The sequence below is a fragment of the Neopelma chrysocephalum genome, unplaced genomic scaffold, assembly GCF_003984885.1.
Source record: "Neopelma chrysocephalum unplaced genomic scaffold, ASM398488v2 Primary Assembly neopelma1_22, whole genome shotgun sequence".
Classification (NCBI taxonomy): domain Eukaryota; kingdom Metazoa; phylum Chordata; class Aves; order Passeriformes; family Pipridae; genus Neopelma; species Neopelma chrysocephalum.
Genome location: NW_020897689.1, coordinates 25,103,997 through 25,241,030, shown reverse-complemented (window position 1 = coordinate 25,241,030; position 137,034 = coordinate 25,103,997). Strand labels below are relative to the sequence as shown.

Genomic DNA, 137,034 nt, shown 5'->3' with positions numbered 1-137,034 from the left:
TGAAAGCACTTGGTATATGGTGCATTATGTTGCTTTTTTTTAAATTTTATTTAATCCTACACAGGCAAAACACCAAGCACAACAAGTCTGAGGAAGGACTAGAGGAACTTACCCCACCACAAAGTGCCTATTCAAAGTAAATGCCTCCTCCTATCTGATAATGTAACAAGTACTAAGTGCCGTGGTCTAGTTGACAAGGTAGTGTTAGGTCATAGGTTGGACTCGGTAATCTCAGAGGTCTTTTCCAATCTAGTTGATTCTGTGATTCAAATCTAAATTGGAGAAGAACAGAGACATTCACTGTCTAGTTTCTTCTTCAAGTAACCCAGAGTATTTGCAGAGACGTGGCCTGCTCTGCTTTCCCTGGATTATTGGCTGTAATACAGCAATAACTGCTTAGTAAACCCAGCTCATACTTAATTTTAGCTTCTTCCTGGTTAGTCAGGACAGGAAAATTGACATTGCCTAATGTGCCAGAAATAAAGGTATTTCTGCTCATTGTCACATTTTCTGTATCTCCAAGTTTAAGACCACCTGCTTCAGTGCTTTCCTTATCATATTTTCTGAATGTGCTTGCTTTCTGTCTGTTTAGATCATGGAGGTAATACATTTTTTCTGAAAGCTTTTGAGCTGGTTTTCTAAAAACTAGGATCTGCTTTTTCATTTTTTTTCAGTGTGTCTCTTTAGCTAGAGCAACCTTGCAGGGAAGTGTAAGGGACTTTAATCCAATGCCTCTATAACTAGTTGTACAAAAGGGAGCATTTAGAGACTGAAAGTACCTGTTCTCCCAGCTCAGGCTTGGGTTTCATTATACTGAGCAAAGAACATTATTAAGTCCAGTGTCTGGGGAATCTCCTGATGGAAGTTTCTGTGGAAATCATCTGAAACCACAGAGTTGCACAAAAGTAGCCCTGCTGTAAAAGGCCAGGCGTTTGTAGAGGGGTGGCTTGCCTGCTGACAAATAACCTGCTTTCTTAGGGGAAATAGTCCTCTTGCACTCTAAAGGATCCTTGAAAAAAGCAGCTGTGGTAAGTTCGGTCCTTGGATGGGTTGAGTGGTATTTCCAGCGAGGAAAGCAAAGACAGTCCCACAGACAAGTCTTGGGGGGAAAACTTGGCATGCAGAGTATATCCTGTAGGAGCACCTGATCCCAGACAGTGGCCTCCCAAAGAAACCTGAGATGCTGCTCTTTGGTTTGGTCACAAACTAAGTGGTGTTTTTTCTGGATAACTTTTCTGCTTCTTTTTAATTTTTTTAGTCTCTTCACGAGAATTTTGTAAGATTTTGCTAGTTCCTTGTTATCCACCAAACAATTGTCAAAATACTTGGTGTCTGTCAGCTTTTTGTTCTGTACAGGCAGATGGAAGCAAGCAAGATTCCTTTGCTGCAGTCCCAAGCAGTCCTTGCAAAAACAGCTGCTATGATGTCAAAAGAAACAGTAAATCTCTGGCATAACAAAAGAGAATCAAAATGACTTACAAAAAAATGTTAAAGTGGTGTTATTTTCCCAACACACACACTCCACAGTATTGTAGAAAATTCCTTAAGCAACAGAAATGGAAAGAGAAACAATGTTTAACATTTCAGTGTCTTACTCAGCAAAGTTTTCTGAGGAAAACATCAGCTGAAACAGTAAGCTTTGTTAGTTTTTCCATATACTTTATTCAAATAAAGATATGTGAGCTACATATGTTCCTGTTTAATTTGAAGATTTTATTCTAAATGCCTTTGATGTACATTAACTTGATATTTTTATTTATTAGTTATTGAAAAGAGTGGCACACAGGGATAACGTTGAATGTGCCGTAAATCAGTGCGGTATTTATTTTGTAGAGATTTAATCGAAAGGTAAGGTTTGTAGAGGGAGGAAATATCTTTTATTAGCCTAGCTGCCATAGTTGAATAAAAAAGACACAAATCTAAAAGCTTTGCCCATTTTTCTAATTAAGTCCTTCAGTTTAATAAAAAAATAGTACTCTTAAACCACAAAAGCTACAACAACACCAATATGATGATAAAAAAGATTAATCTTTCGTGCAGACACGACCACAAACCTATGTAAACTCATCGTCCTCATCTTCTCCTCTGTCCAGAATTATAAAATATGGTTATTGCACTCTCAGCTAATGATTTTGTTAGAAAAGGAGAGGCTGTACTTGATGCATTTCATAAGGAAAATAAGTTTAGGCTGATAAGACTAGCCTGTCTCAGCCCAATGGAGCAGGCAAGAGGACGGTGTGTGCAGGATAGCTGCAGTGTAATACAGCACATATGACCAGGAGCAAACTCTCCATTTCAAACCCTGAGCTCTCACAACAAAACAAAAATAAAGCCCAGCTCTGTGATCCTTGTTTAATTATTGCTCAGGCTTGTCAAAAGTTGCAGGATTGAGTTTGAGCTTAGCTTTCTCTTAGGGGAAAGGTTTGAAATTCCTTTACCTAATGAGTAATTGTATCATACCACGCCTGCTGAGCTGCTAATAGCAAATGAGAGACATTTTGGGACAGAAGTAAGCTAGGAGTCCTTTCTAATTAAGTGTGCCCCTTCTCTGAGTCTCTAGGTAAATTCTACAGTGCCTTTTAGCCCATGCTTGCACACCACACCTTTTTCTTCCTTCGCTGTTTTTCCTGCATGCTCTCTCCACTGCTCTGCAAGCAGAAAATTCCACTTGAATTCCTTCTGTGTCTGGTCATTCCATAGGTTAAATCAGAGCCCTTGGTTTATTATTAAGAATGCAATCATCACTGCTATTAACATATTCCTGGAGCCTTTCTATTCTGTCTTTTTTTTCATGAAGTCAAAAGTCCTGTTTCCTAAATCTTCTTAAACTATGATCTCTGAATTTATGCATCATCTGGTTTATCTCCGGTGCTTGAAACACAAAAAATGTCATGAAGCCTGCTCAGTTCTGCCCTCGAGGTATTGCCATTTGTCTCATACTTCAGCTGGATGTGAGCAAGGTCATGCTGAGCCCAGGAGACCTGCAATGGCTAATGTGCTCTCTAAGGGTTGGAGGTGTCTCACCACAGATTTGCTCCCCATGGGCTCTATGTCTCTTGATGAATCATCCCAATTCTTCTTTGTGTCTTCATGAACATGCCATTTTGCCCCATGCCTTCAGTTCCTCTCACATCCCCCATCTTCCCACCACTACAATATGGATACCCCTCTCCACCGTTCTGGGCAGCACAAGCTGTGTCTGGCTGACATGTGCTGCATGCCAGCCAGCCAGCTAATGTGCACATGGGGATGGGTCAGATAGCCACTTCTAGACCGACCAAAGGCTGAGGTCTGTCTGCATTCCCTTGAGGAACAGATGCTACTCTGGCTCTTGTTTTTCTACGTGGACAAATGGTTCAATCAAATGTTTGAGAACTGAACAATTTTGAGCCCTGTGCCTTTCTGCTAAATCTGATTGAAATGGGTGAATTGCATTGCAAAGTTCTTGAGAAAAGAGGAGACACAGATTCTTGTACAAACAGGCTGCAAAAGTCATGTAGAAATAAGTTTCTTAAGAAATAAGGTTAACAATCTAGTAGCCTGGGTGGAGAATGACATCAGGGAAGCTGGATTTGGCTTCCTGATTCTGAGACTCAGCCTGTGCCATAAATAATGTTGCTGACAGGCAATTTTAAATTGCACAACAAATGGACCAGGGCAGGGCTACTTGATGGAGCAGAGCAAAACACATACCCCATTCTTTCCTGCTTTTCTGCTCCTTGCTGCCAGATGCCTCCTCCTCCTCCCCCTTCCCTTACACAACCAAGTGTAAAAAAGAGATCTGCATTAGCAGGCTTCTCCTCTCCTGAAGGGAGAATAAGTCCTGATGGTTATTGTACCCCGAGATCTCCACGTGCGAAGTATAGGCAACTTGAATGAGTGGTCTCAGGCTGCAGTGTTGACACACACACCCCTCCCCCCATCTAGAGCCAGCTCTGATGCTGGTCTGGGTCAGGTTCTTGCGTGTGGTTTAGTTCTGCTGCACCTAAAACTTCATGTGCTCCTGGTGGCAGACAATGGCTACTTGTAAATTCTGAAGCAAAGATAATAAAGTAGTGGAGGCACAAACTAAATAAGTGGGGAAGACTAGAAAGGTAGGGAGTATGGTTGTGAAGCAAATTTCATAGTGCATGGCTCTTTGCAAAAATTTTAACAGAAACTAGCAGAAATTTTATTAGGTCTTTGTTATATTCCATCTGCCTGGAACCTCCTTCATTATGTGAACTGAAGCTGTTTTGGTGCTGGAATTTTGTCACTCTTCAGATATTCTAATTATCTCCCCTAACAGGAGCCTGGTTTCCTAGTTCACTGTTTCTTTTTCCTCCCTTGAGACTATTCCTGGCATATGTTTCTACATCATTATGCGAACACTGAGTGCAAAAAATGTCTTTAATGTTTTAGAAAGACCCTACCTAGCTTATCAAGTAAATACAAATGTGTAAATCTGTCGGAAAATCTGCTGTCTTTTTTACTGACACTTTTTCCCTTTAGAATGAGCTTGAAAAGCACCTTGTAACATGTATGAAAAAATTCTGATTTCCTCCCTTTTGTGCTTTCTTACCTGACACACCTGATGTGAGGCATTGATGGCTGAAACTTCATTTATTTGCTCTCCTGCATTCGGAGCCGAGTCCTCACTGATTGTGGTGGGTGCAGAAAACCAGAAATACTGAAGAGATCTTGAAGTCAGAGTTTAAGTGTCAGACAAATTTTGAAAAGACCAGGTAAACTCATTGCAATATTATAAACAGACTTCAGGGATTTCAAGGACTATTTTTAATTAAGCTGAAAAATAGTGGCAATGCCTAGAATATTACTGATATTTGGAGCCTCTCAGACTCCTTCTTCTGTAGAGAAAATTAAAGAATGGTCGTATGGTTAGATGAGCAGAGGTCTCGAGGTCTTTGCAAGGTGGCCACAAAAAAGAGAGGCCAGGAACAGTCTCAAAGAGGAGTCAGGAGGAGCAGAGCTGCTGTGGGGAGCAAGGGAATAGCAGAGTGGATGCCCCTGTGCAGCCAGAGGTGGGCAGGGACAGGGGTCTCGCTGGGTATCCCAGGAAGGGTTGCCCCAGCCAAAACTGCCAGCATGGAGGCTGTGGCAGAAGCAGCAGTGAGCCTGAGTATCCTGAGCTGTGACCCAGGCAAGGGAGGCACCACTGCCTCGGTCAAGTCATTTTTCCATGCAGATTCTCTGCCCCAGTAGCTCTCCACTTTGCTTCCTGCTGCTTTCTCTGGCACTGGAAAAGAGCTCTCCACATCTGCTTTGCACTCATTCTGCTGGGTTGCGCTAAACCAAAAACCAGCCCCTCAGTGTGTGCGTAAAAGATGTCCAAACACCCATTTTTGAACTCCCAAGTGGGCTTTGCAGCTTCTCTGCTGTCCCTGCCTTGCTTTAAAAGTATGTGCTGAACTACGCTGTGTACACAAAGAGAAACATGCCAGTTTAGTGAAGAAGATAATTAAGATTTTATTGAAAACATACACCATGAAGAATGTCTGCTTAAAAACTGCCTCACTGCACGTAAGTATAGGCTCTACCTTTTGTTTTCAGCTCAGGAATGAGAAAATGACACAGCAAGGATTTATAGGGAATGCTTATTAAGAAACAGCAGTTTCAAAGAAGAATCTGAACTGCAACATGCAAAAATACTGATGGTATTATGAAGCAGGTTGGAGCTGCAAACAGACTGTACCTTCTTGTTCAGTAATTTCACTCCTAGCAGCTGCCCTGCCCTGCCCAAGAGTTGTGTATGTGTATACATACATATATGTCAAAGGAGAAAAAGAAAGGATGGAAAATACTTTGTTCTTAATGGGAAAATGTCCATCTCACTAGCTTTAAAATGGAAAGCTTTTTCCTCACAAAATGGAAACCCTTTAAAATGTAAATATGTGTAAAATAGGCTCCCACAAAAACTTTAAAGAACAAATTAGCTAGTTCTGTGGCATCTCACCAGGCTGTGGAATTTATGAAAACCACATTCCTTGGATTCTAAAACACTAGCCATCCCGCTGCTCTTTCAAATAATGTTGATTTTGCTGACTAGTCTCTCTGAGAGCCAGCACAGTTGTCTAATTGTAAGTAAATAATCTCGGAACAAATCTATGTTTGACATACTGTCATACTAGCATTTACTGTTTTGCAAAAGGGATTTACTTCAAGGATATTGAAAAATTCCATTGGTGTTTAAGGAGAATAGCAACTGTGACCCTCTATAAATTAAAATGCTTGACCCTGCTATACGATATAGAAGATCCAAAGTATTTCGCATGTTCAGATCAGTAAAGGCAGAAAAAATCCCTCCTTCTGAAGGTGCAGTATTATGTTCACACAAACATCCTCAAGGACTATGAAGGTTTACAAGGGTTAATTCTTTAAAGCTGACACTCTTCAGCTCACGTGCAGCCCCGATAGCTTCTTTGGGAATGTATAAGGTTGATTATAAAAGTCTATCCTTGCAGATTATATTGCTAGGAAAGGACATATGGGCCACATTCAGAGCTGCTATTATAGTGCTTAAGAAGGACACCAGTGCCACTGTGATGTCAAAGTTCAAGAGCTTCATGAGTCCTTTGGACCACCTACAACCTGAGGCTGCGAAATCCTGGTATCCTCTATATTTAAGGAAACAAGAAGTCATGAAACCTAGTCTAAAAGCCTGGAGTGGACAGCCTGAGTGTGGCTCACCACAGCTTTTCTGAGACCCTTGCAGGGCAGACTGGGATAATACAGGGACTTAAGCTCCAATCACCCCACTGATCTTGAATATAATTCCAGAGTAGTGGTGACACCTAAGACAAGTACCTGTAGAGAAGGGTTTTCTCTGGCAATACAAGAGAGGACCTAGCAACCTGGCACACTAGCAAGCTCTGAAGAGCTCATCGAGATTTTGGACGAGGACACCACGGTAGCAACATAGGCACAGCAGTCTGCATGGCCCGTGGTGTCTGGGAGCCCCAAGCCTTCAAACCTCTGAGCCTTGTAGAGAAGCTATGAATAATCAGGACAAGGCAAATGATGTGGGGTATCTGAAGTGCAGGCTCAGCTCCAGGGATTATATATCCACATGCGTATATCGAATATCATGACCAATAAGGTGAAGGGTGTTGGACCAAATGTCCATCTCTCACTTTTTGAAACAACATAACAAGCTACTTTGTGTGTTGGGTTTTGTTCCATCACCAGCATGAAGATACAGATCCTTACCTTTCTTTGTGAAATTCTTAAAGAGCTGACGTCTATGATGTCATCATTGTAGTTACTGTTTTCATCTGCCTTGGCACTGCTTACTGTAGCTGCTGGTTAACACAGCGATGAAAAGAATACATCCTTTTCTAACACAGCCACTGTTATATCACAGTCACTGTACGACCAGCTCAAAAGGAGGTGTGGAGATCATACGAGTTCCAGTGACTCAAGAGTTACCTCAGCACAATGCTCCGTTAAACCAGTGCACCTCAGTCAGGCACAGACCAAATTCTGAGCATGATGCAAAATTCCCAAAGATGTGTGCTTTGGCTTGTTAGACGTAGGCTGACGTTTGAGGCTTCTTAAGAAGAATGCTTTCCAGGTTCTCTCCATCTTAGTCCCAGTGCTGAATCCAACATGCCTTGTACCATTAAGCATAAGAAGGTAAAAAGGTGACAGAACTTCACCTCTGACTTCACACCAAGAACAATTAAGTTTTCATGGTTTATTTTTACAAGGTGGAATACTTTTTTCTTTTACTGTGTGTTTACTGTACACAGAGGGGAGAGCTTTAGCCCATGATATATTTTAGTTCCAACTCCTTTAATATTCCCATTATAAAGAAGAGACAAAGCTGGCTTATTGTGAACAATTTTAATAGAAATATTCATAAGAAACAACAAAAATGTCCTGCAACTAATGAAAGCATTTAAATTAGCTATCCAAAATGTCTAAAAACCAGTTTGTATTTTTCTGAAAACTCAAACTGTTGAAGTACAGTCAGTGTGGTGGACATGTATGAAGTTTTGTTTAAATTCCTGGTTCCTACAGGGAAAAAACTATCTCTTTGGATTTGTGTACATCTGTTTTTATCTGAAACTAAAATCCAAAGAAACTGGAGCTGGAACAGTTTTTGGTGTTGATTCAAGTGGTGCATGAAAAATCAGGTCAGTTGTCTCACTGGATCAGTACCAATTTCACTATTTCCAGTGAATGAAGTTATGATGCTTGTTATTAAAATATTCTTGAATGGAACTGCATAAAAAACTCCATCATGTCAAGCCAGTTCTTCTGGACTTGTGTGCTGCCCGTGGAGAGATCACTCATAAATGCTGCTAACAAATTTGCCCTTTGTGACCTCATGCTGTGAAGTTACCTCAATAATTAAAAGAGTTCCTATATCAAATAACAAAGCCCCTTTTTTGACAGTGGAATGTGTAATGTTTGTAGATTTTCCTCTCCAGTAAGCTGTCAACATTTCAAAGGAAAACAGGAAGACATCCAGTGGGGAGATCACAAGATAGGGAGTCAGGAGGTCTAGGTTTATTCCTGGCCCTGTCACCATCACACTACATGATGCACAGCTCCTCTCTGCTTCATTTTCATCATCTCTCACCCTACAGAGCTGTTCCTGACGGACTCTGTCTGGGCTGTGCTCTGGGCACTGGGGACGACTGGGAAAGCACTGGTAGCAGGAGATGTTCACAGTCACATAGAACCCCTGGGCACATCCAGCAGTATGAATTTTCTGAAAACATGAACAACCTCAGAAAAAAACTGTACAATTTTTTGCCTTTCTGAAAAGCTCAGCTGCTTTGCAGGGAATATTAACCACTTTCCCATGAATGCGTGTACTGGCCACAAAGGTGCCATTATAATAGTTGTCATTTAATCCAATGTTTGTCTTAAGCAATAAATGTTCAGCAATAATCCAATAATATTTCTATGGGATCCCAAATGGCTTCTTTTTTTTTCTTTTCTTTTTTTGAGGCTGAATTAACAGTTACGTAATATAAGGAAGTTTTTTTTTGCTTTTGCTTCCTAAGATATTTTTTGTTAGGCACAGTGGAAAAAGAACACCATATAACAATTCAAAATGAAGCCATCTGGCTTTGTGTCCATCTAATAATGTTAAGAAATATCCCAGAACTAAAAGAAATATGAAGCATTATTTCTGTGGGGTGTTCATTTACTTTTCTTCGAAAAAGCATAGCATAGATATACATATTTAAAATGAAGTGCATATTTCTTTTTTTCTTTTTTCCCATGGCATTTCATTACTTATTTGCCTGTGTTTCAGCTGTCTTGCCTCTGCTGTGGTGAGCCTTAAAAATCAGAAAAAAATTCTCAAAGCCATGACCTTACTGCGCAGTACCTTGGTGTGAGCTCCTACCTTGTAGCCAGCAGAAGGCAGGTTACCCAATTGTGACTGCAGGTACACTAGTCCATATGGAGTGAAAATGGAAGGGAACTGCAGTTATCACCAAGTTGCAGCCCTTAATTTACTTCAAAGTAACTTGTTGGCTTGTCCCATACTCTAACATGTTTACACTTCCAGCATGTGAGTGAACTGGATGATGCAAGATGAATATCCTCCCATATGAAAAACATACCTCTGCCTGCTGGCATTTTGATATGGTCTGTGGGAAGAAAAAGAGCAGAAAGGATTTCAGTTTTAAATTCCTGCTACTAGGAAAGTCTTACAATTAGTCTACACCCAGTGTTCCTTAGTGTGTGGTCTCCAAGACATCAGAAGGGAGACTGTGAAACAATTGTGAAAAAAAAAACAAAAAACCCACATGCATGCACACATATTCCCACAGATGCAAACAAGCAAGCAGGCAAAACAGGAGAAAATACCACTAATCAATCTGGTTTTGGAGCCTAGCCTTAGTTTTTGACTGTAGTGAAAACTGTCTTGGCAAGGTGATCCTCGGACCTCTTTTTTCCTCCCCCAACTCATTAGGTGGTACTCCAGTAAGGAGGACTGATAACACCAACCAACACTTTTAGTGAAGACACAACTTTCACCAACAATTGGAGCTTTGTGCTCCCATGGTAAAAGAACTTCACAGAATATCAAAATAGACAGAGTTTGTGCAGATTAACACCTATTTTAATGCTCCTTTCTGTAAAGACTTAGGCCAACAGAACGACTCTGGCCCTTCCGCTATGAGGAGGAAGGACAGCTCTGATGAAATAGCACTTCTTGGAAGTGAAGATGGGCATCTCTGTAGCTGCAAATATATTATGGTTAGGAGGGAATCGCATCCCTCTTGGATTCTCCTCCAGGAGTTGGTACCTGTCTGATATGTTATACAGTGAACCGCCCCTGATGTGAGCGCAGAAGAGACAGGCAATGGCCAAGGACTTGTGCTGCTGCAGCTCCCTTCATGCCTTCTCTCCCACTTCTGAAAGAAACTGCAGGAGCCAGGCAGAAGGAAATACAAAAGAGCTTCTACAGGGCAGATCTCTGCACCTCTTCAGGCCCAGTATGTCAGCTGAGTAAGCAAATCTGTAGGATAGTCAAGCTCAAAGTAAAATAAATTAGTTAATTGTTTATATATCAAACTCCTAACTGATATATAGCACTCAAAAATTATCATTTAAGCCACTCAAAGGATAAGAACATTTTGGCATATACATTAGCAGTCACAATTTGTTGTCCCTGTTTACAAAAAAAAAGGAGTCCAAGGAGCCTCTTGCCTTCAAAGAGTGGAGCCAGGGGCAGGCACCAGCAGTGGTGGAGCTCCAGCATATGTGAATGGACTCTGTACCAGGGTAAAGGCTCTTGTACTGGGGATCCTGATATTTGCATGCACACACACACACGTGCTTAGCTAATGCAACTCTGCTGATACTATCAACAACTTTTCTTCTTCTTTTTCATGACCATCTGTGGTTTTGACTCATTTATTCCGAATCTGCCCAGCTAACTCTGCCGAGCTATCTAAAATTAAAGATCTTAGCTGGCTTGCCCCCTTTTTTTTTTCTTTGATGGGGTTTCATTACATTCTGTATTCCTTTCTGCTCTTGTGACTGAAAGGAGCTCATGTAGGTGTCCTAAGTCAGGACAGAAGAGTCCAGAAATGACACTGTGTGGTGTCATCTTCATGTAGGCAAATGTACTTGAGAGAGCCTTGAAATCTTCTGTGTCTCTGCTGAAGACAGAAGTCTTTTCCTTGACTGTGGTGACACAAGTGTTTTCTTTGCTATTAGCTCACCATGTGGGAATCAGCGGCTTAACATGCATAACAGCGCAGCAAAAGTTTAGAATACACCACAAAGCTTAATGACAAAAATATGTGTAGAACCAAATAAATCAAAATCTTACTTTTGGACTAGTTTTTGTGGGTGGAAGGTTGTTCTTTTATTTCACTTTAAAGCCTTAATTCGTGCAATAGAATGCTATCTGCTTTGGTTTTAATTTGGTCAGCTTCACACAGTTCTTCACATACAACAGTCTATAAAAGGCAAAAGCTGCACTAACCATTAGAAAATAGATTTAAGATACTTCTTTACTTTATGTTTTTTTAAAGTTGTAATCTTTGCAGTTTGACAGAAAGTAATGCCTTTTACTCATCTTAGAGGGCTTAGCACCAGAGGCCTCATCAAATGGGTGTCTCTTAATCGCACAGCCAAGAAGTTAAGCTGAAAGAGATTACTCTTTTTAGCATAAACTTATAAAAATATGTCTTGTTGAGGCCTCACAATATGATGTAATACAAAAAATATATATAAACATAGGAATTATTCAGTGAAGTTTTGCAGTCTTGACAAACTACCCATTTGAAGATGGATCTTTTTCCTGAGAGTGAAAGTTATTCTTAGCATCAGAACAGAGCCACTTTCAAAGTAAAATAAGTGAAAGGGGGGCTGTATTTATTTACAAGTAGTTCAAATTTGTATAGACCTTGCAAAAAGTTGCAAATGAAGAAAGTCTGTTGAATTTTGCATCAACATGTAGAGAACTGCAGTAGAAACGTTAGGACAGGTATGAATGGAATGGGAGTGGAAAGATCACGGTGGACAACCACCCACAGAAGCAGCAGAGGAAGGTATATAAGCACCACATCTGCTGACAGAACCTAGATTGGCAGGTCTTGAAGAACCCAGCTGGTCTGTGCGTGGCTTCCCAGGACACCCAGACTGGGAGCCACAGGGGTGGGCCAGGCTGAGTAACTAATGACTCTCAATTTTCAGATGGTATGAAAGAGGGACATACAAACACAGGTCATTGTCACCAATCTAAGAAGGAACCAAGACATGGGGGGAGGACTTTACAGGTGGCATTCCTTGTCCTGTCTGCCAAGGAGTCTCAGCCAGATTACCTGGGTACTCATATCTGGATGCCTGAATGCAGGTATACACCCCTGCTACTGCTCATCAGCATTAGCATATGGGCACAAAAGTATAGGTGAAATTTACTCCATTTTACAAATAAAGTCACCTTCCCCTCTATAAAGCTTTTCCTTGATTTTTGCTAGATCACTTGTAATCTTATAACATTATTTCTTACAGATGTATGGGAAATAGTGGCTTTCAAAAAACTTACCATGTTGTTACAAATCAGTGATCGCTCTGCCACCTCTTTCCAATGAACACAGGCAGGTTCCAGCACAATTTGCCTCTAATAGCATACAAAGAGGCATCCAAACCCATCATATGTTTGTTTAACTGTATTGGATTTGTATGGCTTTCCTTTCTGCCAATGAAACACACAAAAAAAAAGGTAATCCTCCCAACATGCAGTGAAATCCTGACTCTGCTGAAACCAGTGGCAGACATCCCACTGACTTCAGAAAGGCCAAGATTTCAGTGACGGCTTCTGGTCTTCCAAGCTGTTGAATATGAAAGCTTAAAGCAAAGGATGTCTGTAAAGATGCCACCTTACCAGGCTCTTTGGAGCTAGCACCATCAGAAAGAGCAAAAGTAGTAAAACTGCTCTAAAAAGAGGATAGTCAAAGAGCAGTTGAAATTCAAGCAGATATTTAATAGCTTTTAAAAAACAAAACAATACCTGCTCCTATAAGAGAGGAAAAGTAAATGGCATCTTTCCTGTTGATTTTAATGGCAGCTCAGTCCACTTCTCAGGAAACAAGAAACGATATCTACGTCCATCTCTGCATGGGTCCTCCATACACAGGTTTTAATAAACTGCTGTCTTAGAACAGCACCTGAAATACGGGCTGACTTTTTCATCAAAGTATTTTCCAATGCAATAGTGCCCTTTCCATCAAAATTTAAACATTTTAAAGTATGTTGATACAAATCAACTCCAGCCCCAAAGGCTTTCAGCACAAATGTTGACTATTTCAAGAAAATAAAATTGAGCATACACTATGAAACTTCATTTTGACATTCTGAAATTATGTTCCTGTTTGTCTTGTATTAATCTTAAAATAATTTGTATAATTTACGTCATGTTATACACTACTGCAGTTAGCAGATAGCACAACATAATACAAACTAATATCATAGCTGAAATATTTTATTCCCTCCCTGGGTGTTACTATCTTTTAAAATCATTACTGTGCACTGCTTTCTATCACTGAATGAAACCTCTTTCCTTGATCCCAGTGTCTCCTGTTTTTTGCAAAGATCTGGTATGTCACTCCCATCCAAGTATTTCCTGTTTTTATTGGAACTGAGCAGTCTGATAAATTGTTTCAACACAACAGAAACCGGGGACAGCTACATAGAGAAGATAAAACACTTTAATGTGTAATAAACAGAAGCCAAACTTAATGATTATTTAAAACAATATCATAAAATGTAGGTCCACTGAAGTAATAAACTGATTTCAAAGCACTAAAAATGGCATAAAGAAATATCAATATAAACATGTAAAAGCATAAAATATTAAATACAGTAAACACTTAAAAATCTTAAAAATTTCAAACTCCAATCCAAAACTTACAGTTTTCTAAATAGATCGTATTTTTTAAAAAAATTCTGCACCATAGAGTGTAGGAAAAATTGATTCAAATGTCAGCATTCAACAGCAAAATCTCCTGGACACATAAATTCCCTGTTTTGATCAGGACTGATACTTACACAAACAATTTAGAAGAAAATTCCTCTTTTCAAAAAGCACTACATGTTATAAAACAGCACAAGCCCTAGTGAACATTTAATCAAAACTGTTTAAATTCAGAGTGGTATTAATAAACCATGAAGGAATTCAGTCATTGTTCCAATATCAATTCGTGTATCATCACCATGTACGGTGTAAGATTATATACAGATTTCTTAATAGCCAAAAATGCTGCCCATCAGCATAATCAGGAAGCACAAGTCAAAGTAGAGTTGTGTAATTATATACAAATCGTTTCAGTTCACTCCTGCCAAGTAAAACATTAGCAAAAGTATTGTCTGCATGACAATTAATTCCTGCAGAAGGCTTAGCGCATCGGGCCTTGAACAAGGCTCTTCACCTGCGATCCTCAAGCTCCCCAACCCCACAATGTCTGCACATCTGTCCAGGCTTGCATGCGATGAGATCAGACATTGGTTGCTGACAGTTTATAGGACAGCTAAAGATGCTCAGTTACCAGAAACCCCAAAAATACAGACTGTCAGCAACAACAAGAGGAGAGAGCAGCCCTGAAGTAATTCACCATATTTGGTAACGCCAGGGTCTACAACTAAGTGAATACACCTGAATATATCATTTGTAACAGTGTTTTGCATGACCAGCATGAAGTTGCCATAGAAATAGCAACAGGGATTTTATTTTATGATTTAGACTTAATTTTTTTAGAATAATTTAGGTTAGAAAAGTTAGAAAAAGGATCATTAAGTCCAACCGTTAATCCAGCACTGCCAAGTCCTCCATTAAACCATGTCCCCAGGTGCCACATCGACATACTTTCTAAATACCTCCAGAGATGGTGACTCCACTACTTCCCTCAGTTTAAAATGTCACAAAACAATTCACTGTATAGGGTTCACCTGGATACATACTTTGAGGTTTCCCATTCATTCTTTGCAGTTATTAGTAGCAGTCTTGTTTTCACAAGACTCTTCAGATTCAAAGTCACATTTTGGTAAGAGCAACCCATTAGGAGAAGTGCCACCACCCTGAAAAAGGCTTCCAGTGGTATAAAATGCCTCAGCCTATTTGGTTAGATGATTAGATCATATCCCAGTGCTGCATTCTTCACATTTTGACCCCACCACATAAGAAAGCCATTTCAAGATTTCTTGTCTGGTGATCAGATGCTCACATAGCTATGTCAGTGAATGAATTAATCTCCTGCATTATCACCTCCTCCAACAATTGTTTTCCTAGGGCAACTACCAAAATCAGCACAAAAGATCCAAAGTTCAGAAAATGAAGGGCTCACAGGAGTAGTCTGTTTCTAACTAGATGAAAGAAGTTGGATCATGGCCATGCCAAGTAACACAGGACTGTGTATTGTACCTGCTATCAGTGCAGTGGATTTTCATATTTTATGGATTTAAAGTTGAATTGTGACTGGAATGCATTCTGAGAAGATAAAATGAGGGGTTTAGAGCACGTATTCTCCCAAATAACTTCTGTAAAACTCATGTTTGTGATTTATCTTAGCTCCAGTAATTCATCACAGGCACTAGTGGCAGGTGATAAAGATGATCAGAGGGCTGAAGCACCACTCCTGTGAGGACAGGGGCTGAGAGAGTTGGAGTTGTTCATTCTGGAGAAGAGAAGGCTCCAGGAAGGCCTTATAGTAGCCTTCCTGTGCCTAAAGGGGGTCTACAGGAGAGCTGGAGAGAGACTTCTTACATGGGCATGTAATGATAGGACAAAGGGAATGGCTTTAAAACTGGCAGAGGGCAGGTTTAGGTTAGATAATAGGAAAAAATTCTTTACTATGAGGGTGGTGAGGCACTGGAAGAGGTTGTCCAAAGAAGCTGTGGATGTCCCATCCCTGGAAATATTCAAGGCCAAGTTGAGCAACCTGGTCTATTTAAAGGTGTACCTGCCCATGTCAGGTGGGTTTGAACAAGATGATCTTTAAGGTCCTGTCCTTTCCACCCAAACCATTCTATGATTTTATGATTCTATGTGGAACACTTTTGCTGAAATTGAAGGCTGCACTTCCATGTCCCTTTTCTTTACCCCAAGGCTGCAAAAAGGCCCAAGGCATCACGAAGAGTTACCAGAAAACACTCCTAATCACAAAGAGCTCATTCCCTCCAGGAGAGGGAAATGAGAGGTGGCTAGAGTTACGGACAACGCACTGCTAGCTGACTTTATTTGCTGGCAGCAGCTCAGTCCCTCTTAGGCAAGGTAATGTTTGTTCCTGTAGCCAGCAAATGCAGCCAGTTCTCACACTCATCCCATGAGGCACCGAGCTGCTGCTGAATCGGGGTTACACAAAGACAAATGGGCCCAACGGGAAAGGGCAGGGAAATGGAGACAGCTCACACTCATAAAATGAGAAACACAGAGTTAGAAGAATTACAGAGACCATAAAAATCATCTGCACTTTGGAAGGTCCTTCTACCAGCAGAGCCTGGGAAGTCCTTTCCCCACAGTAATTCCTCTTCTGTATCATCCAAACCTCAAATTCCTCTCTGGAAATGAGTGTGGATGGGACTATATTTCCCTGTGGTTATTGCCGAATGACTCAAAACTTTTCCCTCCCTTTTCCTGTGAGACCAAGGGGCCACATCAACCACCAGCAAAATTTTGCATTCTGTATTTTAGTTTTGTGAAAGCAATAGCATCTGGGCCAATAGGGCATGAAAATGTCTTGCAAGTCCCAGCTTTCTTTAGTTGCAAACACAAACATCATCAATACGTAAAATAAAAGATAATAATATAAAGTTAAGCTCTTTGGCTGGGTTGAAAGAGGTTTGCAGGGGTGAACAGAAAGTGTACGGCTCCATGGCCGATGTCCTGCCTTTAGTACAACATACATAATGTATTGCCACAAACACCCCACACCTGATGTACACTAACCTGGGCATATCTCCAGCAGATTTTTTTTAGGACTTGTCTGGAAAGGTCAAGGGAAAGACCGCTGTCAGGAGAACTTCATACTCTCCAAGCTGGACTCACTGCTGAACGTAGCAGCGTCAGCAGATGCAAGGCTGAGCAATGACTTCTTTGCCTTGGTCTTCACCGACAAGGTCTCTCAGACCTTTATGCCTAGCAGCAATGGTCAGGGAGAGGGAAACTAAAATAGGAGACAAGGAATTGAGTCAGTGGTTCCTTGGGAAGCCTTGATGTATACAAGTCCATGGAACTAGATAGTGTTTGTCCAAGGGTCCCAAAGGTTTATGTCATTGTAATACATCATTGCAAGTCATCTTTATCATCTAAGGTCATGAAGGTCATGAACGTTGGGAGAGGTTGTCAACGACTGAAGAAAGACAACTGTTGCACCCATCTACAAAAAGGGGGAGGACAGTCTGGGAAACTGCAGGCCAGTAAGTGCCATTTTGGTCTCTGAGAAAATCCTTGAACAAGTCTTGTTGGCTTCTGGGCAGATGAAACAGAAGGTGGCAACTGGAAACAGAGGGTAAATCATGTCTGGCCAGCCTCAATGCCTTGTGATGAAATGACTGGACATGAGGATGAGGGTGCAGAGGATGTCACTTACCTGAATTTTAGGAATAATTTTGATGCAGTTTCCCACAATATATCTGTTTTCAACATAGGTTGTTTTGATCAAGAGGAGTGGACTATTAGATGGATGAAGGGCATCCATTTCATCTTTAGGTTCAAAGGATAGTGGTTAATGATTCCCACCACCTTGTCTGGAGACAAGTTACAAGCGAGATCTATCCTATCTTATATCTTTATTACTGACCTGAAGTAGATGAGATGGGGTGCACTTTCATTAAGTCTGCAGATGAAACCAAATTGGGGAGTGTATTCACTGTGCTTGGAAGCAGTCCTGGGATCTACACAGGATGGAGGACTGGGCCAACAGAAATATTTTGAAATTGAAGACCAAGTACAGTTTTCTTCTCCTAGAATGGACTAATCTACTGCAATGGGACAGGCTGGTGACTGGGAGTACAGGGAGCATCTCCATAGGAGGGCCATGTGGTTGAGCAGGACAGTGAGATGAACATGAGCCAGCAGTGCGCCCCAGCAGGTAGTCAGGTAATAGCAGACTCCTACAGGGAGGTGAGGGAGAAGATGGAGCTGGGCTCTTCACAGTAGTCCAAACTGTGAGGATAAGAGACAACAAGCGTGAGTTGAAACCATGGAGGTTCAGAAAAGATATAAGAAGAAACTTTTTCAGTTTCTGAGTACATCCAGGAAGGGGCACACATTTGCTGAGGGAAGCTGTGCATTCTCCGTTCTTGGAGGTTTTCAAGAGCAAATGGGAAAAACACTGAGCAACCTGGTCTGGTCTCAGAGCTTACCCTACTTGGAACAGCAAGCTGGACCAAAGACCTCCTGAGGTTCCCTCCAACATAAATGACTCTGTGTTATAATTTTGCTGTCCAAGTGGGTTTTGCTGTCTGATACTTCTGCATATATTTTGATATTTTTTTCTGTGCAAGTACCTCGACAACGTATATTTAATAAATAAAAAAATAGAACTTCATTACACAGGCAAGTATCTTGAGGGGGAAAAAAGAACATTATGAGCAGATCAGCTGCCTGATACTTATTTTAAAGTATACTTTCTGAAGTCGAATACAATGCAAAACCAGTAACATTCCTAAACTCAAAAAAAAGTAAATGGCAACAGAAGAACCAAGCCCTTCCATACTTAAACCTATAAACATCCCCCAGGAACAATGGTCAGGTGGTGCCTCTGGTGCCTTGTTTTGTTTTTCTTCGCCTGGGAAATATTTTTGGCTTGTCTTGCATATGCCACACAAACTGAACATGGTGTCTACTGCCGCTCTGTGCTTCACAGTTCTCCCTGCTCTTGCAGTTCTCCATTGCCCAAGAATCCCCAGAGATCTCCAGATCATAAGGAAAAGTTTGAATAAACATGTGTATGTATATACTTGTTCTGCAGTTCATGTTGATTTTGATAGGCTTTGACCAAAAATTGCTCTGTCGACAAGCATACCTGCTCTCTTTCCATGAAGAAAACAGCATTACAAATGACGCCATGAAAGCTCTGCACTTCAAAGTGTTATTTTATAAATGTGTGACAGAGTTCTTTCCTCTCCATTCCAACTGCCCCTGCAGTAACAACAGACCGGGTAAATAATGTGGAGCTTTGCTCTTGGTCTCTGTGCTTTTTCCTCTCTGGGAGGCAGAGCCAGCGACCTCACTGTGCTCTGTCAGCTGCAGCAGATGTGTGGTTGCTAGAGCACAAGGGAGGTTTATTCCAATCCCAACACTCTGTTGAAGCACCTGCATTGAAATGGGCTAGTAACAGCATTTGCTGAACTTTAAACTGAAATGCTTGGAATATCCTTTGTAAGACTCTGCAAACCAGCTGTGTGCTGAGCAGTCATCTTTTAAGTGAGAAAAGGATGGTCTATATTCTGCCTGGGGAGGTCTGAGTGGCTAATGCTGAGCCAGAAAGCACCAGCTGAAGGCTGTAACTCCTTGCTCAGCTGGGTAATTTTATGTGGATCTTGGAAAGGTACAGATGCATATATGTGATTTCTCATAAGTATCTCAAGTAGAGAAAACTGACTTTTCTGTTGTGGGAATAAGCTTTGTAGGGCTTTTAGAAGACCTGACAGTCTGGAGTAACAGAAGAAAGATTAAAGTCATCTTGTTCCCTTGTGTCCTCTCCACAGATGTCTCCAAACACATTTTGGGTTATATCTTCCCTTCACAAGGTTGCATGACAGATGTAAGACTAAAATCACTGGCCACCATGATCATTCTTTCTTCATTCTTCCACTGGTTTTGGCCTTTCGTTAAAGTTACCCAATACTTTCCTTTATAAGGACCTTATAGCTTTGCCAAAGTTCAGTTATTCTAGTTCTAATTTCTACTGCTGGCTGAATGCCTCTGGCTGATTTTATTTGGACTACTTTTGATAATTTTTTTAGAAAATTTTCAGTCATTTCCAAGAAAGAACCTAGGGGAAAATGTATATATCGTTGTCTATCTCAATAGCCTGTAGATATTTTCCTTTAAAAGTCTTATTTCCCACGCTTTGCAGCACAGTCCTGAAATCTGGTGGGTAAATGATCTTTGTGCCTGGAATAGCCTTTTCTCTTTCCCAGTGAAAGTCTGCACAGCACAGAAGCAAGATGTCAGCCACAGATTTGTATAGTGAAGAAAACTAAGTCTTTTAAGAGTTCTGCCTCACTTGTCGTAAAGGTCAGAGAAGAGGCAGAGGGAAAAGAAATTCTTATTTTCAAAGCTGGTGGCTTGAGAACAAGACTGACTCTGGTAGGCAGTGCCTGTGTGATGGGAGCTGGGTCTGGTTGGGTTGGAAGTAATTTTCTTCACAGTAACCTGCATGATGCTGTGCTTTAATATTTGTGACCAAAACACTGCTGACAACACACCAATGTTTTCGTAGTTCCTGAGCAGTGCATGCACAGCATCAAGACCTTCTCTGTTTCTAGCTCTGCTGCCCCAGTGAGTAGGCTGGGATTAGGCAAGAGGTTGGAAGGGGACAGCTGATCCAAACTGCTCAGAGACATTCCACACCATGTACATCATGCTCATCAATAAAGCAGGGACTTTTTTTTGTCGTAGCTGCTGCTTGAAGATGGGCTGGGCATTGCTCTGCTGGTGGGAGGTGATGAGTGATTGCTTTTGAATCAGTTGGGATTTTTTTTTCCCATTTACTTATTAAACTGCCTTCATCTTGACCCACAAGTGTTTCTCACTTTTCCCCTTCCAGTTCTCTCTCCCATCTCTCTCAGGGAAAGTGAGCAAGCAACTGGGTGGGGGCTGAGCTGCCACCAGCTGGCCTCAACCCATCCCAGCAACTCACCAACATCCAGCTCATCCTAGTTTATTGCTACCCATGTTTTTCTCAACAATCCTGATAGGAAACCTATGGTATCATTTGCAGAAGGGCTGAACACTGTCCCCTGCCATGGAAGTCAGTGAGATCTAGCCTTCAAACATGTAAAACATACTGCATGACTGTAGCTGGATTGCAGGGTTTCTGCTATCAGCAGCACAACTCTTGTCTGGATCTCCCAGTCATCCACACTGAGATTTCACTCAGAGTATGCCAGGGTTGCTCTTTGCAGGGTCATACACATGGAAAGCATGGAGAGAAAGGTCAAAGGCAGCATCATGTATAGCTGAGCCTCATGGGTCTGTCACTAGGACTTTTAGTGAGGCTTACAAAGTGGAAAGTGGAAGATGCCCTTGAGTGTATAGCATAAACATCAACTGTAACACTGGGTACCCAGAGAAATCACAGCACTTCAAGTGTTTCACTCATGAGGAGAGGATAACTTTATTCTTACTGTGGCTCAGTCCTATAAAATGGAGGTCATAATACCTCTTATTGCTTCAAAGTTTAATTAACATTTGTGAAACATATAAATGTTACTCTGATGATAGGCATAAAGGAAATCTTCAGAGAAGAGCACGAATGTTGCACTGAATGGGACTTAGAGGAACAATTAACGGAAGATAAAATATTGAATGGGTACTCACTAAATTAGTTCAGTCTCTGTACCAAAAAAATGGAGTTACTGGAGAAAAAATTAATGACCTATTGTAAACTAACATCCATATTGATACCTTTTATCAGTAGGAATACATGTGTCCAAACACATGCAGGTAAGTTGAGGTCCCATGGGAAATGTTTCTCCTGGCATTTCCTAGCTTGTGAGTGCTCAGTTTCACCACCTCAGTTCTTCGACCACAACTATTTGTGCGTGTCTGACAAAATGAAAAAGACATGGGATCTCTCCAAAGCCTTCATTAATATTTTCAGTGAATATCTAATGCCCCGTAATCTACCTGAAAGAAGACAGAAACACTGCATGAGAAGCAACTGTTGATAATATAGTCTCAGAAGCAATGTATGAGGAACTATTTATCACTATCTATCTTGGTTCATTTGTTCCTCTTGAAGTTCACTTCCTGTAAAAAGCAAGACCAATGTAATCCCGGTAAGTACTACTAAAAATACCTATTAGAGTGGATATCTTTTATTATCAGTATGGCCTAACAAGCAAAACTTCAAAGGTTCAACATTCTCCATAAACATTAATTTACATAATTTACAGATGTGTTCTACATAGCGAGCAAAATACTTTACAATTGCAGTCATGATGTTCCCTGATTTTCAAAGGTTTTTTTTTTCACTTTTTGAGTATAAATTCAGAGCTGAAGAGTTGTAATTTAAGATTCCCCTGGACCTACTTACACCCACTTGCTGAAGCGTCAGGGAGTCCTGATGGGTGGAACTCACAGGCTGAGGAGCCAAAATATACTGCAATAATGTTAACTTACTGTAGGTAGGATTCACTGTATTTTTATTTGCTTTTCTTGTTGTGCTCCTCTCCTGTGACCAAGAAATATACAAGCCATATTTACTTAGTCTCTGTTTCACTCTGAGATCTGCACTGCCAGGCAAGAGGTCAAGAAGACCATATATGATATTCCAGTACGTGAAGGGAGCCTACAAGAAAGATGGAGAGGGACTTTTTACAAGAGCATGTAGTAACAGGACAAGGGGGAATGGGTTCAAACTGAAAGACAGTAGGTTTAGATTAGATAGTAGGAAAAAATTCTTTACTGTGAGAGTGGTGGGGCAGTGAAACAAGTTTCCCATAGAAATTGTGGATGCCTCAGCCCTGGAAGTGTTTAAGGCCAGGTTGGATGGAGCTCTGAGCAGTCTCACCTGGTGGAAGGTGTCCCTATCCATGGCAGGGGAGTTTGAACTAGATGATCTTTTAAGTCCCTTCCATCCCAGGCCATTCCATGATTCTATGATTGTATGATGCATTTGGACTTCCTGTGTGGGTCTGTATTGACATAACCAGCAAATGTGGGGAGTGGACACAGCTGAACCAAGCTATGTTGATGTCTATAAGTCAATTAGACCAGCTTCCACTCCCTCTAGTGCCAGATGGCCTTATGGAGACACTTCTGTGCACCACCTTACCTCAGGGAGAAGTTGCACAGCCAGAAAGGAGCATGCAGAACACACCCAGCTGTCCCTGAACGCCAGATGTGTGGCATGTAACAACAGCAGAATAATGTTCCTCTGGGCTGACACAGGCCAATTCTAGGTTCCTGCTTGCTGGCTCCTACTGAAGATAACCAGAAGCTGAACATCATTGGCATTTGGACAGTCTCAAAACACGGAGAGAACTTTGCTGCCTTCTATCAACATGAATCAAACCCTGGTCAGTATTTGATATACTCCAGCTGAAGAGCTGACCTGGTTAGAACTGAGGCAAAAAGAAACTATTCCTGAGGAAATCAGAATTATTTTTCTGTGTGTGTTGAAAGAAACACATGCTATGAACAAACAAATGTTATTACTTATGTATAAAACTCTGCTTCTGCAAAGATCCTAATAAAATTGGCACTAATTATTTGGTCTTGGTCCTTCTATCTTGAACATTTAAGCACTCTAGCAGTAATGGAATTATTTTTCACTATGGAAATTTTGGAGCACAAATGTCAAATATTACATCAGTTTGGATATTCAGCAGACACAACAGCTACAATTGTTTTAGGCAATTTTGACAAAATACTGTGCAAGGAAATTGGTCTGTAAATTGCCAGAATAAAATTTCCCAAATTTTCTGAACCGCAAATAATCACTCTTCTTTCAAAGTATTAATAAGCCCCACAATGATGTGTTTTATAAAATACCAAAAATATGAAAGAGTAGTCCCTAAATATCATCTGCAGGTAATCGTAATAGCTGTACTCCTAATTGCATTCCAGCATTTTGTTTTTCTTTAAATTTAATGCAATGTGACGGTCCAGTCTATTCTAGAGCTGTCTTGTGTTTTCCTTCCAAGAAATCCAGTTTCTAAAAGAAAAAGGTCAAAGTAATTGAAAGACAAGAGAAGTTGCACATTAGCCTTTCCATGATCAACATCCAAACCATAGCTAGGAACAAGTCTGTATCTCTGAGTAATTCTGGCACATTGAAAAGATAGCCAGGTGTTCTGCTGCTTATAGAATCTCCCTCAGTCTCACAGTTAATCAAAAACTAGGAAAGAAAAAACAAAAACCAACCTTACTTGCCAGAGACAAGTCAAGATAACTAAATACTTTCAAATTATGATGCTAATTACCCAGATTAAGAAAAGGCTCATCTGCAGATTTAACAAAATTATTAATAAATAACTTCACCATTTGTTCAGGATCATTTACAAACTCATTAGCCAGATACAAGGATAATATCTTCACTCTGGGCACAGGTCCAAAACGGTCATTAACAACAATATGAAATTGTTGCACAGAAAAAGATTTATCCTTAAAATATGTTATAATACTCAAGTCTTACTTTTCAAATGCACATTTTGTATTGAACCCAAAAGGCACTTACATCAGACAAATGATCTTCCACATATGGTTCCTGTGTCACATGCAGTTCTCCTCAGTGATGTATGCAATTCTTTTTCAGACTTTTTTTACATTTAATTCTTGCCCTTTGTATGGCACATGGGCTCAGGCTATGAGAAGGCTGTCGATCAAAAGAGAATGCCACACATACCTCCATGTGCACAGACCAAGGCTTCCAGCATCTCCAAAGCTTGCCAAAGAGCCAAAGAGCTCAAATTTTGTAGGTTAAGCTCTGGGAAGGAGCCAGGCAAGGGCAATGGTCCGTTGTGAAGTAGAATCAAAGGAAACAGGAACTGAGCACATTACCTCTGGGTTTAAATCACTTCGGCACAGCCTGCACTACTTATTCTTTATTATTTACAGGAAGATTAAATTTGCCCCTTTCTCTTTTGGATTACTGCTGAATTTGAACACATTTTGTAGAGCAAAAGTGAATGTGAACCATTATAAATGAACTTCCTTGATATTCAAGAGAAGACTGTAGCAAGGAAAAAAATAAGCAACTCACATTGTTGGTAAGTGCTTAAAGTCACACTATGCCACAGCAACAACAAAGCACTCACTTGGGTAACTTTTGTCAGCATTTGATGAATAAATTGTAATAGTTCGATATAAACAAGCCATATTAAGGCAACGTGTAAACACTTCTAAAGAAGGATGATTTGTTTAGATCCTCTAGACCTTCTCTGAGTCTGAATCTGGCTGCAACATGCGATCACTTTGTGACAGTCAGCCTGTTGTGGTAGTAAGCTGTTGTTATATTACTATTGTTGGATGAAAAAATAGGCCTCATAATTTATGTCCTGAACTAGAGTAACAAAAAGCCCCTAAAATGAAGCATTTATGTGAAAATAATTTCCCTAGAATGCTGTATAAAGTTTCCTGAAAATAAAAGAATATGAAAATATGCTTGAAACTGTTCCTGAGAAGATAAGTGGTTTTCACCAGAAAGGCAGTGTAATTGTCTTCGACAAATTTCACCACAGCTTTAAATGAAACTTGAAAAATATAAAACAGTGCATAAAAAGTTAAAGCTTGTGAAGGCCCAGGACTGGGCAACACAGTGTAATGTCGCCCAACATAATACAAACCTGTATTTTATACTGTATTGAACCCTAAGAAGGAAGAAATTTTTTTTGCAGAGAGAGTAATCAGACATTGGAATGGGCTGCCCAGGGAGGTGGTGGATTCACTATCGATGGAGGTTTTTAAGATGAGACTGGATGTGGCACTTAGTGCCATGGTCTAGTAACCACAGCGGTGTTGGATCAAGGATTGGACTTGATCTTGGAGGTCTTTTCCAACCCTGTTGATTCTATGATTCTAATTATGTGCATATTCAGCAGTTTACTGAGCTAGCAGGAATATCTTTTGACCCCTGTGTAATAAGAAATGGAGGGAAAGTTTAAGGTCTTAGAGGTCCAACTTCATGGGTAGCTCACACCTAAGGCGAAATAAGAGGAGGAGTCTGAAAGTAGCACCTGATTTGGTTGTTCAGGATCAACATCTGTCTGAAACCCAAGCAGAGGAGGGGTTTCAGGCTCTTGTTACCTGAAATCAAGTATGCTGGGGTATCTGCATAGTAGCTAAGGATGAAATTTGTATTTGTATTAGCAGAAGATCATCAGCGATTTAAAAATATGCATTTTTACATAGATATTCTTACACATTCCTAACATACGTATAAGAAGTCCAATGTGGAATACAACTTACAAGATTAAAAGCCAGTATAGAAGCTTACTTTAGAAACATGAAGTGTCCCACTCTGTCCACAAATTAATAAATATTTTCAAGTCGCAAGACTGGAGGCAGATCCCAGGCCTAATGAATCAATCAAACTCCATATGAATTCAAAATACTAATTATTTTTCTTTCAATTAGTAAGGAACATATTTTCCACAGATAAAGCAATTCACTCATCAGTCTCTGCAATTTTGGTTGCTGTCCTTCAGTTCACTAATGTTACTGTATAAAAAATTAGAAAAATGTTATAAGTTACTACTTTTGAGGAATTTTCTAAATTCCTGCACAGTCCTGCTCCTTGCACATCCCCTGATGACACAGGCTTAAAGCAGTATTCTTCTTTCTTCTTCTTTTTTCTTTAAGCATTTCTTCTGCACTGTGTTTTCAAACGGAAGTGCTTTTCCTAAGGAGAAATGGAGTTTCGTTATTGGTTTCAACCAGTTTCATGAGAAATGATGGAAAGATTTCTTCTTGCAAACATACTCATGGGCTTTAGATCAGAGTGTAGATAGCTTTTAGTTTCAAAACCTGAATTATATTGATTCTTCAAAATAAAAATTGTAAATTAGCTTGGGATCCAAAATAAATCACCCCAGTGAGCAAGCACAAGTCTGTCTTATCAACACTGCAAGAGCTGTGGTCCTAATCCAACACAACACTACAGGGCGTCTGTAATTACCTGATGACTGTATTCAGATTTAAGTGCTTTACTCGTGATATTCTAGTCAACTACTAGAGCATAAATTAAAAGCTGAGTTGAGTCTCTTTGATATCTGAGCCCTTCTTTAAAGCAACAAATGGCTACTGCAGCTGGTATTCCAGCATTTTTGTTAATCCCTAACTAAAGGTACTGCCTCCACATCAGCGAAACACACACATCAAGTAGAGGTCAACTCAAGTCATCAGACCAACCAAAGTAATTCAGATTTCTAAATCTGTTCCATAATTTTTGTTCTAGAATGACTAATTTTTGTGGCTTTATTCCTCCGTTCCTTGCTGAGGCAAGATTGTACCCGATAGGTTTCCAACGCTTTCTGAGTTGGTACACTATGGTCCTTTTTGAAGCCATAGACCCTCTGAAAAGACCATGTAGTATAATCATTTCTTTGAGCACCCCTACATTCAACAGACTGCAATATCTCTAATTGCAAAGGCAAAATTGTGTGCATCTCCTCTTTGCATTAGGAAAGACCCTCTGGTGTCTCCACTACTTTGTTCATCCCCAGAACAAACCAGTGCACATTGCACTAGCCCTGCTTCATCAACACTGATGTTAATACTCCAAGCTGGATCATAAACACTTATCACTATATTCAGTAGCCTAAAAATGGGGAGCTTTGTAGAAAATCAAAATGCACCTTTCATGAAAACAGAAGCCTGGAAACGATCACTTATTTCTGGCAACATCCAGAACTAGAAAAATAAAAGATGACTGGCCTGTATATCCCTAATCCCACAAATATATACACACACATTCTCCAGTGTGTGTACTGCATGCAGTCCCACTGAATCCAACAGGACTGCTCCTGGCCCTTCATTCAGCATCAGGGTGAACTTTGAACATCCTGCCTCCTCTTCCCAGCCGACAGATACGCACCCACCGCTTCAGGAATCCACGGTCGGCGTGTCGCGGTGTGAAGGTGGCGAGCCTGGAGGGGCCACACCCACGAGGAAACCCCCAGGTGCCTGCCACGAGCGTGGGGAGGGAGAGCACCATTCTCCCTCCCAAGCTCCCCAGTCACTGGCGGGTGCCCTGTGAGTCCCGTCCCGAGCTGCTCCCCACGGGCAGCCCCTGCTGCACACGGCTCCGCAACCTGGGAACCCCGCGGTCCCGCGGGACGCGGCGGGACGGGGTGCCACCCCCCCCAGCCCCATCCACCGGCTGGACCCCGAGCCCGCCCCCGCCGCCCCGGCCGCGGCCCCTTCCCCGGGGCGGAGGGAGGGAGGCGGGGCCGAGCCGGGCTCCGCGGGGCTGGCGGGGAGAGCGCGGTGCCGCCGGCGGCCGAGCAGCGACGGCGAGCGGAGCGGCAGCGGCCGGGGCTGCGCAGCGGGGCCGCGCCCGGCCCCCGGCATGGCCCGGCAGTAGCAGAGAGCGCTCCGCCGCCCGCCGCTCCCGGCGGCAGCCCCCGCCGCGCCCCGTCCGTCCTATGAGACCCGCCCCGGCGCCAAGATGAAAGGTAGGGACGGGAGCCGGGCGCTCGCTCCGCCGCCCGCACACGTGCGCCGCGGGCACCGCGCACCGGGCACCGGCCGGGAGGGAACGGGCAGCGGGGAGGGGGTCGGCAGCGTCCGGGAAGAGTGTGCGGGAGGGGAACAGGCGGCGGGCAGGGTGCAGGCAGGATCCGTGGGGTGCAGGCAGGATCTGTGGGGTGCGGGCAGGAGAGCGTGTGGGCAGCGTGCGGACAGGGCAGCACGCGGACAGTCTGCAGCAAGGGGGGATTTCGGGCAGGGTGCGGGCAGGGTGCAGGCAGGGCGGTCAGTGGGGAGGGTGCCAGCGGCGTAAGCCGCCCGTAGGCAGGGTGCTGGCAAGACACCGTGCAGGCAGGTGGCGGGCAGGGCATACCGGCTGTGGGCAGGACGCCGGCAGGGCACGGGCAGCCGGTGCCGGGAGGGGCAGAGCGCGGGTCTCACCGCGACCCCGGGTCACGCGTGGGGCCGGCCCGGCAGCGGGCGAGCCCCGGTCCTGCGCACCGGGGGCTGCGCTGCCGCCGCGGCTCGGTTTGCGTCGGTCAGTGCCGGTCCGGGAGAGGGTGTCCGTGCGTGAGTGTGCGTGTGTCCCGTCATGAGTGCTCTCCCCAGCACGTTTTATCTCGGCACCCAGCTTTTTATCTTCCCCCTCGCCGGCGCCCCGAGAAGACGACTTGTATTTCTCCCTGGCTTATTTGTTTATATTTTGCCAGCGTTTTGCGATGTTCTTGGTGTACCTTCTAAACATCTGGCAGTGATTAGGTGCCAGTAGAGGCTTAACTGGCTTGTGAAATGTATTTGGCATATTTCTCCTCAACATCCACCGACTGGAAAATTTTTGATCTTTGCTTTGCATCTGTTCAAACTGAAACTTAGTTTCTTTTCTTTTTCCTCTCTTTTCCTCCCTTCCCTCTCCTTTTGTTTTAAATGGGGGAAACATGCCAGTTCTAGCAGTTGACTACATCCTACAAAGTTGTGACAGAGGTATTACCTACTTTAAAATGAAATAAAGAAGCAGATTGCCAAATTGCTACACTGTAACCTAGTAAAGATGTACTGGGGGGGTTGCAAGAAAGCCTTCTGTTTATGAAAATTGATAGCCTTACAGCAAAAGGCATAGACTTTACACACTGGGAAGTACTTACAATGAAAACATCAAAGGAAATTATGGAAAGTTTAGGAGTTTGTGAGACTCGAGTCTAGTTTTTCTTCAGATGCAAAAATAAACTTGAAGGATGGAAGGGAAGAAACCATACATATAAGAAAATTATTTTTGGGCACCAGTGTGCCTGTTCTTGGATTGCAGAGTTTTATTCCAGATGCCAGGAGGCCAGTAAACATCATGATAGTTACACTGAGTTTCCAGAGTCTGGGACACCAAATGATGTGATTATTTATTCACTTGCCAGAGTAGCTGCCTGAAGGGAGGAAAAACTTTTTGGGAGCATTTATTTTGCAAGCCCACACACACTATTAAGTTACTTCTGACACTGTGGCATGGTGTGTCTCCAGGGCCATGCAACATATTAAAAATAATGTATTTACAATGTTCTTTATTTATAGGGTGCTCGTGCCAAAAATTTTGTCATCAGCTTGCCATTATCAGCGTAAGCGTAATGGCAGGAACAAACCCAAACAATGAGGATCCAGTGATACAAACCAGTGACTGTTATCACTGAAGCCTTACGCTCCATTCTTTGGGGTTTTGGGGAGAGGCAGAATGCAAAGGACCAAGGGTGGCAATAACATATAATGCAACTTGCGTCTCCTTCCGTTCTGCTTCCACTGCTTTTTGCAAAGCGGAGAAATGGCATTTGCAGGGAAGATGTTTTTCCTGCTGGGAGCACTTGCTGGTGCCCCACACTCTATTGAGAGGGGGTGCTAGTCCTTACCATTTGGTTTTCCTAAGAGTGATCACAGCTATCTTATTTCTTTCCCCCACAGAGTTACAGAAATCAGTGATAAAACATGCAAAGAAGAATACTTAAATGACTGTGCTAATAACAAGAGAAAAGAGAAGCTTCAAACAAATCATCACATCAAGTGGCATTGCCACTGAGAGCCAAACCAAATCTTGACTTGATGATTTCCTTTTCTGGGTACAGATTTGGCTTTTCATATTTTCTCTTTACACTTGATGGTGTCAATAATTGTACGACTGTAGAACTTGGTGTAGTTACACGTTTTTCTCAGTAACAAAAAAATGATCTGTTGATTGCAGCTGTCTCTGTATCTACCCTCTCTGGAGAATGGAGGAATATCTAAATAATTACATCACTAAATATCTGTAAGGAATAAATTATATTTCCCATTGCTGGTATTTGTAATGTGTTATGTTTTAAATCAGTAAAACAAATTACGTATAATATGCTGGCAGTTTTATTTCCAGCAAGCAACACTGAGCTCACAAACTTTGTGATATTTTTTTACTAATAATTCATGTGATTTATATAGGGATTTGACTGCTTTAGGGTCAGATTTATCTTTATCAAATGATACTTCTAAGTTGTAGTTATTTATTGGGGTATGAAGGAGTATTTGTTGCCTGGGAAACAAATGAAAGCAGCTTCCTCATAGTCAAACGCCACCATATGTTTGAAAACATTGGCCCTAATTTGAGGCAGGGACAAGCATTGTTAAAACTGAGAACTTCTTCCCATATATCTGTGATATATTTTGTAATTACTACTTTAAACTCTATCTGTAGTCACTGCTGTCATGGCAGTGCTGGTAATAAGTATTTTCAATTGAAATGTGGATACTGTTTGCATAAGGACTTAATACTAATGCCCAAAATCGAGCAATGACAAAGTCAAGGTGGTCATTTTGGGACTGTTGCTCCAGGATGACAGAGAAGCTCTTAATATTGATACCCAAAGTAGCTTAACTGCTTCTTTCCACTACTCCTCCACCTCTGCTGCTTCCTTTACCACCTCCTCCATCTCCTGCTTCTTCTCCTTCTCCTCCTTCTCTCCCTCTGCCATCACAAGCACCTTGCTATGTACCCCTTGTATAATGATGGTACTGGAGGACAAATTATTTGGGATCCTGTGCTTGAGAACTGGAATGTGACTGAATACCCTGTCCTGTGCAGTTCTCTCATTTGATAAGAAAGATGCACAGGGAGAAACAGCTTTGTCCTTGGTAGTGTTCCACTGAAATCAGTGGAGCCTGTACTGCCTCAGGAATGGCCTAACCTGAAAGCCCAGCTTTCTTAGCCTCAACCAGTTTACTTTAAAGGCAGCTTAATGTGCTTACTGCACAGTTTTCAGTAGATAGAGCACATTGACCTTTCACAGGGTGTGCCAGTTCATTTTACCCCAAGCTGGCCTTATGCAGTGAACACTTTATCAGACAATGAATGAGATATCAGCCTGTATTGCTAAAATTGTCTCTTCTGTGTCTTATCTTGGAGCCTGGATGTAATCATAGAATCATAGAATCAGCTGGGTTGGAAGGGACCTCCGAGATCATCAAGTTCAACCCTTGATCCACTACTGCTGTGGTTGCTAGACCATGACACTAAGTGCCACATCCAGTCTCTTCTTAAAAACCTCCAGGGATGGAGAATCCACTACTTCCCTGGGCAGCCCATTCCAATGTCTGATTACCCTTTCTGTAAAGAAATTCTTTCTAATATCTAACCTAAACCTCCCCTGGCACAACTTGAGACCATGCCCTCTTGTCTTGCTAACAGTTGCCTGGGAAAAGAGACCAACCCCCACCTGGCTACAACCTCCTTTCAGGTAGTTGTAGAGAGTGAGGAGGTCTCCCCTAAGCCTCCTCTTCTCCAGGCTGAACAGCCCCAGCTCCCTCAGCCTCTCCTCATAGGACTTGTGCTCAAGTCCCTTCACCAGCCTCGTTGCTCTCCTCTGGACCTGCTCCAGGACCTCAATATCCTTCCTGAACTGAGGGGCCCAGAACTGGACCCAGTACTCAAGGTGTGGCCTCACCAGCACTGAGTACAGGGGAAGAATCACTTCCCTGGACCTGTTTGGCCACACTGTTCCTGATACAGGCCAGGATGCCATTGGCCTTCTTGGCCACCTGGGCACACTGCTGGCTTATGTTCAGATTCCTGTCAGTCAGGTCCCTTTCTGCCTGGCTGCTCTCCAGCCACTCTGTGCCCAGCCTGTAGTGCTGCATGGGGTTGTTGTGGCCAAAGTGAAGGACCCGGCACTTGGCCTTGTTGAACCTCATCCCGTTGGAATCAGCCCAACTCTCCAGCCTATCCAGGTCCCTCTGCAGAGCGCTCCTGCCTTCCAGCTGATCAACACTCCCCCCCAACTTGGTGTCATCTGCAAATTTGCTGATGGTGGACTCGATCCCCTCATCTAAATCATCAATAAAGATATTAAACAGGACTGGGTCCAACACTGATCCCTGGGGGACATCACTAGTGACCAGCCGCCAACTGGATGCAGCACAGTTCACAACCACTCTCTGGGCCCGGCCCTCCAGCCAGTTCTTAACCCAAAAGAGAGTGCCCCTGTCCAAGCCGTGGGCTGCCAGCTTTTTCAGGAGTATGTTGTGGGAGACGGTGTCAAATCTGCAGGTATAGTCCACATTTTCTCTTTCTTTCTCTCTCTCATCTTTGTGTGCACCAAATCAAACGAACAGTCATCTGCAAATAGGTCTTTCCTGGGTAGAAACTTCAAACTATGAATTTTAAAAAAATCCAGTCCAGAGCATTTTGCAACAGCCAGAAAGCATCTGAAAACCAAGGATTAGAAGTGGAGTGATCCAGTAACCTTTACTTAGTCCAGTTATAACAGAGCTTATATGAATATAGTGACATAAACATGAAACATGTGCAGGAGGTCTGAGTGGTGTGTGTTGGACATGTCACAGGACCCTAACACAGAAGTTCAAAGGCATGAGCAATTATAATAAATGTGTGATACAACGCAGAACAAATCCTGAGCAACACTACTATACAGTCAGTGTGTGTGCTGAACTGGTTGGTAGCACAAAGGATTTTTAACATATGGATGAGAAAGATGCAAGCATGCATCGAAGGATATTCTTATTAATGATATAGAGGAAAACAGAGTGTTAGAAGCTCTGAAATTACAAGAGAAATCTGTTATTGCACAGACAGAAATATTACTGTACATCTGCAAAGGATATTGAGCAGAATTAACATAAAAGCTATTTATGACAGGAGTATTTTCAGTAAGAACTTGTAATTGTTCATCTTTGCTTTCAATCTTCTACATTTCCCAGCCATACAGGATGAAGAATAGCATGGGCAAGCCTATCCCTGTGAAGAAGGGAGTTGTCTAAAATCTCCTGTGGCTCTTTCTTCTCCTACTTTGGATAACATAAATTTATTTTAGACTGATTTCACTGCAGTTGAGGGCTAAACAGAGCCCCTTTTTTGTCACAACCACTAAAGAGCTTGCTTAGATTCACAAAGACTGTTGTGCCCAGAGCTTGACACTTTTGCCTGCTAGGATAAGGAGGGAAAGGTAATCTTTCAGAGAAAGAGCTGATCAGGCTTTGCAGAGATAAAAGAATAAAATAAAGAGAGCTGGAAGAAATGTCAAGGATGAAAGCAGTTCAGTACTGCAAAGGATGCATGCCCAGTTATCTTCAGCTTCACAAAACGTTCCTTATCCTGAGGTTCTGTGTGCCAGAACCTCAACCCTCCTTCCAGCCCTCCCCCTTGGAAAGCAAAATAAAGACACTTTTTACAAGGCACTGAAAGTGAACCTGATCCTCCTCATAATGTGAGTGTGGTCTGTATGAGTGAGGGAGCAACCTAAGATGAATTGTCTTTGGAGTTTGACTGCTTCCACCTAAAACTGCAATCCCTTTCGGTGCATAAATTTGAGGTGAAGACTGGGACGTTGCTGGGGAACAAAGTGAATGAGTTATGGGAGGTAATAGAGACGTGTTGTTAGGAATGTGGGTGCCATTTTAATGCTGCTGTTAATTGCCTCCTCTGACATACAGGCAGGGAGGCATGATTTTTCAGTGGACTAATGAGAACAGATCTGTTTGCTCTTAAATCATTATGCTGAAATATGATATGATTTAAACTTTTAACTTCTAAGGTTGACCCTCCACACCATGCAGCTGCTTCTGACCCCAGTACTGTAATGATGCTGTGTGGCATGTACAGGCTAACAAATTTTGTTCAAGAAATGCCCTTATTTACTGGCTTCATTTTGTGCCTTAAAAGCAAAACTACAGCCATTGTTGTTACACCTCTGAATTTCATAATCTGTGGGTTTTGTGTATTCTTAATGTGAGCGCTTGCATTTTTTGGGCATAGCAGTAGGGGAGAAGATTGAGACCAGGGTACTAAAATGCACCCATTTGTCATGATTCTTTGTTTTGTTTGTTTTATGCATGTGTTAGGTGATGAGAGACACAATCTGTGTCTTAGGATATGTACCAAGAGAGGATATGTGGTCTAGGACCTTGCCTTTTTCAGTCTATATACTGAAATCAGATAAATTCTCAGATCAGCAGAATGAAGGACAGAGCTGGGAAAAAGCCTCAGTCTTGTTGTCAGAATCCAAGCTCAAACAGCATCCCAAAGGATGCTTTGGGATGCAGGGAGATGAGCTTTCTTCCAGGACTGCTTCAGCTGAACCTCTACCATGGCTGCCCCAAAGACCAGATACTCAGCAAATGTAGAATCCATGTAATCCCTGTCCAAAGAGCTTACTGCGTGACAAGTCAGACAAAGGAAGGGATGGATAACATGGACACAACACATACGGCAACAACTGTGACATTGTGAGTGTGACATGTCAGCTGAGGACCTTGTCAATAGGGAAGTGTTTTAAGTGTGGAGTGGGATTTTATGAGGGAGAGCTTATCAAAACAGAGGCAGAGAGAAAGACCTTGACTATGAAAAGAGCCTATAAGGAAAAAGTAGTGGAGAAAGGCAGAAGAGGACTAGTGAAATGGAGCATCTGTGAAGAGAGGGAAATGACCAGCCCATTAGCACAAGCAGGAGACTGTTCAGAATAAAAGCTAAGAAAACCAATGGAAACCAATTAGACTGATGAAGTCATCAACATCTGAAGGCCACAGCTGTTTGCTGTGCTTCTGCTGGCTCTGTTTCACCTCTAGGTCAGCACTTTGAATGTAGACCCAGTTAATAGTGACCAGAAATGCATATAAATCTGATGGCTGCTCAAAAAGCTTTTGAAATGTGATATGAGAAAGATATTAGTGTTTGCTGTTCTCATCTGTCTGAACAGTTGTTAACATTATAGAAACCTCACAAGTGGATGAGTTTCTCCTTTTCACCAAAAGAGTGCTGAGATGGAGAAAGCGGGCAGGAGTAGCTTTTTGACACTGACTCCTCATGAAGGAGATGCACTGGTTACACAGTTCTGAGCAGAGTTCTTCATCCATGCTGATTTATGGGTCAAAGAGAGAAATATCATGATTTTCAGCTATTGGGTACAGCTTCTTTCCAAATGGTACAAGTAAAAATCTGTTCTTGCTAATAATACAATGATTTTTATGGAGCTGCAAAAAAAAGAGTTATATCTGGGATATAACTCTATAGTTCCCATTAAATCAGTAGGAAAGGCAGGGCCCTAACCATTAAAACTCCTTGAGAGGGAGATTTATTTTAAAGGAAACTCTTACAACTGGATGTCATTTTTACTACAAATTAATCTTGTAGTTCTGAGTTCCCAGCCTGGTACTTAGGGGTAGGTTCTAATATACTGTAATTCAAGTTTTCAGGGGGTTATAAAGGAACTTCTAAAACCTGAGCTGGAACCTTGGCATGACAATTTTCAGCCCAGATGCCTCATTCTCTCCTGGAATAGATTTCTCCCGATTTTTAAATGCAATGTAGAATGTTGGCATCTTTTCTTTATTTAAGACTTCAAACAGTCTTTAAACAAGGACTTTGTATTTATGTTTATGGCACACAAATGTTCTAGAAATTATTGGATACCATGTGCCAGCAGCCACCGTACAACCCAGCACCTCTAATGGTTCTGAGGTCTTGTTTGCTTCGTTAGTTAATGAGATTTAAATGGCTGAGCAGGGTGTACTGTTAAAAGGTGACAGCTGGACATGTACATTAGCAGCTTTCTCTAACACCTTCCGTATGCCAACAACACCCACAAAAAGAAGGGGATAAAATGAAAACAACTTCCCTGAAATCACCTTGCACCAGAGGCTCCTCAGATCTGGTGCTGTTCCAGCAACAGGATCAAGTGGTGCCATGGTTATAGACCCTATATAGTCTCAGGGGCAGATTTAGCATCCTTCTTGGTTCTAGGCCAACTCTTTCTTATTTGACCTCAGCGTGACTCATAAGTGGTCCATGATTCATTTATTTAAGATTTAAGAACAAGAATGAGAAATTAAACAGTTCTACTCCACAGATTTTTGCTTCGCCTCTAGCAAATTAATCAAATGAGGGTCTAATTTGTTTTAGATTAAATGAATTCCCTCTGTTCGCTGTGTTAATCCCCAGCTGAACTGCCTTTTTGTAATTCCCACTCCCTTGAAGCATTGTACTGTACCTTATTTAACTCTACAACTGTATTTATTAGAGGTGTTGCAGTAATAACTTATGACTGCAGGGCAAGTGGAATTTGGCATTGGTACTCGGTGGGGCATAGATATTGCCAAAATACCTCAAAGCTTTTTTTTTTTTTTGACCAGAACTCTTGCTGTGCACTGACTCCCAGGATATCTGATGTATTGCTGCTCAGCTACAATGAGACACTCATTTGTAGCATTCTGCTGTAATCTCCCCATGACAATCTGTTGTAGCATCCAAGGAGACTCTTGTAAACCTGATGAAACAGATCTCTGGTGGTCCTTCCCCTACACAGTTAAATATAATTGGTTGCTCACATGTGTTTCTGTTCTGCCCAAAGTTCACCTTTTTTATGGACCTTCCTTCTACCAGAGTTCTGTAGAAGTCAATGGAATAAGAAACCAGCTTTTCATGTTTCTTTGTCTTTCTTATTCTGGATTCCCTTTTTTTTTGGGTCACAGCTGGGACCTCGATAGAGGATCTTATAACTAAATTATGGCTTGTCTTCCCAGCACTAAAGAGTTAATTCTTCTGTCTGGGACATAACAACAGATTCTGTTTTATTGTCTGCTTCAAGGAGGAGTCTGGCCTTTATATTTTTCACCCATGAAAATAAGCCTTGCTTGTGTATTAATGTATATGTATGTAACAGAAATACTTGCATTCATTCCAGTCATTTTCTTTGTAACTGAGAAGGGCTGGATTTAAACTAAAGAAAAATACTTCTAACTTAAAAGTTTTCACAATGTCGAACAAACCCCTCCTGCACCAGTTTCAAACTCAATCAAGTATGGGCACCACTGATGTGAAAACAAAATTTCCTTTTCTAAGATCAGCCACTGGTGCTCAAAACTCATGAATTTCTGCCACACCAATTTCTGATACTGCCTTTAAAAGTGTAAGTTATTGAAACATGCTGGAGGTTTTCTCACTATTTGCTTTCCTACTTGGTGTGTATTTTCTTAACCTCTGTAATTCATAACAGATCATGTTTTCATAGTTTTCTCTAGAAAAGCTGTTGCCTTTTCAATGAAAACTTGGGTTCTTTTGTATTTTCCCAATGCAAAGATATCAGGAAGCTTTGAAATTTTTGTAGAACTTGTGACAAAACTTTAATATTTCCAGCAGTGGAACAGAGGGCCAAATTTCTGCTGCCTCTAGTGAGAACTATACTGCCCAAAAGGCATGAGAGGAGGAGGCTGGGTACAGGGCTTTGCCTTGGAACTTAAATTTATAGACTTGTTTGTCAACTTCGTTTTTAATATTTCAAACACAGATTTCTTCTGAAGTAGGACTTTCAACCCATCTTAGTCTCTTTTTCCAAAATGCTGTTCATTTCTGAATGTTTTATCTAAGCTTGCTTTGTTAATTTCTTCCATCTTTATTTTCCTTAAATTTGTTACATTACAGCTAATATTGTGAAATGTTATATTTGCACATGATTTGAGCAAAGTGCCTAGTGGCAGTTGTGACTGAAAGACCACTGAGCTTTGTCTATTAAATAATTTTCATAGAATTGCCCTAAAATACATTGCTGCCCCTTGGAAGACCAACTCACAGGGGCTGAAAAATGTTTTATGTGGTGTTTGAGATTTTGGTGAGCAGGGAGCTGGGTCACTAGTTGACAAAACTGTCCTCGCCCATCTCTACTTCTTTGTTTCAAACACGACAAGTGCCCTTCAAAATCAGGAGACTAATAAATAAAGTATCCAAAGCTTAAGAAAAAACTGCATCTCTAGCAAGAACAACATGCAGTGCTGCAAATATTGAAAAGCATATATTTTTATTTTAAAACCGTGCGTATAGAAATATCTAAAATATATGTATATAAAAATATATATGTTGCAAATATTGAAAAAGCCAAAGAAACAACAATGTGATTATAAAAGCGTGGCCAGAGGCCAGTGCAATTGGGCAAAGCATGAAAAACAGGACAACTAGGGAAGAAGTTGGCAGCCTGGAAGGAAGGTCTTGGAGATGTGGAGTGGGATGAAGCCACAGGATTTAAGGACGGCCTGACTGTATACATCAGATATGAATTGGATAAGCCAGTTTACACTCCTGAGAGACAAAGGAGGCAATTGTGTTACAGCCTGATAGCAGGAGAGGGCAGGAAGCCAAGGGCTCTGGGGATGATATCTTATTTTGTGCAGCATTTTATCTTTTGTACAAGAGGGGAAGATTTTTCCTGAGTAGCTCACTGCTGGGATGAGGAGTTTTTTAGTTGTTGATGGTTTTTTAGTATTTGTCGTGTTTTGTTGGTTGACCTTGTCTTCAGATAACATTCAGTACAATTGTGAGAGTTTGTTTGGTTTGGTTTTTTTAAAGGTTTCTTTCTGCCTTCAAAACCAGCATGTGTTTGTTTTGCCTGAGAAGCATCCACTGGCTCTTCCACTTCTTAAATGTTCATCTGAATTGGAGGTGTAGCTTAAGATGTGGACAGGAGCACCGCTGGCAGTAAGCAAAATGTGTTACCTAGTGAAGAATATTGTTTTAGCTGTTCTGTCAATAGTGTTGTCTGAGTAAAGGGTGATGTTCTGCAAAATTATGTATTTCATGGACTCCTCTGCTGCTTCAGGCAAAGTCTCCCTCAGACCTCTGTGTGTGGCACCTTGCAGGTCAGAAGGAGGAGCAAGTCAGTTTTCCTGCTGGACATGCACTCAAATGATTTAGGCTTTGTTGAGCCTGAATGCAGACTGAATCTTTACCTTTGAATTCATCCCCCCAAGGCTCTGTGGTGACCCAAGTTAGCTGTGGCAGCAGTTAGCACAGTTTCATGATGCAGAGGAGTCTGATCATGTACACTAAGTGTGGACAAAAAAGGTCTAACTGACCACAGACTTCTCACTCCATCACATCTGTTTGTCTGCATTTAGCTTGCTTTTCCACCGGTGGTCATTAAGTGTTCCCTTCTGGTGAACCCCTTGTCTGGCCCTTGAGCTTCTGTTTCCCTTGCTCCCCTCAAGTCAGGGAAAGACCTGGATGGAAAGGTTGCAAGCTTCCTCAGCATCCCGTGCTGGAATGGTGGCACAAGGTGACCAGCAGCTGCTGAAGCACCCAGGGGTGCTGAATCAGCCTCCCCGCCACTGCAATGCAAATGAAAGCCCAAAAGAAGCTGGGTTTTGGACAGCAGGGATTGCCATGAGATGCCAGCAGTGTTTTTCACAGCATAGAGGCAGGCTTGCCTACATCTTTCTGCTGGGAATCACAGCAGAGACAAGTGTTTCTTCAGCATGGCAGTGGGCTGAGAACCACCGGCTGCCACTTGGGAAGCCACGTCCTAGGTCCTGTTTAAACAGAGACCCATGGAGGCTTCTCCCAGTGTAAAAATGGTGTGTGTCGGAGAGGGAATGGGTCTACTCTGCTCCCTTTGGGCAATAGGGAAATGGGAGAAGAGCAGCCTGGGTTGTGCTGCCCTTCCTGGCAGTTTGTTGCCTGGTGCAGAGGCTGTGCTGATGATAATGCAGGGCTTTTGCCTTTCCTGATTCAGCAGAACGAGGAATTGTGTTGGTAGAAGGAAGCTGAACACACGAACACAAACATATCCTTTTTTTTTTTATTAAAGAAGTCGTGGGTGTATTTCTTTTGCTGATGCCAGCCTTTTCCTTTGCTGCTGGAATGGAGAGGAGAGAAGGAAGAGGAGAGAAATGAAGCTTCTGACAAAATAAAATTATGATTATTAGCGTATTACTGCTTGCTAACATAAAGATGAGAACAAAAGGCTTAATGAAGTCACTGAATCATAGAATATCCTGAGTTGGAAGGGACCCACAAGGATCATCAAGTGCAACTCCTGGCCCTGCACAGGGCAGCCCCCAGAATCACGTCATGTGCCTGAGAGCATTGTCCAAATGCTTCTTGAATTCAGGTGGGCTTGGTGCTGTGACCACTTCCCTGGGGAGCCTGATATTTTCCTAATATCCAGCCTGCTCTGACACAGCTTCATGTCGTCCCCTTGCGTCCTGTCACTGGTCACCACAGAGAAGAGATCAGTGCCTGCCCCTCCTCTTCTCCTCATGAGGAAACTGTGGGCTGCAATGAGGTCTCCACCCATTCTCCCTTTCTCCAGGCTGAAGAGACCGAGTGACCTGAGCCACTCCTCATATAGCTTCCCCTCTAGACCCTTCAAAATCATCACCATCTTGGTTTTTATTTTTCTCATCCGTTTGAGTTTATCAGTTCTCTTTCCTATTTTTTATCGATCTTGCATCTTCAAGTCAAGCTAGTGCCCATGGGACGTGGTGGATGGATGGACAACCCCCCCTCTGACTCCTTTCTCATTACTTGGCATGGCTATATGTGGCACTTTGTGTAAAAGGCCAAACTGGTGCATGTGTAGCCTGAGCCCAATGCCTGCACAGCACATGCAGCTGGCTGGAGTGAGTGCTGTGGTCTGGGTGCACCTGCCCAAGCAGCATGCTGATGACAATTGTGGCTGTCATTGTGATGAAGGACGTTTCTGCTCTGTTCTGTACTTAATTGGCCAAGCAGGCCTTACGATAGCTGCCACGTGATAAATCTGCACAATTTGTAATCTGGATTTCTGCTGGGGATTCTAGTTGGGGGAAAGGCTCTGAACTGCCTTCTCTACTTGAAGACAGGGGTGGGGATATGAGCAACAGAGAGGAAGATCAGTAACATGCCTAACAAATCAATTAAAGTTACATTAATTCATGAACATTTAAGTGTAAAAACTTCTTCCCATCTTTTTCCAGTGGTAGTAGTAATAATCTGCTGCTGTGTCTTTCTTTCTCCAGACGATTTTGCAGAGGAGGAGGAGGTGCAGTCCTTCGGCTACAAGAGATTTGGTAAGTGGCAGCAGTCTTTCGTCTTGCTATCGTGTAGTGCTTAGGGTAAATCAAACACCTGCTATGAGAATCTTCCTTGCTGGCAGCATCAAAACATACAGGTACAGTCCCATCATCTACTTTAATCCAATATCTTTCCAAAGGAAAGTGTGATTTTTAGACTTGATTTATTTTCTTGGCAAACAAAAGGTTTCAGAAATAGCGCTGATCAGAAGCAAGCAGTGGTTTGTTTTATTATTTGACCATTAGCATAATGAAAATGAAGCCCATACCTGAACAGAAATGAATGTGCGTGCTGTAAAAATGGGTCAATGCCTCTTACATGTCCTCTGCCCAGCTGGGCACTGCTTCAGCCCACACATGGATGTGCAGCAGGGTTTATAGGTATTCCCAAGAGTGGTTGCGTGGGACCTTCTGTAGACTTGCAGAAGTTGTACTGCCAGCTGGGCCAGGACATACGCTGTGGACTCCTCTCAAAAGAAAAGTATATGGTATGGATGCATTCTGATGTCAAAAATTATTAGAATGAGCTTGGTTCCTTATTTCCTTTTTCTCCTTTCCTTTTTTTTTTGACGTTTGTTTACCCAAAATGGCTTTCTCACGTGAGGAAGGCAGTGCCACGCATCTGTGCGCAGCAGGTCAGCAGCTTTCAAGGCCCCTCTTTTCAAGGCTCTTGTGATCTCTTTCTCTCAGGAAAACGTTTCAGTCTCTGCAGTCAACAGCTTCACCCAGAGCAGGCTGATGCCTGTCCCTGTGACAAGGGGAAGGTGACATGGTGGCCTCTGAGCTCCCACAATGCCAACTCTGTCTTGGAGCAGCCAGAGATGCTCATCATCCAAGCTGCTAGCTGCCTTTTCAACTGTAAGCTATCAGGATAATAGTTCACCTTATTTTTTGTCTCCTGGGAAAGTGGCTGCAGCAAGAGTCACTTTCAACAACCCCACTTGGCAAGCAGATAGGAAAGGCAGGCTGAAAATAAAAATGAAAAATAAGTCAACAATTCCTTACATCCCAAAAGGAGCAGGGGGAGGCAGCATGAGGAGATGTGGCGTTTGGGAGGTGGGAATCACGTTCGCATGACCTTTTCTACCCCCTGAACTACTCCACTGCACCCTGCTGTTGAGCTTTATTTTGAATAGATTAGCCAACCACAGAGCCAGCATCTGTGGCTTGGAAAGTCCTGCCATAAGGCTGCACACAGGGTTTTTTCCTACTTTTTTTGTTGTTGTTGTTTGAATTAAGCCCCAGAATAGAAAAAAGAAAAAAAACCCTTGAGAAATAGGAAGAGATGTTAACTGTTTATTTCTGTCACCTCCAGATGAGTAAAAAAATTTAAGATCATTAACAACTATAGAAATAGTTTCCCTCTGTGTTGTCCTCTACCTAGCTATCCCCGGTAAGCATGCTCTTGCAGTGAACAGTGAAAGGATTTAGCAAGGAGCAGGTACTCCATTATCCTTAGTATCCCAATAACAAGTGCACTGTTGTGGCATGTTGGGATTTTTGCATATTAACTTGCTTTCATTTCTTTCTTCCTCTTGGATATTGTGATGCTACTGAAGTGAGTTATTTCTCCCCTTAGAAATGCAAGAGCATTTTTAGAAATGCGTGTACTCTTGCACTTGGTGGGGCAGTGTGGAGGGCGCAGAGAGCCAGCAGCCTGGCAGCAGTGGGAGGAGATTTCACCACAAGAGGAGCAGTCAGGGTAGTTCCACCCTTAGCTGCCATATTCTTCATGAAAACAATGTCGCTGTCGTCAGGGAGGTGTCCCAAATGTCTGCAGTACATAAGAAGGGCCTTGACCAAAGGGAGAATGGGGTCATGAAGCCACAGAATTGGCACTGGTGAGAGTTGTGTAATTCAATAGCGTTCCAATTCAAGAAGTCTTCTGTCCATACTATTTTGGAGCCTGAACTTTTTCCCATACCCCCTTCCTTATCTTTCTCAGCATCATGGGGCAGCAGATGGAGAAGCTAGGCTGACCTGGTTTCCGTATATACCTGCACCAGCATCCTGGTGTTCATGCTTTTTTGTCCCCTAAAAGGGGTTATTTCCCCTTCTTCTGAAAACCTGACTCAGTGTGTTCCCCTTTCTAACATCCCTGATGCATTTCCAGGCAGTCTCTGAGCAACCTCTGGAGTGAGTGGGACCCACATGCCTTCAACAGTGCTGGCTGCTTCACCTGGCACTGGGCTCTTCCATGCAGGAAGGTGACCTACACATCTTTTAAAGACCCCAAATTCAGTGGGTCATTTTTAAAGGAGTCCTGTTCTGTCTGGTTGCTGGCACTGTAGAAATTTCAGTGCTATTCCTGTACAGCCTGCTGGTGTGGGCAGCGGTGAGAACAGCAGTGGGGTTTTTGTTTCAGGAGCCACAGTGTAAGAGCAGTTGTGTTAATATATTGTGACTGGAGCAGTCCTTGAACATCCCATTGACATGAGACATGGTAGGAGGACCGTGACTCAAGTACCTTTGACTCCATCATTTGGAAGTGGGAGCCCATGTTTGGAGCAAAATGTGCTCTGAAGGGGAGAAGGCTGAAGCACAACTGTTTTGTGAAAAACATGGCTAGCAGTGAGTCACTGCTGGCAGCTGGGAACATGTGTTGGTCAGCATTTGGCAGGCAAAGCCTTGACCAAACTGCTTTCCTAGAGTTCAGCTGAAGAGTTTATTATTAGCTGCCTTGTTGCTGGAGCCTGTAATTTGGTTCAAGGAAGGAAGAGATCAGCAGAAAGAGGGAAGGAGAGAGGCATTCTCCAAAAATTCTCATTTTGGGGAAGAAGCTTTTGCGAAGAGGACTGAATACGTACTGTCTTGCACCACTTCGCCTTTTTCTGAATCATTCTGTCCTTCCTTCTCAGATGAGTTAATTTCCAAGAATTTATCATGCTAATTAATTTTTTAGTCAGTAGAACATTAGTTGGTCATAGTAAGCCAAACATACTAAGCATAACACACTAGCATATTAAAGAACAATGAGTACAGATGCAGACAAAGATCCTAGGAAAATACATACCAGCATTTTTTCTTTTTTGAGCTTGGGACAGATTGCTGCAGGGGGTCAGGGAGGATGAGGAAAGCAGTCTTTCCAGCTGACTGATGCTGTTTACTTCTTTCCAATGGATGCTACAGATGTGCAGGGACACTGCCAGAAGTGTGATGCTCAGCTGCAATGCCTCCAGATTGCTGCACTGAAAAAGTGAGGCAGCGTGTTTCTTATCCTTGCTACTTCTTCATCAGTCGCTACTCAGGCTGCTTTGAAGTTATCTGCTCCAGATAGCAAGCTAAGCCTCTCCACTGATTTTCCTCTACCAGATTGCCATCAATGCTAACTCTTTCATCAGTCAGTGTCACTGGTTTGCACCACACCATGTACACCCCACTTTGGGAAAGAATGAATAAAAGGGCAAAACTTCCCTTTCAATATGACATGCTTTGGGGATGCTAAATCTCAGGCATGACAGCTCAGACTAGTTTCTAAATTGGTGGTAGAAGGATGAGATCTCTTTATGGCAGGGTTTGACTCTTCCCTCTGAGATTCAGCCTCTGGTCATCACCACAGGCATGGGAATTGAAGGGATTTGATGGACTCCAAGGCAGAAGATCCAATCTTCCTAGCTCGTGGCGTTTCGAAGGAATAGAGATCGTTGTGCATTTTCTTTTAGAACTTAAAATCTGCACTTTACTGAATAGAGTCTTTAATGTAGAAATTTCACTGTGAAATTATTAATTGCATAATTTGAAGCGACACTACAATATGGAGTAGCTGAAAGCAAGGGGGATGGTCCTTGAACCTCCCAAGGAATCAGAAGATAGGATCAGTACTCTATAGATAAGTAGAAGACTACACAGCTTGGGTAAGATAATTACCCTTTGCCCTTGGCAAACACAGCCAGAATGGGAGGCTATAAGCCTGTCCTTCATAGAGGCACCCATCTTGGTCATCCCCATGCTCTAGATCATGAGTCAGAATCCTCCTCAGCTTCACCTTTCCTCTTCCCTGCTGAGCTGTCAATAGGGGACGGTCTCTCATGTCCCCAGGTAGGTCCAGTGTGCACCAAGGCACTGGTCCTCCAGTCTTCCCCACACCCTTTAGGTCAGCAGCTGACAGGGAAGCAGGGATAAAAATTACTGGGGGGCCCCCTCAAGGAAGGTAGGTACTTCTTTAGTTACCTTTAGTAGGGTATATGAGAGATGACTGGGTAAGGATGCCTCTTCTGTGCAGTTATGACAGTCTAGCTCCTGAGCATCATTCCAGGTGTAAGAATCAAATCTAGGAATTTCTGGACCAGAAATGGATAAATCATCCTGCCACATAGTAATGAAACCTGCTATTAAAAATCTCCTGATGAGTGGCCTGGGAGCAGCTGAACTAGATCCATTCAATAACTGTTTTCTCACTATACATTGTTTATAGCATTCTATACAGGAAGAAGCTGTATATTATTTCTTCACCTTTGATAGAATACAACTAGGAGGTTTTAGGAGTGTAAAATTAATAAAAGCCTTGTGAATGGTTTACAGCACAAATGAAAACTTTTAAAAAATAGTGGGGGTTTTGTGCCTATAAATGTTCAAACATGACCATGGTAAGCAAAATTCATGGCTCAGAATTTCGTGATAGTTCAGGAGAAGCATTTATTCATTAACACTGAACAGAGAGAATAATTCTTGTCCTTATCTCTGGATAAATCCAGGCCATTGTTCACATCTCTAATAACATGCACCAAAAAAATGTCTGGCATCAGCCTGGTGGTGTGCTATACCCACACAAACCTTAAGCCCTAATAAAACAAAGAAAAAAAATCCTAAGCTTTAGGAATTTGTCAACTTTTCTTTATGGTTTGTAAATGACCAGTGAGGGATTTCAGGTGCTACAAGCCACATCCCTCCCCAGCATTCTTGCACATGTATGCCTGCAGCATGTAATCATGTGGTTTAATAAAAAGTCACAGGGTCACTCATACTCACAAAGTCAGAAGAAAGTCAGGCACGGTGCTTCCAGTTCACTGATCTGGCCATATTTGTCAGATGAGGATTTTGCCTGCATGTGTCCTGGGGTAATGAAATCCCCACTGAATGGCGGTGCCTGTGTGGCTGTTCGTTTTAGCCTAAGAAATTTCGTTTGGAGTGACCCTTTTAATTGCCATGGCCAGTAAGGTAGAAGGGGGTCGAACCTACCTTCTCCTGGGGTGAGTCCTGAGCAACTGAGAGAATCCAGCACCTTCAAGGGTTCAGGGTTTCTGCTGGGTTTTCAGTCCCAGCATTAGGGGCTGCATGCAGAGGAACCACCTGTGTAAGGTTTCTTTGTCTTTCTTCTCTTTTCCAGTTCGTACTTCCAGTACTGGAGCAGTTGGCAGGGAACTGAAGTCTCAATAAAAAAATGCTGTATTGCCATTGCAGAGGATTGTGCCAGGAGCTGTCAAGGTGTCCACATGCTGCCAGTTTGTCCCTCCTGTCAGTAGCTTCTGTCTCTTGCGATGCAATGGGAATGTGTGATAAATGGAATAGCCAAACCACAAATTTGAAACCACCAGTCTTTGTAAAGATGGGAAATAGTTGGTGCACCCTGAGAAATCCATCACTGCCAGGCAGTAATAGCAAGATCCAAGAAGTTATCAGGTCTGTGTGTACTGTGCTAACTTGCTCAGGATCTGGAAGAGCTGTTCAGGTCTGTGAGTTTGAAGCTGCCCCTCTCTAACCTGTCCTGCTGTGCCTGGCTAACGGCACTTCTCCTTCTAATCCAAACCCATAAAGAGGCCTCTTAGCAGCGCCTTTGGGACTAAAGTCATTCCAGCTGTGTGTTGTTATGTAGGCAATCTATTTTCTCTTAGTTACGGGTTTTTCCTATTTAGTACAATTAAAATTCTTGACATGCTTCTTCATATATTGCATTCGCATGCTTGCAGGAATACCTGTTTGATCAATCTCTGTCTTTTATAGGGGTGAATTGAAAGGCAGTATGGTCACCATTATGTGTGAATTTTGCTCTCTAGTTTTCATTAGAGCTATAAAATAGGTGTGTGGGCTGAACAGCACGTTGTATTTACGAATGGAATGAAAAACATTGGCTACACTGTAAGCAACACCTGGGGATTTTGTATTTATTTCCTTGTAAACTAGCTGGACAAATAATGATGTTTGGTAACATCAGCTTGCTGCCAGAACACCTAGGCTGCATTCTGGGCTGTTCAACTTCATAACAAAATTACCTGTGAAATTAATGCCTTGGAAGGAAAGTAAGTATTGTATTTTCAGCACTTGATACCATTATGTTTCCATGCAAAGGACTAACATAGGAAAACTCTGGGATAAATGAAAACTTCAGATACAAAGCCATCATGAGAAGGAAGAAAAAAATAGTTGGAAATACCCCTTAGTGAACTCTCTGTAGCACTGCCATGGGATTGTAGCACACACCAGTATTACTCCTGAGCTCCTCTGAAGCTTTATTCCAAATACAAGTCTGCATTTGTAGCCAGCTGCTACTACACTCTGCTCTTTACTGCGTGCTGCTAACTCTCCGGTTGCAAATGCTCAGATGTGTTTAATGGATCTTTGGCTTTTCTGTACCTTCCTCATAATGATTCCCTGTCAGAAAGCTGCTGTGCTGTGCTGACTGCCAGCAACACAGGGACACTGGTGTTTTGTGAGAAAGGGGGTGCTATATTCTCTTAAGGATATATTGTTAGATGAACCCAACAACACACACAAATAAAACACATACCTGTCAGGTGCTGCTTACATTGGTATCCTAGATTCCTTTCATTTCTTAGGAATTTCCTCAAAATGCCACGTTAAGTGACATGGCAGAGGTAATGTCCTGATTCTTCAGGGCACTGAGCCCTTTGCAAATGCTGCTCAGCATCCCATTGAGTGAGGCCCCTGAGCATGCAGCCTGCACAAAGTGATGCTGCTGCCATTACTTTGTCAGCAGTTTATGAACAAGTATGCTAACAGGGAAGAGCTCAGTGCTTTAGTTAGCAGCTACCAAGGCAAATAGTTGATACAAGTTAGCGTGACAGACACACACACTGCCTTGTACGATAAGCCCCCAGTTGTCAGGTTAGGAAGCCTCTCTGCCTTTGGCTGTCTTGCTTCAAAGCTCTTGTAGTCACTCCTGCTTCCTGCAGTTAAGGGAGCATTTGGATCTCTTGCTGTCCACTTCAGGAGCATCCAGGGAAGGGGAAAGATCAGATTAAATTGGTAGTACAGCATTTTGTCTGCTGAACTATGAGAAGCATTAGAGCAAAAGTGCCATGATGTTCTGACATGAGGTGTCATTTAATACTGCATTAGGTTCCCTGCCTGTACATGGTTGGTGCCTGGTTTCCCAGGCTCCTGTGGGAGCTGCTGCAAGGGAAGTGTGAAGCTTAACCAGCTTCTCCCAGACCTGAACCTGGGAACCAGGACCTAGACCCAGACTTAACGGTCTCTGCTGTCCTCCACCATCTCAGTCAGCAGCCCTGAGCCTGGCCAGTGTCCCAGGAAAATGACACTCTGAATGTGGTATATCGTGTTGTTGTACTTTGGCCAATTTCTTGATGTTTTTCAGGGAAAAAATTTTCTGTCTGAAGATTGACTTCCATATGAAATCTGAATATAAGGCTAGGGTAGGAGTCATTTCACCTACTTTTAGGGAGCCTAGGCATCTCTCTCTTTAAAAACACCTGTCCTTAAAATGGCAATAGCAAAAAGAGGCTAACGCTGCCTGACGGGCGTTCCATGCCGACCAATAGCATCACCATCCTGACCATTTTGACTTACTACATACAAATCGTCAACTGTCTGTATTATGTTCTGTAAAAGTGCTGGGGAAAGCATATGAAAGCCTAAAAAAGCCTGTGAGAGAGAACAGTAAAAGGAATAGCACAAATGAACAATGGGTAAGTACTTTAGGCTGATTTGGCCTGTTGCAGACACTAATGAGGAACAGTATGTTGCTAAGTCAAAACCAAACTCCACTGTGCTGCAGTACAAAAGATTAAGCAAAGGAAAGCTTGGATTAAAATTTTATCCAGTCTCAAGTAGCCTTCTTTATATGGGTAAACCTTAACTGAAGCAGCCAAGAGCCAAGAAATTTCCATTTGTCCTATTTCAGCTTGGGTTAAGTGAGTGGGCTGAGATTCTGGAAAACAGAAAGAAGTTGGGAGATTGGTGTGAGCGGGAAGGAGTCTTGCTCAGTGCCTGGAGTCAGCATGGACAAGTGTTGTGCAATGTGTGTGTGGAGAGGTTTGTGTCCTTCTGATACTCTTCAGCTTGGTCAGGAATGCATCTGGAAAATCCACCCACTCATCCAGAAAGAGAGATTGATGTCTTAAATAAATAAAACGTGAATGTGTTTTCGTGATTCAGCTTGTGACTCTTAATGGAAGTTTTTGTAGTAGGTGGAGTGCAAGACACAGGGATCCACTTCTCTTCAGTCCAACTGAGGCTTGTAAGGAGATTTTGTGTTTAAAGTCTTGTGCAGACATTCAGGCCTAGTATAGGAAGACTTTATATCTTTTCTGACAGCTATTTCATAATGCATAAAGATGCAAGCAGAATTGCATTCTTTTATGGATATCTGGGTGCTAGGGTCTGCTTAACGAGGCTTTGCTGAATATTTTTCAAAACCTGAAGTTTTAAATGTTTGGAAAACACGTATTGATTTGCTTTACATAACATGTATCTGTGTGCTTGTTGCCAAGGTCTTGGCCAGGAAACATGGAAAATTCTACTGAAGTTTATATTTTGAATTAGCCCAGGAACAGGCATAAAAGCTTTTACTTGACAGGCTTATTACAGCCACTATACACTACATTTGGAAGTGCTCAATGGCAGAAAAAATACGTGCCCTTTGTATTTTGTTAATGGGTTGAGGTATGATTTCAGACCATCTGTGTAGGTAGTGACAACTGTTAACTGAAAGATTTCTTACATATATTTCTGCTTTATCATATGATGGAGGACAATCTGGTTACAATAAATAATAATACATAGGGCCAAAAGATATTTTTCTTCCTTCTTCCTTTCTCTCTAGAAGTTAATTGCTTCAGATAGTAATACAGCATATAATACCCCACATAACTGGTGATTTCATTTTAAATCTGACCTGTAAGTCTCAAGTTTGGAGTGTGAGATCTCTTGTCCTTAATTAACACTTTGCACAGTCTGAAGTCAGTTTAATCCAAACAAACACTGTCAAGATTTCAGCATAGCATCTGTGCACAGCTAAATTCACTTGTCCCCAGAAGTTGCTACCTGCCACTGCTTGCATGCACAGATGTTTATATTGAAACTTTTTGTGCTTTGTTTCATGTGAATACAACCAAACTGGATTTGGTTCAGTGTGTTGGTCTACCTAACAGCACAACTTCAAATGTACAAAAAACAGACCTATAGGACTAAATCGCATGTAGATTCCATCTGGAAATGTGTGTTTCAAACATGTTTCTAGGCATATTGTTTCCTAGGTCTGGAAAGCAGAAAATCTGAGAGGTGGTTCTTGTGCTTACCATGTTCCAAGGCCCCACTCACAAGTCTTCTTGCTACCTCAAACAGAATAACTTACTTGTCTCCTTAAGAAAACAGGTTTCTTCTTGATTAATGATATTACATGATTAACCTCTTTTGCAAATTTATAAAAATGACTGTATGCATATTTCAGTATTATACAAAATTTTTTGAAGTGCCTTGCAGAAAACAGCAGCGTAGCTTGATTTTAAGGTGAGACAAACGAACAAACATCATGTTCTTCTGCTCTCTGCAGAGGAGCTGAAAAATCTTTCCATAATTATGACAACTCTAATACTGATGCCTCTTTAAATAGTTAGTCAGGGTTAGCTAAAGCTAGGAGAAAATTTTGGGGGCTCAAAGTAATGAGTTTGGTATGTGTGAGGATCTGAATCAGCTGAAATACTGCAGGAGGAAGAAGAGTAGACATCTTTGTTGTCCCTTGGTTCATCAAACAGAAGCAAAGTAAAGAACATTCTTCAGAGACCTATAATTCAACCCTTCTTTGCTTCATCTCTGCTGGTCTCTGATCAGACACATTCTTTCTGCAGGGTCCAAAGCAGTGCATGAAGCCACATCTGTGGAAGATCTCTGTGCTTTGTGTGGTGTTCACAGTTCCAGTTCATCAAGGTGCAGAAAATAACATGCTTTGTGGAGATGCTGCTTTGTGGTACCATAAGGAACCGCATGATCTGCTTTTGCTTTTTAAGAGGTAGCAGGAGCAAAACAGTGGTGGCTCCTGTCCTTTTTATGCTTAGCTGGAAGTCCGTCCATTATTCCCTCTGCCCATATGGGTTACATCTGGAGTAGTCCAGCAGAAGGTAAAAAACTCATCTCAGCCTTAGTCTCAGTACTGAGCCCACTGAGAGGATGCAGGAGGGAAATTTGGTAGCTGCAGGAAAATGCCTGCTGTTGTCAGAGGGCGATTGGCACCCAATAAACCCTGTAAACTTCACAGCTCACCTCTTGCTTCGGGAAACCTTGACTCTGGGCCAGGAACAGATGAAGAGACAGCATGAGTTTTAACTTCTTTCAGTATGTTACCACCGTGCGTGCTGACCCGCAGGATGGGAGGGTGCTGGCTAGGGCCCACCTTTGCAGCAATAGCCACATCTACTCCTCTGCTGCAGCCCTGCATCCTGACTCCTGAGAAACTTGTATTCTTGGCAAGCTGCTTTGTGTAATACAGCATGGTGGAGCTGGTTTTATTCTTAGTTGTCTTGCAAGAGGTTACTGTCAGTAGTTCTGGGCTTTAATAAAAAGAAATAGAGCTGTGTTCTCCACAACAAGCCCTTTTTATTACACTTGGTTTGAATAGCAATTGGCCTCTAGTTGTGTCTCCAGTGGAAAGAAGACCTCTTATGAAAGCCTTTCATTTACTATAGAGAATGAACTTTCCCATGCATGAAAACAGATTACCAAAACAAGCACGCAAAATAATCAAAAGAGCGGCCAAGAATATGTATATGTCCAGTTGGTGTTTAAGGTGACTTAGAAGACACTAAGTGGAAGTGTCTTTGTAAAAGGAAGCAGAAGAGCTGACTGTGAAATTAAAAAGCATCTTGCGTCAAAGGAGTACTTAGATCACTGTAGTCTTCTTCATTTTGAGCTTGGTGATTGTGCTGATGTGGCAGTATAATAATTTATTTTATTTTTCTCCCTTCTGGGAGGTTTCTAAAACAATATTGTAAAAAGAAAAATAAATAATGTCTAATGTCTTTTCAGTTGTTCTTCTGGGAAGACTTGTGGTGAGTTAAAAGAAAATACTCAGTGAAGCTGTGAATGGGAGACATTTCCAGGGTGGGTGTGTTTGAGGTTTGTTTGGGTTTTTATAATACTCCTATGCCTTTTTTTTTTTTATAGTTTTCATATGCTTTTAATACAGTGGAAACTAAATTAAGAAACTCTTCCTTATTCCAACAGTAACAGGAGCTTTGCAGGATGATGTGTTACAGGACTATCACCCCCTTAGCAGATGTGCCCCTTGGACAGTCCTGCTGGAAGGAAGCCATGGTACCACTCTAGTGCTGCAGCCTTCACTCAGGCAAATTCCTAGCAAGGATTTTTTGGCAGACACTTGTCTCTCCTTTTGCTATCAGATTTATATATGAAAAGGATTTGTAGCCTCTAAGTGACCATGTTTCACCTTTTGAGACCGCTATTTCCAGAACATCAGAGTTCCCAGGGGGAACCAAGGGTAGTGCTGTCCTCATTATGATCTCATGAAAAATGTCCTCTTTTTCCCCAAACACCTTCAGTTTGGAGATCAGATAGCTTGCTCCCCTTCTCCCCCACGCTGAGCAACATTTCACATCACAGGAAGGACTTGTTCTTAAAGCATCCTGCACAAAGTAAAAAACAGTACTTGAGGGAATCAGGGATGTGTTCATATAACTTCCTTCAAGCTATTTTAAATGAAATACAGTCCTGCAGAGTTGACCAGTTTTACGAAAGACATCCACTTGCTGATGGACACATTGCATCAATTCAGCCACCAAAACTAAGCAGTTGAGAGCACAACTGTTTTTTTGGCATTGGAGTAAATAAAGCTGCATGAGGTTAGCTGGGGTTTTCCTCCTGTCCTGTGCTGGAAGTGCAGTGCTGAGAGCAAAAACCAGAGAGCCAGGCTGCAAGGTGACAGAGATGCTCTGCAGCTGCGGGGAGGCAAAACCACGCAGAGCTGGCAGGGAACAACAGGGAGGGGGTCATCCTAAAACTCACCCAAGGGAATCCATCATGATACTCTGGTTACTCTGATTTGGATGATGTGCAGCAGAGTTCGTATTTCAGTGCTCATTCATAAAAAGCAGTGTAAAACCTTTTGGACCTCTCCAACCGGTGCCTGCTGGGGCCATTCCTGCGCTGCCTTGAATTGCTTTTATTGTATGTACCAGGCTTGACTTCACCAGAGCAGAGCATGCCATGCAGACACGTTTCAGGACAGGGTTAAAACCATCCACAGTCTGAAAACCAGCAGGATCCCCAGAGAGGGTGTTAAACCCAGGGATTGCTGATCTGTTTCCTGCCTTTGTTATGATTTCTGCCGTGTAACCCAATCTCGCCCACCAACCAGCCTGAGCAAGCCTGGCTGACTGAGTCAGCAGGGCATGGACCGCAGCTGCTCACGTCACATCAGCACAGCGAGACTCCAAATCTCAACGCAGGGTTTACTGATTTGCAGGTTAATCCTGCCCCAAAATCGGTGGGTGCTCACTGCCTTCATCCACAAGCATGGGAGAACAGAACACAACAGAGAGGAGATGGACGGGTGGTGAAGGGGGTGCTCACTGGTCAGCTGCAGTTGTGTGCTTGTCTAGAAGGGATAAACTGGGCTATAAACTCAACTAATTGCTTTTTATATGGGTCCCAATGTTGCCCTTTAGGAAAATCCCATAGAAAATGAATATGGCATTTAAGACTCTTAGGTGGGGACTCTTTTTTCATGTTGACCTCTAAAAACTTTTAAAAGGCTTCATGTTCTTAAAGAAAAAAGAGCATTATCTGCACACTTTCACACATTTTTAGCAGAGCACAGTCTGTGTAGCCTTGCATATGCAAACAAATAAAAATGGGACATAGTTTAGCGAGAGCGGGGAGGGAGAGCCATGCCATGGGCGGCCACTAGTGGCACTTGGCACAGATCCACGGTGTTCACCTCCCGCTCTTGGAGACAGCCAGGCCGGCCCTACATGTGCATCAGCTGCCTGTCTGTGAGCAGGGCTGACCTTACCCTGAACCCTATTGCTGTTCAATAGTCAAGTCAAACTAGTGCCCACGCTTCTTTCCCTTCCCCAGGAGTGGCAGCCCAGTGAGAAGGAGCACTGGGAGGAAAGCCTGGTGCTGCCAGAATAAATGCTGATGAGTTCTTTTGGGGCAGAGGTGGACAGCACGGTCCCATTTGCTTTGCGGGTCCAGGTTCCCTGGCAGAGATGCTGTGCTGTGCCCCCCATGCGGGTGAGGGGCACAGGGTGATGCGTGGCAAGAAAAACTCATCTTCTCACTTTGTATTTTCCTCTTTCTTGTGAGACTGACGTGAGCTGGTGCTGACATCTGATCTGCTTTTGATCTTTCTCTAACACAGGCTGTGTATTTTTTAAAGCGTTTCACTGCCAGAGCTGACCACTACTAAGAGAGAGAAAAAGCAGTCCGCAAACATCCCCATTGAAAACTGTGGATTTGCAGATTACATTGTTTGTTTTTCAGCCAACTCGTAAGATGTTGCCAGCAGATTTCCAGTAAATTACACATTTAAGTCAAAGTGGCTTATTTGAACTATTTGAACAGTGGCATGGGGAAATCTTGGGTGAAAGACAGAGTTAGGAGGAGGACAATATTCAGTTTATCTGCAGCTCTGCCTGGTGCAGATGAGATACTCACAGCAGACCATCATTCTCTTCAGGTTATGGTTTGTTATGAGGGTTTGGGATTATCCATGCTGATTTCGCAGGCCTTGAAATTCTGATCATGCATTTCAGCTGTAGTACAGTAGGTGAAAAATTGTGGGTTTTTTTTCTGGGATTTCTTGCTTTAGGCTCTTTTTGAAATTCATGGAAGCTATCTGTAACATAGTTTTCTCATAATAATTTTAAATATTTTTTACAAATGTGATGAGAGTGGAGAATTTTCTGACTATCATGAGTTACATTCTCAGATCACAGACAATTCTGTTGCAATAGGTACAGCTCTGCTGATTAAAACAGCATTGTCCCTGGCAGTGTTGAAGTGTAAAATGATTTGGGTAGGTTTGTGTCATCCCACCGTTGGAAGGCAGGGAGTTAAACAATACTTGTGCAGTCAGCTGAAAGGCGTAAGTAAGTACATTGCTTTAAATTGCAGTAAGATCCATCATTTATTTTCATTGTATTTAGTGTATTGGAGCCAGTATCTCAATGAGCAGAGCTAGTTTCCTCTGCAGTCGCATGTGATATTCAGTCCATTAACACCTGTCAGAGGAGCTTGGGGTGCCTCCTGCAGAAACTAAGGCATAGAACTATGTTTAAAGAACCTAAATAACTTTGTGTACCTGGGCATTTTAAATTTGCACCCTTGTACTCAGTTCTATATATTGTAAAAATGAAGATAATTTACATTATTATGATATTGTATCTAGTAAGTAACACAGGGTTCTCTCTCACCACCTCCGAATTCAAGAACATAGAATCATAGAATGGTTTTGGGTTGGAATGGGTTGGAAGGGACATTAAAGGTCATCTAGTTCCAACCCCTCTGCCATGGGCAGGGGCACCTCCCACTAGACCAGGTTGCTCCAAGATCCATCCAACCTGGCCTTGAACATTTCCAGGGATAAGGCATCCACAACTTCTCTGGGCAGCTTCTTCCAGTGTCTTACTACCCTCACAGTAAAGAATTTCTTCCTAATATCTAATCTAAACCTACCCTCTACATGATATAAATGCATAAGCAAGAGTTTGTTAAAACCTGGATAGCATCAAAGAATTATTGCATTTCACTGTGAATGTTTTAAAGTTTTGGAGTAGTAAAGTTAATCCTGTCATGTAGTTTTGCATCAGATTGGTATGGAATTTATAAAAATAAATAATACTTTGTTCAGTACTGGATCTTCTCACTGATCAATAGTATTAAGTGAGTCTGTTTCCCTTTGTGTAACTAGTAAGTTGGTATTTACTGCAAGATGATTTGAGATGGACATTCTAACATTCTCATTGCTGTACTATTATTTTTTAATGAATAATAGAGATGTTGAATGAGGTCCTAGATGACTGGGTGACAAGAAGGTTAATAGTTAAACTTGATTTTATGATATTTTATGTTCTGAAACAATATTCATCTCCTATATATTTGATCATATGTATTAGCCAGACTGTAAGTTTCTGATATTTTCTTATCTTTTATTGGGAAAAACCTTATAAGAAACCAGGCTGATAGCTAAGAGTTTACCACATTGCAGCTCTGTTTTCCAACTACATTTATGTGTCAAGTAACCCTGTTAGTTATTTGTTGTTATGCCCCAACTGTCTTGCAGATATATGCCAAAGGAGAAATAGCAAGGACCAGGCTTATCTTATTTCCTCTGTTTTGCTCAAAAAGGCTTCAATACTCACTCAGCTCCCTTGAGGCAGTCCTCTGTCCTCATCTTAATTTTAGAAAAGTGTTTCTTGGTGCTTTCATGTAACTGACCTGCTCGGCCATGCACATGTCCCTGCTCTGAAGATGAGGAGTAGCACCCCTCCTGCTCCACAAGAGTAGTCTGTGAGATGGGGTTTCATTCGTAAGATTACTTGAAGTGCTGCCCAAAATACATAGACAAAAAAAAAAAGGGTAGCTAAGCAAAACAGGAAGGCCAAGACCTGCTTTTGACATGAAATAAGGTCATGAATATCACCAGCCTCTGTGAATTGTGAGCTCATACCCGTTGCCTCAATGGCATTTCTACTGCAAGCAGAGGAAGTGCACCATGAAGAGACAGAGCACCTGCTTTGTACCCTGTGCTGCTTGTTGCAGGATCACCTTGGCCTGAGCTAATTAGAACGGACAGCAATTAAGAGTAATTGAGGTAGTCTTTCTAGCTCAGTGATTTCCCTGTAGCTTTTAATAAGGAGAAATCGGAAGGAAAAACAAATGCTGTTGTTCACTAAGCTCTCATGAGCAGTTTCTGATTGTCTCAGGATTCAACAACTCATTAGATGGAGAATTGGCAGTGCTTGGTTTGAGTAACACCAGTTTTCTGCATGTCTGTGTGATGACATTTTTGTTTACATTCTTTAAACATGTGGAATGTTAATTTTTCTCTTTTTTTTTTTGTCTTGGTATGGGGTTCTTGGGTTGTTTTGAGCTTGAGCTTGTTTTCCTCTATTATGTAAGAAGTTAAGACAACAGGAAGTGTGATGTACTTTCCTCTACTGATACTGCAACTAAAGAAACTACAAAGACAGGACTGGCCAAATGGGATCCTTGTTGCAGGCCTTTAGTCACAATAAATCACTGTTTTTGGAAAATATAGTAATAATATGATTTTATTAGTTTGTTTGTTTTATAATATTGCCTGTGTTTAGCGTGATGAAGACAAATAAGTACCAGATAGATTACAAAGGGGAAACATGTTTGTGATGGTGACAGCCCTGGCTGAAACAGCTGCTTCACCTGCAGCCTGTGTGCTGGGCAGTCTCTGCTGGGACCACGGCTGACATACCAAACCTGTGAGCAGTGTCCAGTGCCTGCCAATGAAAATAAAAAATGTTCAGAGAAATTTTTTGCCCTTATCCCCCTGTCCCAAAATGTGGATTATTTTTTTCTCCCAATTTGTTTTGGCCTAAATTCAGGACCCCAGAGCAAGAATTACAAATGGTTGGTAATGGGAGGGGGCAAAGAAGGTTCCATGTCAACTGCTCATCCTGCTGCCTACGTAGTAGAGAGTCCCTCATGCCTACTGGTCTGTGGATCCCTTGCCACACCATACCTGTGGGAATACCTCCATATTCCTGCATACCTACAAACTCAGGTCCTCAATAGGCTCTATTCATAATGTGCAACTAAAATGGTGAATCCTCTACCAAGTTCTTCTCTTAAACACCACACATTTTTTACAATCAAGCCATTTGAGCATAACTTGGGGCCAGTGAACTGTGGTAGAGAGTACTGTAACAAATGGGGAAATTGCACTAATAAATGCATAAGCTTTCAAGAGACAGCTGCTGATAAATTCTTTTAGTTTACCACAGTTTCTCATAGGAAATTTGCATTTTTCACTTTCTTGACATTAGGGCTTCACAAATAAAGGCTGATGTCTTCATCAGATACCCATCAGGCTGCTGATGGGTCCATATACTCTCAGTCTATCTGTAAACAAAACACATATTTATGACATGTTCTAGAGAAAGCAAACAGAATCAGAGGTCTTCATCTCTAATTAGCTACTACTTTGAAAAAACTTTTCTCAAAATGCAGTTTTCACATTGAAATAATAAACTGTCATGTTCTTCCTTCTTACATGCCACCTGCCTCACACAAATGTTGATATGCATTATTCCTGCTACCTGTGCAGTAACCCCCATCTTTGTGTACGTGCTCAGGACATGCTCTGATCTTGTTTTTCCAAAGCCTCATTAAGCAGTCTTGTGGCTCTCTGTAAAACTGGGAACATCAGAGATTCTTCTTGAATGACCTGTCAAATACACAAGGAAAACTTTAACTGGACAGTAATTGATGGTTTAAAGCAAGTTTGCACCCAAAAACTAAATCTGTAGCCATGATGGCACAGAATATCCAAGTAATGAAAACCCCACTGGATCCTCACTTTCTCAGTGCTTGGGTAAATTTTTGGATATCTAGAATTATAGAAACACCGAATCAAAGAATGGTTTCTGTTGGAAGGGACATTAAAGATCATCTAGTTCAACCCCCATGCCATGGGCACATCTTTCACTAGATCAGGTTGCTCAAAGTCCCATCCCTGACTTTGAACACTTCTAATAATGAGAAATGCACAAATTCTTTGAGCAACCTGTCCCTGCCCTCATCATGAAAAATTTCTTCCTTTTGTCCAATTTAAATCTACCCTCTTTCAATTTAAAACTGTTTCCCTTTGTCCTCTCTCTATAGGCCCTGCTAAAAAGTCTCTGTCCATCCTTCTTATAAACCCCCTTTAAGTACTGAAAGGATGTTATAAGGTGTCCCTGGAGTCTTCTTCTCTCCAGGCTGAACAACCCCATCTTTCTCCGCCTGTCTTCACAGGAGAGCTGCTCCATCCCTCTGACCATTTTTGTGGCCCTCCTCTGGACCTACTCCAACAGGTCCATGTCTTTTCTGTACTGTGGACACTGGATGGACATACAGAATTGGATGCAGTATTCCAGGTAGAGTTTCACAAGAGCCAAGTAGATGAGAGAATCAACTCCCCCTCCACCTGTTGGTCATGCTTCTTTGACACAGCCCAGGATGTTCATGCTGGCTCATGTCCAATTTTTCATGCACCAGTATCCCCAAATCCTTCTCTGCAGGGCTGCTCTCATATCCATTCATCCCCCAAACTGTACTGATACTGGGAATTGCCCAGACCTACATAGAGGACCTTGCACTTAGCCTTGCTGAACTTCATGGCATTCACATGGGTTGACTCCTTAGGCCTTGGATGGTTGCTCTGGATGGCATCCCTTCCCTCAAGTGAATCAACTGCACCACTCAACTTGGTGTCATCTGCAGATTGGCCAAGGGTGCACTTAATCCCACTGTGTCAATGATGAAGATTTTAAATAGTATTGGTCCCAATAGGGACCCTTCAGGAACACCATCATTTATGGTTTCCACTTGAACAATGAGCCGTTGACTGTAATTCTTTGAACATGGCCATCCTGCCAATTCCTTATTCATCTAACAGTCATTCCATGAAACATATATCTCTCCAATTTAGTGGCAAGAATGTTGTGGGGGACTGTATCAAAGATCTTACAGAAGTCCAAGTAGATGATATCAGTAGCTCTTCTCTTGTCCACCAATGCAGTCACTCCATTATAGAAGGCCACTAGATTACTGAGGTGTGATTTGCCCTCAGTGAAGACATACTGGCTGTCTCTAATCACCTCCCTGTCTTCCATACGTTTCAACATAACTTTCAAGATGATCTGTTCCATGATGATCTGTCCAATGATCTTACTAGGCATGGAGGTGAGTCTGACTGGTTGGTAGTCACTTTTACCAGCGAATTCAGGTAATGAAAGACTGGATAGAAAAGGTATTTTTTCAGTCTATTTTCACCATGATTCATGGCCCATCTATTTGTGATATGGAAGTTTCTAAGCATCAAATACTTCTCTCATTTAAATCTCGCATATGGGATTACATACTGCAAATATGACTGCATTGCAGAGGGCTGAATTTGGTCTTAAACTCCAAGTATATAAGTTTGGTTTTATTTGGAAATACCTCTGTTCTGAATTAATGCCATGCTGATGTATTGCTCTAATATTAGAGCTTGTCAAAAACTTTTGACTCTTTTGTCCCAGAGAAAACGCTGGCATTTCAACTTTTTGTTTTGTTGCTCTGAATAAAGGTACCATGTATTTTGCCCCTCACTTCCCCCATGAATAAGGGGAAGTTGTAGAAAGGATCATCTTGGAAAAGCCTAGACAGCTTTATTTTGAGGTCTTCTGTTGAAGCGCAGTTTCAGAATTCCTGAATGACTGAGCTAATCCACTTTATTCTGGTGTGATTTTAAATTTTGTTTCTTTGTTTCATGGGAGAAACAGATTATGTCTCAGTTTTCACCAGGAGTCTGGGCTCCCTAGCCAGAGATGCATGTGGTATCACAGTGGTTTATTTAGAAATACTGTCCAGTGTTTCCTTTTTGTTACCTCAAAATAAACACATTTCAATTGAATAATGCAAGTTTTCAGTTTTACAGAATGTTTTGATGCTCATTCGTTACAATTTGTCTAGAATCTAAACATTATCCACAGCTTGTTTTAGCTTTCCTTAAAGAAAAATCTGAAAGTGTTTGTAAATACTAAATCTTTCAAATGGAACTGCCTTATTCCATAGACACAATATTCTAGTAAAAATTTCCACTGGATTTAATTAAAAAAAAAATAAAGTGTCACATTCTTCACTGTGGTTTCACCGTCAGCACCCTGCTCAAAAATGTGTTGCAGACTGCCTCTCCATTTATAGAAACTGTATATTTCATATCTGCAGAAAATCTGAGAAGTAACTGAAATGCTTCATGCTTGCAATAACAACTGTTCCTTTTCCAGTGTCTAAATGATGGGCTCTTACTGTTACTCATGGTGCTTATTTCAGTAGCATCTGAAATTCATCAACCAAAAATTCATGCTATGAACCATGCAGGTACCAAAGAGCTTGTGGTCTCAGCAGGTGAGATAAGAAAAGAATGGGTGATAACCTCCAAGCCAAGGGAAGGATGTGACAGCAGCAATTAGCATGTCTGTTTTGTTGGCTTCTAGGCTTGAGATCCAAAACTAAAAATAATAGACATTAGTAGCAATTTAGGAGCATCCATGATTCCAGGAGAGCCTCCCCACTGGATGACAAGGTCCTTGAGTCTTTACGAGCAATAATTAAGTTAGTTCATCTGTTAGCTGTCACATAAAAGCATATTTTCATCTATATTGCTTTCCACAAAAATTACTGTAGAGTGTCAAGGGCTTCTAGCCCTGTTTGTAAACAGCTAGTAAACATGAGGTTGAAGTATTATCCAAGCAAATTCATAAATGCTTTTGTTACTTGAGTTGTTTCATCTAAGACCTCTATACCTTTTGGTACAGGCCAAGAGGGTCTTTGTGTGTTGATCATCTTCATCTCATTTAAACTTCATAACCTGGAACCAACACAGGGACATTTTCCTAAGAGATTTCCAGTTACTTTTATTTTCCACTTTGAGTATCAGAATACAATGTGAGTTTAATGAGCACAGTCAAAAAAAATCACCAAGAGAATCACCTCTCCGAAACTTGCAGAATAGGGCACAGGGGTGGAGAATGGCGAGGGATGTAGCATTCCCATTTCTTCTGCTCAGTTCAGCAGAGTTTTAGCATGAAGTGATATGCTTGTGGCTATAAAACTGCTCAATGTCCCATACAGATCAGGGCTGTATTTGCCCATAGTGTTCTATGCTGGAAAAGGACTTGTTGACAGACTCCTTGCTGCAGCAGCATCATGGAAGGTATTACAGCTAATTCAACATGTCTCTGGCAGGAGTTAGGCAAATTTGAGGCTTCTGTGGTATCACTGTTCTTCCACATCAGCATTTGTGAGAGTTAACTCGGCTCCTTATAAGCAAATATAAACAAACCAGTTCAGGTTGTACAAATTCCAGGGGTGGAACCAGTGCTCACAGCTGTGACAAATCAGGATCGTGACCTGTCCAGAACAGAGGGATACTGTTTTTTTCCTGAAACACTCTAAAGGCAGGAAAGATGGAACCTGCTGAAAACACATTTTTACTCTGATGTAAAACAACCATGAAGTTACTGTGTTTTCTGATATTTAATTTATTCTGTTTGTCATCTGAAATGGTGGAATGGGCCACTTTTTATTACTGTAGTATATTCATATCAAAGAACCAAGGCTCATGTAATTAGACTGTTTTCAGCAGATAGAAGCAAACTGGAGTTTATTATGAGTGAAGAGAGCAGCAAGTGAGTTCTTCCTGACAGAAATCCATGAAAATCAATTAGATCTTTGTCCTGCCACTGTGGAGACAGGCAAAGTGCCCGCTGAACCTGATAAAAGTCTTCCCTTGCATTATTCAGGCAGCTGAGTCCATCAGCTCTGCCTGGTTTTTTTGTTGGGGTTTTTTTTCTGATTTAGGTTGAATGTGATGTAGACAGATGTAGTAAAGCACACTGGACAGATCATGCTTCTCTATGATGCACAATTTTTTATACTGTTATTCAACAGGTTTTTTGAGACTTACAGCCTCAAACACCTGATGGGTGTTTGAAGTCGATGCTGATGGCTTTCACTTTCTCAGAGATGCTGCTGCGAGAGCTTCAGCCCCTCAGGAGAAGCTCAGCACTGAGGGCTCCTGTGGCACATTACAGAATGGTCCAGGAATTGTCTGCAAATTGTCACTGAGCTGCAGCGTTCTGGCTGAGGTGTTGTGCACCCCAGCTCCCGAAACAGGTAAAATGTGAACAGGATGAGTATTTTGCTTTTTCTGGTGAAGTCTGGAAGGAGTCTGACTGACCTATTGTATTCCTCTCCAAAAGCTTTTGGATGACTTAGAGGAGCTAGGGAATCACCAGGGGAATCAGGGATTGAATTGTGAGGAAGGTTTGTACAGTTGGTTTAAGGTGTGCTCACTGCTGAGCACAAATGAAGTGAAGCTGTCCTTGGCTGTGTGTGCAGAGGAGTAATACCAAGTTATGTAGCCCATGGGCCAATTCCATGTAAATGAAACCCTTGTTGACTCCCTATGGGTTCAGATGGGTTGGCATGCACCATTTCCTTTTCTATTCAGAGCATTTTTGGGGTGGTCACAGCACTTCAGAGACTTGCACAGTGTACACCCCAGGCATCGTGACTGTGGTCCATCGTCTTCAGCTCAGGACAGCATGCTGACAGGGTGGATAGCAGAGTGACCACCTCCCATGGTGTGTTTAGCAGCCTCTGGGGCTGCCCCCACATTTGACGCCAACCCTGTCAAATTGGGCAATTTTTGCTTGATCCATCTCACCAATCTAACTTGTCCAGTGTCGTGCTTCTTATGCTTATTGATGGCTTTTATTGTGGCTAACCGAACTAAGTAGGAATTGATGAGAGAGAATTTTGTGTCCTGGATCCACCATGAACTATTACTTAAGAATGACTGTGAGCTGCAGACTTCTTCCAGTCTTCCCCTGTTTTCACAAGGGTAAATCCATTATGAGATTAAATAACCTTGCTCAAGATGCAGGAAATGTGATAAAGGAAACACTCATTTGGAAGAAGGATAAAGCAGCCTGGAAAGATATGTTAGTCTGGGCACTAAAAGAAACTCTGGATTCTTGAAAAGGTTTTGCAGGGGCTATCCCAAAGTCCTTGTAGCTTCAGTAATCCAGTGATCTCTTCCAGCTGTTATCATGAGCACCACAGCATAATAATCACCTCCATGTGCATTACTCCTTCTCCATTTTATGATATGTCTCTGTGCTTACTAGATCACTGACAGGGAAACAAGCCATCCATTGAAGGAGACCTGGATGTAATTATGCATTATTCAACTGAATCCTATTAGTGTTAAATAACAAAAGATGTTACACGTAATCTGAATCAGTAAGATACATGGAGGAGTATGGCAGAGTCACGAAGACAAGGACTGATACTCAGCAGAGACTGCTGCTTTGGGAGATACAATCCTGTTGACATATTAGCCATGATGCATGATAGCCATGTGTCATTAATTTTGGCTTAACGTTCTCTCCAGGTATGAGAGAGAAACACTGAGATTACACAGGAGTTGACTAATGACAAGTAAAACCTGGCCTGGCACAGAAGAACAGGAGATTTTGTAGTCTATAGTGAGCAAAAGCCCAAAATAAGAGAAGACAGAAAATATTTCAGGCTGGTACCTCTGCTTTGTCACAGGAATGGATGTGAAGTCCTGGGGAATCCTCTGACCCCCTCTAAAAAACACAATAGGAGCCAGCCAGACCACTATCAGCAGACCCCGAGGGACTGCTCATCGTGCAGGTGGTTAGTTCTGCACTCGCAAGTCTGCTTGTGTAACTGTGGCTCAATGCAGGGATGCACAAACACGTGGTAATTAGTACCATCAGCATCCAGGGTGGTGCTGCTCAGTTTCTGCAGTAAAGTTCTGTGCAGGCTGGGAAATCCTCAGCCCTACCAAGCACTGAGGCCATTTTCTGACTGACTTATATCCAGTGTGTGATTTGCACTCAGGCTCTGATTGCTAATAAATTCAGTCCACGGAGGTGCTCTAATAAGGGATCACTTTTAGGCTCTGGCTAGGTGCGAGTCTTGACAGTCAAGTACTTAATTTTGGACAAATTTCCTCTTAGTACTTGGAGATTTATAAATGTGTAAGTTGAAAGGTAAGGAGAGAAAATCCTTCCTAAGTTAAGCACTTGGTTTGGCACCTAATGTTCTTGATATCTGTGCAATACTCTGAGCCAACTGTAGCAGTTTTATTCCACCATAAAAATGATGAAAAGGATACAGTTTTTAGTCAATTGTGCAAGCTTTTCTTGTTGATATGGTTGTTAAAAGAAACTTCCTGATTTTTTAATAAGTGGCGTGGTTTAACCCCAGCTGGCAGCTAAGCCCCACACAGCTGCTCACTCACTCCCCAACCAGCAGGGTCAGGAAGAGATCAGAAGAGTAAATGTGAGAAAACTCGTGGGGTTGAGATAAAGACAGTTTAACAGGGAAAGCAAAAGCCGTGCTCAAGCAAAGCAAAACAAGGAATTCATTCACCACTTCCCATGGCCAGGCAGGTGTTCAGCCATCTCCAGGAAAGCCGGGCTCCATCACGTGTAGCAATGATTAGGGAAGACAAACACCATCACTCTAAATGCCCCCATCTTCCCTCAGCTCTGTATGCTGAGCACAATACCAAATGGTATGGAATACCCCTGTGGTCAGTTGGAGTCAGCTGTCCTGGCTGTGTCCCCTCTCAACTCCTTGTGAATCCCAAACCTGCTCACTGATGGGGTGGTGTAAGGAGCAGAAAAGGCCTTGACTCTGTGTAAGCCCTGCTCAGCAATAATGAAAACATTCCTGCGTTATCAACACTTTTCAGCACAAATCCAAACCATAATCCCATACCAGCTAATATGAAGAAAATTAACTCTATCGCATCCAAAACCAGCACAATAAGCAAGAAATAGCTGTGGAGTTTAGTTTATACCTCGTGTGTTCCAACAAGTGAAACATTGTAGGAATTAAGGCCAAGAGGCACAAGTACTGAATGCAATGATGATGAAAATAATACTAGTAGAATTAGGGAAATATACTGATTATTATTATTTTTGTTATTATTATTTCATCAGAGGCCATTATCCTACAATTTTTCTTTCAGAACCGGATTTCAAAACTGATTAAGGGATTTTCTTTACCCAACCATATTTCAGAAAATGCTATTCTCTCCACATATACTTACAGAGGTAGATGCTCAGTTACATCTTGTACTTCTGTTTGACTTAATAAAGATATCTGAGGCCAAAGAAAAATTTTGGTCACCACTCCTCTTTTGTATCTGAAAAAGAGAAATAAATCACACTGTCTTCAGCACAATTATGTTAGTTTCTTGTACGTCATGTCATTGATAAGCTGCATGTTCATCAACAAGGTGAGGAGAGATGAAGAGTTTTTATGATAATCTTTTCCTTTAACAATGGGAATTCACTGGTCATCTCACAGTCCTCATCAACCTTTTCAACATGGGAAATGTGTGTCATCATCCTTTTGATACAGGAGATGAGACTTAAACCAAGGCAAGAAATTTGCTTGCAGTCATGGCAGATCAATGTTTCTGAGGAACCTATAGAGCAATTAGTAATTAATTTGTGCTCTGATACCAGGCAGGAGGAAAGTCAGGGTATCCTGATGGTCTTTTAGCTGTAGTAGGAATGTCTCTGTTATGTTCGGAAATTCATGTAATCTCCATCTGAAAAGGTAAGGAGGAGAAAACACACTTTACAGATTGTGTGGTTCTTTGTCTCTGAGAACAGCAGACCACAGACCTCAGGAGAAAGCGAGGGAGCTGGAGACAAAGCAAGGCTGGTGGATGGCACCTAGGTAATTTTATCCAAATATATCTCAGATCCATGACACTAGCATGGAAGTAAAACACAAAACACATTGAACAAATGATTTATAGCCCAAGAGATAAGTGCCAGAAATTTTGGAGGTAAAGTTTAGTAACACTGAAAGTTTAGTGTTTTGGGACTAAAGTTTAGTAACACTAAAAGTTTAGTGTTACTGTGGGAAATTTTTAAATTGCAGCAATGGTAGGGAATGGCACTGTTAGATAAATTTGTAGACATTACTGAAGCATGTAAAATTCTTGGATAAAAGTAACATAGCAATGCAAATTACCTTCCATGTACTCTGTCTTTCAAAATGTAGCTACAAGAGATAAGAGATATGAGATAAGAGATGTGGCCAGCTGGTGCTGTGGCTAAGAATCTTTACAGACCTAAAGATATCGTACAGGTCTTTCCAGTGCACGATCCTTAGTAAAACTCCCCAAAAGGTTCTAGGCATCAGAGCAGAATTACTTGGTTTTACTAATTTTATCATGCAAAACAATATATTTCAATTAAATATTTAACAGCCTCTCTGGAATACATCTTTTAGGAATTCTTCCCTCTTCACCATGTTGTATTTAATCCATAAGCTCAGCTGCATGTCTCAGCTGATGCCAGTTGTATCAGTGCTAGAGATGAGTGGCATCCAGCCAGAACCAGTAGGAATCCAAGCTCCACTGTGTTTCAGGAAAGAAAGATGAGAACTCAATTTTAGATCAAATTTGACTTTGTGATCTTGGCCCTTAAGTGGTTTAATATCTGGGAGAAATCTATAGTTTATAAAAAGTTAACACCTTAAAATGCTGGTGCTTAAAATGCTCAAGAGGTTTCTGCCATTCAAAGTAAGTGATAATATTTTCATGCAAATAAGAACCTAATTTATTTGTCAAGGTATCAACTTCTCCAGTCATCTCTGGTAGCTCTGTCTCTCTGAGGTGAAGGGAATTTTCATCTGGAGGAAGTAAGCATAACTCAGTTTTCTTTTGCTGGTGTTTGTTTGTTTTAATGAATCTGCAGAACAACTAACTACACATGCTGTACCAACTAAAGAAGTATGTGAAGAAATCACCTAAGAGGGGTTTGCTGTTGTTTTCAGAAAATCCATAATGCTATTTTCAGATAAGAAGTTAGACTACAAGAAGCAAACACAAACCTCACAAGCCCTGTGTTTAAAAGATATCATCCAAACTGTAGGCCAGTTCTTCTGTCCTATTAGAGGACAATTAGGTCTACCATGTAGGCCCAGACTTTATCCTGTATCTGTGTGTTACTTTAATTGTGGGTTTAGACAACTGGTGGTTCGCATACAGCTCCTGGTTTTTTTTCAAAGCCGTATTGTAGCGCGCAGGTGTTGTACAAACTGGGTTAGGAGCAGCTTTCAGCTGGTATTAGTACCTGCTGACAGACAGAAAATTACCTTTGCAAGTGTTTTATCAACAATCCTTTATGCAGAACATTTCATAGTGAAAACAGTAATATATCTTCTTGTTTACTGCAATGCTGAGTTTTTGAAACATCACTCTCCCTCCTAACCATCTCATGATGAAAGGGTTTGGAGTGGCTGATGAGTTCAGCTGGGTTAGCAAGGCTGTTCTGAACCATACACTTACCACAGCTATTGATGAGGCAGAAATTACATCTGGTAATCCATCCCTCATATTGCTAGTTTGTGCTGATCACCAGTCCCTTTCTGGGATCAGTGGGGCTGCCATATCTGTAGGATATAGTCTAGCACATGGCCTCCAGATCAGTGAAACCACACCCCAGCCAGGATGTTCTAGGATAGAAGAGCCATAGCTTGAGGCAGCAAGGGAAGTGCAACACTTCCACTCTTGGTTGCTGAGAGAATAAAGAGTAAAATCTGTCTTTAGACTGGCAAAGATGAGGTCCAAGCTCTTTGACTTCTCTTTGAACCAGGGTACTCCCCTTGTTCTTTAGTGTTCACGACTCTCCTTAACCTTGCAGAAGTGAAGAGAAACTTTGGAGGAGTGTTTCATCTGATGAAATGCTCATTTGCTGAGCTGGCTGAGCAACATTTCTTGCTTGTTGAGCTCAAGATACATCTTAACACTTAGTGAACTGTTGAAAAAAACCCCTTACTGATGCTCAGCCAAGGTGGCTATAGAAAAGCAGCATGGCTTGAAGGGCTGTTGTAATTGCTAAAATTGCTTTAAATGCTCTGTGCTACTGTGGGAGAAGTAACTTTTGAAACAATGTGAACCCTTCATGGTCATGTAACCTAGGGAGTTTGTGCTGCAAGATGCTTTGGGGGCTGCACTTCTGCTGGAGAGGACCCTGTGGTCTGCCAAGGCTTGGCACTTCTGTTAGCTGGACGGGAATTTCACTGCTTGTGATGCCAATAGAGAGCCGAAGGGCTCGTTTTCCTCTTTGAACTGAGGATGCCAAAACAGAGTTTCTTGGTTACACAATGAAATAATAAAAATGCTAGTTTAAATTTTGAATTAGTAAAGAACTATTTTTGGCTTTCTCAGAGACAGCATCTGTAAATAATCAGGCAGAAGCCTTTCCATAAAACAACACAGAAAAACCTCAAAGAGCATTTAGATTCTGCAACATTTAAACAAGATTTTTAACTCATGGGGAAGCCAACATCAACACAATGCTTCCTGCACATAAAAGCATGGAATTTCTTAGCAGTGTGGGGGCAATAAATGACTATCACATTTCCCTCCTTTCTAAAACCTAAATATTTTTCAATGGAAATAGTAATATTGATGGAAAAAGAAAAGAGGATCGTGAGTTATGTAAGAATTTGTTTAAGCTCTGAACCTCCATACACTGCAGACTGGAGACTAATTAAAGAAAAAGTTAAACTGTTCGGTTTTGCTCTAATTGTCCTCCAAGCTCAGGAGATCAAATATGCTAGCTGAGATCCTTCTTGTAATCATCCACAGTCATGACCCAAGTTTTGAGTTCATTCCTGCTGTTCTCAGCCAGGTCCATCCATAATGCAAGCAAAAGAGGTGAATGATATGCTCTTAACTATGTCCTCTACAAAGGTAGGAGGACGTGATGACTAACAGCTATACACATATATGCTCCTAGCAACCTCTGACCACGGTGTTTTCCCACAGTGTGTGTGACATCAGAAATTAATCCGTAACCAAGTACATATGGATGGGTTATTTGCTAAGGAAAATGTAAACACTGTCCAGTGTAAAAAAAATTAATACTTTATTCAAGATGCTGTCACCTTGATTTCTTGGCTCTTGTAGGAGTGCTGTTGGCTTAAGGGGCTGCCTAGTCAGGCTCTTGTGCTTTAGAGTGGAAAATTGTTTATGAGAAACTGGCTACATTTCTGGTCATTAGGTTGACCTGACTGAAACTCATGGATCTCCAAGCTGTGGATGAATGAACCAGTAAATACCAAGTTTGTGGGGGAACGACTAGTGCAGGCAAACAGAACTGAGAAATGTTACAATTTAATATGGCTCTACGAGCAAGCTGCGTGGTTTCACAAACCACCCCTGCTTTGTGAACCGCTGATAGAGAAGGGCTGAATCAAGCATTTATTTCATCTGTGTGAAACTGTGTAAAGAAGCAAAAATCAGTCTTGCGCTTCCTGTTTACCAGTCTGGTTAGTTTTTAGCTATAGTTTGTAAGTTGTCATTTACAGTGTCTAATTATCTAGCTTCCCACAAACAGCAAATTTGTGACTTTTTCCAGATGAGGCACAGTTATGAAAAGTTATATAGTAAAAGAGTCAAGATGTCAAACTGTGCCTAAATCTGTTTTTCTCTGCTAAATGATTTACTCATTTTGATATTCTGGCAAATGCCAAAGCAATTTTCCAAAAAAACTAGTGTTTGCTTCATCAGCAGCTTTCAGAGAAAACAAAATGTTGTGGTTCAGACATAGGAAAAGATGGTCACAGAGATACTGAGCTTACCAAAGTGAATCCGTTATGAATTCTCAGAAACCTCAGAGGGGGATCAGTCAGTGTTGGTGGGACCTGGGAGCCTCACACAGCTGTAGCTCTTGGCTGAACCATGTCTCCTGGCCACTTCCTGCTTTCTGGCTGCCCCAGGAAGGTAGCACTGGAGCACAGGCACGTAGAGCAGTGCCAAGACTGTGCGTTTTCTCTCTGGAGCTCAACATTGACTTTTTCAAAGGAACAAAGGACATCTAAGCAGGTTTGCAGCTTTGAAAATTGTGGTTGGGTCTACCACCACATGGAAATGCTTTGATGAAAGCAAAACATGAACGAAGAGAGACTCCATCTTCTAGGGCTGGAAAGATTTTATACTCTGTCCCACAGTAAGAATTTATTTCTTCTTTTTTTTTTTTTTTTAAACTGTCAAGCTTGGGAACAGCAGAGATTGGCACTTTAATTATGGAACCATGAGGAAACCAGAAGTTTGTGCTGTAATTACCTTTCAGTATAGCTTTCTTTTCACAGAATCACAGGGTGGGTCATTTGGAAGGGACCATGGTGGGTCATAGAATCATAGAATCATACAATCAAACGAGTTGGAAAAGACCTCCGAGATCATCAAGTCCAACCCTTGATCCAACACCGCTGTGATTACTAGACCATGGCACTAAGTGCCACATCCGGTCTCATCTTAAAAACCTCCAGGAACGGTGAATCAACCACCTCCCTGGGCAGCCCATTCCAATGTCTAATTACTCTCTCTGTAAAACATTTCTTCTTAATATCCAACCTAAACCTCCCCTGGCACAGCTCAAGACCATGCCCTCTTGTCCTACTGCTGTTTGCCTGGGAGAAGAGACCGACGCCCACCTGGCTACCTGGTGGTTTCCTTTCAGGTAGTTGTAGAGTCATCTGGTCCAACCTCCCTGTTTATGCAGGGTCATCCTAGAGCACATGGCACAGGATTGCATCCAGAAGGTTCGTGAATATCTCTGGTGAGGGACACTCCACATCCTCTTTGGGCAACCTGTACCAGTGCGCAGTCACTCCAAAGCCGATCTTAGCTGCTATCAGGAGAACAAAAAAGCTGGAATTTGTTACCAGGAGGCTGACAGACCTGCAGTGATGGAAGTGTGTGTCAATCCCTATGTGTTGTCTGCAAATTAGTTTATTTACTTGTTAATATGACTCATTGCTTTCACATTTTTCTTTGACTACAGCACTTATAATTAAGGAAGGATACACTGTAAGTTTCTCCTAAGAAAAATACCCTTAAGAAAAGTTTCCCTGTAAGCAGAAAGGATGCTGAGCAGAGGAATTCACAGAAGAGATAATTATCAAAGTATGGCAACCCTCCACTCTTCAAAGCAGAGCAAAAAAGTGTCACTTCGTTGCAATGTGAGTGACAGAAAGGTTTATTAACTTGGTTAACCCATGTATCTTCAATATACAGTTTTTCAGGGAGTGTAAGCTGGTGATGATAGATTTTTAGTACTTAAATTGAAGACATAAAAAGCAGGCGTATTTCCCTAACTTACTTGACTGTACCTGTCTTCATACAGGTACTCCAACTTTTCACATTAGACATAATGTCCATGCAAGTCACGACTTCTCATGGTACTTTTCAGGAGTACAGAAAGCTAAAGTAGGAACAGGGTTGGTGTAGTCTCATAGATAAAAAAAGCAATGAACAAGATCATGCTGTTCAGGCATTATGAAACATTTTCCATTATCTTAGTTCAATAGGTAACAAAACCAGAATGATCAACACAGAATTACTAGTATACAGTATGTTTTTGCATTTTTTGTTCCTATCTTTGCCATTCACTGTACATGTGGGTAGCAAACAGATGTATTACATTATACTGCATTAAATCCTGTGGAGGCAATAGTCTTAAGTGCTGCGTCAAATATTTATAATGTGGAATTATTTTAGGACAGGAGCCAAGTGCAATTGACATCCCTCATAGTGTCTCTTTTGTTTTTGTAAGAAGGGGAAGCTCAGCTACTGCCTTAAAATTATATGTCTTCTCTACCTTTCAACATCTCTTTTCATTTGCCACTATTTGAATATGTTTTAATTATTATTGTATATTAGAGTCTCCGTTGCTGTCTTTATTAGCTTTCTTATTTAAGCTGGGAAGGATCAAGTTTTCAAGAGCCCCTGTCTAGCCCTATTGCTCATCTGGGTGAGCAAGGTGCCCCTTTCTTGGGCCTGTGAGGCACAGAATACATGCAGGGAGTCTATGTACTGACTCTGTGCCCTCCAGCAAGTCCACAACTATGGACCAGGTTCTGGGAGCAGCTGGCATGTAAGTCATCAGGCTGGTTGTGAGGTAATGCCATGATGGGCATCCCAGGGCTCCCAGGACTTGGTGCTTCTGTCCCATGGGTGAGGGTTTGGGGTGTGGGAACCCAGGGGAGATGGGTCAGGGCAAATAAGCCTGGCACACCCTCCCAGCTGTTTTACACTTTTTGCATTGCAGGGAGATCATGCTTTTTGAGCCTGTATTCTCCTTGGTGAGCAAGATACTAATAGTTTCAGTAGCAAGAGAAATTTCCACTCTTAAATCTGCTTTTTCTGCACAATGCTGCATTTCTAGACAATGTCTTTCTTTTCTTTTACTTTGCAAAAAGGAAGACCCTAACCATGGCAGCCTGTCCTGAAAACATCTGAAATATTTGAAGCTATTTTCTTTTTAGAAAATCAGCACTTTAAGGGAGTTTGTTGTTCATCTAAGGCCACGTGTCTTCCATTTATGAGTCTGTTTAAATGCCAAACTTTTGCATGTGTCCTTTACTTCCTTTGACTTCCAGGCTTATCCAAGGCACTTTTTTAATTGAATAATTTACAGGTCAAGTTAGTCATTAGACATTCTTTACTCAGAAATATTGGCAATATTTTTACTCTTTATTCACAAATATTTCTCTCTGAACACTCAACCAGCTATATGACTGACTGCATAATTGAATTGTTCAGTTCTTTTGTTTGTTTTAATAATTTACCCACACATGCAGGGTCCCAACTTCACAGTTTGATACTGAACAGGAGAATGACCTTTTGTTTGTAGATGGTTTTCTAAGGACTTCAAATGTGGTTTTTTCCTGTGAATCAAAGTTTTGAAGCATTACCCTTGCCTACAGTAATTCTAAGGGTTTTAGTTTGGTTGAGGCCAGAGTCTGTTTCGTCAGTGCCTCAGTTTGTGAAGTCAGCTAGATGCTGACCAACACCCTCCAACACACTCTTTATGTAGAGCCTACAACGACCCACTGAATGCCCATATGGGGGCAAGTTCAGCTTGCCTTATTCATGCCCATTTTTCTTTGCCCTAAAGATGCAGCCTAGAATAACTTAACTGTGGTTTCTCTTCCTCTAAACTCCTCTTTGTGGTTATGCGTTTCGGTCTTTAACTTGTTGGCAGATACATGGGAGCTCTTGGGTCAGAACTTCCAGAATAAGAACATTGCTCTTCATCGCATGCTGCACTGAGACTGATGGAGAGATTGATCCTTCCCTGTGGGCATGGCTATTGTAACATGGAGAATGCCCAGACATTTCCACAGGTTTGTAGTGAAAGTGTAATGTAGTCAGCGTTAGCTATCACTCTATCCCTTGAAGTGAGACTTTGCATGGATCAGCATTGGTATGGCTGTGGCTGAAATACAAGGAAAGATAGATGAGGTGAGGTGAGGTGAGATATGATGAGATTGAGATGAGATGAGATGAGATGAGATGAGATGAGATGAGATGAGATGAGATGAGATGAGATGAGATGAGATGGACAGAGTGCAGAGCTGAGTGATATGTCTTTATTTTGTACAACAAATGTGTGTCCTTTGCCAGACATTTTCTGAGCAGTGATAATCCTTACCTCTGCAGAAGTGGCATGCATTCATTTTGGCACTGTCACTCTATTAGAAATTTTTCTCCACATTTAGGAATTTGGAGAATATATTAAACTGTGTCTTGGTAGTTTATTGATATTTGCTTGACTTAGAGATGATTTCCAAACTAAAACCAACAGTTTCTATATTCTAATCATTATTGTACTATGAAGGAGGGCAGCTATGTGCAGCAGGGAAAATGAGGATAGCCTCCAAATTTCCCTCTAAGAGCCTTCTTTTAATACTTCCAATCTCAAATCCCACTGTGAAAGTACCATAATTTTTATCACAGTATCTTGACAACCTTAATCTTCTCTGCTGGCACAGGCTGTAACTCATTCTTCAGACCCCTTCTCCTACTTGCAAATGACTTCAAGGAAAATGGAAACTACTATCTGCTGTTCCTTTAAAAAGGCAATTGAAGCATAAATATCTTGGCACAGAAGTCCAAATCAATCTTAGTTTCTCAATTCAGTGCAGCATTTTCTCATTCCATAAGAAAGGAACACTGTCTGTTTCCAGCTACTCTGGGTGGGCTCATGAGCCAGCAAAATGAAGGGGTGGTTTCTACCAAACTTGGCTCAGGTCTTGTCTAGCAGCTCATAAACACTATAATTTGCATAACCTCTCCAGCATCTGAGTGAAACAGACTGTCAGTCAACACTTCTGGCATGTCAGGGTCATTCTTAACACATTTGATGTGAAGGGGCACCAACAGGGTGAATTGAATATCCTTCCACTGATGTGACCAACACACCATGAAAGACGGGGAAGGATGTTTTCTGTCAGGTCAAAATGAAGATGACTACAAGTTGAGACCATTCAGTCTCTGAGCCATTTATTGATCAGACTTCATATGTGATATTCGTGAAACTATCTACATTTTCAGGTCTCATTGAGGCATAAAATAGCCAGACTGTCAGTCTGGTTTTCATTTGTACTCCTTCCAGCTCAGCTGTAATTGAGATCAGCCTCATACACTCCATCTATAGCTTCCATATACCTCTTTTAGGCCTGTGGGCTTCCTGCTTTCACACAGGGTCCATTAGAGTAGCAATGAGAAAGAACTTTGGGAAAAAAAATAGAAAATGTACAGAATATATTTTGCTGTGACAGACTATTTGACTAGAGGATCCTGAAGAAATATTGCATTTTTAAGTCATGCTTGCTTTCAATGTCACAGGGTGATGTCTTTGTTTGTCCTTTAATACTTTTTTTCAGCAGAATTTAGTTGCTAAGGCACTTTTTAAAGTCACAGGAGGTTTTCATCTCCATCTTCAGATGATATAGTGCCTTCAATACCCTGGGCCTGCATGACTTGCTCTGTGCCCCAGTAAAAGCCAATGAAGGGACATTGTCCCTTCCAGGCCAACACCCTTGCTCCGGAGCTGTTTTTCCTTGGCTGTGTCAAGAGGTACAAGAGGGCAATGGGAAAAATTTAAATTGAACTTTTTATGAAAAAAATTAATGAGGCAAATGACTTTGTGAAAATTGTCAAACCTGAGACTGAATCCTTCCTTAAGCCACTCAGGATTTTTTAGGGCGCTTAAGATTCACTGCAGTCTCTGAGTAACTGGAACTCCTGCTTTCATGCTGAGCATGTTCTTAAGTGCAATCCCCTTCTTTCAGCAGGCTTGACGGAGGGAATTCCTTCGATCAAGCCTTCTAAGGGTTTACCCACTGCCCTATTCAACACCTGTTACAGCAAAAAAATCAGCTTCATTCTTTATGTATTTCCTCACCATTTGCCTGTCATTGTTCATTAGAGTGTTTTTCTGATTAGGTTTAGACATAACCAGTTGTTGGATGCTCTGGTATATCTTGTTATACATTATCCCTGAAATCCATTAAGTGTCTAGTATTTTTTCAAAGCATTTATTTACGAAAGCATTCACACTCTGCCTATGTTTTTGATAGATTTTCATCTTTCACATCCACATATGATGACAAAAGCAATGTCTGAGTTGGAGATTTGTACTTCGGTCTTTTAGTAATAGATGTTTGCTTACAAAATATTGTTTAAGGTGGTAAATGTGACTTTTGCCCTGCCGAAGGAGATGGCCTCATCTCCTTTTCTCCACGTCCAGATATGGAAATTATTTATTATCTGGTATTCATTTCCAAGTAATATTTGTACTAAGATGTTACCAAGGATCTCATTACTTTGGTTTGGGTTTTTTAATACAGGCTACTTTGTTTATGTGGTGCTGAATGCTACTTAGATATTGCATATTGGCTGGGCTGTCAGTTAGGAGAGCAGGACTATCAGAAAAACTGAGCTTACTGTTGATAAACTTTGCAATAATTGTAGGATAGAACAACACAGTTTTCTTTCCTCAAGACTGAAGTGCAAGTCAACAAGTGGAGATGGGTATGGGGATATTGCTCTGGAAAGACCCAAGGTGCTGGGCCTGGGAAGGCTAGGGAATGTGTGCACCTTCAGGGAAGTGCTCCCTGTTCCCACACAACTTTGTCATGGCTTTTTGGGAGATACACTGTTGCCCCAAAACATTTAGTATGATAAACGCTGGATAAGATGTAAGAAAAATATGCTTATAAAATTAAAGCCAGGTCCAGCTTTGAATCAGTCTATGATAATGCCTACCTTTTGCAACCTGATTGTATTAATCAATTTTAAAAGAGACTGAAACGCCATGATGAAGAACATCGTTTAGAGAGAAACAATTAAAGCAGAAGGGAGTTCAAGTGCACGTGCTTCCTCTTCTTCATTTTAAAGAACTTCTTTTAAATAAGGTCCAAATGACACAATCAGAATAGTTTGCTGGTGCTTTTTGTCAATTGATTTTACCTCTTTTTGACAGCTGCATCCCTGTGCAAATGTAAAATCTGAGCTCCCCACTGAGCCCTGAACTTGGAATAATTCAAACCTCATCTGAAACTTTTTTTCCAAGCTTCAGACCTGCCATTCTTTGTGTGTATATGTGCGGGTATATATATATATATATATATATATATATTTATATATATGTAGTGCAAGTCTTTTTCTTACATGATAATGATTGAAAGGACATTTTTTTCACTGAATACTGGTTGAGTAATGTTTAGTGTATTTAATTCCAAACAATCAGTTCCATATGTGATTATAAAATGCTTTGCTTTGCAAAATGTGGGCATCTCTTTCTTACAGTTTTATAGTGCTAGTACATCTTTCTCTCTACTGAGTCGTGAAGACTATGGAGCTAGTAAGAGTACTAAAAAAGGTCCATTTATACAATGTGTGTGTATGTTCGTATGTACATACACATAAAACATGCATGAGCGTTACACATACCTATGTTAAGTAGTATCCTGTGGAGTTCTAGGTACATCATACACCACAAATATGTTGTTTAAGGTGATGGTAGGTTTCCAATCTTAGTCTGCATATGTCACACTGAGAAACAATGAGAGCTTTCCAAAATAGTTTAGATGCCATATAATTATTTTAGCAGCTGTGGTTTCAGTTACCTTTAATTAGTTCCCCCTGCAGCTCTAAATAAAGAGAGGCTTCTGTTAAATGCAGTTATTTTCTTCTGCAGATGGCATGATGAAGTTTAGCTACTCATGAAAGGAGACTACTGAACACCACATGGCAAACTGGAGGCTCTAAAGAAATGTGATTATGAGTTAAGGACAAGGATTTCTCCATGGATTATTCGTGATTTCCAGTCACTCTGTTTTTATATCAAAATGATCAGCCCTAAATTTTATGTCAGCTGACATTGCCGAAACAGTTGACTTAAATGCTTGAGAGCTGGTGAGATAACCCTCCACCATGGAAGCAAATGGTGTTTTGATATTGTCCTGTATTTTCCCTACATCATTTACTTCGTTCAGTGGCCCCTGCACTCCTGGAAAGCATGGCTTGATCTCTATGAACATATGTTAAGCAGATGGAAATGTCTCCTAAAGAGAATTTCTGTCTCTTATACGTAGGACAAATTTTCAGACTCCATTCAGGCCAATACAGTTTTAAAACATTTCAGTTGGAAACTGTAGAGCTGTTTCCATAGGACTCAATGGTATATGCCCTACTGCCATCCATAGAAGCAAACATAGGCACTACTTCTTTTCAATTAAGATTTCATATAATAATTTCTTACAGAATTCTTCAGATATTTCAAGTTCATCAACTTTGTGACTCTTTAGTCGTATCAACAAAAGCCACATGAAGCAAAGTAAGGGTTCACAACAACACAACTTGAGTTTTAAGGGGTAATTTAATTTTTTTTAAAGGTAAAAATAAATATACATTAATAAAGATGTTTGACTTGTATAGCTGCTGACTGACAAGGAGGGATGGTGTCTGAGTCATGACTTCATTCCCTGAGAGTGAGCTTCAGCCTGGAGGGCACTGTAAGAGGTCGTGCAGCAGGTCCCAGCAGGCAGGAGAGCCCTGCTGGCTTCCTTCTGCAACTTCTGGATCATTTAATTAATTAAAGAATTGTTTCTGTTGCAACCACAAATGTTCCAGTTTGCACAGTTACTCAAGGTCAGAGCTTGCCTGACCTCCCTGGCAGAGGAAGAGAAGGGTAAGGAAATTGGGAAAAAAGAGACTAAGCAAATCATTCTAAGGAAGCCTTGTTTCCTTTACCCCAAACCCAGCAGAGCAGAAAAGGCTGAATTGAAAGGGAAAAGGGCTAAGACTGAGACTGATTAAGAGAGGTCCAGCCTGAAGAAAAGGCAAAGAATGAAACAAGTAAGACACAAAAATAAACTGCATTAAGGGTGAGCTTGGATGAGGGAGTCGGCCGCTGGCCAGGAGGGAGCAGCTGCGGCAGGAAGGCCCGGATCCCATTGAAACAGAAAAGGGGCCATCTATCTGCTGTAATGAAAGGGAAACAAAAAAATAATTCACCTTTAAAGGCACAGAAATGGGATTTGAGGCTAGGGGAAGGGCAGAGAGGAATAAGAATTTGTGAATGAGTTATTTTTTTTCTGTGAGCAAGGCGATGGCTGTTAAATCCTCCCAGAGAGCTGTGTGATGGTACAGATAGACCAGACAGGCCAGAACAGGTAAGCCACTCCGAGCAGCTTCATGTTGTATTCGGACTCTTGAATGAATGCTGAACATCAAGCAAATTTTCTAATTTTTACCAGGGGAGATGAGGCAGATGACATACCATACTCATGACATCATGCCTCATTCCAGATGTGAACAGAGGAAAGAAAGTGTAAGATAGATATTTCACCACAAGCCAGTGTAATCCTCCATACTGAGGGGAACACATGGTTGCAAATCTCAACACACTGAGCTTCCACAAAATAAAGGGCAAAAGAAGGCAAGGCAAAATCCTGGGCAATTCTGAGCTAAAATTTCAGGTTCAGGCAACAGAGAACAGATCTTGAGTTAAATATTCATGCCTTGTAGAAAATACACTGTGCACAGTAATTTAATATCATCAGCATCACAGCAAAAAGTTATACTGCACTGCGTAAATCTAGAATTAAGGTGTAGGCTGGAGGAGAAGCAAAGAGTCCACAAGGAGGTTAGTTAGAAAGCTTCTATGGTTTTGGATGTGTCAGAGCACTTAACTGCTGCTAAAAGAAAGATGTCCTGCTTCAAGCACTATTGCAGTCTCATCGTACCAGAATTGTAGGTTTTAGGGCCCTGCATTGGAAGGCAAGGAAAATGTTCAAGTATATGTATCTAATGAATGTAGAAGCAAAATACCCTCTTTAAATTCTACTGGACTGCAGCTTCTGACTGTCATAGAGCTCCTCAAACTCCCCATTCCTAAATTGTCCCATTGACTCCTGCTAAATAAGATGCCAGACCTTTGTTTCTTCATGTGAATGGTTTTAGCTCCAGCCAGACTATGAGAAGGTTCAGATTCTTTGGTTTGATGTATCAGTAAGTCTGACAAGTCCTGGGAAAAGGGACACTTTTGGAATATATATATTATAACATGGGATGTATAGCATACAAACTCAGTGCAGGACATCTTCAGAAAACCTATCTGTGTCTGGGGAAAAAAGGTAATAAGTAACATTACTGTAAATTCTTTATTGATGCAAATACTGTGGGAGGACATAACAGGAGGGTGGTGCCACCTCCTTTTCTTTTTCTTGATCTCAGTACTGTTTACACAGGTTTTTCATGATGGTAGATATTAATCAGTTGTGAACTTGTTTCAATCTCTTGGTAGTGTTTCCATCATCTTTGAATAGGTGATTTATCTTGTGTGCCTGATACTGCAAAAACTTATAGCTGTACCAGAAATAACTGTTTCCCAACACTGCATAAATTGTCCCCAGATTTATACTGACAAACTATGCAAAGACATTCTGGGGTTTTGCAATATTGTAATGCATGTTGAAGCCTTCCTATAAACTATAAACATTAGGTTAAAGAATGACTGCCATTTTTGCTATTTGAAACTTCTGCAACATTTTCCCAAACTTGGAGTACTATTGTAAACAAACAAACAAAGCCACAGGAATGACTACAATTAGGCAGTATAAACAGGCTGTGTCCAGATCAAAACAAGGCGTGTAGCTAAATTCAAACAATTATGGTTGCATTCTTATGCAAAAGAGGTTGGTTTGTAGTCTGAATGACCTTATCCCTGCGTTGTTGTGCCAGGCTTTCCATTATGGTGTTTACTGTTAGGAGTTGCAGTTAGGTGAACTGGAGGTTAGAGTACAGCCCTGAGAAGCTGTGACTCAGCTTTGACTCTCTGGTTGCAGCACTGACACCTCGAAAATAACCACATCCCACCTTTTGAGGGGGTAACTTAATACCTGCAACACTGTTCAGCCTGGTGCCTTCTTGGAATCATATCCTGATTTCCCAAGGTGAGCAACGTACACACAGCCTGAGTTACAGATTGCCAGTCCCTGCTCAGTCGAATGAGGCACAGCAGCAAGAAAAGTGCAGCGCAGAGAGGGGCACCAGTGAGGTCTGTGCAGAAGGTGACACCAGGATGATCCTGAAATTAAAGAAACTGCAAAGGACAGGACAGAAGCAGTGAGCCTCTAAAAGGCTTAGAAATACACTGTACCCAAAAGTGAGATGCTGCCTAAGCTTTGTGTGAATCAAGCCCTCGGTTTTCCACCCTCAGCAAGCTAGCACAGTGATGCCAGCTTCCCCATGTCTCAGCTAATCTAGATGAATGCAACTTTGAACATGAGAAATGCAAATCTGTGCAGTGTGTTGAAAGAGTTGTTGTGACATGTCGCCTGTGGTGAGCAATTCCTAGCAAGTGGGAAGCCACAGTGTGTGGCATCTGTTGCCTATGACTGATCTTCAAGGGTAGCTCCAAGCCTGAGTGCATTGCAGTAATTACATTGTGAAGAAAAATTAAATGGAAATAGAAAGCTTTGGTCAACTATGCCAGGACCTGAGCCTGAAGAAAAGGTTGTAAAGCCTTCAGTGAAGCAAATCACCCAGAAGGGTAGTGTACCTCCAAATCATGAGCTCCTTGCATGAGAAGAGAATGGCAGTCTTCAATAACAGCAGAAGCAACCCTTTCAGTGCATCACTGTCTTTCCCTCCTGTGTGTCAGTGATGTTCATCTCTGGAGTTTAATCCCAGGTCAAGGTTGAGCTTCAGCAAAAAGAGTCAGTCCAGTCCAAGTCCCTGTATGAGCCAGAAACTGGAGAAATAGAGAAAACTCTACTGTGCTGCTTAAATGAAATACACATTTTGCCTCTTAGTAGCGAAGCACCCTAGCACTTACTAAACCGGAGCAGCGGCACTAGGATGTGCAAAATAACTGGCATACACGTTTTTCATTTCTAATTTGATTTCTTCAAAGTCTATTCTGTCAAACCACTGCGGAATGCTAACTACACTTTTAATATCTATTTACATGACAGAACAGATATTTTGTATATACTTACTGCCTCTGGACTTTTTATTCCAGTGTCACATTTCACTGTAGTTGAAACATTTATTTTTTTCAATCCAACCCCAAGTTTCTGTGGTTTTCTCAAGATAAAACTAGAAATGTAACTGTAGTCAAATTTTACTCTAATTTGGTAACAGGATCATGAGAAGTGAGGCTTAGGTAAGTTAGACGTAGCTTTGGTTTTGACCTAGCTGTAGCGAAGTGCTTTCTCTTTAAATTTTCCAAGTTCTGTGTATTGTGTTATTAAAGGCCATAATGCATGTGAGTGGATATATAAACATCCCTCCCACAGCGTGAAACAAGGCAGCATGCAGAATGGTTGAAGTTGTCAGCTACAGGCACTTCTCCACATGCAGAAATGGAAATCCTGGTGACATTCAGCTGTTCTTGGTCTGCTGAATTATTTTGGTTTGGTGGATTTTTATTATTTTTGGGTTTCTAGTTTAATTAAGAAGATGACAGACATATAACTTCTGTATAGAATTTATTGTAGATGGCTCTGTCTTTATTTGGTACATCACACAGATACGCTACAGCAAGTAGCTTCAGACGAGTTTTCACATGTGTGTACTGCAAGACTTGGAGTGTGGCATTGTAGGTCACCTCTCTGTTCCCCTTACAGAGACGTTCTCTTAAAAGCAGCAAAAGCTGCAACATCCCTGTGTGATGCTGTTACCTTTTCAAAATATTCTTCAGCAAAATGCGATGAGGAGGCAGTCTTGGGATTCTTGCTATTTCTTGAAGTCTTGCTGAGACTTTAAAAAGAACTTTTTTAACTTGATGAAGCACTTCTAGGTAAAAAAAAAAGATATGGATCACTGCTGAAATTATTCAATGGAAAGCAAAAAGCATAGAGATCTCTTTTGATTCAAAATCATAAAAAATTATATGTGAGGCTGCACAGACTTTCAAGAGGATGAAGAAGAATTGTATGAAGAGATTTCTGCTCTTTGCACAAGGAGAAACCAATATCCTTAGCCTTTTGCTCCAGAATGTCAAAGGGCTGGATTTGATGCAGTGAATTTTCTCTGAGATAAGGTAAGGAACATTTGCAAGCTGGATACAGGCTGTAAGGTCAGTCCTTTAAATGGTCTTCCTGAATATCAAAAATACTGAGCAAAACTGCTGACTCTCTACAATCAGTGGAAGAACAGAACTGTGCTGAAACTTAGTGTCCCACAAAAAAAGTAGGCTTATTTTGGGCATCTTGTAATGATGTACTTATTTATCCTTGTACTAAGAGCCATCTAAGCAGAAAGGCTCTGAAGGGGTTTGTGTGCACAGCGTTTTGTGAGAAGCAGATTTGGTCTCAGAAGGACATATTCCACATTACTAAGAGGTCAGTGTTTTCATTTTTAGATATGAATGCATTTGCCCAAGACATTTGGCATCCCTTCCTAGCCCCTCATTGCTTTTAACTACACACTACAATTGTAAAATGGTGCAGCTTTGAAGTTGTCTATGCAGGAAAGTGAAAGCCTTTTTATTCTCCTGAATAAGAGTAACCACATGAGGACTTAACATGCTCTAAGTCACATGCAACATGCTTCATATGTCTAATTGATTTATCTTAGCTTTCCCACATGTCCTCACACAGGCATGCCTCAATGCAGCTTGAAACGAGGGAGTGCAGCCTTCTGGCTGAAAAGCTGATGGTAAGTAATTAAATCTAGCAGCAGTGAGAACCCCTGAGACAAAATCTTTGGCAGTTTTCTACACCATGTAGTGAGCCTGGGTCACCAAGGGCCTGTAAATAGCATCATAATGACTGGTTCCTCAGCAGGGATAAACATGTGCTTTGAGTTTTCTAAATGATTCAGAGGCATGCTGTGAGATAACTACTGATAACAAGCAGATGTGAAGTTTGCTTCTCAAGACAGAGAGGGTGAGGGGGAAAGTCAAGTAGATTTTGGCTTATGGTCCTCTCAGAAAGCCTGATATTTGAAGATCATTAAAGTTTTGGGGTTGTTTTCAGGGGAGGAAGTCAGTTGTATCTGATGAAGGTAATGCTGTTCTAAACCAGTTATTGTCAGGGCTAGTGAGATAACCATGGACAAAGCTTTCTGTGAGTTTGAACCTGAAGACAAAAGTGAAACATTACTTTGTAGGATTAGGAATGTTGTATAATTTAAAAATCCATTTTACATTACGGCAGTGTCTTTCCAAAAGCTTTCTCAAAACTTAACTATGCATAAGTCCTTTCTTTTTCTATGTATTTAAATGGTCCCTAAGTGTTGAAGGACGTGTTGCATCAGGCAGAAGGACACCAAACAAAGGTGCTTAGCTGATGTGCCCATACTGGTGCAGCAGTGCTGCTCAGCAGTATAGGTGCAGTAATGCTGTGCTGCTGGGAGTCCAGAGACAGGATCAGTGATGTTAACCTGGGGTTCACAGCACCATGTTTCACATTTTCAGGGGTGATACATGAGTTGTCCTCTAGGATGGTGCGTTTGCGAGGTATCAAAGGAAATCTGCTGGTCTACCAAGTTAGGTCATTCATTCTTTCTCAGGGAGCTTTGGAGCTTTGCTAATACTGCTCTAGTGGACTAAAATAAAGAAACTGCATATTTTGACATTATTTAAAAAGCCAAAGTCCATGTCAATATTTTTTTCTTAATTACAATGGGAATGGAGTTTTTAAAAAGCAGTTTTTCTGTATGTTTTTTAGGAATTCACTTTTAAATAGCTCACCCCGTTCCCTCACAGTACTTTAAAAACCCCTTTTTTTCTAAAACAGCAAAGGAATAGGGAAAGTTTCTCCCCACCCTTCCTTGGGGGGGCCAGAGAGGGAGAGAAATGAAAAGAAATCACCAAACTATACAGTGGCTCATTAGTTGCCTTATGTGTCTGGTGCCTCTCCAGTTTCTGCTTTGTCCCAGATTTCCCAACAGAAATGCAATGCCTGCTGGGCTCTGCTATGATGTTGGCTCCCTAGTTGAAGGCTGAACCCCACTCCAGCACCCTGGTGATGCACACTGCCTGTGTGGGAGCTCGCTCCTCGTTTGAGGGTGGAAGGAGACAGGTCTTCAGGTGCAGTGGAACACTCAAGTCCTACATGCCCAGTCAGTTTGAATGTGACCAGCCTGACCCACCTAGCTTTGCAAACATGAGTCCTGACTGAAGCACAGGTACTTAGAAGCAAGAGAGAGGTAGCCGGGGTGACTTCTGGTGCCACAGGAAAACTAAATTCAAATAAACATCTCTTCAAATACATTAAGGGAACAAGCATGATATATTATTATTATTTTCCTTTCTGATCTTCTACCCAAAGAAGATCTCAGCATGGCTCAGGCAACCTCTATGCCCTCAGAAAGTCATCCATGGGTCATCTATATGTTCGCTCTTTGCAGCTGAATCTGTTTCTCTTAGCACAGCAGCTGGTTACTAGCTGTTGTGAGATACCTCTTCAGCCTCACCATCAAAATTCATTTTTATAGTCATATAGTTTCAAGAGCGTAGAATGCTTTACAAATGCATAGGATCATAACTTTACAACTAGAGGGGACCACTGTGATCATGAAACCTGACTTTTTACATAATACAAGACAGTGGAATTGCTTAATGATGCCCATAATTTGTTTTTTTCTGTAGCTAATGCATATCTTATTAAAAACAATATTTCTTAATTTCTTAATTTTGAAACTTTATGCAACAGAAAATCTATTAAATGTCTTTTCCACAATTTCCCATGGTTAATCATCATCTCTGATAAAAATCATCAGCTTGTGTCTACTAGGAATATGTTTAACTTCACTGTCCACTACATTGACTCTTATCATGACTTTGTTTTCTAGAAAGGCATGTATTGTCAGAAAGGGTTTTATTTATGAACAAAACATGAATAAGTCAGCTTAGCCTCATTTTTTATAAACTCAGTAAAATTAAGTTCTTCAGCCCCTCATTTCAGGGCAGATTTTCATCATCCTTTCATCTGTACTGTCCAATTCATTACTGAATTTCAGTTTTTCAATGAGTAGATGCAGAAACAACATAAACTATTCCAGTATTATCACCAGACACAGTTACACCACATCTCTAATTTTGCTCACAGACCTAGCCATTGCATTTACTCTCTCCTCAGTTACAGGGTTTCCTACTCTGGTGGTTACCCACAGTGCCTTCATCACTTGCTGAAACACAGTCACCTATCCCTCCTACGTGACTGGGCTCTTGTTTTTTACATTTAGTTGGCAATATTTTAAAAGAAGACAATAATGGGTGAGCAAAGCCAATTGCCTCACAACCAAGATGCTTTGTAAATCTGACTTCTCTGTCTTTTCCAAAGTTTGTGTCCTCTGGTGGGGTTTTCAGCCATGACCCATAGGTTGTGGTGAACCCTACTAAGTACCCACTGCAGTTGCCAGATATTTTATGCTGTACAGACATACTCGCCATATCCTCACACATCTTGTTGGAGATTATATTGCCATTTGCAAGGATGTGGTGCTGAATATGGGTTTCGTGTCAGTCTGTTTCTGGCTCGGCATCTCTTTGATGTGTCCTCTTTCAACAGCCAGGTAGGTGGGTTTGAGGTCTGTACAAAAGCCCTCCTGACAACTGCAGCCTTTGGATAACAAGTTTATCAGTGTGGTCGTAACTGTCTTTTGATAGACAGTCAACATCTGTTTCTGTCACTGCCTCCTTACATGACATGATGTTACATGGGGAAGGCAGATATTCCTCTGAGCTTTTGTTGAAGTGCTATTGCCATGAAAATGGGTGGATTGCTGTGTCTCCTGCTTTTTCAGGGACTGAGAGAGTGGGATGTTAGAGGGATGGGGGTTTTTCACAAACTCTGTTTTATAGTGTTTTGAAAGCCCTCACTGCCAGACTCCAGGGGGAGTTGCTATAATACTATACTCACCAAGTCATTTATAATACACTTTAGGTTGCACTATTTAATCTGTAATGAATTCAGTACATTCCCTATCAAAATTGCTTCCAGGTTAAGGACAGGTATGTACATGAAATGAGCAAACCCAGAAGGCAACCAGGTGGCGACTCATGTGCAATGCAGCCACTGAATCTTGAGGGCACCAGGAACTTCTTCAGGGGATTAGAGGGATGGAAATGTGATGGAGTAGATCTGGAGCTCTGTGCAAAAGGACCAGGTGCTTGGCTTGTGAGAGATGGAGAGATTCCCTTGTGCCTCAGAAGTTTAACAAGTGAGAGGAGGGAGGGGAAAGACAGGGTATGAGAGGAGACACATTAGGAGTGGGGGAATGGCTCCTAAGGACCTCTGGAGCAACTGACAGACTGATGTTTGTGTTGTAGAAATATGGAAGCAGGAGGTAGCAGAGGGATGCAGGAAATATGATGGAGTCAGATGAGGGAAAGGGAGGTAGCAGCTGCCTTGGAGCTCTTCTGGAGAAGGTTAGAAAGAAATGTAAGGAATCCGGTGGCAAGGGGATTTTAATAATTGAGTCTAGAGGTGGCCAACCTCTAGACCTCTACTCCAAAATTTCAGCAGAAAAAGTGTGGAGAAAGCTTATTGTAGAAACTTTTGTAGAAAGAACCTGTATGACTTAATGACAGCTTCATCCTGAGTTACAAATCTGAGATGTGTTTATAAACCAGCAAGGAATGAACTGTTGATATACACCCATTTGAAACAACATGGAAAATTAACTCTTTGTTGTAAGTACCTATAAGAAGGCTTTCTGGCATCTTTAATCTCACATTGCACAAGGCTATCACAGGGAGAGCTGGAATTGCTGAGCAGGTAAGAAACATCCTGCACAGGCAGGTGGGATACGAACAGAAATGACTTGTAATATCTGGCTGTGTTCATAGAGGGGAACTTAGCTGTGTGATAGGCACAGCAGATAAAGTGTCAGGGGCTTGCAAAGATCTCAGGGTGTCTGTGGGGGTGAAGATATGGGCATGTGGAGAAGACTGAAGATAAGTGAATGGTGAGTTATTGCACAACAGGAGTCACATTTTTACCTCATCTGGCTAAAATTCAAAGTCTGGTTTCAGAGGGCCAATTTATCCTAGCCTGTTTCCTATGTCTCTGTATCTACTGAACTGACTAGCTAAATTAGAAGAGAGGCCTGGACAGTAGTAGCAGGGAAGCTAGGTCAGGATGGAGGCGTGTGAGCTGGGATCACATTATTCTTCAACCTCACTTTGGTAAATGATGTACTGCTAATTATGAGGTGTTCTGAATGCAGATCACTTGCTAAAACTGTTAAGTGAACCTTTAGACTTTTCTCATGTACCACTTTCATTAAGGAGGAATTGTAGGTACAGGAGATGTTACAATTGTGCATGGTGACCTTGCAAAAACACAATTTCTTTTATTCCCTGCAGCCCAGGCTTTACATGTTTTTAGAGTCTCTGAGGGTGTTCCTGGAAGCACTGCCTTGACAGGGAACCAGGAAGGACTACAGAAAGATTTGGTCCTGGGAAGATAAAAGTTGATTTTTCACACTGTTCTTGTTCTGAATTGCTGGCCTCTCTTTTGAAGTACTTTTGAATATCCCACAAAATATATTAAAACAAAAAAAAACAGAGCTTTTGGACATGGCTTCTACAGTCTATTTCAACAAGTAAAACTTTAATTATGTTATTACATTCTAGTGCTGTTCTGTTTTCACTTGTACCAATTTAGATCTAGAGTTACTACACTGAACTTACCCTGGATTTGCATTGATGTAAGAATTGAGAATTCAGAAGAAAAAGTCTCAGAAAGGCAGCAAATTTCATTGAAAACATCCAATTAGGGCTTTGCTCAGTGTATCTCAGTAGAGGGACTATGTGTTTCAAACAACTATCTGCTGGGAGTCAAATTTTGTTTCTGTGGTACTTAAGGTGGACAGTATGACTGCTAGTCTGTATGTAAAGGACAAAACTGTAAACAGAAAAAATGTGGTCAAAATTTCACCAGGAAGTGTAACAGAATACTGTAGAACTGGTCAGTGTGGTGTATTTTAGGGCTGAAAATTTGGTTATGCTAAAAATCTAAATTTCAGACAAAATTATTGTGAATAAAGAATTTTTTCTGTTGGAAAAAAATGTTATAATTATAGGGAAAAAAATTCTTTTTTCTGTGTTCACTGAATCACAGATTTTTTTTTTCCTCAAGAATTCAATGTTTGTCCCAAACATGTAGGTTTCTTTTTCTAGAGCTTTTAATTTCGCTCTATCTGCTCAGCCAAAATCAAGAACTCTAGCCACTTTTTGACTGACAAAAATAAGTATGTGGGATTAGTCCAGAGTCTTCAAAACAGGGACCTTGGCTATATAGTAATAATAGACCAAATTTCAAAAAAGCTGAGCCACCAGCAACTTCAGTTAAACTCCTACTCATGTATTTAATGTTAAGCTGTTTCTTTGATGAATGGTCCCAATTTCAACAGGAGTTCCCAGGTAATTTTGAAATGTAGGCTGTTTATTTAGTAACTCCCCTGAACCTGGAAGTGCTTTACATTCCTGTGGGGCAAAAGCAACTCTTTTTCATATTTGACATAAAGCCGAATGGTGTGTAAATCCTGAAAAAATGCTTTTCCTGCTGCCTAGCAGGAGGAATATATATTTGAAAAACTGAGGGCAGAACTACAAAACCCCTTCAATTTCCACTTTCTCCTCATTTTTACCAGCAGTGGTGTTTTGTATGAGGTATCCTGAAATGCTGTATGAGAAAACATCTTTCAGTAATCTGAACGTCATAATACATTAATTTTGTCATCAAACAATTGCAGATTTAGGGACAAATTCTGCTAATTTCTGAGTGCCTACAGCTGCAAGTGAGCTGGCACATCTGCACTGCCATTGGAATACCAGACTTGATCTATGAGGTGAATTTCCACCACAGAAAATTATCTTAATTCATGATAATAATCTTTTAGAGCTGGGTTTCAGTCTGTAATAGCTGCTAAAAAAATTCGAACTGTTTAAATACATGTATATTCACCAAAGAGTTTTGATCAAGCAAAGTAAAAATATAAATTTTAGAACTGTCTTTGGTCGTTTTCACACGTGGCTGAAGGATGGGCTGTCCTCTTTCTTTTGAAAAAGAACTGAAAAGCAGGGAATGAGCAGCAATCAGCACACCAAATTTTGGTCTGAGTTTTATCTGTGTGATGACATTAACTATGTGAGGCTCCACTGGAGCAAGTGCAAAGGTAACTCGGCCTCATTGCTGTAAGAAAGTAAAGCAGATGAATCTGCGACTTATCTTGAAGATGGAGTGAGCCAATGGGAACTGGCACTGAATCCAAACATTGAACTGTAATGAAAATTCAAGGCAATGCTTTTTTTTCCACTTTCTAAGATTGCCAGATACTGTTCGGATGAATTAAGAAGACACAGGCCCTCAGTCTTTCTTTTCGAAACACATTAAGCATCCTTGTTGAAATGCACCACTGTTCATTTAAGAAGAACCCTCAGTATTACCATGGCATTTTATCTGTTAATAGGTGTCAGACTGGATTCTATAGTGTGTTTGGGTGCTCAGCATTCCACAGTTTGCTGCCTACCGGATGAAAAAGGTGCTGAAACAGTAACAGAGCTACAGGCTGTAAAAAACTCAGCATATATGGGAACATTCCTTGAACGTTGCCCTGAAGTGAAGGTGGCCACGTATTCTCTGCAGTGACTGTCCCCTTTTGATAACAGAGTCACTGCCATGCTGGAGATTCCAAAAGCACCCTTACTCTTTCCCCTAGTGCGGCAGTTGTGGCTGGAGGCAGAGCACAAGCCACTCCCAGCTGTGACTAACACAGTGAATTATTCAAGTTACAGCTCACAGGGAGGCAGGTTTCTTGGCTGTAAAAGGCTGATGTGTTGATTACCCATTATGTCATGAAAACTGATCAAAAAACCTGTTACTGCCTCTGTTCTCTTGCAAGTTGCAGGAACCTTCACAGCAGATGTGGATAAAGTAAAGTTTGCAAGAAAAGAGTTTTAATGTTTAAGCTTTCATGCATGGTTGTCCAGTACTTCTAGCAGTCTTCAAGTATTTTATTTATTACATCATTCATTATTCTGTTTTGTTTGTAACCAAATTGTCCTGAAATGCAGCATTTAATTTATTGCTATAAGTAAGGATTGCAAATACAACAGAAACCATGTTCAGGATAGGGACTGCAGGGTCTGGTTGGATCTCAGAAGTTTTCTCTGAATGTCAAGTAAGCTCCATCTTAAGTAGTACTTCAGTAAATAACTTCTATAAGCCTGTCAAAGTTAACCCTTTTCAGTTTCTAGAGAATGCTCCAGTTTCACATCCTGGTCCTATAATCCTTACTTTCCATGCTGTGTCTTTTTAGTAGTCACTAGCATTATCAGCAAATTTTCATTGACTTATATGGTAATATGTTTTAGTATAATTATCCCTTCCTAATCTGTATTAATGGGCTGAAACATTGTTCTTCCCTCATACTTTTCTATATGCTCTGTATAATTTTCAAGGAAAAAGTTGCAGTTTGGCAAAAAGAGCTTCCCTCCAGAAATTGGCTGACAGCTCTGCAGACTGAAAGAACCAGCTTTCAAGAAAAAAAAGGGGAAAAAAAGAAGGGTGAAGATGAGAAATGTGTCCTTTCACCCCTACATAAGAGGCATATACTTGCCTTGGTTGTTGCCTCCCCAGGTGGAGACCTGTGCCCACTCTTGGGAAAAGCAGCAATACAATTTCTCTGCAGTTGTGTTTAACTAGCTGGATCAAAGATAACTCACCAAAGCTCTTAGTATTTTCTGGCGGTGTTATAGGGCCATGATTCAACATAATGGACTATCCCTGAGCAGTTCCTCCCCTTGTATTAATAGAAATAGGCTTTTAATTAGCCTCCAGCTTTTATTCCTTTTGATTCACTCTATTTTGTTTCTTTGACAGACTTATTACATGCTTTATAAGAAAAAAAAAACCCTGTCATGTTCCAGCATACACTAACCCTTATCATCCACTGTCTCCATCCAGTGCCATAAAACATCTGGGAGGGTTATCTGCTCACTCCCTGTTTTAATTCTGAGCTCAGCTGGATCTGAAAGACACATCCCCCTCGGGGCATTTAGGCATCTTGTCATCACCTAGAAATATATATTTTCTGTGCAACAGGCCAGAGCAGAGACACACGTATTTCCATTTGTAGGAATTAGAGCCAAAGCACTCAACTACTCTGACCTCCTGTGTGTGATAGGCTGTGCAATTCTATCTATTTATTTTTGTATGAAGTCCAATGACTTTGTTTTTGGCTAAAGCGTATTTTTTAAATGAGGGGTTGGGCTTGATCTGAAGACATTAAAGTACAGGGAATCCCCTGTGATGGTAATTTGCTCCAGTTGTAATCACTCCCACTGCTTCAGTTTTTGCTTTTCTTTCCATGAAGAATTGCTACCTCCAACTTGTAGCCAGAGGCGTATGTTACTCTTTCTTCCTCTTCTTAAAAGTGTCCTTTAGTGCCAGTGCTCCATTAAAGCACCTAGATCTGCAGCCAAGTCTTCTGGGCGTTTGTTTGTTTGTTTGTTTGTTTTTTACTGCTTTCTTCCAAGTATGAAAAGCATTTAGTTCAATTTAAGTCTCTCACTGTAAACCCCAGACCTCTGGTAAGATTCATAGTGCTGGAAACACCTGGTAGGACTTGCAGCCTCCCCACTACAGACATGAGGATTGTTAGCTCAATAGCAGCTCCTACTGTATGTGCTACCTTGGAGCCAGTGGCCCTCGAGCCTCCTGACCCCATCAGGAGCTGCCCTTGGTCACTAGCCCCAGGACACCTTTTCTCTTGGTCTTTGAATGGCTGACCTGGCCCTGAGCTGTCGAGCTTGTCCAGGGTTGTCCAGCCTCTAAGTCCTGTCTCCAGCATGAGAAGGCTGGAAGCTGCGGCAATGGGTTGGGCTTTTGTGGTCCGTGTGTTGAGCTGAGTATTCATCAGTGCTGTGATGCCTGAGCCCCATCCAACTACCACCTCATTGCAGCAAGCCAGGAAGCTGGCTCTGCCCGTTTGTCTCTATCATGGTGGAAATGCTTTGGTAGCCTTCTTGTCACTCACCCCTGTTAACCATTTTGGAGCCACTGCTCTCCAAGCACAGCAAACCAGGTTTATTATTTTGTTTCCATAAACTCTTAGATACCCTGACGTTCACTTTCCTGTATGTGGTCTCAGTTTATCCCATGATTCAGCTTGCTTGAATGGCTGCCCTGTACTCATCATTATGCTTAGTTGTGCACTGAGTGTTCCTTTGAAAAACCTATAAGGTTTTTGTCCATGGCTGGGAGAGGCTGAAGAAGGATTTCCCACAAAGCTGTATGCCATTTTCAGACAATCCAAAAGATTATAGAGCAGCTAAGCATTTTAGTGACTAATGAAATAATGATTAAAAATTAACTGCTCGTCTGTCCCCTGGCTTCTGTCCATGTACAGCAAAATTTTGATCTGAGTTTGCTCATGCACCTTGGCAGAACACTTGGAGAAAATTTCTATAAGTGCATTTAAATTTCTTTAACAAACCTCTCAGCAAAACAAGGAGTGGAAGAGAGAAGAACCTACGTAACATATTACACGACCCTTAGAATTTTTACATATCCTCTCTCATCTTTTGGCACAGGAACTACCAGGACATTTATCAAGAAGTTTAATCTATTCTAGAGTCATGTGCACAACTGCACAACACAGTTCATCTGAAAATTTACAGACAGTGATCTCACCAGTAAAAAAATAGTATTTATATAGGATATGAGGGAGCTGAATCCATTAATTTACATTAAAAACATTCTTTAAACTCTTTGGTTTTGCAGCATTAAAGTCTTGCCTAAGCTATGTAAATAGAGTAATGCATTGTTCAAATGAGCAAACAGGACCCCATCTTTTTTTGTGGACAGGAAAGAAGTGCAAAACAAGAAGAACATGGAAAGTAGTGAAAACTGTTAGTCTCTTACATGAAAAGGCTACAGCTTATGTGTTCAAACATTTCTTCCTTGTGGAAGTTGGAGTAAGATTCAGAGTATGAGGAGATATGAAGCATGCTTCATAAACAAAGTACATCTTTAAATAAAAAAGAAGGTTCTGCTCACACTGAAAAACCTGCTTTTAGTGATCCTGTCTGTGATGTGTGCCTTTAGCTATAGTTTGTGGATTTCAACATTTCCAGCTCTGCTTTTCATGAGTATATAGTTCAGCCATGGAAAAAATTCACACTGAACTGAAAGTTAGCATACAAGGAACTAGCCAAGAAATAAATGTTCTAAGTCAAATAAAACTGCTGAGAAACAGATATTTTTAGAGAATATTTTTTACTCAATACGTGAAAATTATTTTTCAGCCTATTAGTTATAAACCTTAAGAGCAGTACAGGAACTAAGTGTCTGTGGATTCTGAAGACACAAAGAAGAGTTATTTTGTATTTTATTGGATTTTCCTTAAATAGGTTATGGTGCTATGTGTTAATTTTTTTAATACGAAGTTCCCACTGAGTTGCCAGTTTGGCTGCTTCACCTGCTCTTCTGTTTTATGCTTTTAGCTTGACATGGAATAAAAAACATTTTCCAGGTCCTTGGCTGAGCAATACTCCTGCACTGATATAAATTGCATGTAAGTCTGTGGAAGCCAGAGAGGTTGCACTTGTGTGACTGAAATTGTGGTAAGGAACAAGAGTGTTTAGGGCAGTTTAGTGCTAAAAACCTTCGACACTTGCATTGAGCAAATAAATTAGTGTCGCCACGCTTAGGTTGAAAGGCTGTGGGTCAAGGGTGTGATGTATTTCTCTGTTAGAGTTCAAAAGAGCAGCTGCAGAGTATGGCATAAATAACAGCAGATACTGACTTCTTTCAGAGTGAAAAGGCAAGATATACTGACCCTGAAGTTAAATATTGACCCCAGATTTGTTTCAGTCTTTTTTTTTTTGCTTCAAAGACCAATAAATCTTGGTATTTGGCAAAAAATAAGAACATAAAAGCAAATTCAGATTTGACACAAATGTGGTCAATTGTATTAGCTTGCCGCCTTTTACAGAAAGTACAGAAGGAGACCATTTTCCTTGTATTTTCAGTGATATATCGTACCAAAACAGGAAAACTGATTATTACAGCCATTATTTGAGGACTTCAACATTCTTCAAAAATTTGAAGGCGTGATGAAGCTGCAAGTGTAGAAGAACATTGGAAACGGGTTAAAAAGTTCTAAGGCAGATATTTAGGTTTGCAGTCCAAAAGTCTTTGGCATTAACTTCAGGCAGAATAATTTTTCAAAATAAATTTACACATCTTGATTGTTTGAGTTCACTCAAACATTCTTCTTCCCTCTTCCCTGCATGGCTGCCCTCCAGATTTTCATTTACCTTGAAATTGCTTTCACCGAAACACAAGCTAATGTTTGGGGTTTTGTTTTTTGTGGGGTTTTTTTTGTTTGTTTTGGGGTTTTTTTTACATAGGATTGTACCTTTCTCAAGAACTTTTAGTCATATATTTACATTTCAATGAGGAAACAAAACTAACAAGGTCTCCCTTACAACTTCTTGTCTAAATTAAAATTTACAAATTCCCACTTGTAACAATAGATTTATATTATGTCTTGTGCCTCTTAATTAAAATGGCCTGGGATTTTCACTCCATTAAAGCACATATATGTTCTAGTGAAAAGTTCTATGTTTTTTATTTAGTCTTCTAGGTAAGAAAAGTATTTCGTTCAATGTAAGCCTTACACTGTCAACCTCAATACTCTGAAAAAGCTTGTAGCAATAAGCCTGAAATGCCTGGTAAAACTTGAGTCTTATCAGACTTAAAACTTGTAAGTCATACTTAGGTCTTGACTTTCAGTCAGACTTAAAAGACTTCTAAGTCGTATGAGGAGTGACTGAGGGAGTTGGGGGAGTTTAGCCTGAAGAAGAGGAGGCTCAGGAGTGCCGTTATCACTCTCTATGACAACCGGAAAGGAGGTTGTAGCCAGGTGGGGGTCAGTCTCTTCTCCCATGCAACTAGTGACAGGACAAGAGGACACAGCCTCGAGCTGCGCCAGTGGAGATTCAGTTTGGACATCAGGAAGATTTCTTCACAGAAAGGGTTATCAAACATTGGAATGAACTGTCCAGGGAAGTGGTGGAGTCACCATCAAGAAACAACTGGATGTGGCACTTAGTTGACATGGTGGAGATGGGTTACAGGTTGAACTCAATGATCTTGGATGTCTTTTCCAACCAAAATGATTCTGTGATTCTGGGTCCTCTATCTGCAGATGTGGAATTACAGGACACCCTGGCCTCATGGCAACTACCTTCCCTTTGTGCTGCTCTGGAGACAGAGACCCTAAAACTCCCTGGCTCCTTTAAAACATATTTTGCAAATGTGTGGTTTTCCATGGTTTCATAAGCTATCAAGAAAAGGATTATAACAAAGATTATGTGTTTCAGGAAGATAATTATTATTGCAGGTGGTATTGCTTTTGTTGCTGTTGTAACTCTAGCAAATGTTTCATGCTTTGTTCAGGACTAGTCTATTATAGAAAAAAAGGCATAGACACCTTACAGATTTAGTAGGTTATTGCTTCTAATGGATTTGTCAACTTTTGTATTTTCATGATTACATTAGAGTTTTCACCTACTTAACACTGCAATTGCATTGACATTAGGAAGGCAGCAGGATAGGTGCCATGTAGTCAGGTAGTATGTTTGTTCTGCTTCTGGCTAACTGCTTGTCTTTGCAACTGCAGCGCTTTGGATCTCCTTCTGCATGGCTTTTCCTCACTTGTAGCAAGCAGATTTAATTCAGCACTTTTCAGTGTTCGTCAAGACAGTGCAATTTTGCTTATTGCTTTATTAGGATGGAAAAACATGAATTCCATTCACACTCCTACATGTGTACAGGAAACTACTTGTAGCAATTTACGGAATAAAAATTTCCTCACTAGATAAGGGTGAATATTAAGCATGGAAAAATCACAGACATTGTGATGGTATTAGGTGGAAAAAATCCATTTATCAGGGCTGTTTGCTCCTTGCATTGCACAGTCATTACACATTGGCACAAGTGTTTGAAAAAATATTCTAGTTGCGGGAGGAATTCATTCTAAGTCTGCTTTTTATCCAGGCAATTGGGTGCTAGTGAGGTGTGTATGAGCCAGGGTTAGGGAAAGCTCAGGAGTCAGAGGAGACAAGGACAGGACACAAGAAGACAGGAGAGTGGTAAAAGGGGAGAACAGAATGAGGAAACAGAGATGAGAGCTGCATTGGGTCCCAGTCCTTCCTCTTAATGTAGAGATCCAGTTTCACAGGGGAAAACTTCCACTTTGAAAAGATATGATTCGGGAAAATTAGGCAGAGACTAAGGTGGGTTGGGGGAGGTTGGTTAGGTTGGAGGATAGAAACAGGATTTATCGTCTCTGCCATGAAGCCTGCAATATTTCTGTGGAAAAAGCCCTACCTTTAGAAAGGTTTCAGAAGGTCAGTGAGGTGAAAAATAAATCCTAGCCCTGCCAGCCTCTCTCCTTTGGAGGTGATTTAATGCCAAGTCTCAATTCAGCTGAGGGGAGTAAGGGAGCATACTTCCAGAGGAGCAGTGTTTATACCTAGACATAATTTCTCTCCTCTAGTTGAACATGTAGCTCCAGGAGATTAGGAATGAATTTACAGCCAGTGGATTTGTGACTGTGAGCTGCGTTCAATGCAGTGCCTGCGGGGATTCTTTCTTCTTGGCTCAGAGTTGGTATCTCAGCAGAAGTGGCAATTTGCATTCACAGCCATAATTAAAAGAGTAGAGCAGGCTTCTTTATACCTATTGTGTTTTCTGCACTCACTTTCTTTTTGAGGTCCTACTGCATTCTTACTTCTGGCCCTTTTAATTTTTGGGGTCACTTTCCAAATAAGGGGTCTATGTAACTGCTAAGTACCCAGCATGAACAGAAACACTTTCACTTCTTATGTGCACATTGGTCTTCTGAATTCCAAGTAATGTCCAAGTAATGTCCTCTGAAAAAGACTTTTCAGTTGGAAAAGAGGTAATTTTCATATTAGAATGGTTCTTAATGAAGGCAACAGAAGCCTTACCACTAAATCCAGCAAAGGGTGTATAAAGGTCTATATATATATTTAAGGCATCAAATATTTATTAACTTTTTTCAATTCCGTTAATGCCAGCATTTCATTGCAGCATTCCAGCTGGAGCATGTAACAAAAGCTGTAAATACAGATACATATGCAGGTTTGCTTTTCCACATGAAGTTGGGCATTCTTGTTCATAGTCAGTAGGCAATTATTTTTTTCCCTCTGAAAGCCTCATCAAAAATATGTCTGTATTTTTCCCTAGCAGAAAAAGATAAATACAGCTTTTATGCCATAAAATGTAGTTGAAACTTTATTTCGTTCCACTTCACTAAGTGGTAGATGAGAGAAAAAAACTGATGAGAAGGACATGCAGTGTTCTTCTGACTACCGAGTGAAAATTGGTTTAGATTCATATGAGTTACAAGAGTTTAAAAGCACACTGTGCTGTGACACATGGGATTTTATAATACTTTTGAATGAATAACCTGCCTCAACCATGTCAGGGGTTGCATGTGTGCACAGAAACTTAGGTGGAACAGATGGCTGCCAAATATTCTCATTTAACTTGTGAAGGCACATTAAAAACGTCAATTTCTGTAGATAAATGGAATGGCATTTGTGGCAACATTGGTGAATACAGAAATGTTGCCTCATTGTGCATGGCTGGAGTGTTCATGTGACAAGTGTGAGATTTTCTTTTTCTTTAAAACAGTGATCCAATATTTTTAGCATTGCCCTTAATGTTTAAAGTTGCAGGAGTTAGTAAAACAATAGGTGAAAGCTTTCTGTGAAGAGAATGGTTTTTCCACCTGTTCTCTGAATGACTTCATCATGTCCTTGGTGAGTTGCCCTGCAGTACAGGTGTCACTGCTGTGGGTATCGGCACGTACCACACTCACAGCCCTGGACAACATCATGTTGTCCTCTTAAAGAAATGTACCTCAAAAGCCACAACACATAGAATTACTGTTTTTTCTACCTACCAGTTAACACCATTACTAGGTTCACTAGCACCTAAATACTCTGTTACAAAATTAGAGAATGTTAGGGAAAATAACACACTTTTAGTGTATTTTTTTCTTTTTTTCCTCCTTTCAGTCGAATGTAGTTTGAATTAAGATTAAAAATCATATACATTAGCCATCAAATTATGCCATCTTAGTTAGAAGGTATGTTTCATTAGGAAGCATGTTTAGGCCTGGACTTAGACAGAAATGGCATTACTTTGCCATCTGGCACAACTCTGAAGGGCAGATCCCCTCTGTGTCTTTGCTAAGGCTTTGTTACCTCTGGTTTTATTTAATTGATTGAATGGCATATCTTCCAATTGTCTTAGGAAGCTGTTTCACAAACCAAAGATCTGGCTTTGATCTCCCTATAGATCTGGCTATATTTCTTGCTAGTCAGTCTAAATTCTTCTCTATAGAGTTTGAGAGAGGCTCTTTGCTATGATGTATCATCACTGTCTTGCCTGTCATTGAACTGGTCTTTAATTCATACATAATTTCTGTCTTCTTTTAAGTGTTTTAGTTTTTCCCCCATCTTCTGAACAGCCTAATTAGATTTTTGGGTTTAGTTCCAGAGACATGCTCTGAGTGGTGCCTTGTTTGATTTTCAGTAACTGAGGACAGACACATCTCTCTTGTTTCAGACAGTTATTTAAAAGCACCAGCACTTCCTGAGTTTTCTTCTGGTTTGAGTTTGTCTTTAAATCTAATAGCCTATGGGATGCTGGACCCTTTGGTGGTGTGATATTCTTACCACGTTGCTATGGCTGGACCTTTAGCTGTTGCAAATCCATGATTTTTCATAAAATTTACCACACCGGTCCTTCACTTCTGTTCATAATGTTTGCCTAGCATACAGTTCAGATTCTCAGCAGTCTTTGCTTAGCCTGTGTTGTGGTTGAGCTTTTTGTATCCTTTCAATTAAAATATTTAGTGTTTAATCACAGTAGGACATTGTTTGGTAATACTATATAATTAAATGGTGATGGTTGCTGAAGTGTGTAATTAGGATTTCTGACAATTCATTGTGAATCTCTGGTCTGCTGCAAAGAAGAACAAAGCCAAAGAGAAAATGCTGGCTGGGTTATATAAATAAGTGAGAGATGATGGTCAGGCTGAAAATGAGGGTTCTCCCTTCCTTTAATGAAAGGGTTTGTGTACATTACATAGAATAAAGTATTTCTTAGGCTGAAAGCTTTCCAGAGATAATAGTGTTGGCCCTCTGAGTCTCTTTATTATGTCAAATGTGGGATTTGGATTTATGGAAAGTGGCCGCTGCCTCCAACACACTCAATCTGGTGGAGCAGAATTTGCCTGACTTCCCCTGCATTCAGAGCTTTGGGATGCAACATGCAGATCATCAAGGGCTGAGTTTCTCCAGGGTGTCCCTGAGAAGAAAATCCCTCATGTTTACTGACATACCCTGGGCTCTTGGGACAAAGTGTCCTCCTTCAGCTTCAGGGGATGAGGGACGTGGTGAACCCTGCCAGGCCCAGCCCAGCATTGCCCCCTCAGTGTTGAGAGTTGCTCTGTAGAGGCAGGATTATGAAAAGTCCTGTAAATGGTGAATTCTTCTATTGTCTTAAGCTTTAAGGAACAACTCCTCTCACACTTTTATTTTTTTAACAGGAATATACTGTTCTCCTAAAATGCAATCTGAAAGTCTCACATAATTACATACCTGCAAGGATCATAGGATCATAGAATCATAAAACAGTTTGGGTTGTAAGGGACCTTTAAAGTTAGTCATCTAGTTCAACCCCCCTGCAATAAGCAGGAACATCTTCATCTAAATCAAGGTACTTAGAACCCCCTACAGCCTGATGTTGAATTTTTCCAGGGATGGGACACCTACCGCGTGTCTAGACAAGCCAGTTACAGTGTTTCACCACCCTCATGGTAAAAAACCTTCTTCTTTATATCTAATCTGAATCTACCTTCTTTTAGTTTAAAACCATTACCCTTTGTCCTATCACAACAGGCCCTGCTAAAAAGTTTGTCACTGTCTTTCTTAAAAGGCCCCTTTAAGTACTGAAATACCGCAATAAGGTCTCCCTGGAGCCTTTTCTTCTCCAGGCTGAACAGCCTCAACTCTCTCAGCCTGTCCACACAGGAGAAGTGGTCCAGTCCTCTGATCATCTCTGTGGCCTCCTCTGTGGCCATGTGCTTCCTGTGCTGAGGGTGCAGAACTGTACGCAGATGGGGTCTCATCAGAGCAGAGGAGAGGGGCAGAATCACCTCCCTTGACGTGTGGGCCACACTTCTTCTGACGCTTCCGAGGATACAGTTGACCTTCTGGGCTCCAAGTGCACATTTCTGGTTCATGGCCAGCCTCTCATCCACCAGCACCCCAAGTCCTTGTCAGCAGGGCTGCTCTCGATCTGTTCATCCCCCAGCCTGTATTGATACCTGGGATTGTCCCTAACCTTGCACTTGAAAACAAAGGGGTACCAGGGTGAATAAGAAATCCCACAGTGTGAAATTCAGGATAAAAGCACAGGAACTGCCACCACTGGCCACAACAGAGGTTGCACAGCATTGTGAGGCACAAATTCTCAGATTGGGCTTTTGAGGTGTGTTTTCTCCTCTCTAGAGGTTAATTGTACGAGCCACCAGCTATACAGCAGGGCAATCAGATTATGCAAAACACTGTAGAAACCTGTGAAGATGGAGTGGTTTGGGTTTGGTCCAGCTATTTATTAATTTATGAAGAAAGAAGCTCTGTGTCTTGCAGTGTTTACTTGAAATATAGAGTGGCTGTTTCAGCCTCTGTCTTGCTGCCATGCTTCATGATTCATGATTTTCCACCTGGCATAGGAAAACTGGCACAAGTTAGGTGAGTACATACCCACTGCTTAGATTTCAAGCTTAGCTACTTTAACTGCTTCCTAATAAATAACCAGAAACCTTTTCAAAACAAGCATATTTTGCATTTATGCCTATTTGATTACAAAACCAGAAGCAAAACTAGCAAATTCCGGAACAAATGACAGCATGCTTGTGCTAAATATTTTTTCCAATGGCATTGTAAAAATCTGACAGTTAAGTTAAGAAGGCTGTTGCAATCCACCTGCCCACAAGCCAGCACTGCAACACTTGGGTGAGCAGGACCGTTGCCATTGCAGAGACAGGGCTTGCCAAGACTGTGGAATGGAAGAGAGACTGACGCTCACATTCCCCCTATGGCCAAATCAAAAAGAAATCATGGCAAGAGACTAACCAAGGAATTAAGAAGAAGGGCAGCAGACAGAATTTGGTAGTATCACCCCTGTTTTGTCATGTACAATGAAGGCCCTTGGTTTGCTCAGTCAAGAGCTCTTCTGCACAAAGCCCAGGGGATGGACATGCACACATGAGGGTGATGTGATGTGAGTAATGGCTCAGTTTGGATGAAGGCTTTCCCAAACCAGGCGCTTCATAACCACAGCCTAAGGGCTCTGCACTTCCCTGCAGACTGGTCGTGGAATAACCATGATGTTAGCTCTTTTTTTGCACTTACACTCAAGAGAGGCTGTCCAGCACCATTTAGGTCACAAAGCCAGAGAGGGGCTGGGCACTATGCAGCACCTAGAGAGGCAGCTGCTCAGAGAAGCCCCAGTACATGCCATGCTTCCAATGGCTGGAGTATCATGTAAAGTCCATCCAATAACTTGGGGATAGGCATGGACCTTTACACATTAGCTAGGAAAAATGTAGGGGATCTATTTACACTTAGCTCAAGGTATGGTTTTAACAGTGTAAGAATAGACTCTAAACTGAAGAAAGGAGTTTAATCTCAAAATAATAATTAGAAAAGGCATGGACCAGTCTCAATTTTTGCTTATAGTAAACATTATAAAGAGTGATTGCTGAGGTACGTTAGTCATATGGAGCCATCAAATAATCAGTTTTGCTGACTGCAATAAAACTATTCAAGGAGGATCACAGGGGTTGTTTTCATGAAGGATAGCTTAATAACCTGTAACACCACACAGAAGAGAAGACAAAAATCTCACTTAGAAATTTGTAGCTGTCTGAATCCAGAATCTCAAAGGTATATGAAGTTTATTGTTGTCAAAGTTGCATATGCTTTTGATTTGAGTGTGCTGATATAATCTGCTGGGATTTTGTCATTGTTGCAACTCTCCATGATTAAGTACCTCTCAGTATTTAACTTCTGCTTATATGTTGAATCATAGAATGGTTTGGGTTGGAAAGGAACTTAAAGACACTTTCCCATGGCAGGACAGTTGGAAATAGATGCATGTAGTTATCGCAGAATTATCACAGAATCAACAGGGTTGGAAAATTCCTCTGAGATCATTGAGTCCAACCTATGATCTAACACCACTTTGTCAACTAGACCATGGCACTAAGTGCCACATTCAGTCTTTTCTTAAACACCTCCAGGGACAGTGGACACCACCTCCCTGGGCAGCCCATACCAATGCCCAATCACTCTTTCTGTGAAGAAGTTCTTACTGATGTCCAACCTAATCCTCCCCTGGTGCAGCTTAAGTCTGTGTCATCTTGTTCTGTCACTGGTTGACTGGGAGAACAGACCAACCCCCACCAGGCTACAACCTCCTTTCAGGTAGTTGCAGAGAGCAATAAGGTCTCCCCTGAGCCTCCTCTTCTCCAGGCTAAACAACCCCAGCTCCCTTAGCCTCTCCTCACAGCACCTCAACAATCTTCCTAACCTGAGGGGCCAGAACTGGACACAGTACTCGAGGTGTGGCCTCACCAGTGCCGAATACAAGGGAAGTATCACTTCCCTGGTCCTGTTGGCCATACTGTTCCTGATACAGGTCAGGATGCCACTGGTCTTCTTGGCCACCTGGGCACACTGCTGGCTCATGTTCAGCTTCCTGTCAATCCAAACTCCCAGGTCCCTTTCTGCCTGGCTGCTCTCCAGCCACTCTGTGCCCAGCCTGTGCTCCGTGGGGTTGTTGTGGTCAAAGTGCAGGACCCAGTACTTGGTCTTGCTGAACCCCATACCATTGGATTCAGCCCATCTATCCAGCCTGTCCAGGACCCTCTGAAGAGCCCTCCTGCCTTCCAGCTGATCGATGCTCCCCCCCAGCTTGGTGTCATCTGTAAATTTGCTGATGATGGACTCAATCCCCTCATCTAAATCATCAGTAAAGATATTAAACAGGTCTGAACACTGATCACTGGGGGACACCACTGGACATAAGTGGATGCAACACCATTCACCACCACTCTCTGGGCTCAGCCCTCCAGCCAGTTCTTAACCCAGAAGAGAGTGCCCCTGTTCAAGCCGTGGGCTGCCAGCTTTTCCAGGAGTATGCTATGGGAGATGGTGTCAAAGGTTTTGCTGAAGTCCAGGTAGAAAACACCCACAGCCTTCCCCTCATCCACTAGATGGGTCACCTGGTCATAAAAGGAGATCAGATTGGTCAGGCAGGACCTGCCTCTCCTAAACCTGTGCTGGCTGGGTCTGATCCCCTGTCTGTCCTGTATGTGCCATGTGAACACACTCAGGATGATCTGCTCCATAACCTTGCTGGGCACCAAGGTCAGGCTGACAGGCCTGTAGTTCCTCAGATCCTCCTTCTGGCCCTTCTTATGGATGGGCATCACATTGGCCAACTTCCAGTCATCTGGGACCTCCCCAGTGAGCCAAGACTGATTATAAATGATGGAGGGCAGCTTGGAAAGCTCTTCTTCCGGCTCCCTCATTCCCTTAGATGGATCCCATCTGGTCCTGTAGACTTGTGAGCATCTAAGTGGGTCAGCGGGTCACTAACTGCTTCCTCCTGGATTACAGGGTGAGCTCCCCATCCCTGTCTACCAGCTCAGGAGGCCAGTTGTCCTGAAGATGACCTGTCTTACTGTTGAAAACTGAGGCAAAGAAGGTGTTGAGTATCTCAGCCTTTTCCTCATCTTTGGTGACTATATTTCCCCCACATCCAATAAAGAATGAAGGTTTTCCTTGTTCCTCCTTTTGCTATTAATGTATTTATAAAAACACTTTTTATTATCCTAGTTTGCTCATGTCCCTTTAAATATAGGTATTAGATCTACCTCTCATCAGCTTTGAAAACCTTAGCTTAGAGAAATTTATCATTTGAAGGCTGCCAGCTAGGCTTGCAGTCTTCCTTCCGAAATTCAAGGGGTGTTATCTCTTTTCAGTGAATCACCACAGGGAAAACCCCTCTGAACTAATGTATTTTTGTTTCCTGCACTGCATTTCTTCATCTTATCAGTACATATTTTTGTCAGGGTTATGAAGGGAACCTTACATCTATGTCAAAACTGATTTGCTAGCAGAAATATTATGAGGCCACCTATGATCCTGCAGCAAGAGCCAAGAAAAGAACACAGAGGCAAATACTCCTAAGAGAATTATTCAGGAAAAAAAGTGCGTGTGTATGTCATATTCCAGCATTCAAAGATGTGCTCCTGGAGCATAACATAGTTGAGGAGTCAGGCATTTTGTAAGGTGGTCAAAGAGAAAAGATATTTAATCTCCCATTAAAAACCATGGAACAGCAACAACAACAAAAAACCACAAACAAACAAACAAAAACCGAAAAGCCCAGCTCCTCCTTCATCAAAACCTCTTCTTGGAGCCCAAAAGGAGTCTGCAGATGTATACCCCCTGTGTGAGAACAAAGTCTTCAGTCCCTGGAATGCAATGCTATAAAAACAAATACTACAAAGCCTGGTAACAGGGGGATGTCTCACTTGCATATTTTTTTGTGACCATCTTGGTTTGCAGAGAAGGGGGTCCCCAAAGCATGTGAGCCAGCAGGATCTCTTTGTACTAGGTTGCTGTCTGTTTGGCCAGATGTCTTCCCAACAGTGAGGCAGAAAAACCAGAGCTCTTATTAAAATAAGTTGGGGGAAAGAATGGAAAAAAGCATGTGTCCAGTGAAATGAGGCACATTGTGTCCCATCTGATATTTATTAAACATTGGTGAAATCGGCAATGAGAAATGTGTGTTATGCAGGAGTGACCCTGGCTCCATGGGTTTGGAAGTCAGTGACAAATGTCTGGGAGCAGACTAACCTTTGAAAACACGTGTACAGGACACAGAGAGGTGTGTGCTGCACTAGGAGCATCACTACCAAACAGAGAAGAGCTGACTTCAGCCAAGAACACCCTTTTGCAGGTTTTACATATCTTCTGTCGATGGGATGTGTAGGGTCTTTCCCTGTCCGTTTACGAGATGTGATACATCTCCTGGAAGAACACTGCATTTTGTTAAGCCATGGCAGCAAGCAGTTGAGTGGATGAAACTGGGGAAGTTTTGTCAAATTAAAGCCCAAGCATGGGCTCCTTCAAGCCTTGATTTTCAGCTTTTGTGGTAAAACTGCAAGATTTTGTGCCAATATGCTGGGTTTTGTGTAATCACAGTAAGCATTTTTAATTGTCTCCCATTTGTTGTTGCTTAATGTTTTGGCTATCAGAGCTTTTCAGAGCAACCTTTCAATTAAAATGTGTCTTCACAGCGTGAATTAAATGCATCTTCTATATCAGAAAATCTTATTTGAGCATGATCCTTAGGTAGTGGGGAAGGGCAACAGGGCAAGTTGAAGTCAGGCGCTGTGCTGGGGAGGTTGTGGAGCCCTGATTATAGTGTAATTCATACCTACACAGAGAGGCTTTTGTCTTTGCTTATAGCCTGAATTATTTAACTGCACAGAAAGACATTGTAATGAGCCTTCCAAATCTTTTCTTCAAGGTACCACTATCTTTGGTATTTTTATAGTAATTTTTATATGTTTAGTAAACTAGAACATCAGCTGTTACTAGCAGCAGAGTTAAGAACTATGTATTTGCAATACAGACCAAATTTAATAGCTCTGAAAGACTTTACTGTGTCAATCTCTAGGTAAAGGAAAACAAAGGAGATTGTTAGAGCTCCCTGGTTTTTCACTCCAGCCCTAGACCTGGGGCATGCTAGATGAGGGTAGTGGGGGTTCAATGGCAGTCAGATGCACTTTTAGGCTGACAGGCACTAAGTCCCAGCAAGCAATGCTATACACAGTTCTAGCCCAGTTCAGTTAATGGAATCACTCTAACCTGTATGATTACTTTAGTATACTGGGTTTCTGTTATTGATACCAACAGTGCTGGACTGTTAAAGGATGGAAAGGTCTGGCTTTTGTTGGGGTGCTGTTCTGATGTCAGTTTGAAATACGCTGAAAGTAAAAGTTCCGAAAAGCCGAAGTGCTGTTTTATTGAACCAGGAATAGAGAAGGCTAAGACAAGTGAAACTAGATCCTTATGAAGCACTGGAATGTACATGATGCTTGATGTGAACTGCAATATATCCAGTGACATCAGTGAAGTTTCAGCTCATTACCCTACCCAGGAAGCCAGAGTATGGTGACAGAAAGCAGGTCATGTCATAAAATGAGTAATCTTAATGTGAGACAGTTATCAAGTGAAACTTTTCTGTGTGCAATTGCTGTCAAAGGCTTTATTTTTATTTCTGCCTTTCTCTGTGTTTTGTACCTCTGCAGTCTATCAGTCTTCCCCGATAAGGATCTAGGTCTGCTTCAATTACAGTAAAATAAGGAGGATCAAGCTTTTTGTTATCTGTGTATTTAGAAGATGAATGTGATGTGATTTTTGCCCCAAGCTTCTTGTGGTTTTTGATGTGTGGGATTTTCAAAGACTTACCAAAATGTAATCTGAATTTTAAACTCTTCAGGGAAGGAAGTGCACAAGGGCTCAATGAGTCCCATTAGTACCAGCTAAGAGCAGCAAAATGGTGCTCCAAACACCACAAGTTCCCACTGTGAAATAATTTCAGTCTCTGAATACCTATTGCAAACCTTTAGAAAACTGCACTTTCTGGCTTTTTCAGCAATTAGAGCTTCCTCAGTAGCAAACTCTGTGAGACTGTCAGCCAAACAAAGAAAGCCAGCCCACGCATCAGGATCCATAAGACTTGGCTACTGAATTATGGACCCTTCACCTTTTCTTTTGTGATGCAGGAATTACCAGCCTTCCAAATCCAAGTCACCAATAAATGGGCTATACAACTACCTGTCTCTGTGCCAGCTCCCACCCTTCTCACCTCACAGGCAGGAGAGAAGCCTTTCCCCTCTAGAGTTTCTGTTCTTGGGTTTATGCTTGCAAGTCTTTGTCTCATTTTCCCCTAACATTCCTGTTCCTGAAAAAGAACCAGATGTTCCCAATTGATCTTATGCCTAAACCCCAAGGAAACCAAATTTATGACATTGCTTTCATCACATGGCAACAGAATGTGATGTCACAGCTGAAAAGTTTACTAAAAAACGTGTGATGATGTAACGAGGAAAGTGGACTGACCTACGAGAGATACATTTCTGCCTTAGCCACAGCTCATATATGTGCAGGGAGTATTGAGGAAAATGCCTTGTCAAATAAACTTTGTATAAATCCTCTTCCTGAGTTGCTACAATATGGTAATCCCTCCTCCTTCAAGTTCCTTGGGCTTAGGGAAGTCACTGGAAAATGCTTTTTTTTGAGAGAGAAATACAGTTGACTTAATTTGGTATATTGGTCACCCATTTTCTGTGAACCCAGGGGAAGTGGCCCATGCTTTTCTCTTAAAAAATGAAAAATAAAAAACCACTCTGCAGAAGGTCATGGGTTTCAAAAAGTAAAATCATCTGTGGGTTAGACCTCAAGGGAAATATAAGTTACTCATAAAAAGCTACAGAGCAAGTTTTGATTAGTTAAGTAATCTAGTACATAGAATTTGTTAGAGCTTAAAGCTTTCCTGTGGGACTCCCCTAATAGTACACAAATAGAGTGAAATGTCAAAGAAATGCATTTTATGACAGACATAGAAAGTTAGATTAATCTTGGCCTGCTTAATGCACCTTGGAAAGAGGGATAAATCCCGCCCATTTGTTCCAGCACAGTGCTCCAGTTTTCAGGTTTTTACACATTTGTGTTTCTGATTAATATTTGATGGTTCCAATGCTCTCAAGCTGTTCCTGAGGAGCACATGGACAAAAGAGGATAATTGCTTCCCTAATAGACTCAAAGATATCAAGCCATTCTTCAAAATAACTAAAATATAAAACAGTAAAGGCCTGTTTTCTTTCATCAACTTGAGGCCCTTTTTCTTAAGCTTGTCTACAAGGAGAAATTCACCAGCATTTTTTCTGTGGATGTACCAATGGCTTTATTAGTAAAGCACTCCTTCTTTTCTGTGGTAATAGTATTCTCCAAACCCCCAAAAGTAAGAAAAAAAGTCTCTCTTGTTATGGAAGGAAGGTGTTCTCATGATAACCATCTGTGGCAATGGTTACAAAGCAGGACCAGTACTCCTACCCAGGTTTTCAGAATTCTATTTTATTTCTGTGTTTTCCTCCTGCCAGAGCATTTACTGTCTCCTATTGCCCCTATAGGGAGACTGAATGCTAAGAAAGAGCTGCTGCAGTGTGATCCCTGACAGAGAAAATGCTAATCAACATCTGACTTCCAAAGCTCACTATAATGTTGTTAGCACAGAAGATAGCCCTGTCTCTCAGGAAAGTCAATGGTTTTTCAGTGAAGCAGAACCTACTTCTCTTCCCCATATTAAAGATGTTTAGTAAACGTCACTATTTCACTGAACTGGTGATTTAACCACTATGAAGGCCATCCAGGCAGCACAGGCAAAAAGGCACCCATATATAATCTGCTTGCATAAATAATTTGTTCTTTAGGAAACAAAAGAAAACATATGGGGAGATAAAACCAGCAACATGTTCTTTGCCATTGTTTTAAATTGTTTTAAATTTTCTTTTGCAGGTATTCAAGAGGGGAGTCAATGTACCAAGTGTAAAAATAACTGGGCACTAAAGTTTTCAATCATCTTATTATACATTTTATGTGCCCTGTTAACAATCACAGTAGCCATTCTGGGATACAAAGGTATGTATGCATTAAGCTCTACATTTCCCTTTCAGACAAGCATCCAAGAACATTGTCGTATGAACTAGCCAGGCAATTTAACACATTTCAACTTAAATATCAGTACTTGGGCAATGTTGGCTTTTTGTACACACATAACAACAAACTGCAATCTCAGATTTTCACTTTCAAACAATTATGAAGTTTTGAAACTAGATTAGACATTTGAAGAAAGGTTAGAACACAATGACCGTTTCTCCACCACAAAGAAGTACTGACTGGAAGACTCGAATCTGTGTAACGTGACATACTTTGATTTCACTGAGTTGTTTTACATATATCACACTTTTCTAGAATAAATGTCCTTCTTGATGTGAATATCTTCAGGATAATGTGAATAGCCAGCAGCAAAGTGTAGTATCAATATTATTTTGAAATGTCTGGAAGAAGAAAAATTGTCTCAGGAGGTGCCAATGTATTGACTTACCTACAATAATGGTGATGAACAAAAACACTTAAATGCTTTTAACAGTAATTTCAAAGTTTCTGGTAGTTGGGCAACCAGTAATGGAGAAAATTTCATGTGCAAGTCATTGGTTAGGCACATTGGAAAACATGGCTTCAAATTCCCATACATCCTCATCACTCATTAACTGTTGCCACTTGAGTATTCTTAGGAATGTTTTGATGTAAATATCTGCTTGTTGGGCAATCACAGCTGTAATAAGTTAAATAAATAATGTGTGAGTTTCTGGTAAGAAAAAGAAAGTGAACAACATAATTGTGAGTATTGTAACAGAACATCACAGCATGTTGCAGAGAAAACTAAACTGGCTTTAAACTAGCTGTCCGAGTATGGCCCTGAGAGTAGCTTCAAAACCCCTCCAAGGAGCTGGATAAATATTCATGTGATTAGCATGTAGTGCATCCTGTGCCGCCAACAACTGCGCTCATAGCAGAGCTGACATCACCTCTGGTCCTTTGCCAGGGAAAGAAAAGGAAATCGTAGAAATAGAAAGGGATAAATAATTATTTAAGAGGATTTGGTACAGTTTTGAGTGGAAAGAAAATTAAAACTATTTGGTTTAGATGGAAGATTTATCCAGGGAGAAGAGAGAATGTGAAGGCCAGATAGATGTAGGTTTCATGATAAAGCAGACAGAATATGGCAAATTAACATCAAAGGTAAAAAAATACAGTACATCTATAGTTGATTAGACGCTCTCCTGAAGTATGTGTAACTAGTCTCTGGAAGTCAGATTTTGGGGGAAAAAATACTTTCCAGGATTCAAAAACTTGCTCTTGATCCATAAAGATAATTTGGTCCTATGGGTTAGGGAAGGCCTTTTGCAGATATAAATCTGCAGAGATCTGCTTACAGTAGATGTGGATGGGATCCTTCTGGACTGTAACCCAGCCCCTAAGCAACTGGAATTTAGCAGAATTTCACTCGAGAGTTTTATATAAGGCTGTCAGTTCTGAGGCTTACCAGAAAACTCAGACATTACTCAGCATCAGAAACAGCATATCAAGTTGAAGAGACCATTGCTCAATATCTTGCTTTGACACGTTTATGTGTGTGTAGGAAGCAATAGCAATAAGGAAACTGTACAAAAGTTTCTCTTCCTCCTTTCAATCCAGTTTTCAAGATTCTTTCTCCATTGGAACCTCTAGCACTATCTTTTCCCCAGGCTTTGCTCTCTTCTTGAGGCCCCTTCTTTGCTACACTCATTTCTAAACCTTCTTTGACTGAACAGTCATCAGTGCCCACCAGGGATGAGTCTTCTGTCACAGCCGTACCAAGTCACAGCTGTCCAGGGCAAGGACAAAATTTCCTTTCCCCCCTAAAGTGTGGAAAAAAATATAGGAAGGTGGGTAGTGCACATCTTGCTCACAGACCTTAAGACATCTTGGTGGCCACTGTTCCACTGCTCACCAGCTTGGTTTGAATGCCAAGGGAAAGATGCAGAGAAAGAGAAGTACTGTTTCATCCAAGATATCCCTTCTGTAACACCAAGCAACAAATGGTAATGTGTCAAGCATTCATTTTGCCCTTTGTACCTGTAATTTAAGAGCTTTGTCTTCATGGTGCCTACGTGCTAATTTGCAGAGAAAACATAAGTTAGATGAAACCCCAGCTGACACTCCATGTTCAAATGAATTACTGCAATATTTCTTCTCCACTGATTGTTGAGAAGAAATTAGGCCTTAAAGGAAGAACAAAACTCAAAATAAAATTTTGTAGAGCTCTTGAACTCTCCTCTCTGTATCAGAGTTTGGCTTGTCTTTTTTTATTGTAATATTACACTGAAAGAAGGAATTCTGCTGGCATCAGGGATTCTTTCAGTCTCTTAGCTAAGTTTCCATTAAATTTGCCTCCCACATTTATGTTTATAAAGCCCAAAACTACTTTTAAAACTTTCATTTCCTACATCATATTTAGGTATCCTTTGTGATTTAAAACTACTAATCAGTGGATTAAATATGGCAGGCAAAAAAGTAACTCAATGGGAGGCAAAGTCAACACAGAACAAACGTCCAAATTGGTGGTAAAAATTACATAGTACGTTGGAGAAACCTGAAACCAAAACATGAATTAAACATCAAGGTTGTGAAGGAATAACAAGCTGGGTTTACTATTCTTTTGCTTTGAAAAGACATATTAAATTATTGTGTAAAACACTAATAAAACAATCTGTACTTTTTTTACACATACAATCTTAAATTAAATGCAAAATACGAAGTTACAATTTTTCTGGCACTAACCAGTGTCAGATTAGCCTATTGAAGGTGAATGATATTCCTGTGACTAGCTCCAGTGAGGGAAGCTAGTATGCTTTCAGCTTGAATTTCTTGTTGTTCTCATTCTGTAGTCAGTCCTTGTTTTTTAAGTTTCTTGACTAATGCCCATCATGACTTTCATCTAGTTTTCTTATCTGTCACCTCTACACAGTTTGCCTGCCATTTTGTAAGGCCAACATATCCTGGTGAAATGCCATGTTTTGTTATAGTGGGTTAGATGCAGATAGTCCTCACTGTTCTGGTCAGCAACTACTTGAAAATTTGGTTTCCTTTAGAGGATGTTCACCACATTTCCCACTGTGACCTTGTCAGAAAGTGAGATGAACAATGCAGCTACATCTGGCCAAGCTGAGAATTAGAGTGAAGCTAACCAAAAGCAAGTTTAAGGCATAGACAACTTTGCATTTTTGAGAGCAGCAGATGTTGGGAGCAGCAGAGTGGCCTTTCTAAGGGATATTACAGGTAGTCGGTCTGCCTGTTTTGCCTTTTTCTGGAGAAGGTGGGAGGCGCTTTTTCAAGCCTGGGGCACTCGCAAGAGGTTGACTTTCACTTCTGATAGTGCTCCAGATGCTCACTTACAATTGAAGGCTCCATTCAGTGATGGTCATGGGAGCTACTACCAGGGAAAGAAAGACATTTCCAATAATAGGACGTTAGTCCATATGACCTTTTTTGACATCAAGAGCAACAAAACCAGCATTGGCTCTGGCTCTCTACTCATTCTCCTTAGAGTTCATCCTTTCCACTCACAGGGTAGTAGCAAGAAAGTAAGTAAGCTACAACTTGCTCAGGGAAAGCCTTTGGGCAGAGGATCAAGTTTTTTTTTAACACGTAGGGTAAGATCCCACCCCTGCTTAAAGCAAATACATGCATTGGTTTGTCTATGGGATAGCAGCCTTGTCCTTGACCTAACCCTGCAGTTCACATTTCCAGAGACCTCTTCTGCTTCTGCTGCTGGAGCTGGTTGGTTTGAACTTGGCTCTGGATTGCCCTTTGAGGGGAAACAGATTTAAAATAAGGGAAATGGTTTGCCTAATATAGCTAATTCTGCACTTCACATCAGTTAATCTGGGTAAGTCATTGCCAGTTTAGTGTCAAATAGACAAAAATCAATACCTTGGGTATTCGAAAGCAGTCTTCTCTTTCCAGCCCCTCTAAATGAGCATCTTCCAGCTAAGTTGGGTCTGCCTTCCCTATCATTGCTGTCTGGCATTCACTTACACGTTAGAATTAAAAGCTACTACTTTCTGTAGAAGAGAAGCTGCTGGGGACTGAAAGACCTTTTAACAGTGCTCATTAGTGATCTTTCAGATACACAGTCCAGGCATGGCCTTCCCCATTTATCATGGCCAATCAATAATACCAGTAAGACTTCTGATTAAAGCCCTGTCTTCATCAAATTTTTGAGGTGTCCCCCACAAAGACTGTTCATAGCTAGAGCTACTTCTCTTTAGTGTGGGTTTTCATATTTTTTTCCTTTGGGCAATGAAAATACTGCTGTTGCATATCTCATTCTCTTCAGTCTCATCTAACTGCCAGACAACTAATTATTGATAGGATTTCTACTATTTTCGTTTGCTTTGGACTCTTCAGGATAATGTCTTAACCCAAGTTTCCAGGGACAGATTTCATTCAACCATAAAGACATACTTGTTATAGGGCAGCATAAAATCTTAGTTTTACAAACTTCAGATCTGAAGTACAAATTGGCAATAATTTGAACAGCAAAAGGAAGAAACTACATTTTCCTTTAGTTACTGATAATATATATTCACTTGCCAACTCCAAGCATGTTGCATGACTGGAGAAAACAGTTGAATATTATGCTAAAGCTGAATTAACAAGATCCATAGGTGATGTGACATTGCTAGTCAAGGCACAGGTTCAACAGAAACACTTGAATTAGGCCTGCTTTTTAAGTCCAGATGATTTCATGAGGTCCCTTCTAAGTATCCAGAGTGAGCCATATCCTTCACAGTGACTATCTGTAAACAAAGGAAAACATGACAGACTGAACAAGGAGATGCCTAGAGCCAAAAGGAAAAGCCAAGTATGTCCTCATGCTCACTGCGTGCAATGCATAGGTGTACACATGCATCACTGGAGTGTCAGAAGTAACTGAAAGACCTTTGCTGATCTGGACTCCAGCCTGGAAGACAGCTGGCCAGGACAAAGAGAGAATCAACTCTGGATTCATTTAGAGAAAATGGCATACAGCATTTTGACAACTTTAATGGGCAGAAGAACCAGTGAAAAATTGGTGCTATAATGCTTTCTAAAGCAGAAGATATTGAGCAACTGTCCCTCTGAAAAAGCAAAGCCATTATTGTAGCCTGGGTCTGGTGTTTAGCAAGCAATCTGTCATCATCTCAAATACAGAAAGCCACACTGACTGACTTTGCACACATGGTACAGTCTCTGTTTTACTGGCTTGTTAGCAGTCTAAAAAGAAGCAGACAGGTAATTCATTAAAGGGTATCTAGTCTCTCTGAAAACCTTGAGACTTTTTCTCTGTTGTAACTCCATTCACCTCAGTGCCGTTGCATCAGAGATAGTCTGGTTTTTCTCCTGTTGGTTTTGGGGAAGCAGTAAAAGCCTGCTGTGTAATTGTGGTATCCAGAATCAGAAAAACAAAGGCAAAAGTTAATAAAGAAGGAGAACTTGGTGGGCTACACTGAAAAGGTCTGGGATTCATGTGGTTGCTCATGAGCATCAAAAGATCCTTAAATTTCACTCCTAGTAAAAACCCAAATCTTTACATAGCAATAGCTTCTATGAGACTATTTCCTAGCTGCAGATTGTCTCACAGACGGTAAGAGTTAGTGGTACCTGCTACCCCATACAGGTTTACAGAACCTAAAGACTTGGAAAACACCTTATTGCTTCTGTTTGAAACAGGGAGCTCGCACAATAACTGATGCGGCCTCTCCCAGGTTGTTTCAAACCCATTCTGCTCCCAATGTAGCAAAAGGGCTAAATAATCTCATGATGAGAAGCAAATTCTGCCTCTGGTTGTGGCTTGAATGCAAAAGGCTATTAGACAAGGTTTGGTGTGAACATTGTAGGCTACCTCTAACCTTGCAAGGATTTCACATTTTTGCCAGTGGAAACCACCCCAGGCTCTTTATTTGTTGTTCTGCTTTTTCCGTGCCCATATCAATTCCATCAAATAATCGAATGTCTCAGTGACAAGAAAATTACTCAGACATTACAAAATAAAGATCACATCAGCCATAAATCTGCACTTGCTGAATGACCGTCCTTTCAATCTTAATGAGACAGAATGGTTTCAAGATCATTTTGAGTGATCTGTACCATTATCAAGATGTTTAAAATCCCCAAAACTGCTATCTTAGTCCTAAGTTTGCTATCCAGCTAGCAACTTCTAGTGATTAAATGGCACAAGAAAAAAAAGTTTATTTTTAAGGAGAAATGGCTCATAGCAAAATAAAAGGAAGTCTTCTTTCACACGTCTGAGCCTTTAGCAATCAGTCTGCCTTTGCCACACAGCACTGTGCTTGAAGCATGGAAATACTGTTAAAAGAAAAGGACTTCATTCGTGAGAAAAACCCACAAAGAGGGATTTCCTCATTCAGGAGAGAGATTGCTCATGGGCAAAAAAAATGTTTAGGGACTATTGGCAGACTGAAAAGCTGGAAGAATTCTGGGTCTCACCAGCAAATAGGAGCTCATCCTTCTGAATTTCACAGAGCAACAGCAAAGTGTAATGGCAAGCAAGGAAATTCTAAGGTGTTTTCTTTTTTTGGTGTTTTGTTTGGGGTTTTTTTGGCAGTGGTGGAGTTTTTGTTTGCTTTATTATTTACTAGATTTTTTCCACTATTTCACTTCTCTTCTTTCCATAACATACTGTTCTCTTTCTCCTAGTTGTAGAAAAAATGGACAATGTGACAGGTGGCCTGGAAACGTCCCACAGAAGATATACAGAAAAGCTCACAGAGGTGGAGAGTGATCTGAAGAAATTAGGTAATCTACACACAAGCAAAGCTCCTTTATATTATGGCTCTGGGGTGTTCTCCTGGCAGATAGTGGCAGGAAATTTGTCTGAAAAATCTCTGCCTGTGACAAGATGCAGCACTTCTATTCCACTTTCTCAAGTGCTTGTGAAAGCACTTAAAAATAGTTCAGATCAGGTCTACTTAGGACAGCATTTTAAGCATGCTTCAAAATTTACAGTTCCCACTGAAGTCACTTTGGAAGCATTTATACTTAAATAAACAGACACCTAAAAGTTGTGCTTAGGAGAGAATCTTCTCTGAGGTATGTAAAACATAGCAGAAGCTGTTTCACAGCACAAGAGGTTCTACATGAAGTACAAATCTGTCACCCAGTCATCTTGATGCTGTTTTAGCAACTAAGATTCAAAACTAAAGGCCATTTTAAGAGGTGTACAAATAATCAGCTGTTCAAAATTCTTACGACTGAGGCAAGCTGATTACTTCCATAAAATGTTTCTTGATCATCCAGGGAATACAGGACACAAGGTTGCTATGAGTTCAGATCTTCCAATTGCTATCAAAGATCTCAATTTGTAGGAAGATGGAAAAAAAACCCATGGATAAAGATTCTACTCTCTAAGTGTACATTCTTACCTTTCTTCCTATACACAGACATGTTTTATTATATAAATTATTACATCGATATAAATATACACATACATGCCTCTGCTCCTTGAAATAAATTTTGATTAGCTTCATAAACCATATATTGAGATGTGTATTTCTGTGAAAAATTGCTTGCTTGCAGCTTGATTATAAATTTTTACAACTTTTTCCCTTCAAAAAAGAGCTGGCTTCTAAAGTATTTACACACTGCATTTAGTTCAAAGACATGGGGTAATTCAGTGACATGTTCTTTTACTCACACTTATACAGAAGTAAATGTTATGACTTAATGCATGTGCAACCTTTTGGGTTATATTTGTGTTATTATATTACACTAATTAAATTTGCACAACTTGGAGCACCTTTGATTCATTCATGCCACATTTTTACATGCTGCTGGGTGGATGGCCAGTGAGATGCTCAGGACCATTATTGAAGTGGACTTGCCATGGAGGAAGTTAGGAAAGTTTTGTTGCAACTTTTGTAGGGAACATAAAGGTAAGAGTACTGCTGTAGGGCCAGAAGGATAACAGTGTGTGGTAAATGGAAGACAGGCCTTCAGGGATTAGCTTCAGGATGGCAGTTGTCAAGAGCTGTGTGAGGAACACAATATAATTTGAGCTATAGCCAAGAGATAAACATAAAGTCAAGAGCTGAGAAGATCCTGGAGTGAGATAAGCATAAGGGAGAGAAACTGTGCTCAGGAAGATGTCCATCCACAAAAGACTCCATAAACACTTCAGGCTGAGGTCTCACAAGCCACCATTTGGTGTTTGCTATCACAACTCATTCAAAAACACCAGACAAAAGCTCCATACACAGCTGTATTCACTGTACTTTATGAAAACCATATTGCTCTCTCTTGGAGTCATCTGAAATGATGGACTTCATGCTGCATAATTCATATAGCTACACTTAGATGAGGACAAAAATATATGGACTGTGAGTAGGATAGTGAAGTGATTCAGGTCAAGAAAGGGAATATTCCCTGAAAGCAAGTGTTGACTGCTTATTTCCTTGTTTTCTATATCCTGGCTGAGAGGCTGTGCAGATTTATCACAGAGTTTTATCATAGACAGGGCTTTATCATACTCAGACAGGCTTCCAGAAATATTCTGAAGGGCAGTGTAAGCAAGAGCAGAGATGTTCCTCAAAGATTAAAGGTTTTGCCTTCCTCAAACTCAGACCATGAGGAAACAATAACGACAAAATAAATGTCATTAAAAGCAATAGTAATGTATTAGAGAGAAAACCAGAAATACATCGTATCCTGACATATCTGAACTAGCCTGCTGGCAAAGCTTTTGTCTCTAAACCAGATTGTTTTAAAATAAGTATTAGAACTTTTTTAAAACTAAATCCAAGATTTAAAAAAAAAGTGGAACTATATGTACTAAATCACAGTGAAGATTTTCCACCTGCCAAGAGGAAGAAAACATGAACAGCAAAAATAAACTCCTGAGCTTTCAGCAAAATCCAGTTGTAACTTCAAAACATACACTTACTGATACCCATTTAATGTTTTGAATTCTGTTTGCCGTTCAGTCAGAATACAGCATTATTTGAGTCCATAAAATCATCAGTTTCTAACGGTAGTTTTTCCCATACATGAATATAGAATCACTGTTTTGTTGTCCTCAGCAAGACATGATTCCTCTTTGCTTTTTTTCTCTGTCTAGTGGCAGAACTTTGCTTAGTGGTTTCTCTTTGCTGGAAAAGATAGAAGTTCTACTGAACAGTTTGTCAGTCTGACTGTACTTAAAATACACTGTGCTGTTTTACACTGTATTTTAAAAAAATCTTATCCTAAAGACTTTCAATTTCTTTTCCTGTACAACAGATGACCAAGCTGGACAAAAAGCCTTGAATACTAACACTGAACTGTCCAGCTTCAGATCTGACATTCTGGCTCTTCGTCAGCAGCTTCATGACATTGCAGAAAAAACTACCAGAAACAAAGATACACTGGAGAAGCTCCAAGAGTCTGGAAATGCATTAGATGACAGACAGAGCCAAATGAAAAGTGCCTTAGACAGTAACTCTTTCATGATCATCAGTGTTAATAAGACTCTTCAGTCATATACTGGCTATATCAACAATCTTCAACAAGACACAAGTAATATCCAAACAAACCTGCAAAACCAAGTGCATTCTCATAATGTGGTCATCATGAACCTGAACAACTTAAACCTGACTCAAATACAGCAAAGAAATCTTATCAGTGTCCTGCAGAAGTCAATGGAAGATACAAGCTTGGCTATTCTAAAAATCAAGAATGACTTTCAAAATCTGCAGCAGGTTGTCCTTCAAGCCCGGAAGGACACCGACTGGCTTAAGGAGAAAGTACAAAATTTACAGACTTTGGCCGCCAACAATTCAGCATTGGCAAAAGCTAACAATGATACCCTTGAAGACATGAACAATCAGCTCAGCTCCTTCAGTGGGCAAATAGAGAACATTACCACAATTGCCCAAGCCAATGAACAAAATCTAAAGGATCTCCAGGAACAGCATAAAGGATATGAAAACAGAACTGCTGCCAAATTCAGCCATCTAGAAGAAAGGTTCCAGGTCTTTGAAACTGATATAGTCAATATCATTAGCAACATCAGCTACACTGCTCATCATCTACGGACACTGACCAGCAATCTCAATGAGGTCAGGACAAGTTGTACGGACACCTTAAGTAAACATTCAGATGAGCTGATTTTTATGAACAGCACACTAGCCAATATTCGCATAGATTCCGCATCTCTCAAGGTGCAACAGGATTTGATGAGGTCAAGGTTAGATGTTGAAGTTGCCAATTTGTCAGTAATCATGGAAGAAATGAAGCTGGTAGATTCCAAACATGGCCAGCTCATCAAGAACTTCACTATCCTACAAGGTATGCAGCTTCCCAAATGATGTCTGTGCTGAATTCCTGCTTGCATTACTTCTTTAGTTCTGTGGAAGTTAGTCCTGGGGTTTTCCATTATCTAATCCAAAACTTTGGAAATGTACATGTAGCTTGAATTTTCCTTACTAATTTTTCTATGCCTTCTTTACATAGCTAAAATGGAGATGTTATGAAAGAAGGTTCTGACTTAGCAAAATTTTATTCTGTCTGACTAACTGACTGGATCTGCTTTTGATTTAGTTTCTAAAATAAGCGAGTAAAGGTGTGGAACCTCAAGAAACCAATCCCTGCTAAGAAGGAAATGGCTAAAAAATATATGTTGGACTATTTCCAGAAAGGTCCACCCTTGCTGAAAAACAAGTTACTATTTCACTTTAAGCCAGTTGTTAGTCTGCCAGAAAACATCCTACTTTATTTAGTTTTTAATCTTGGGATATTTTATTTTCTCCAGAAATAAATGGAATCAGGTTTAGGAGGTTTCTCCCAGCCAAGTATTATCCCAAATGAAAAGAACACTCATATTTCCAACCTGATGTGAACCACTCAGGCCTAAAACTCTAATCACAAATATAAATCCAGTGCTCCAAATAAGCTAAGGCTGAATTACAGCCAAGATTACATGTCAGTAACCCTAACCGTTCTCGTTTCAACCAGGACTAAATAATTCCAGTTTGGGAATTTATCTCTGGAGGAGTTTAAATTATGTAGATGGGTGGTGGGGGCTGGGAAGGCATTGACAAGGGATTTGCTCAGCTGTGATCAGAATCAAAAATTGTTTTGTTGTTTATTGCTGTCACAGTATTGCCATTTCCTGTTGGGGGTTATTGTTCCCTGTCCTCTTATCGCCGGACAGTTAGCAGCTTCTGGTCTTTCCCACAGTTGGCCTATTGCGCACTAGCCATCTTTTTGACATTCCATTATTGACAGAGCAGCAGACAGGGTCAGGAGAAAAAGTCCTGAGGTCTAAGAGCAGAGAGGTGAGACTAGAAGGAAGAGGGAGGGTGGCAGAGTGAGGAAACAGGACCATCAACACACAGGACCATGTGCATCAATAGTACAGGGTGTGTCTTGCAGGGAGTGACACGTTGGCTGGTCACCTGGGGCACAGCATCCCGTATTTTGTGGAGGCTGATGAAAGAGCAACAATAGAGAAACTGGGAAGCAGATATACTGTTAAAAGCACTGGTGGAAGCAACTCTTAGCCTGGTTTCTGCCTTGTTAAATATCCAGTGTTGCTGGTCTGACATGTACTAAACAAGGACCCCACATGGGCTTTTTGTTTTGTTTTCTATGCATATCCCTACTTTGCATGTTTACATTGTTTCAGGTCCTCCTGGTCCCAGGGGACCTAAAGGTGACAGAGGCCCTCCAGGTCCTCTTGGCCCCGCTGGCCTAAAAGGACAAAAAGGAGAGAAAGGAGAGCCTGGACCACCAGGACCTGCAGGTGAGAAGGGCCCACCTGGGCCAGCCGGGCCACCAGGAGAAAAAGGAGGGAAAGGTTCAAGAGGATCACCTGGCTCCAAAGGTCAAAGAGGTTCTCCTGGCAAGACTGGTCTGCCTGGACCAAGTGGAGACCCGGGGCCACCAGGTCCACAAGGCAAGGACGGTCCACCTGGGCCTCAAGGCCCACCAGGATTTCAAGGCCTGCAAGGAACTGTGGGAGAACCAGGGGTACCAGGACCTCGAGGACTACCTGGACTACCTGGAGTCCCTGGGCTGCCTGGTCCAAAGGGGCCACCTGGCCCACCAGGGCCACCAGGTCCAGGGATGCCAATGGCACTACAGAGTGAACCCACATCAGTACCCGAGGCTAATGGTAAGATATCAACACACTGCATCCACCTTCTGCTGACATACAGATACATGTAGCAGACAGTGCTCACCACTTAGATACTGCTTCAAATAACTTTACCTGCCTTAGACTAAGTCTCTGGGATTTCAGAGGATCATCATAGAATCACAGAATGGTTTGAGTTGGAGGGAACCTGAAAGACTATCTAGTTCCAACCCCCTTGCCATGTACAGGGACACCTTCCACTAGACCAGGTTGCTCAAAGCCCCATTCAGCCTGGCCTTCAACATTTCCAGGGATGGGGCATTCACAGCTGCTCTAGGCACAAAGAGTCCTGTTAAGTGAAGCCATACGTGTTGGTCTTCTTTCTGATGACCTGAAACTGATACAAGTTAAAGTTTATGGCTAAAGAAAAGGTGGCAGTATTGTGAGTAATAAATAATTCCCTTGGCCACACAGTTTAGACTTGATTTTACCCAATCAGGATCCTATTAAGTAAATTCCCAAACTGTTTGTAAGTACTTTAGGAAGCAGCATTCTGTAGATGGGTATGTGTTCCTCCACTTATTATTGGCCCTATTTACTTACCAATGACAGGCTTAACACAAAAAAATTCACATCACAGGTTGTTCTCCTCATTGGAAAAACTATACAGAAAAGTGCTACTACTTTTCAATTGAAAGAGAAATTTTTGAAGAGGCAAAGTTATTCTGTGAAGAGAAAGCATCACGCTTGGTTATCATCAACAACAAAGAGGAGCAGGTAAGTACCTTCTCTTTCTGTTTTTCAAGGAGAGAGTTTGAAGTTGTTTAACATGTGGAAACCACAAGGTAAGTGTGAAGCTGAGAGCATCATGAATTCATATAGTGAAGTAGACACAGTGATTGACTCATTAGCATTTTGTCCACCCTCTTTCTGATCAGCAGCTTCTCCTTCTGCAGAATGGCAGTGTAAACAGAGCTGGTGCTGACCCTGAATGTGGTGGGCACAGAGCAGTCAGAAAGGTTGCTGAGAATTGTAGAAGTTTTGAACCCTTAAAGATGGAAGCCGTTGTGCCTTGCATATTATCAAAAATGCATTTTTTGCATCAGTGAATGTAATTTAATTTTAAATTGTCTTATTTAATACATGCAGCCTAAGACTACTGTGACCCAAGAATATTTTTAGTCTGACTATAAATCTAACTTTACTTTTAATACTATTCAACACAGCAGTGGGGATGTCAAGATGCAACTGCTTACTCTTTGTGGGTTTTTTTTCAATTTGTATCTACAAGATGTTAGATGTGAGTTTATGTCAACCTAATTTTCATGCTTAGCTCTCTCTATCTCATATGCAAACACGGCAATGGATTCTAGTTTGGGCAAGGGGTGACAAGGCCAACTTCCAACACTTATCTTCAGTTTAAAAAAATTTCTCTGGCCCTTCCTATTCTGATAACAAGACATTTGTGAAACCAGTGTAGCTTATTGGCTCCAAAGACAGTTGTTGTTGTTATGGACTAAGATCTTTCTTTCACAGCAATGGATAAAAAGGCAGATTTTTGGGAAAGGCAGCTTCTGGATTGGACTAACTGATTCAGAGAAGGAAAATGAATGGAGATGGCTGGATGGATCCTTACCAGTTTACACGTACGTAAATAAAAAACTGCTACCACTCTTGCTGACACTTCTAAAAGCAGCATCTAGAAATTGTCCAATGGATCCAGATGGCTGCAGATGCCAATGATGTAATTTGTTACTGAGGGTGCTGTTGAACGTTTTTTTTCTCTCTCCCTTCTCCTTGCACAAGGCTTTCTTTCCTTGCCAGAAAGAAAACTGAATGTTGAATGAAAGAATCACATAACTAAACAGTGCGGTGTTTCTTGCCAAAATGTTTGCTCCTGACTTTTATTACAAAGTTGAGATGGGGAGCACAGACAGTTTAACTGTTTTGGTTTGAATTTTCCTTATTTGCATTACAACTGGCTATAAATAGAGTACTCATTCTGATAAAAAATGACCAGTCTTTAGATAAAGCCCAAATCCAAGTGGAAAGCATTAAACATAAGGAAAATGCATGAAATAAGGGTGTCTATGCTTTGGCCAGCTGAGAACTGAATTGGCAGCTCTCCAGGAATCCTAGAACTACACCTAATTTGTCCTAAATGGAACAGATTGCAACCACACAAATTTTTAATACTGAGGAGGAGACTAAAGAGTTTATAGAGCCGAGCGTGCTGTGCTTCAGAAAAACAGACTACAATCAGTCAGATGTTACGAAATGATTAGCTGTGATCTCATTGGTGTTCATTTACGTGAAAAAACATGGAAAAAGTCAGATGCATTTCAAATGAGCCATAATATTTTCCTTTTTTCTCCCTCCCCATTTTCATCTTTCTTTCCCTTTATGGCAGCGCTGTGACTGATTCCCACTTCAGGTACTGCTTTTAATCAGTTTCCACTACACCGTGGTTTTAGGTGCTCTGGTGTAACCTCAGAGCTGTTGGTTACTGATTTTCAGAGTATTTCATTACTTCTGGAAAGCTGTGTGTCCTCCCAGGTGCCTGGTTGGGCGCTCTGTGTCAGGCAGGCATGTTTTTTAGCTGAGCATGGACTGTGTCAGCCAGCAACCACAACCTCCCTTCAACCTGTTTCTTCAGGAAAATGGAGCTTTTAAGTCCTGAGGTTGGAAGTGTTTCTCATTCATTAAGCAAAAACAGGATGAGGAAACACTTGCTGCAAGATTTTTTACAAATGCTGTGTTCAGTTTCACCACCAAAGTCAATTATCTCAAAAAGATGTGTGTATATATACTCTGTACATTCCTTATAAGTCAAAAAAATTCCCTTCCCATCTGAGCATGTGTCCCTCAAACATGTACATCTTTGCTGTTCCTCCCAAGATGCCCACCTTGGTTCAGTCAGAGAGATGAGCACCTTTGCAGTGAGCAAGGGCAGGGTGTTGCCATCTTGGCAGTACCTGTGAGCTTGTGGGCTCTTCTCAGTCCCAGCTGCCAGCAGGAATGCAGTGTTCAGGTTTTGCAGGCTTGGAGCAATGCACATGGAGCATGGAGCACTCCCACTGTGTGTGCATGTACATTCAGAAACTAAAATAAAGTTCATCAGTCTAAATTTAGGTCTCTGAGTTTTGGCAGCCCAAGGCCGAATAGATTCCCTTGTCTGTAATACATCTGTTTTCCATTTTCAGCAAGAGTCATGTATTGTTTGTTTCAATGTGTATTTCCCGTTCAGAACAGATCTCATGATGTTTTTGTTAATTTCTTGTGGTGAAAAACTGCCATGTGTGCTGTGTTGTGCAATCATCTCTCTTGCTTTTTCGTTGAAAGAAACTGGAAAACTGGGCAGCCTGATAACTGGAGTCATGGGCATGGGCCAGGGGAAGATTGTGCTGGGTTGATCTATGCTGGGCTCTGGAATGACTTCTACTGTGAAGATGTTAACAATTTCATTTGTGAAAAAGACATGGACAAAGGTAAGCAAGGCACTTGGTTTGATTATTTCACCATGTCCATAGTAACTGTCCCACAGCTAGAGGTGAGAAGATCCAAGCTAAATGCAATGACAGTACCTTGTTGAGGAAGGGGGGAACCACATGTGGAGCACTTCTACTCTGATCCAGCCCAACATGCACTTTTCTAATACTCTGAGTGATGTAGGTACTGGATTTATTATACTCGGAAAGAGCAGTCTCGAAGCTGGCCATAGCCATCGCATACTCTGCATCTTGGCCATCTCCTGTAGACTTTAAACATGCCTAGAATTTCAGACATGATTTGGCACGTGCTCAAGACTCTCGTCACACTGGAAGATGTTTTTATGGGCTCAGTGGCCACACAACAGGACAAGCTGAACTTGGGATGACTCAGACACCAGCCTTCAAACACCAGAAAGGCTTCGTTTTGAGAATTTGTGCAACAGGAGGCACATGGCGACTGCTAAGTCTTACAGTTCCCATCACAACCAGGAGATGTCCCATAGGACTGATAAGCTGGGTCCACAGACCATAAGCAATTCATCTCTTGCAGCTGGAGTGAAGGACTCATAAACTGCCAATGTGGCCGAGCAGAAGCCCAGGTCATTGCCACAGGGTATCTCTTTTTGTTGATACACTGATTTCTGCAAGAGCAGAGGACAGGTGGTTCACAATTCTGCTTGGAGCCCAGCCACATCATGACAGAACTAGGTGGTGTTTGTGTTCATGGTGGGGCTCTGCCTGAAACATTATCTCCTCCATACAACCTGTTTAAACATTGCTTTGCCAGGGGTGCCTGGCTGCTCCAGTTGGAAACTTGTCGGCTGAATTTCAGGGAAGGCAGACATAAATGTCAGCTAGAGCCAAAATTACATCCCATCCATAGAAATGTCCCCTAAACCAAAACAAAACAAAGTGCTGAACGAGCTTTGTGTGTGTATAAGTCTGTTTGGATGCCCAGAATGAAGGACCATGTGTAAGTAATAATGTAATTTGCTCTAGTTTTCCTACATACATTTGTTATTTTAAGAAAACTTCATGGTTTACAAATATTTATCCTCCAGGACATACAGGATCTGAATATGAATCTTCTTAAATTTTTTACATACCTTGATCTCTGTAAGTTTTCTTTTTGCAAATTTGGTTAATCTTCACAGGTTTTTTACAAGATTTTTTTCTCTTTGTTTTTCTTTTTTCTCTCATACTCTAGGACAAATATTTGGCGTGTAATAGGCTGTGACTTTACAGATACCTACATATTATGAAAATCTACGTAAAGAAGAAAATCCTGGGAGAGAGCAGCATCGACTTCCAAAATTAAATATTAAAAAAAAGAAAAAAGCAAGCACTGAAAACTGATTTAGAAGCATAAAGGAATTTAACAGCAACTCTTCTCCAGCATCTTGCAATTTCTCAAGGCCTTTCAACTCACAGCATCAAGAAATACCATTGGACTAATTCTGTTATAGGTTTTCTTCCCAAGCAGTAACCACGTACATAAGCAACTTGTGTCTTCTGAGAAAAGACATTCCATCAATCTGAGTAAGACTGTTGGTCACTCATATAGAAAAACATTTGCTAAAACCCCAAATGTAGGAAAATTATACAGATACACGAATATATAGATTTTATATAAATATATATATATAGTCCAACTCTTATCAATAATATGGAATATACTTTTAAGAGCTTTTAAAACTTTGTATTTTTGTACAAAATATTTGCTTTTTACAATTGTTCTCTTTTTTACTGACTTTTTTTACAAATATAGTGCACAGGGGCCAAAGAAAACAATAAAGGTACTAATAATTCATTAAGGTTTGCTGTCAGGCCTAGCTCAGCAGTAGAGAAATATTTTTCCATTTAGAAATATTTGTACTTTCCCAGATGATTTGTTCTGGTTAAATAACTTTTAAAGCAGATTTTAGATAGTGTTTTCCTTACTATATGCAATCTAGTCTGTGTGTGTAACAATTAAGTTGACTAAGGACTAGATACTCAATAGCTCTGATCACAGCCAGTGTTCCACTGACCACATTAATAAAAGCTTTTCCTTCCTTCCTTCCTTCCTTTCTTCCTTCCTTCCTTCCTTCCTTCCTTCCTGCCTGCCTACCTGCCTGCCTTCCTACCTTGCTGCCTTTTCTTCCTGCCTGCCTGCCATCCTGCCATCCTACATTCCTTCCACTCATGAGAAAATGCCACGGAAATAAATCACCAGGTTTTGAGAATGATTTTGAAATGTTTTCATTCCTTCTCCCTTCTTGTAAGGAATTCTGCCCAGTAGGTGCTACACATACTGCAAGTCAAGCCCAGATGAGAGACTTTATGGAAAGAGAAACAAAGAAGCTGCACACATTGAAATATGTTTGTTTTTAAGACAGATTTCAAGATCTGGTAAGAAGGACATGCCATACTCAGAAAAGTCTAATAAACTTGCACTTCTCCTAAGTGGTTTGTAAATCAATCTCTCTGTTTTCTTGGACCAGTACTTCTCTCCCAAACAAAGTAGAAAATAAAATATGCTGCAAAACAGAAAGAGATGATATCATTACGCAGCCAGTTTCCTCCACAGTCCCATGTGCCATTGTCTAGGCAGCAGCGTTGCTTATCACGAATTAAAAAATTTAACTGTTAAATTCATTAGCAAAAACTCTTGTATTTGTTCCCAGTTTTTATACTCTTTGCATGTCCACATGCTATATGATGAAGGAAGTTGTTTCGGCTTCTTGGGAAGGAGAACTGTTTTTCCATTGCCTCCTGACCTGCCGTTTACCTTGGCTGAAAGCAGATAAATGTGTTGAAATACTCCAGCTCTGTTGGAAACAGACAAGATTTTGTACTTCAGATTTTCAAATATTGCTCCTAAAACCAACCAATTAAAGACTGCTGCTTCCCTACGTCTCACACTCTCTCCAGTGTTTTAAATTTTAATTATGATTTTCTTTAAAAATACACAAAATATTAGATCTGGGAATCTGTCCTGTGGGTACAAATTAGATATGAGACAGGAACAACACAAAAATTGCTTAATTAAAAGTGAAAGGTCTGTGCATTTCAGCTGCAGAAACCATGCCATCTTGGAGGCAGGGCTTTTCTTCAGACAGTCTGGATTTCCTGAGGCTTTTCTTTTGGCTTTTTCATCAGGTTTTGAATACAACTTAGTTCTGCCATACACTCTTGTCATGCTGTACCTGGGAGTCGCATGTAAATGCATTCTGTACTGTTACACATTATCTCCACAGTGTCTGTGGAGATAATGTTAAACTGCTATTTTTGGATAATGAGTTTAAAAACTATTATTTTGCATGCCCAGAGAGCCTCACAAACCCTGGTGAGTGGAGCCTTGCAGAGCCACACTGAAATAGAAGCACTGCTACCTTTGTTTTGAATGCTGGCTTATAACCCCCTTTGGAGCATCTACCACATTAAATGACATTCTTCCTGCTTTTTACTGAGATCATAAACTTCTCTCACTAAAAGAAGCTAATGAGAAACCCTGTTTAAGCCCAAGCTGTACTGCTTCCTTGCCCCGATTTCATCCTTCTCTTCCTTCAGCAATAGCAGTGAGGGTACATATCAAGATCAGATGATCCAAGAGTCATCTAATGTCTTCCAGTCAGAGGAGTGACATGCTAAGGACATTGAGAAATGAAATGTGACTGGGCTCACACCTTCTTTTCACACGTTTGAATCAAAGACTGCAGCTGTGAGGCAAACTGGTTGGAGAAGTGTGCTGCAGTTGCATGCCTAGTGTGTCCAGTCATCCTTAAAAAGTGTCCTGAGCAACCAGGTGGACTGAGACAGACCATACTTTTGACCTAGGATTCCTGCAGGAGGGAAACAGAGGTGTCAAATGGCAACGAAGATTGAAATCGCTGAGAAGGTCAAGGGAGTGTTAAGCTCAGGAACCTGTCACAGAACAGACAGATTGGCAGGGATGCGACCAGGACACTGGAATGGGCCAAAAAATTGTCACAAAAGTCAGAGCGGCCACTCTTTAATGGGAAAACATCCCCATTAAATCTGTTTTCTGTATGGTTTGAGTGACAACATGGCTTGTTTGGAAAGTTTTAAGTGACAGGAAATTATTCTGTCCCAGCTCAAGTTTTGGCCTTCTTATGCACAAATACTGTAACTTGTCATACTGAGCACACATTCCCATCATCCTTTTTCTTGTTTTACATTAAACTAAATGCAAGTTCATATACCCTGGCAAGCACTGAGACTTTTGGAAGAAAAGGAGGAAAAGGCAGAGAGGGTGCCAAGTCATTGTGATATACATTCAGTGCTGAACTTCTTAATGTGATTTCTGACTTGTTTCATTAATTTATTTGGAAACACCTTCAGCTGATTAGAGCTTATAAATTTCAAACTCTCATTTTCTTTGATGTCTATAAATAATACCTGCAAATGTTCCAATAAAGGAATGACTAAGTGGAGAGATGGAAGTGAATGTTGTTTACTCTGTGCGTGCATGTGTAACCAAGAGAGATGTGGAGCCAGACCCATTCATAGGTATTAAAAATCTGATGAAAATTATTGCCATTAAAGCCTTTCTTCTCACTTACACCATCCTAGTTCTAAACATGACTGTGGCTATCTTATCCCTTAATTGCATTTTTTGTGCCTTTTTCTTGCAGCACCTCAGTGCTAGGAACGTAGTTTCAAAGGAAAGAGCTGAAAAAGACCTTTAAGAAGGGCTGAAGAAGCAAGAACTCCCTTTGCTGTTTGCTGTCCTCACAGATAAAGCATTTCAGATGGGTCCCCAGGTGAAGGATATCCTGAGTAGAGCAGGATCAGTCCCTACATTAGCCATTATGGTAACTACATTAAATTGGCTGTTTATAATGGCTACTCTGATCTTGCTGTTCTTCTCTCACTCAGATGGCTGGCCTCCTCTTTGAATTTTCTATTCCTGGCAAGTAGCTCCTCTGTTCTTAGCAAGTGGCAGAAGTGGTGTCCAATCACTGGCAAGGCAAGGAGCTGGTTGGAGGGCAGCCACTGGCTGTCAGAGGAAACTGCTCTGCAGGGAATAGGGGAAAGGTGGCTGAGTCAACTCAGGTGTGAGAAAACAAAACCACTTTTGCCCAGTGAAGCTTCCTTGATTAAAAGCACAGCAGCTCACAATGCTGTAGCATCCAAAAGGAACAAAATGTCTCCAGCCCCAGCCTCCAGACTTGCTTTGTTTCCCCCCCCTCACTTCTGCAGATGTCTCTGTGCCCCCCTGGAGATGTTTGCTCCTCCATGGACACCCAGCTACCCCTGGAGCAGGCTCTGTGGTGCCACGTGCAAGTATCAGGGATCACACAGGTGAGAGGCTGGCAGTGGGACAGCTGCCCATGCCTGGCAGTCCCCTCCACTGGGACATCCAGGGCTTGGGCAGGAGTGGGAAGAGGAGGTTCCCAGTGCTTACCCACACTCACTCAGAGGTAGTTTGGGTATCTATAGATGGGAAAGCACAATGCACTATGTACAAAACCCTTGTTCCCCAAAAACCAGGCCTTTCTGAAACCAGAGCCTATTTGTTCATTCACCATCTCCTTCTCATTTTTCCCATGCTGTTCAGTGGAAAGGAAAAAAAAAAGTTCTCATGTGTTTTCTTTCATAGGGTGGAATACGTTTGTTTTTTTCTGTCCATCTGGCTCAGAGATGAAAAAAGCAATCTTTGATTTCTTTTTCAAAATAAACTCAGTGTAACACTCTAAATTTTGTGTGGAGAGCTGGTTTTTTTTAAGACCAGAACAATAAAAGAAAATTACTAGGCAAATAATGCTCTTTTTAGAGATCTTTCATGCCGTGAGGATTTTCTTACCCAGAGAGCTTCCCAGAGGCATGTAAGTATTGCCAACCCCATTTTGAGACTGGAGGGAAAAGGAGATTTTCAAGAATATGATTCATTGTAATGTCTCAGTTTTAAGGATTTTGTTTTCGTATACTGGGGAGATGATTTTTAGAGGTGACTTTTTCCAATGAAAACAACATTGTCACAGAGCAAATTATTTTTCATACACATCAGTGAGGGGAGTGGACTTTTCAATACTAAATTAAATAGAACCATATCTTTCCCACATCACCATGCATATGGAAGTTGGCCGTTTCTGCTGCTGTTTTTGAGAGCAGAGTTCAGTGTGATCACAGCAGAGCAACATCAGCACAGTAGAGAGCTCTGTCCAGTGTGGGTAAGAGCTAACACATGACACTAAATTACCAAGAGACCCCTTGATCTCTTGGGAGGTTAAAGGACTGCTGAGACCATTGACTCCTCTGCAGCCCAACTTCAATAAATCTTCCAAGAAGCATACCAAGTTATACTTTAATAATAATTTGGGGTTACTGTGCCCCTTTAGTCATTTTGTCTGCTCTTCAAAAACTTTATTAGGAGTCTTCTTCTAATAACCAGTGTGAATACAATTATGTCCAGTTTAGACACATTTGTTATGGTTCCAGTGCCATAGTTTAGCTTAAATAGCATCTCTCTTGGGACTGTCAAGTAACTGTAGTGGTCAGTATGGAGCCATTAATCTTGAGGCACGGTAAGGGATGGTTGGGAACAAGGACATCCCTCTAACCAACCAGGGAGCCCTGATGACAGAGCCTGGCTCTCATCCCACCATCCAGCTTCACAAGGGATTATCTGAGGACACTCTGGGCATCTTGTTGAATAGTGGAAGTTTCCATACTCTTTTCCTCTTAGTATTTCTAGAGGACAGAGTGCAAAAAAGTGGGTGTAGAGGATGGTTTCCTGCTGAATTAGAGTAGGTTACAAGTGCTTGGCTTTTTATAAGGCATTACCACATTTATAAGGCATTTGAAAAATTAGACTTTAGGTCTGAGCTTAAGCACACTTATTCTGGGTTTACACCAGAGCAGAATCTAAATTCAGGTTAGAGCTTAAAATCTCCAATTCAGAGATTAGCATATGACTTCTACTTTTTCTATCTGTCCTGCCAAGGCACAAATCCACAGCTCAGGCATCAGTGCGATTCAGGCTCTGAGGATTGCTTCCAAACTCCCTGCATTCACAGTCATGCTCCTGCCAGCCCTGCCAGAGGTCCTGCTGATGGAAGCTGCAAGTCCGAAATGTGACTTTGGAAGAATTTTGTTTGGGAATCCCTCTCATTCACAAGTCTGGGCATATTGCAAAGATGACATTTCTTTAATTCCAGCTCTATTACCCTCACTCATATAAAACAGATGATGAATTATTTTTCTGAATGGCAACAATGTATTTTTGTCCACTTTTTTTTTAACGTCAAAATAAAAGCCTGGAAGTAGAAATCAGATAAACCATCCCTTGGCATTGCAGTATCCCACTGTAGCAGGCAAATAGTGTTCCTGGATTAATGCCTGTGAGAACAGCACAAACTGATATTTGAACAAGAGAGCATAGCGCTATCTGCTTGTGGAACAAACTTAACTACAGATACAGCTTTGTCACTGGTCCATCTTTGGTCAGACTGAGACAACCCTGCATGCCTGCTGTATTTCAGGGAAACTGTGGGAGATAAGAGGGAAAAAAGGGAAAGAAAAAGGATTTGAGGACAGAAGGGGAACAGAGATAAAGAGAAAGAAAGAGCCAGTGAGGAGAAGAGAAAAATACAGAGAATGATTGAGGAGGAAAATGAACCCTGATGTTCTCATCGTGGTTTCTAGTAAGATCAACCACAGAGGACCTCTCTTCTCAGAAACAATATAACAGGGCACTGTCCTGGTTCTCGTAATTCCCATTCTCGGTTCTGAAAAGGACACATCCTTGCCTTGCAAGAGAATAATGTAATTCAGTTGGTGCCTGAAGTCATATAATACTTTCCCAGCACAAACAAAAATTCCTTGTGGCTCCAGGTCTTCTGGGAGCTGGATTGGGTCTTTTGTTTTGGTGGTTGGTTGGTTGGTTTTTCCTACATGTCCTTTTCCTCCTACACATGTTTTGAAATACTGAATATTTTCTAGTTTTCCATCTGTATTAGATGTACAGAGCTCAACTTTGGAAGAAAGATTAAAAACAAGAACATACAGTATGTCTCCAAGCAACAAAACACTCTCTGCAGTGGGAAATATGTCCACAGCAGTATTTGGACTTGCAACTCCTGTTTCCATACTAAACTCTCTTTGGAATCTACATTTGAACAGGTGCACTTTATGAAATGTCAAACATGCATCTTTAGTAAACAAACAGCTGCAGAAATGTACAGATGCTGAAAAACAGGGATAAGTGATATTAAAAAGGAGTTACTTTACTTTTAAAAACCAGACAATTATTGAATTTGAACACCAGAGACACTGCAATGTGTCTCAAACGCCATTGAATTTGTCTAAAAAGTGTCATTTTTAAATGACCAGCCACTGGCTTTCCCCAATTTTTAACTTTAGGCGCAAAACTTCAGGACTCTCAACAGTCACCAGCTGGTGATTTCGAGGAAAAAACTAATTTCAAAGGCAGACTGGATCTCAGCATCCCATTTTATCCAGATTAGCCGTGTTAGGAGTGGGAAGGTAGTCAAAAGTTGAGGTCAGGGCTCTTCACTAGCTAAATCAACTCTCTCTTTCTGTGGAGAAAGAGAGCACTTTATTTATTTCAGATATCACCACGAGGTCTCCTGTCTGTGTCCATCTTGTGGCATTTTACATATGAGAAAATTCTAAAAATAAAATAAACCAAGAAAAACCACAGGCAGAACAGCTGTTGTTCTACCCAGACAAAGCTTTGAATGAAAGCCATTATGATGGACCAGACTCTGCAATTGAAAAGCCATTTACATTTTCAAGTCTGATTCCAACTGTAAATCTTCAGTTTTATACATGACAGATTAAAAGACTCTGGCCCCACTGCACTTCTCCCTGGCAATAGAAAAACCATCTGCACAGCATCACTTGTGGTTGCTTCAACTCTGTAGGTACAAATTTTTAAAGGACATGGTGATATACTTTTTTCATTTCCCTTCCCTTCATTTTAACATGCAGCAAAATCACGTGCATGGCATTTTTCCCAACTCTATGGTAGTTGGGACTCTGGCTAAGAAGACTGATGTGTGTTTTGGTTTGCTCTTTTCCCTCAATTTGAGGGGCTACTGCACTATTTCCTTTGTAATCACATCAACCAGGGTAAAAACCTTGTACAAATCTATGGCTTTGAAACCAGGAAAAAAAGCCAGGAATACTGCTCTCTTTCCAATCACAGAGAGAGAGTGAAAATGAGCGTACACTATGTAGCAGACTGTGCAAATCCATCTGCAGCTGACTCTATCAACACTCTGGCCATGCTCTAGGCTCCTCACACCGTGGGTAAGGGATCAAGAATTACAGTCCTTCCACATGAAGAGCCAAGAACAAGCTTCCTAGAGCCCAGGCAAGCCTTGTTTTGACAGTTTAACCACTGTTTGAGAAGGATGTGGCTCTTGTACCACAGCTGTTGGGGGGGAGCTCCCCTTCCACCCCTGACACTGCAGCCCAGAGACCCCAGAGATCACTGGGTCAGTTGTTTTCCAATGTACAAGCAGCGGTTTGCAAGGTTCAGCCCTAATTTTCAAACATATTAAAAGGGAGGTGAAGAAATCAGGTGAAGGCTCTGTAGTTCTGGTGTGGGGGAGGGGAGGGAGGGAAGCCCCAAACAATCTAGAACAGGTTAATTCTTTGATTATTAGCTAAAATACATGACAAGTAGAACTTGAGGAAAATATAGTATTTGTTGTTATTTATTGTTGGTGTAATCAGGGCTGTCAGGCACTGGAAAAGAACATACACCATGTGCTTCTTCTTCAATGAGATAATACATCTGAGAGGTCACAAAGACTAATGCCTGTGGGAGGGCAGAATCAGATCCACTGCTTCTGTTCAAAAAAGAACACTGCTTGAGAAAACAAACCCCAGAGGAAGGGATTTATTCAGGCACTTACTCATAGGTGCTTACTGGTCGGGGCCATCTTCTCTCACTGCCAAGGGTATGGTCTCAGGCTGTGTTAAATATGACTCCCTTGTGTGAACACCTCAGCTATACCCGTGGCATCATTAGATGACATCAGAGAGTGCTCAGCAAACACACCACTAATGCCACTCAGTACCACAGACAACCTGGGCCTGGTTTAGTTTGGTTCATATAATAATGAGTATAATGGCATAAACAGATTCAATTCTAAAGCGTGAAGTGTGTGCACTCGAAAAATATATTAACTGAAGCATCAGCTAAAGGATTTTCAAGTTGTCTTCTAATCCTGCAATTAATACATCACAGCAAATTATGTTATTTACATGCCAACCAGGGAGGCAAGAAAAAATTTTAGAGTGTTGTGATGAGTGCAACACTTAAATTCAGCTCTTGAATTTAATGGAGAAGTAGTTTTTCTAGTAGTGCTAACACTGCGTTTGTGAGTTTTAAAATACACTGTACCTTGCCTAATAGGGAATTACTGGATGCCATTGTGGTTTAGGCAACAGAAGTTAGAGATATCCCAATACTTTTCACCTTTCTGGAAATAAAGTGAAATTTGTCTCCTGTTTTAAAAACTCTATAGCCTGACACCAGAAGATTCACCCAGAAGAAGTCTATCTCTCTGCTTCACAGATTCTCTGCAAACATGCTCAGTGTCT

General features: G+C 41.3%; 1 protein-coding gene across 1 annotated transcript; it reads left to right on the top strand.

Moving 5' to 3' along the window:
- The first annotated feature begins 28,269 nt into the window (after positions 1 to 28,269).
- On the top strand, positions 28,270 to 130,891 carry COLEC12 (collectin subfamily member 12). Its single transcript, XM_027675664.1, has 10 exons — positions 28,270 to 28,320; positions 41,618 to 41,668; positions 110,761 to 110,883; positions 117,550 to 117,648; positions 120,127 to 121,173; positions 122,513 to 123,001; positions 123,603 to 123,739; positions 124,499 to 124,608; positions 126,305 to 126,450; positions 127,661 to 130,891. Exons 1-10 carry the CDS (start codon positions 28,314 to 28,316, stop codon positions 127,678 to 127,680), a joined length of 2,229 nt encoding a protein of 742 aa, XP_027531465.1. The 5' UTR covers positions 28,270 to 28,313; the 3' UTR covers positions 127,681 to 130,891.
- Positions 130,892 to 137,034: the final 6,143 nt, after the last annotated feature.

Bases quoted from the DNA above. Each gene is read 5' to 3' on its own strand.
- COLEC12 (XM_027675664.1), top strand. The intron at 123,002-123,602 runs GTAAGATATCAA...TTCACATCACAG, and splicing joins ATCAGTACCCGAGGCTAATG to GTTGTTCTCCTCATTGGAAA. The intron at 124,609-126,304 runs GTACGTAAATAA...TTTCGTTGAAAG, and splicing joins GGATCCTTACCAGTTTACAC to AAACTGGAAAACTGGGCAGC.